This window comes from Notolepis coatsorum (assembly GCF_963971535.1).
Source record: "Notolepis coatsorum genome assembly, chromosome: 13".
Classification (NCBI taxonomy): domain Eukaryota; kingdom Metazoa; phylum Chordata; class Actinopteri; order Aulopiformes; family Paralepididae; genus Notolepis; species Notolepis coatsorum.
Genome location: NC_140177.1, coordinates 7,892,736 through 8,036,914, shown reverse-complemented (window position 1 = coordinate 8,036,914; position 144,179 = coordinate 7,892,736). Strand labels below are relative to the sequence as shown.

Below are 144,179 nucleotides of genomic sequence, written 5' to 3'. Positions count from 1 at the left end.
GTGTCAGTATTCAGGGGTCGTAACAGACCTCGCTGGTGTCAGTATTCAGGGGTCGTAACAGACCTCGCTGGTGTCAGTATTCAGGGGTCGTAACAGACCTCGCTGGTGTCAGTATTCAGGGGTCGTAACAGACCTCACTGGTGTCAGTATTCAGGGGTCGTAATAACAAACCACATCCTGGCTGGTGTCAGTATTCAGGGGTCGTAACAGACCTCACTGGTGTCAGTATTCAGGGGTCGTAATAACAAACCACATCCTGGCTGGTGTCAGTATTCAGGGGTCGTAACAGACCACATCCTGGCTGGTGTCAGTATTCAGGGGTCGTAACAGACCTCATCCTGGCTGGTGTCAGTATTCAGGGGTCGTAACAGACCACATCCTGGCTGGTGTCAGTATTCAGTGTTGCTTGTTTGTGTGTTTTACAGCTTCTCAAGATGGCATCCGAGGGTTCCCTGGGGTCCCCAACAAAATAGTTTAATTTCACTATAATTTCATTCACTAGAAATTAATCCCAATGAATGACGATTAAGATCGTATAGGATTCACTCACACTGTTATCTGCCCTACAGTACAGACGGTTATGGACTCATTCTGGACAGAATCACATCTAACTACAGTCTTCTCAGATGGTCCCTGGGATAAAATCCTATCGCTATGCACCAATATGGTGGTTCTTGACATGCTGAGACTAGAGAACCACTGTACATTTACAGTGTAAACCAACAAGTCTGGCTATAACATCTCCACTCCAATAGGTGTCACTGTAGCACTCATTATTGGATTCCATTTTCAACACAACTCAAGCATGTGATGGGACCTATGGATGGGACTTGTCTTGTAGTGTTTCTCTGTATCCAGTAGAAGAACGGTAAACACCATGCAGGACACACATCTCAGCCATCACACAACTGAAGAGTGGACATTGTAACTGGAGACACAGAGGACCTTGCTGATGGACGCTGGTGTCATAATCTGAACTCTCTGAACAATCATCTGCCGCCCCCGGGCGGTCTGTTCGCGGTGCTACAGGCCGCCGCCCTTTGTATGGGTCTTTATTTACCTATTCTGTCAAGTCTGTTGTCTATCATTTATATCATGCTCCCTGTGTATCTCCCATTAGTCATTATGTCCTAATCTAGCCTGTTGTTCCCTGTGTGTATTCATATTCATATGTTCGTCTAGTCCTGTATTCCCAGTGTTGTATTAGTATTCTTGTGTCTGTCAGCCCCAGCTGTTTTCCATCATAATCAGTACCTGTATATATTCATGCCACTCCCTGTCTACCAGTGTCGCGCCATTGTTTGGTTATCCGGTCGCAGTACCCTTTCGTGCTGTGTTATATCTCCCCGTGTTATCCTGTCGTGCTACTCTGCTTATCCTTCGTGAAAGCCTTGTTATTCTGTATTTCCCCCGTGAGTCCGTTCCTGCTTCCTAGCCACGTTTTCCAGCCCTGCTGAGGTTTTTGTTCCCGTGTTTTAAGTTCGGTTTTGTTTTGTACCCCTGTAACGTGTGCCTTGTTGACTTGCTCAGTAAAAGCCTGGTTATCTGCAACTTCGACTCGTGCTCGTCTCTCTCTCACCCATCATTGTCCTGCGCTTGAATCCTACCCACTTCTCCTAAACAGCTGGTGGTGGCCACAGATCTCCTAGTCAACATGTTATCATTTTTGTAGGTTCTATTGACGTTTTCCTTGTTATGGTTAGGTTATGGACAAGGAGTGTTAAGGTTAGGCTATGGACAAGGAGTGTTAAGGTTAGGTTATGGACAAGGAGTGTTAAGGTTAAGTTATGGACAAGGAGCTCACAGCTCCGGGGTTGTCACCAGCTTGGCTGGCCGTTCACACTAATACAATTGGCAGTATTAGAGGGTGGGAGAAGCTGGCGGGGTGGGTCCGGGTCGTTGTAAAGAGCGACTCCTACAGTTTGGTCGGGGCGCCTGCTAAGCGGGATCTAAGTGGGATAGTGTGATCCTTCCACACGCTACGCCCTCTCAGTGAGAATCCGCGCTGCCAGGTGAAAAGAAGCGGTTGATTGGCTAGACGTGTGTCGGAGGAAGCACGTGATAGCCTCCACTCTCCCAGACCGACTGTGGGGGGTAAGTGCGCAGCGACCAGGAAGGGGATTGGGAATTGGCATAACGACTAACATTGGGATGGGAGAAAATCGGAGGAAAAAGGAGGGGGAAAAAGATCAATAAAAAAAATTTAAAAGTTATGGACAAGGAGTGTTAAGGTTAGGTTATGGACAAGGAGTGTTAAGGTTAGGCTATGGACAAGGAGTGTTATGGTTAGGCTATGGACAAGGAGTGTTATGGTTAGGCTATGGACAAGGAGTGTTAAGGTTAGGCTATGGACAAGGAGTGTTGATTGATTGATTGATTGAAAACTTTATTAACAGATTGCAGAATGGGTACAATACAGTACAGCTCAATACACACAATTGTTAAGGGGATGCAGACCAGAGAAAGACTTTCGTCTTGTTTACATCAGGGTCCCCCATTTTCAATTCATCAGGACATATATGACATACATGACATACAGATAGTCAGTACTGCTACATCTATACATTTATGACATACCAGATTTGCAAATACAGTACTGTTTGTGATACAGAAGGAGTCAGGAAAAGGGAGTATATACATTTGACGTAGAAACTGTACATTGGAGGAGGTTGGGTGGGGGGGGGTTGGGTACACTGGGATATTGACAACCATACTGGGTAATCTACATTGGAGGTGGTGGGGGGGGGGGGGGGCACACTGTATAAACAAGCAAAACTGTACATTGAGGGGGGGGGGGAGACACTGTACAAACAAACAAAATTGTACATTGGACTATTGACAAAACCATACTAGGTAAATGACTGTACATTGGCAAAACTGTACATTGAGGGGGGGGGGGGGGGACACTGTACAAACAAACAAAATTGTCCATTGGACTATTGACAAAACCATACTAGGTAAATGACTGTACATTGGAGGGGGTTGGGTTAGGATATTTACAGGGGCCAGTGTTGAATTGCAGTCTCCCGTAGGTGTCCCTTGAGAGAGGTTTTGAAAGTGGGTAGTGATCCACATTCCTTTACAGCTTTGGGTAGGGCGTTCCACATTGAACCATGTTATGGTTAGGTTATGGACAAGGAGTGTCAAGGTTAGGCTATGGACAAGGAGTGTTAAGGTTAGGCTATGGACATGGAGTGTTAAGGTTAGGCTATGGACATGGAGTGTTAAGGTTAGGTTATGGACAAGGAGTGTTAAGGTTAGGCTATGGACATGGAGTGTTAAGGTTAGGCTATGGACAAGGAGTGTTAAGGTTAGGTTATGGACAAGGAGTGTTAAGGTTAGGCTATGGACAAGGAGTGTTAAGGTTAGGCTATGGACAAGGAGTGTTAAGGTTAGGTTATGGACATGGAGTGTATAGTGGCAATTTACAAAAAAAAAATGGATTTCTTACTTGCCACTTCCACTCCGGGAATAGCATAGTCTACGTGCACATAATAAATAGTTTGATCCATCCGTTTGGCTGTATACAATGAACCCATCATTTATTTCTGATCTGCATAACAAACAAAACTCTCATAATTATCTCATAATGCAGTAGAAAAACGGTTTGCTTTGCCGGTCCTCCTCTCCCTCTCCCACTCAGGTAGGTCTCTTAACACATTGACCGCCGGGGATTAGCCTCATCCTTAGCAGCTGATGCCAGCACTGTAAACGGTGCGAGTCGCTCACCTTGTTTACAGGGCTATAATTATTTAAATAGTATAGCTATATATGCAATACTATGGCCCATTTGACATCGTGTATCTATCGTTCAAGATGTGGGAAAGGAATATTTTTTCCAGGTATATTTCAGGCCTGTTATATGTTAACTAATTGGAGGGTGGCGGGGGGAAGCAGAGATGGAGGGGTAACTAGTACCAGGAGGTGGTCCCCCGTGTTCACGTTGGACCAGTGATGGTCGGTTGCAGAGCTGGTTGATTGTGTGCATTGTTTGGTGTACAGTGTCTCTTGTAGAGGGTGTTAGCGTGCCGTGGTTAGTGGTGTGCTCTAAAGCTAGTTTATTGGGCTTAATAAAATAAATAAATAATAGACTTTGGTCTCATTATTTATGCTAACCATCCAATACAAATTGTTACCTTTTGTACCCCAGGTTGTGCATTTGATTATTTAAGGGCTTTGACAAACAGCAGCTTCCCCTGCTAACTAGCAGTTTCTCCTGCTTGTGGTGTAACCCACTTTCTATTAAAGTATTATCCCGAATAAGCTTACTGTTTCCATTTGCTTCATTGATTATGCCAATAAAAAGAGATGCCTGGTCTGCTTCTGGTGGTAGTCAGATTAAATCGATTCTTAGACAGTTTTCTAGATACAAGCGTTAAGGTCAGAGAGGCCAGTGACTAAATGTAATGATTTAGTAATCCTCTCTGGCTTGTTACTAAACACTAGGTGGATTTGGGTCTTATCCTAGTTGGCCCTTTAATCATCTGAACAAAATTGAATTTCGTTTGTTTGAGGGCTTTTCTACCACGTTTATCTTCCCAGTTTATGTTGAAATCTCCCATCAAAAGTACTTCTTTATCAAAGTTGAACTCTCTAAGTATGGTGTTCAGCTGGTCAGAAAATATAGCTCTGGAGTCTGGTGGTCGGTACAGCCCTAGGAGGGTAAAGGACATTTGGGGAGACTCTCTAATTCCTCATCTGAAAAGTGGATCTGGGTACAGTGGATGTTCTCTTTAACATAAAACATCACACCTCCCCATCTCCCTTCAGGTCGCTCTAAATATATTACAGCCAGGTACAGTCAGAGCAGCAGCTGGGGAGTTATCATGAAGCCAGGTTTCAGAGAAAAATAAAGAATCCAAATTTGATTCTAAGAGTAGTTGTTTAATCTGTTCACTTTTAGGGGTGATACTGCATATGTTTAGGTGTCCCCCTGGAAGGCCTTTAGGCTTGGCATGGGGGTCCCAGACCACTCTAGCATGATTAACACATTGACCGCCTATAGCGGTGTACGACGGGTTTGCTGGTCATGCGAATTCTGCCAAGCCACGGCGTACAACGTTATTGAGATCATATTTAATTTTTTCGCCATGGTATTCATAATTCCGCCACACAGCCTCTGCTGAGACAGTGGAACTCTGCACAACCGTGCAACGCTTCAATACCGCCGCCTGGTGGATGATCGGGCGAGTTACAACCGGAAATGGATCTCTGGTGATCTCGGTGCATCTGGGAAATCCGTCCGGCAGTCACATATTGTTGCGGGACTCTAGACACACATCCGTGTATATGGATCGCTGCCATAACTCAATAATCTATATGATTTGGGCGTTTATTGCGCCATACAAACCGGAAATGGATCTAGTCGATCGACATCAAATAAGTGGGATCTTTTTCCTCCAGTCTCATCGGCGAACGGTAAGAGGACAGTAACGTTACTTTCAGCATGATTGTTTATTCCTTTCATTTGTCTGGTTGAAAACTTTATTAACAGATTGCAGAATGGGTAGTTGGGTACGGAATGGAACCGAGCTATGAACGGCTTGCTTGCTATCTTCGGGTAAATACTATGCTGATGTAATTGAACGTGTAACTAACTATATAACGTTAATGCCACAAAACGAATGTTTGTCATTTTAACAGCAGATACTTTCTTAAATGCCATCCTCCCGACAGAGCGGTGTTGATGGGGAGCTCTGATGGGTTCGCTTGGTTGTGTTATTAGCATTGAACAGCTAACCGAAAGCTAGCGTTAACTAATGTTAAAGGTTTAGCCATAACGTTACGTTGGCTAAAGTTGGGGCTATTCATAATCCAGCAATAATGGCTGCAGACCTGCAAGCAAAGTACAGCAAGTTGGCAAAGGAGTATTCCAACGTAAATCACATTTTCACCAGTAACGTTAGTCTTCTGCCTCCCGGTAGCTCATGCTGCAACGGAATGGAACTGAGCTATGAACGGACTCTGAGTAATGCCTTGCTATGGGTAATAATAATATGCTGATGTTATTGTCCGTGTAACACTAACTATATAACGTTAATGCCACAAAACGAATGCCTTGTTAATCATAAGTAGTAACTGATGCAGTAGATTGTGTGTGTGTGTGTGGGGGGGACAGCGGGCGTTGTGCAGGTAGGTCGCGAGTGAATTCTTTTTTTTTTGCCTTTTGACGCTACACATTGATGGTTATTTATCGGCGACTGCTATCGGCACATTTGAGCTTATCGGCCGATAGGCCGATAGCAGTCAACAAGGCACTTATCGGCCGATACCGATACCCGACCGATATATCGGTGCACCCCTACTATAAAGTATATATATAGCTGTTAGAAAGTACATCGGTTTGTTGACAAAGCTCGGTCCTCTGGACTATAAATCGCCGCGGGACTTTGGTCGTCAATGTGTTAATCTAAACTATTATTTTACCAGAAAAACAACAAATCGATTCTATTTGCAATTTAATATTTCACATTTTTTTACTAGTATCCTTAGGTCACATGGGTAGTTAGAAAATAATCAGAATTCCAATGACGCGCAATTGTTATTTCATAATAGACACAGACAGCGCGGACCTTCAATGACGCGCAATTGGTATTTCATAATAGACAGACCACCGCAAGCAATGGGTCCAATGTGTCAAGCAAAAAAATATATATAAAAATGAACTGGATAGTTGATGATAAACATTTAATTTCATTAGCTGAAACATTCTAAATTCATTAAGTCTGCTATAAGCCATTCTCCCTTTGTGTGTGTGTGTGCTCGTGCATGCTCGCGTCCCATCTCTGGTCTGTGGAAAGACCAGATGAGGTCAGAGGAGTTTGATAGTACTGAGGATGGCCAGATAATGTTTATATTTAAACTTAAAAATGATCATGCAACATTAAAATAAATTGTTGTAGGAGTAGTTTGGGAGAGGGAGGTAGGGAGGAGTTTTAGTTTGTGTGGTAACAATAATTTATTGAAATTGAGAAGTTTAGACTTTAGTTTAGTTTTACAACAGAAATAACATTTAGTTATAATGAACTGCTTTTTATCTATTGCCTCATTATAGCTACTTTATTATTTTGAAATAATATAACAACGGCCCGTTACTATGACATTATTTATCATTACATACTAGAGCTGCCGTGGTATTAATGTTTTCCTTACCGCACAAATTTGCGAAATATTTCCTACCGCTGCGGTTATTACACAAAAAAAAATAAAAAAAAAAAGTTTGAAATGCATTTTTTTTTTTTAGTCTACTCTTTATAGCATATAGCCTGCCTCTAGTCTAAATGTCTATCTTTAGAGGATGACTTTGCAGCATGAATATTGTTTGGGATTCGGCAAGCACGCATTCGTTATTAAAAGTGAAACACGGATTCGAAGTCTCCCCTCTGGTCGTGTTACCCCCCCGACCCTTTCTTCTTCTTATTATTATTATAACGTTACTACTTATGATTACAAAGGCATTCGTTTTGTGGCATTAACGTTATATAGTTACACGTTCACAGGGCTGTACGCTAAGCTTTTTCACTAGGGGCACACTTAAATCAAAATCAAATCAAATCAAATTTATTTATAGGGCCCGACAACACACGTTAATGTCCCCATGGGCCGTACAGGTCTTCTTTAAACAGGTCAAGAAGACAACATAACAATAAGTCAAGAACAGAACAAGAACACCATAGGGTCCAAACATTTTTTAGATGAATGCAAATAAATGAAAGAATGCAAGCACTCCCAGACATACCCCACGCGAAGGTAAGGAAAAACTCACTAAAAAGATGAAAGATTAAAGATAGAGTTGATAGCGGATCTATTTGAGGCACAGGGGCGGCGCAGAGAGGGTCACGTCCTCCCCGTCTTAGTCACGGGACATTCAACACTCCGGTCGTTGCTCAGGGACAGCCGGAGACAGGGAGATAGGGGGTGGCGCAGAGAGGGTCGCGAACTCCCCGACATCATCGCGGGACATCCGGCACTCCGGTCACCACTACGAGACCTCCGGAGACAGGGGGGCACGCAGAGGGGGTCGCAATCTCCCGGCCTTCGTCACGGGACGTCCAACACTCCGGACAACACTCCAGGACAGCAAGTCATAGGAAGACAGGGAGACGGGACAGGCGTTAGACAGCTCATGAGATTGTAGTAGGCGGACATAGCAATAGATACAAGTGGTAGGCATATATGTGAATGGAGTAGATATATGAAGTAAGCGTATTATGTGAATAGAATAGAAGTACTTAACCCAGCAATGAAACCGCGTTGACTGTTAATCTGTTAACAGTCTGTTAATCAGTTGACAGGACCACGGACAGACGGCGGAGAATAACTGATCCAAGGCCTCGGAGGTGCATGTAGAGCAGTCACTACAAGCTTGGCCAAGACCCCGAGGCATCCATCACCTTGGTCAGCGCCAGGAGACGGGTACTCAGAGAGAAGGGGGAGGGAGGGGGGGGGGGGGAAGAGTTAGAGAGTTCCCATGTTTGTGGTGCTGCAAAGGAGCAGACATGTAGTACCCTGTAGTGCCATGTAGTACCCCGTAGTGCCATGTAGTACCCTATAGTACCCCATAGTGCCATGTAGTACCCCGTAGTATCCTGTAGTACCCTGTAGTGCCATGTAGTACCCTGTGGTGCCTTGTGGTACCATGTAGTACCCCGTAGTGCCATGTAGTTCCATGTAGTGCCATGTAGAGCTATGTAAGCCATGTAGTACCCTGTAATGCCATGCAGTACCATGTAGTACTCTGTGGTACCATGTAGTACCCTGTACCCTAACTAAACTACCCTATAGTAAACGATAGGTTATGTAGATAACCTAGTTATATTAGTATAGGCTAAGCGTCCCGCTCTGAGCCTTACGAGATACTTCCATCTCCTGTGATACCTAATGTATCTCCCACGAACAAAAAACACATGCACCCCACCTGTATGGGGCCCCGCCCCTTATGGTGGTACCACCCATATAACCATGACTCTGGTCATGAAACACCCTTCCTCGCCAAAAACCCGTCCCAGGAAAAGACCCCTCAAGAGGGAACTCAGGGCGCGCAGAGCGGGACGCTTAGCCTATACTAATATAACTAGGTTATCTACATAACCTATCGTTATATTTCGTATAGCATCGCGTCCCGCTCTGAGCCTTACGAGATAATGGGGAAGAGCGGGCGCGAGACCCGACAGATGTACCCCCTGAGGACCCGTAAGCCCACATCAAGGGGTGCGGGGAGCCCTGTCACCCCATCCTTCCTAACGAAGGGGGGGCGCAGTCAACTCCACCTGAATGCGAACAAGAGGGAGCCAGAACCCCTTGAACACACCGTACAGGCGGAACCACGTGTGACTCAACACACTGCGGCCCATACCCATACACTCCTGCTACCCGACCAAAGGACGGGAAGCAGGAAAGGCCACAGACCCCAGAACCGCCTGGGAGACAGAACCCCCGGTCATGTCCATGAGGTAAAACCTTACAAAGGGGCCCGGTGAGGACCATGAAGCTGCAGCACAGATGTCCTCCACCGAGGCCCCACCCAGGAGAGCGGCAGAGGCAGCCACCCCACGAGTGGAGTGCGCCCTGACGCCCCCAGGGGGATCCTGCCCAGCCAACGTGTAGCAGAGGGCAATACCCTCGCACAACCAATGGGACAGGCGCTGCTTCGACAGTGCCTTACCAGCACGAGCCCCACCGTAACAGACAAAAAGCTGGTCGGTAACCCTGAAGTCCTGAGTACGGCTGAGGTAAAACCCCAAAGCACGGACTGGACATGACAGGTGAAGGCCCGCATCTAACTCACTAGTGTGAGGAGGAGGACGAAAAGCCTGAACCACAATATCCCGGGAGCGGAAGGAACTCCGGATATTCTTAGGCACGAAAGCAGGATTAGGTCGCAGAGTGGCACCGCAATCGGTCCGAAAAGACAGGCACTCTGGACGTACCGAGAGAGCACAGAGCTCACCCACGCGTTTAGCGGAAGTGACAGCCAGTAGGAACGCGGTCTTGAAAGACAGCCGTCCCAACGGCGCCTGCTCGAGCGGCTCAAACGGGGCCAAGGACAACCGACCGAGGACCAATTGAAGATCCCAAGTCGGAGCCAAGGAGCGTTGCACCGGCTTAACGCGTCGAGCGCCAAGCAGGAAACGCTTCACAAGAGGGTGGCTGAACAAGACATCCCCCTCAAATCCCTCATGATAGGAGGATATAGCTGCTGTATATACCCTCACTGTCGAAGCCGACAGACTATCAAGGAGAGACTGGAGATAACCCAGAACAGCATCCAGGGGGCAGGAGACTGGGTCCCAGCCCCCCCCCTTACACCATTCTTGGAACGCACGCCACCTGCCCGCGTAAACCGCGACAGTGGAGGGAGCATGCGCACACCGGATGGTATCAACCACTGCGGGATCCATCCTCTCCAGACTCACCCTCCCACCAGCCACACCACCAGGCGTTGACCCAACACCGGAGGCTGGACAAGCACTCCGTTGTGCTGCGAGAGGGCCGTCGCTGACCACGGAATGACCCAAGGAGGAGCGACCAGAAGCTGGACTAAGACCGGGAACCACACTGACGTGCCCCGGTCCGGCGCGACCAGGATCACCGTCCTGCGCTCCCTCCGTATCCGCTCCAACAGCTGACTCAACAGCTGTACAGGAGGGAAGGCGTACAGAAGACCGGGCGGCCACGGAAAGGTCGAGAAGGCATCCACCCCCAAGGGGGGATGATCCGCTCGACTGAGCGAGAACCACAAGGGGCACTTGTGAGAACGTCGGCACGCAAACAGATCTACCGAGGCCTCCCCGAACCGATCCCAGATCTGTCTGACTATGTCGGGGCGGAGTTCCCACTCGTCGCGACGAGGACCGCCCCGAGACATTATATCCGCCGCCACATTTTCCGTACCAGGAACGTGGAGCGCCCGCAGACTGCGCAGCCTGCGGGATGCCCATAGCAACAGTCCGCGCGCCACCCGGAGCAGGCGGGCGGAACGAGTCCCACCCTGCCTGTTGATATACGCCGCCGCCGTCACATTGTCCGTCCTGATCAAAACATGTTCGCCTACCACCAGGAGGACCAGGAGGACCGCCTTCAACTCCAACACATTGATATGCAGGACAGCTGGGTCGGCATGACCCGTCCAGCTGCCCCCCACTGCGTGGGTCCGAAACGCCCCTCCCCAACCTGTGAGAGAGGCGTCGGTGAAAACCGTGACGTGGGAGCCACTGCTGCCCATGGGGACCCCAGCGGAGAGGATACCCAGCCTCCCCCAGTGGGCGAGATCCCCCCATATCGACAAAGGAACCGTCAACCGTCTCCCTTTGCCCCACACCGGATCTATTCTCAAAGAGAGAAACCACCTCTGTATCCGCCTCATAAAGAGGAGGCCAAGAGGAACCACCGTGTGGGCCGCCGACATAAGGCCCAGCAGACGCATCACCTGCAGCGCCGTAACCGTCCCTCCCAGACGGAAACCCCCGAGCGCGTGACGGAGAGCCCCCCGACGCTGCTCCGAGAGGGTCGCAAGCATGGGCTTCGACCTCAATGTCAAGCCCAAGTACTCCACCTGTTGACTGGGAAGAGGGGTACTCTTCTTCCAATTCACAGCAAAACCCAGGCTGGAGAGGAATTCCACCACCAGTCGAGTATGAGACCTGGCAACCTCCTCTGAACGGCTGAGGAGCAGAATGTCGTCGAGATAGAACAGAACTCGTATCCCCCGACGACGTAAAGGCCCCAGAGCAGCCGCCACGCACTTGGTGAATGTGCGGGGAGCCAGAGAATAACCGAACGGCATTCTGTGGTACTCGTACGCTACGCCCTGAAACAGGAACCGTAGGAACTTCCTGTGAGGAGGGAAAATGGGTATGTGAAAATACGCATCCTTCAGGTCTATGGAGGTGAACCAGTCCCCCCTCCTGACAGCAAGCAGAAGGAGTCGGACGGTCAACATCCTGAACGGTCTCACTACAATCAACCGATTGAACATGGACAGATTCAGTATAGGTCTGACCCCCCCAGTGTTCTTGGGCACCAGAAAATAACGGGAGTAGACGCCTGACATTGCGTCCTCTCTCGGGACCACAACGACGGCCTGCTTCGCCAACAGAGATTGAATCTCGTCGGCCAGGGCTGTCACCGCGCCCGACCCTAACAATAGGGTCGGCACCAAACCTGAGAACGGAGGATGGGGCCGCGCAAACTGCAAAACCAGCCCCGCCTCTAACGTTCTCCTCATCCACCGATTCAAGGGACATTCCCGTCGCCATATGTGAATATAATCCCACAGCGCCCCCGCCGTCAACTGACGCTGGGCCGCAAGGAACAGCAGATAATTGGCCCGGTCCCCCCCGTCGTGCAAAGCACCCAAGGGGGGACCCCGACAGAAAGGGCCGGTTTGATACGGGAGAAGCGGTCATCAAACTTGTGGACACACACTCACCCCCTGAACACCCCTCCAGCACACGCTGAGGAGCCGTTCCGCAGCCAGACACGCAAGGCCTGAGGACCCCATGGGCTCCTACACGCCGAAGCCCTGCAGTGATATTGCTACCACTCAAATCACGCCAGCCTCTCCTTTGCAGACCACTGCCGGTTTGACGGGAGTGGGAGGCAACAGCGCGATACCCCGCCTGGCGAGGACGAAGCCGGGGTAACCCCTGCTGAGCATTCAACAGAAGAGGCACCGAGTCCCCCTGCTGACCACTGGAGCTAGTGGCAGCTGCAACACCAGGTTCCACCCACCCACAACCTGCGGTGTAGGAACCACGCGACGACGGAACATTCTCACGGACAGACCCAGGCTCAGCCATCAACTGGGTGTCAGCCCCTGTCTCCATGAGAAGTGAAGAATGGGGCCGCATACGCTTCAAAGAAGGTTCGCGGCCCGCAGCCAAAGGAGAACGCTCAAAGCCCCGCTTCTGGGGATACCAGAGAGAGGACTGAACGGGGAGCGGGCTGCTCGCGGCAAAATGACGACGGGGTGGTTTACCAACCCCGAAATCACCCAAAATGGCCGATCCCTCGGCCGCCAAGACTGTCGGCCTTGCGAAACCCTGTCGATTCTCCAACCAGGGCACCACTGGCGGGGGAAACATGGCCGCCTGTCGAGGATCTCGCCACAGTCGTTGACGAGACCGTGCTCCCACCCCTGGCTGCACAGCGTGAGGCGGTGTAGGACCCGAATCAAAAACCGCCTGCGCCTCCACAGAACGCCCAAAAAGACTATCTGTGGAAAAAGGAGTCGTGAGGAGAGAAAACCTATCCTCTTCCCCAAGAGGAGACTGCTCCAACCAAAGATGCCTAACAACCAAAGTCGATAGCATCCGAATCCTCCCCGCAGTTATAGCTTGCGACTGAGTCAAGATCTCTATAACACCACAAACATGAATCACGTTCATAGTGTCGGTTGGACCCAAAGACCTACAACCCGACGCCATCTTGGATAGGAAAGTAGCCAGCTGAGCCACAACACTGGCCGCCGCTAAATGCCATCCTGCAGCAGTATACCACTCATTCGTCCATACTGCCACCCTCCGAGCCGACATGCTATCAAGCAACGGCCGGGCGGAACGTCGTTCATCCCCGCCTGGGCACAAAAAAGAAGCTACCTGGCTACTTAGCCAAGGTACCCCCGGGCTGCACCCCGTCGTCAGCCCCTTCACCCGCAAAAAAGGTAAATAGAGCTCAGCGAACCCCCCCACACCCACCACCGACTGACCTTCATCAATGAAGGTGGCAAGAGGAGGGAAAAGCGGAATCCCGCGGCGGGGATTATTAGACATTCCAGCGTCAACATCAGCGTTAGCAGAAGAAGCAGCAGTAGCATTAGCATTAGCAGTAGCATTAGCGTCAACAGCATGTTCCAGGATCGCCAAGACATCGCCCACTACAGTGGAACGATCGCCAAGCCGCCCCGGCCCTGGTGCCGAAACATACTCCACAGCACGACCAACACCGACATCGACGCCTACTGACACAGACCTCACCTTTGTACAAGCCGACCCGTTAGCCAAACCTTGTACGCTGCCCCTCGGTCCGTCGCCGTCAGCCGAGGAACCACCAGCATAGGTCTGCGTCGTCGAAACAAGCTCCGGAGAATCCAGGGAAACACAATCCTCCGGTAAGCCCTCAACATTATTAATCTTCCTTAATCTTTTCATTCCGCTAGCTCGTATGGTGCAAGCATCCAGTACGCTGGGACGAAAATAGAGGAAGGGTGTTTCATGACCAGAGTCATGGTTATATGGGTGGTACCACCATAAGGGGCGGGGCCCCATACAGGTGGGGTGCATGTGTTTTTTGTTCGTGGGAGATACATTAGGTATCACAGGAGATGGAAGTATCTCGTAAGGCTCAGAGCGGGACGCGATGCTATACGAAATATAACTACCCAGTGGTACCATGTAGTACCCTGTACCATAACTAAACTACACAGATTAATCTAAAGGTCAGTCCCCGACCAGGTGAGATCAAGGTAGGTTGAAGGAGAGAGAGAAAAGATGAGTCTTAAGCAGGGATTTAAAAGCTTCGACAGAGCAGGCGCCCCTGATGACGGCAGGTAATTTGTTCCACAGGTAGGGAGCGCGGTAGACAAAGGCTCTGTGGCCGGCGGATTTCTTTTTAACCCTAGGGGTCGATAGAAGCATTTGCCCCTAAATGAGAAATTTAGGGGCAAAGAATATTTTTTAGGGGCACATTTTTAAATAACTATTTTACCATTATAGTAGGGCTGGGCGATATGGCCTCTAAATGATATTGCGATATTTTTTGGCCATATCACGATACACGATATATATCGCAATATTTTGACATTTCCTCTAAAGCACTTAAAAATGCTTGATTTAACCCTTTGATGCATACAGTCACGCCAATATGATGATTATAATAAGTCCCTGCAACATATGTTTGCATTATTAAACCATGAAGATGCTTTAAAAAATAATTTAATGAAAATGTACTAAGAGTAGTCTACTGACACACTAATAAAAAATGTATTTACATCTAAGACCATTTATATAAAAACTTTTGGGTGCCTTTTTTTTGCACAGTACTGTGTTTTCTATCCACTTTAGCCAAACACACACACATATATATATATATATATATATATATATATATACACACACACTACTGTGAGAAAATTATAATCACACACACAAAGGGATAATGGCTTATAGCAGACTTAATGATTTTAGAATATTTCAGATAATGAAATTAAATGTTTATATCATCAACTATCCAGTTAGTATTTATACTGTCTGTAACGTTTGGCTACTTTAAATCATTGAATGTAGAGAGAGCTGTACTGTATTGTACCCATTCTGCAATCTGTTAATAAAGTTTTCAATCAATCAGAGCGAGAGAGAGAGAGAGAGAGAGAGAGAGAGAGAGAGGGGGCGAGAACGAATGAGAGAGCCAGCCCCCCCCCCCGGGTTTTGTTCTAGGTTCGCGTTTGATCGTCTAAGCTGCCGTAGGTGATGACGTCACACTCGAATGTAAACAGGAAGCGTTTAACAGACGGAGATGGAAAGTGGATGATATACAGTAACAGAAACGAATAACCAATAAATATGAAGTTATGTTTAAACTTCTGTTGTCAAGCGTTGTCAATATAACCCACCCCCTTTCCTCCCGAATGGAACTAGTGTTGTGGAGTCCGCTTTGACTGGTGTCCAGGGTTAGCAGCAGCTAACGCTAGTTAGCTTAGCATAATCCTAATGGTACCGTGGATAGCAGCTAACGTTAGCCCATTGCTCGTGTCAATCAAATTGCATGTTATTAAAGGTCCGCGCTGGTCTGTCTAATGAAATTACAACCGCAACATTATGCCCTGGTTGTAGGCTAATGTGTTATCCAATTTGTATGGATTAATTTAGGAGTGAAATGCGAATGAAGGGTTGCAATCACTACTCGCAAGCTTGCCCCCAGATGATATTTTCCACTCGCACCGGCCAGATTAGGGGGCAATTTGCGACGAGATGCTCGCAGTGTACAGCCCTGGTTCAATAACATCAGCATATTTACCGGACCATAGCAAGGCAAGCGTTACTCAATTCATATCTCAGTTCCTTTCTTTGCTCAGAGCGTGCCGAGTTGTGCCCATTCTGCGGTCTGTTAATAAAGTTTTCAATCAGACAAGTGTATAGAACGAAGGGCTTTTATTATAACATTTGTTGCAGTAAAATCATTATGCCTCGTTCCCCCTGAGGAGCGACGGTAAGCCACTCCGGTCTCCGGCGGGAGCTAACGTATTAGCCGTGTTGTGAGCTCTGATAAATGGCTGACATTCAGGAAGTAAAAACCTAATACGCGCTTGCCGATTGGTGGTAACACACTGCAGGACGCTCCAACATGTGACGCGTCTCTCTTCTGACCAATCAGTGGTCTGCAGTGTTTCATGTGACTTTTCTGGTACCCAATAGGGTCGCTTGGAACCTTGACAGAGGAGTAGGGTATATCTGCAGAGCCGCAAGCCCGACGAGAGCAGGGTACTTTATTATTATTATAAAAAACAGCAGTGATGCGGTATTCAGCCAAACTCTGCGGTGGGCGTGATGTAACAGCGATACCGCGGTAATACCGATACTGCGGCAGCTCTATTACATACATACTGTAGCTAAATGGTGTTTTTCATTCAGGGAACAAAATTAACTTTTTAGCTTTAGATAAAAAAATTACCAGCCAGATATATTTTTACTGGCCAAAAATTATAAATAGCGTTTTAGTTTATCTCCATGAGTTATTATATGTATTGTGTGTTATTTCTCAACTCCACGCTATGGTAGTGCTTGTGCCAGCACAGGAGATATGATTACATTTTTTATATATAGGCTATAAACATATTTAAATCAATCAAATCTTCCTTATTAAAATAGGCTCAGGAATCAAGATTGTTAAAGCTAATTAGCCTAATCCATGTAAAAAAAACTAAAAAAAAGAGTAGCCTATAGTACATTAACTCTTGGTTTCTTCCCAGACCTGACAGGACAGCTATCTGGAGGGAGATAGTGATGGAGAAGAGTGTCAGAGGAAGGAAATAAAGAATAGGTGATTTAGTTTCTATGTAAGAGGGTTACAGATTTAACTATGGTATTATAATAGAGGAGATTCTGGCCTTTCAAATGATTCCTCACATGACCCTATAAAGCCATTTATAGGCCTGGCATTTTATATTCTACATTCATATTGCATGTGTCCGGATGGCAAATTCCAGTACTGCATCTACAAAAGCCCCAGTAAATGATCTGCCCATTGTTAATTCGTTTAGATATTGACTATACTTGATCTTAAGAAGTAGCTGAATGAGCTCAGTTGCATCTTTTAGCCATTGTCAGCATGGTTATTCACCGTCAAAGATGAAAAAAATATATATAATTTATATTCTCCTTTGGTTCATTACAATTTACTAGGGCTGTCACGATTCGTCGACCATGTCGACTATGAAGTTTCATCGATTTGCATATTCATGATCAAAGCATCATATTGTTGTTAAATGGCCTTTTCCAGTGTTTAGCATTGTATCCTAGCAATTGGGGATTATATCAATGTGGTCAGTGTCGTTAATTATCATATTGACTCATCAGTCTAGTCTCACGTTCACGAGATCTTCCCTCACTCAACTAAGCTGTTCTGATTTGACGGTATTGCTGGCGTGAATAAGGTACTGATTTATAATAATAATGACTTGGATTTATATAGCGCTCTTCATGGCACCCAGAGCGCTTCACAGAGTCCATTATTCGTTCATACACAGTCATACCGGTGGTGGTAAGCTACAATTGCAGCCAGAGCTGCCCTGAGGCAGACTCACGGAAGCGTGGCGAATAATCATCGCCTACGGCCCCTCCGACCACCACCAACATTCATTCACATGCATACACATTCATACGAGGCAAGTAGGTTAAGTGTCTTGCTCAAGGACACAACGGCGATGGGATGGACATGGGCTTGAGCGGGATTCGAACCACCAACCCTTCGATCATTGGACGACCCGCTCTACCCCTGAGCCAAAGCCGCCCCAATGCCTTTTGCGGTGGAAATGGCAGACTTTCAAAGTCATAACATTCGCAACGTGTAATCTAACTAGTGCGCAATGAATCACATTAGAAATATATATAACTTCTCTTAATCGACTATTCGTGATTCTGCCTAGAGCCAGGACTCGACAGTGCGCGTTCACTCGCATTTTATGTTTCACGTCAACTCCAGCTGGAAGGGAGGGGCTGAGCCCATTACCCGCCACCTTCAGGTTTAAAAGCTATGACAGCCTGTGCCAACTCCTCTTGCGAGTCGTGCTGTTTCTATGTAAACTCCGCAAGCAACGGGTCTAATAAATAAATAAACGTTGCGGTAAAAACCATAAAGGTCCCATGCATTATAAATGGCCTTTTCCAGTGTTTAGCATTGTATCCTAGCAATTGGGGATTATATCAATGTGGTCAGTGTCGTTAATTATCATATTGACTCATCAGTCTAGTCTCGCGTTCACGAGATCTTCCCTCACTCAACTAAGCTGTTCTGATTTGACGGTATTGCTGGCGTGAATAAGGTACTGATTTGCAGTAACGCCCCCTCTATGGTTGTAGCGCATAGTGTAACCCGACACTTCCTCAAACGGGTTTTGACAGAGGACGAGCGAGAGAGAGGGAGAGAGAGAGAGGGACCGGCGGGACCGTGCAGAAGTGTGTGTAAATGTGTGTGCGCAATCTCTCTCCCTCGTCGGAGCATTTACACACAAACATGACTGCGTGTGTGTCTGGGACACATCTCTCCTCTCTCTCTTGCTTGCTCGTTCTCTCTCTCGCATGTATCGCGCTCAGGGTTGGGCATTGTTTGGATTTGAACGATTCCGGTTCCAATTCTCCATTTCGATTCCTGTACTAAACGATTCTCGATTCCGATTCTTTGAGGTGCAGGTCAAAACAGGTCACAGCTTATTTCGCGGGAGATTCTTTTTTTTTCATACTATTCCAGAACCGGAAGTTAGGAACCGGTTCCTATTAGAACCAGTTCTCGGTGCCCAACCCTATGTGTGGGTGACTGTCACTGAAAGTGCTTATGGGCGGAGCCCATCCAATAACAGCCTGAAATCCTGAGGCTGAAAAATTATGCTTTTGAGTACTTCATTAGAAATATAAAACAATGAATGAATGAATGAAAACTTTATTTAACAGATTGCAGAATGGGTACAATACAGTACGGCTCAATACACACAATTGTTAAGGGGATGCAGACCTGAGAAAGACGTTTGTCTTGTTTCCATCAGGGTCCCCCATTTTCAATTCATATAGACATTTATGACATACACAACATACATGACATTTATGGCATAGGGACATATAGGTATTTAGTACCGATACATTTGTGACAAACGGTATTCAAATATACAGTACCGTTACCCCTAAATCCTGACAGAGTATATACATATGATGGGGTGGAGACTGTACATTAGGAGGGGGTGGGTGGGTGGGAGAGAAATATACATACGGCGGGGAGGGAATATATACATGCGGTGGGGAAGAGACTGTCTATTAGGAGGTGGTGGGGGATTTGGGCATTTACGGTGGCCAGTTTCGAATTGCAGCCTCCCGTAGGTGCTCTTTAAGAGCGTTTTTGAATGTGGGTAGGGATTCACATTCCTTTACAGCTTTGGGTAGGGCGTTCCACATTGATTTGGCATAATTGCGAAACGTGTTTAGTCCCTTGTTTGAGCCGAATCTGGGTTTAACATGATTTGTTGAGCTTCCTCTGGTGTAGTGATTGTGGTATTCACTGACCTTTGGGGAGTATTTTGACATGTACATGGGTACCTTAGTCGTATAATGTATCTTGTAGACCAGGCCCATTGCAAGTTGCTGTACTCTGTCGTCTACTCTAAGCCATCCTAGGTTGTCAAAGTGGGCAGGGGTGAGGTGGGTTCTGGGGGTAAGGTCAAGTAGTAGTCTGACCAGTTTGTTTTGTGATGTTTGTAATCTTGTAATCTTCGGAAAATCACGTGATCGGCCCCGATCACGTGATCGGATCGGGACATCCCTACACACAATACATATACTATCCCTGTTTTTCAGCATCTAGCTACAGGCATGGATACATTGTATGTACTGATAAATAATGTCATAGTAACGGACGGGTGTTATAAGATAAGAATAAACGTTATTGTCCCAGAGGGGAAAATTTACTTGAAACATCAGTGCTGCATCATTCTGCGATAACAGTATAAACAAAGAAAAAATATATACAATCATTCATTCGTTCAGTTAGTAAAAAGGACAGATGTCTTCCACAGGAATTGTGTAAAGTTGCCCAAATAATGCAAGGAATAGCAATGCATGTCCCCTTTAACTAACGTTAGCTGCTAACTAAGCTAAGCTAAATAGCTCACAGATACAGGAGAAATTAGTTTCGTGGAGTTCCAATAGTGTGGAAAGGGGGGGGGGGGGCTGAGCCTGTCTCTCTCTCTCTCTTTCTCACTCTACGTTCAATAAAGTAGCCAAACGTAAAAACGAACTGGATAGTTAAATTATATAATAATTTATAAATATTGTAAAATCATTAAGTCTGCTATAAGCTATTCTCCCTCTCTCTTGTGTGTGTGTGTATACATTTACTATAGGCTACTCTTTTTGACATGGATTAGGCCAATTAGCTTTAACAAGCCTGATTCCTGAGCCTATTTTATTCAAAAGGAAGATATCGTTTTAAATATGTATATAAAAAATAAATTGTAATCGTATCTCCTGTGCTGGCAAAAGCACTACCATAGCATGGAGTGGAGAGATAACACACAATTAGGGATGTCCCGATCACGTTTTTTTGCTCCCGATCCGATCATGTGATTTTGAGTATCTACCGATACCGATCTTTCCCGATCCGATAATAATATATATATATTTTTTTTTTTACTTTTTTTTTTTTTATTCAACAAGCATGCCCATGTTCACGTCTTAAACTCATACTGAGGCCTTAGTTTTGGTTTTAAATTGCATCATCATTCATTTATTTATTGTCACACAGAGCAGAAGAATTTTGCCAAAACAAACCAATAGTATCCAGCTGCAGAACGGCAGACCAGCCACATCAGACTCAAACGCATTTCCTTAGTTTATATGCGGACGACGTAATATTGTTCATGCAAAGCCCCAACACCACATTGCCTCATCTACTCAAGTTGATAGAGAACTTTGGTGATTTATCGGGATTTAAAATAAATTGGCCGAAGTCGGCTTTCCTTCCACTTAACACCCATGCAAAAAAAGACACAACCCTCCCAGGTGAGATACCCATGGTAAAACATTTTAGATGCTTGGGTGTGGAAATATTTCCCACCATAAGACAAACGGTGAAGCACAATTACACAAAAATACAGAACAAAATCAAAGACGACCTGGACAGGTGGGCAAAACTTAAAAACTCAGTACAGGCAAGGGTATCAATAGTTAAGATGGATGTACTACCAAGAATCAACTTCATCAGTTCAATGCTACCGTTACCCCCTCCAGAGGGTTACTGGAAAAGATTACACTCCTCCACATACAAATTTATTTGGAATAACAAACCACCTCGCATAAAAAGATCCACCGCACAGAGAAATAAAGCAGACGGTGGCTTGGCAGTTCCAGATTTTTTCCAATATTTTAAGGCATACACATTAAGACCATTGACAATATGGTTAGATCCCCAGGCATTGGCATCCTGGAGAAAATTGGAAGAAAACATAGTAGCCCCACATAGACTGAAGGACATAGCACACACTAAACTACCAATCAAGCACTGTGAGCGGAAATTTGGCCCCATAATTACCCATGCAATCCGGATATGGCGTGAAACACAAAAAAAATATCCTAACCCTCAAAAATGGCATAATCATACTCCCATATTCAATAACAATGCACTCTTAATGGAAAAACGTCCTATAAGATTCCCTATATGGGAAGAGCAAGGCATACACTCATTAGGGGATATATTTAATAACCAGGGTTTTTGTAGTTATGGAGAAATATGCACAAAGTTTAACCTCACCGAGTCCACATGGCTTTTTTACATACAGTTACGCCTATGTTTGAGGTCTCACGGTGTTCCATTACACATACCAGTTGAACACCACAGATACCACAAATTCTTCTATGAAAGAGATACATTGAGAGGTTTTGTATCAGGTTTTTATTATCAATTACTAACGTCCTCGTATGAAACCCTCCAACTAGACTCTGTCTGGAGGAGGGATATACCAGACCTGGAAAGTGACTTTGATTGGCAAGAAGCATGGGCAAATGTCCGTCTTACATCAAGGAACCCGGACCATCAACAAATCAATCTTAACTATATTCACAGGACATACTTGACTCCTGTAAGACTGAACAGAATGGGCCTTAAACAAGACTCAAAATGCTCCCAATGTACAAATGGAGACGAAGGGACATTTATGCACATGTATTGGGACTGTCCACCAGTTAAGGCATTCTGGAAAGATGTGACCCATCAATTATCAAAACTCGTATCTTGGAATATACCAGTACACCCCTCTGTATTACTATTGAATGATGTTTTTGAGTTTGCAGTAAATCCACAGCTAAAGAGATTGGTTTTATCGGGTATCACAGTAGCTAAAAAACTGATCGCATCACGCTGGTTTCAACCGGAAAAAATGTGCAGGAAGGTTTGGTCTCTTACATATCTCGATGTGATTTATCAAGAAATATCTACAGCAAGAATTCTGGGTCTCAACTAATCCAAAATGTCAATGTGGTTAGAAGTGGTGGAGAGAATAAAAGCTAGCTTATAATGGTAGTGTCTGGTTAGAGTGAGGGATAATGGAGGTACTATCCAAGGAGGGGTCCGGGAGGGGGGGGTTCGAGCTGGAGCATATGTGTGTAGGGTTTTAGAAAATAGGTATTAGGGGTATATCCTGTATAAGGCATTTGTATAATTGGTAATTTCGTTGGATATACACTATATACGTTAAAATATTATTATAGAATTTTTTTTGTTTTCTGTTCTGTACTTGCATGTCATTTTAGCCACCTTGTCTGTTAGTTTCATTATGATTATGTGTTGAGTACTGACTTTTAATAATTTTTGTTTTGCAATAATAATAAAAAAAAAAAAAAAAAATTATATCTATGCTGCAAACTACCTAACGCCTAGTTTATCACTGGTTAAGCTTAGGCGACTCTTTCGAAGTTGGTTAAGGACAGGTTAGAGTTTGGAATCAGGGCTGGTGTTCTATCGCCCTGCTCTAAGACAAACTCTGAATTGAAAATGGGGGACCCTGATGGAAACAAGACAAACGTCTTTCTCAGGTCTGCATCCCCTTAACAATTGTATGTATTGAGCCGTACTGTATTGTACCCAGTGGTGCAGTCGTGGTCACACGCGGTTACACGCCGTGTTACCAGATCACTGAGGCAGAAGTACGCGCGATCGCGCACGGATGTGTACGCGCGTGTACGCGCACACAAAAATGCGCTGTATCCATTCGTTGTGACTAAGTACCCGGCCACCGTTTTACATAACAAAAAGCGCAGGTAGACTAAGTGTCTGGGTGTTGGCTATCTGAATGCATCTCCCCCTTCATTCTGTGTGACACAGGCAGTGGAGGTGAATACTAATGTGGCTCGGATATATTGAATCAAGCGTCTGTGCTGCGCGCCAGCTTTCCACGCGCACATTCACACAAATAGAGAGCAAGAAGAGCTTGTATGATAGAAAGATTGCACTTGCGTATATGCGCTTGTGTGTGTGTGTGTGCGTGCGTGTGTGAATGAATGAATGAATGAAAACTTTATTTAACAGATTGCAGAATGGGTACAATACAGTACGGCTCAATACATACAATTGTTAAGGGGATGCAGACCTGAGAAAGACGTTTGTCTTGTTTCCATCAGGGTCCCCCATTTTCAATTCATATAGACATATATGACATACATGACATACAGATAGTCAGTACTGCTACATCTATACATTTATGACATACCAGATTTGCAAATACAGTACTGTTTGTGATACAGAAGGAGTCAAGAAAAGGGAGTATATACATTTGACGTAGAAACTGTACATTGGAGGAGGTTGGGTGGGGGGGGGTTGGGTACATTGGGATATTGACAACCATACTGGGTAATTTACATTGGAGGTGGTTGGGGGGGGGGGGGGGGGGGGGCGGGGGGCACACTGTATAAACAAGTAACACTGTACATTGAGGGGGGGGGGGGAGGAGACACTGTACAAACAAACACAATTGTACATTGAACTATTGACAAAACCATACTAGGTAAATGACTGTACATTGGAGGGGGTTGGGTTAGGATATTTACAGGGGCCAGTGTTGAATTGCAGTCTCCCGTAGGTGTCCCTTGAGAGAGGTTTTGAAAGTGGGTAGTGATCCACATTCCTTTACAGCTTTGGGTAGGGCGTTCCACATTGATGTGGCATAATTGCGAAACGTGTTTAGTCCCTTATTTGAGCCGAATCTGGGTTTAACATGATTTGTGGAGCTCCCTCTGGTGTTGTGATCGTGGTATTCACTGACCTTTGGGAAGTATTTTGACATGTACATGGGTACCTTGGTCGTGTAGTGTATCTTGTAGACCAGGCCCATTGCAAGTTGTTGTACTCTGTCGTCTACTCTAAGCCATCCTAGGTTGTCAAAGTGGGCAGGGGTGAGGTGGGTTCTAGGAGTAAGGTCAAGCAGTAGTCTGACCAGTTTGTTTTGAGATGTTTGTAATTTTGTTTTTAGCGCCTTTGAGGTGCTTTGGTACCATGAGGTGCAAGCATAGTCGTAGTACCCCTGAATGAGTGCTCCTGCCAGAGTCTTCAGGGTGTTCTTGTTTACCAGAGAGGAGATCCGGTACAAGAATCGAGTTCGTTGGTTGACTTTTTTTATTACATTGGATGCCATTTTGTCACAGGAGAGATTAGCCTCTAGGATGGAACCCAGGTAGGTAATTTCATCTTTCCTTGTGACAATATTGTCACCCACTGTAACTGAGAAGCCGTCGGTCTTGCTGAGTTTGTTATTTGAACCGAAGAGAATGGACTCTGTTTTGCCCATGTGTAATGATAGTTTGTTATCAGCGAGCCATATGCAGATTCTGCCTAGTTCCGAGCTGAGGGTTTTTTCAACCTGTAACTTGTTCTTGTCAGAGACCAGCAGGGCTGAGTCGTCCGCAAACAGGAACAAGTTGCAGTCACAAGCTGACGACATGTCATTTGCATAAATTAGGAACAGTAGCAGTCCTAGTGTGTGTGTGTATAAATCAGTTCTGTGCGCATGCACGTACCCGCGCGCGCGTGCGCGCACGTGGCGTGTTACCAGTTCCCATATTACGACTGCACCACTGATTGTACCCATTCTGCAATCTGTTAAATAAAGTTTTCATTCATTCATTCATTCATTCATTCACCTTAACCAACTTCGAAAGAGTGCCTAAGCTTAACCAGTGATAGAAACAGGCGTCACACGATTGGGAGAACTTAGATTTTTAATATATTTGTATATTGTATTGAGATGTATTGTTATGCTTTAAGTGAACATATATGCCTTGAAACATGATTGAGTAGATGGGTATGTGTGATTGGTGAACTTAGATATTTTATTATATAATATTTGTAGGTGTTATTGAGGTGTATTGTATTGTTTTATTGTATTGTATTAATTGTATTGTATTGATTTTATTGTATTGTATTGATTTGTGTGGACCCCAGTAATAGTAGCCTATGCCTGTGGCAATGGCTAATGGGGATCCGAATAAACTAAACTAAACCAGAAACGTCAGTGGCCAATCAGAGAGCGTCTCCGCAAAATGCGGCTACGGAAAAAAAATAACACCTCAGTCGTAGACGCGTTATTTTTTTCCGTAGCCGCATTTTGCGGAGACGCTCTCTGATTGGCCACTGACGTTTCTGGTGCTCCTAATCGTGTGACGCCTGTTTCTACACTGGTTAAGCTTAGGCACTCTTTGTATACGAACAGGTCGAAAAGTACCTAGCGGAAAAAAATCTAATCTACGAATTCCAATCTGGCTTCAGAACATCCCACTCCACTGACACATGCCTTCTCTATTTAAACTACCACATCAAACAAGAGGTGGACGCGGGCAAATACTGCGGCATGGTCATGCTGGACCTACAAAAGGCCTTCGACACGGTCAATCACACCATTGTGGAGGGGGGGGCAACCGCGGGGGGGCGGGGACGCTCTCTCGTTGTCGGTACACAGTGTGAGAAGAGCATTTATGCAGGTGAACACCAGAAAAGCTGCTGGCCCAGATGGAATAACAGGACGCATACTTAAGTCCTGTGCTAACCAGCTAGCCCCTGTGTTCACCGCCATATTTAATCGATCCCTGGCGGAGTCAGTGGTCCCTGCCACGTGAATACTTTCGACAACAAATGTTTGTTTTCGCATTCGAGTTTTGCGCTCTGATTGGCCAGGTCATGTGACATGTGCGCCAATCGTGGGACAGCAGGTTCTGCGCCTATTTCCGGGTATAACAGCCTGCAAACTACCTGGCGTTCTATCGCCATGCTCTAAGACAAATTCTAACCTTAACCAACTTCGAACGAGTGCCTAAGCTTAACCGTCGGAATCAGGGCAGGCGTTCTATCGCCCTGCTCTAAGACAAACTCTAACCATAACCAACTTCGAAAGAGCGCCTAAGCTTAACCAGTGTAGACACTTGCGGTCCCACGATTGGGCGTACATGTCACATGACCAGAAATGACCTGGCCAATCACAGACGCGTAAACAAACATTTGTTGTCGAAAGTATTCAGGCGTCCCTGCCTGCTTCAAGATGTCTACCATCATCCCTGTACCAAAGAAACCCTCCCCAACAGGTCTCAATGACTACAGACCGGTGGCACTCACCTCTGTGGCCATGAAATGTTTCGAGAGGCTGGTCAAGGATCACATTTGTGCCTCCCTCCCCAGTGATATGGACCCTATGCAATTTGCATACAGGCCAAACAGGTCCACTGATGATGCGGTCTCCCAAGCACTGCACAGCACCCTCTCTCACCTGGATCGCCAGAAGGGGGGCTATGTGAGACTGTTGTTCATTGACTACAGCTCAGCGTTCAACACCATAGTCCCCACCAGACTGGTGGACAAGCTGATCGAGCTGGGTCTGAGCTCCGCTCTGAGCGCCTGGATACTGGACTTTCTGAGCGAAAGGCCCCAGGCGGTCAGGGTGGGGGGTCAGACCTCCAACACCATCACCCTGAGCATCGGGTCCCCCCAGGGCTGTGTTCTGAGCCCCCTGCTGTACTCACTATACACACACGACTGTGTGGCCAAGTGAAGTTTGCGGACGACACAGTGGTGGTGGGGCTGATCTCGGACAACGACGAGAAAGCCTACCGGGAGGAGGTTGCGGTACTGGAACGCTGGTGCCAGGACAACAGCCTGCTCCTGAACATTGGTAAAACCAAGGAGCTGATCGTGGATTTTAGGAGGAGACAGCAGGAGACACACACACCACTGAGGATAAACGGGGCTACCGTGGACAGGGTGAGCAGCTTCAAGTACCTGGGGGTCCACATCTCAGAGGACCTGACATGGACAACACACATAGACTCAGTCGTAAAAAAGGTGAAGCAGCGCCTCTACCACCTGAGACAGTTAAGGAAGTTCAGAGTATCTGGGAAGATACTCCAGTCCTTCTACTCCGGAGCTGTAGAGAGCATCTTGACTGGAAACATCACTGCCTGGTATGGCAACAGCACGGCACAGGACAAGAAGGCCCTACAGAGAGTGGTGCGCTCAGCCGAGCGTACCACGGGTATTGCACTACCAACCCTGCAGGTCCTATACAACAAGAGGTGCAAATCCAGAGCCTGCAGGATGATGAAAGACCCTCACCACCCCAACAACAACCTGTTCCAGCTGCTGAGGTCAGGCAAACGCCTGCGAACACCAGTAACGAGGACAGAGAGACTTCGGCTCACCTTCTTCCCCCAGGCCATCAGAGCCTTGAACACTGAACTCTCCACGCACAAGCACACATGAGCACACACACAACACACACACACTGTACACGCTCACACACTAGCAGCCACTTTAACATGAGCACACACACACTCATGCTGCACACGCTCACACTTATGGACACTTTACAGAAGGAAAGGTCACTTTAAGAATAGTATAGCTTGAGATTGTATAATATAGCATTGTATAGCAGTGTACATAAAGACCCAGTGCCTCATCCGTAGCTAACAGTGTACTGCACTACCACAGGACCTAGCATGTCCTACCATGCTCTGTAAATAACTCATGTACAGATACCGATATGCCTACTTTGTTTACTTGTTTATTGCACTATGTCGCTCTATTGGTTGGACTCTTATTATTATTACTATTGTATTATGCACATCGTTGCGGGCGAGACCCCCCGCATTTCACTGTATACCTGTATGCCGTGACAAATAAAACTCTTGTATCTTGTATCTTCTATTCTGATTGACAAGCTAAAAGCAATTGGTTTTGATAGTCTATCAGTGAGCTGGATGCAATCCTACCTGGAGGGGAGAGAACAGATGGTGGAGGTAAACGGTACCCTATCCCCCCCCCCCCCTCACAGTGAGCTGTGGTGTTCCACAAGGAAGCATACTAGGACCGCTACTGTTCCTAATTTATGCAAATGACATGTCGTCAGCTTGTGACTGCAACTTGTTCCTGTTTGCGGACGACTCAGCCCTGCTGGTCTCTGACAAGAACAAGTTACAGGTTGAAAAAACCCTCAATTGGAACTAGGCAAAGTCTGCATATGGCTCGCTGATAACAAACTATCATTACACATGGGCAAAACAGAGTCCATTCTCTTCGGTTCAAATAACAAACTCAGCAAGACCGACGGCTTCTCAGTTACAGTGGGTGACAATATTGTCACAAGGAAAGATGAAATTACCTACCTGGGTTCCATCCTAGAGGCAAATCTTTCCTGTGACAAAATGGCATCCAATGTAATAAAAAAAGTCAACCAACAAACAGGGACGCGGGAAGGGGGGGTGCTGCAGGGGCTCCAGCACCCCCACCTGGCAGGGAGTGTAACTGCAACTGCACGGTTGTTTTGGCTTTTATTCCATTGTAATACCGAGGCTACTCAATGTCACAGAGCGGAGCGGCACTGCAGATTTACCCTACTCTTGGAATTCATTGCCAGATCCTCATAGGGGCGCTGTCTCGATAATGCAGTGTTATTAAAGCAGCGTGAAACATGCGTTGGGTTAAGAATAGACGCGGCCTGGAAGCGTCAACGCGGAACTGGAAATCCGTTGGTAAAAAAATAGACGCGGCCTGGAATCGTTTTTGGGACGCTGAATTCGAAGTAAAGGAATATCATCATCTGTACAGTACCGGGCTAAATCAATTAGCTCGTCCAGGGAGTTCGGTCTTTCTTTGGACGCCAACTCGTCTTTAAGAACGTCGCTGAGGCCTTGAAGGAATGCCCCTCTTAACGGAATGTCATTCCACCCGGAGCCCGCTGCTAGGATATATGGAATTCAATGGAAAATTCACGCACGCTGCGGTTTCCCTGGCGGATGGCGAACAAACCAGCAGAAGCCCCGCGTGGGTGGTCGAAGACCTTTTGCATGTCGGCGATGTATTTTTTTTTTTGTATTTTATTTTTGTATTATTTTTTAAACAAACACATAAACAAACATGACAACACACGATAAGATATACAAGCATTAATTGTCAGAGCACATCCAATGAGATCACATTTTAGTTAATTGTCTTATATAAGATATACCCCTAATACCTGTTATCTAAAAAACCTACACACATATGCTCCAGCTCGAACCCCCCCCTCCCGGACCCCACCTTGAGAAGTACCTCCACTATCCCTCGCACCTAACCAGACACTACCATTATAAGCTAGCTTTTATTCTCTCCACCACTTCTAACCACATTGACATTTTGGATTCATTGAGACCCAGAATTCTTGCTGTAGATATTTCTTGATAAATCACATCGAGATATGTAAGAAACCAAACTTTGCAGCAAATTTTTTCCGGTTGAAACCAGCGTGATGCGATCAGCTTTTTAGCTACTGTGATACCCGATAAAACCAATCTCTTTAGCTGTGGATTCACTGCAAACTCAAAAACAGCATTCAATAGTAATACCGAGGGGTGTACAGGTATATTCCAAGATACGAGTTTTGATAATTGTTGGGTCACATCTTTCCAGAATGCCTTAACTGGTGGGCAGTCCCAATACATGTGCATAAATGTCCCTTCGTCCCCATTTGTACATTGGGTGCATTTGGAGTCTTGTTTAAGCCCCATTCGGCACAGTCTTATAGGAGTCAAGTATGTCCTGTGAATATAGTTAAGATTGATTTGTTGATGATCCGGGTTCCTTGATGTAAGTCGGACATTTGCCCAGGCTCCTTGCCAATCAAAGTCATTTTCCAGGTCTGGTATATCCCTCCTCCAGACAGAGTCTAGTTGGAGGGTTTCATACGAGGACGTTAGTAATTGATGATAAAAATCTGAAACAAAACCTCTCGATGTCTCTCTTTCGTAGAAGAATTTGTGGTATCTGTGGTGTTCAATTGGTCTGTCTAATGGAACACCGTGAGACTTCAAACATAGCTGTAACTGTTTGTAAAAAAGCCATGTGGACTTGGTGAGATTACATTTTTTGCGTATTTCTTTATCACTACAAAAACCCTGTTTGTTAAAAACATCCCCTAATGAGTGTATGCCTTGCTCTTCCCATATAGGGAATCTTATAGGTCGTTTTTCAATTAAGAGTGCATTGTTATTGAATAAGGGAGTATGATTGTGCCATTTATGTGGGTTAGGATTTTTTTTTTGTGATTCACGCCATATCCGGATCGCATGAGTAATTATGGGGCCAAATTTTCGTTCACAGTGCTTGATTGGTAGTTCAGTGTATGCTATGTCCTTCAGTCTATGTGGGGCTACTATGTTTTCTTCTAATTTTCTCCAGGATACTAATGCTTGGGGGTCAAACCATGTTGTCAATGGTCTTAATGTGTACGCCTTAAAATATTGGAAAAAATCTGGAAATGCCATGCCACCATCTGCTTTATTTCTCTGTGCGGTGGATCTTTTTATACGTGGTGGTTTGTTATTCCAAATAAATTTGTATGTGGAGGAGTGTAATCTTTTCCAGTAACCCTCTGGAGGGGGTAACGGTAGCATTGAACTGAAGAAGTTGATTCTAGGTAGTACATCCATCTTAACTATTGATATCCGTGCTTGTACTGTGTTTTTAAGTTTTGCCCATCTATCAAGGTCGTCTTTGATTTTGTTTTGGATTTTTGTGTAATTGTGCTTCATCGTTTGTCTTATGGTGGGGAATATTTCCACTCCCAAGCATCTGAAATGTTTTACCATCGGTATCTCTCCTGGGAGGGTTATATCTTTTTTTGCAGGGGTGTTAAGTGGAAGGAAAGCCGACTTCGGCCAATTTATCTTAAATCCCGATAAATCACCAAAGTCCTCAATCAACTTGAGCAGATGAGGCAATGTGGTGTTGGGGTTTTGCATGAACAATATTACGTCGTCCGCATATAAACAAATTTTTTGTTGTGTGCCCTTGATTACGATTGGTTCTATGGATTGGGATTGTCTTATATATTGTGCTAAAGGCTCTAATGATAGATTGAATAGTCCGGGACTAAGAGGACAACCCTGTCTGGCAGAGCGTGATACCGGAAAGATTTTGGAGATGATTGTGCCTGTTGTAATCATGGCCGATGGGTCTTTGTATAATACTTTAATCATATCAATGAATCCTTTTCCTAACCCCATCCTTTCTAGTACTGCCCATAGATACGACCATTCCAGCCTGTCAAAGGCTTTCATAGCATCCAGGGACAGCATCGCCTTAGGTATGGTGTCATCCTTGTCGGCATCTAGTACGTGCAGTATTCGTCTTATGTTATCAGTATGTCGGCGATGTATGCGGGGAACGAATTGCAGAGGGAGGACTGACTGAAGTGGAGAGCTGTCGCCCATTCTAACGCAGGACCCTTGAGCAGACCCGACAGGTAAGCGATTTTAGATGTATCACTTTGGAAGGTGTGTGGCTGTTGTCCGAATACTAGTGAACATTGAAAAATAAAGGCACAACATTTAGAGACGTCCCCATCGTAGCGTTCTGGTGCGGGGACATGGGGCTCCCTGTACGGGGGCGCGACAGGTGGGGTAGGCTGGGCTGTGATGTATGCATCAAAACGGTTACATTGTTTGTCCCGCTCCGCAGAGCTGAGCGTGAGAGCGCGGAGTTGGTTAGTGGTCTCCTCTAGTGAACGAGAGTGTTGTTGTTATTATTATTATTATTATTATTATTATTATTATTATTATTATTATTATTATTATTATTATTATTATTATTATTATTATTATTATTATTATTATTATATCACTTATCTCAGCACCCCCGCCGCTGACTGAGTTCCCGCGGCCCTGCCCCTAGCCGACTGGAGCTCCAAATTAAGGTGGTGAAAAAGGAGATTAACTCCATTTTAAGACAACAGTCTGAATTTAAAATGCACAGAACAAGACAACACTACTACTTTCATGGCTCTAGACCTAGTCACCTACTAGCTATGAAGATACGGGCCAGTGAACAATTTGCGGATATCCCTGCCATTAAGAACCAACAGGGGGAGATAACCACCAACCCCAACAAAATCAACGATACATTTCGCTCGTTTTATTCCAACCTGTACGAGTCAGAAGTGGTCTATGATCATACCAAGCTGGAGGACTATCTTAGTCAAATTAACTTACCACAAATCTCAGAGGATGACGCTAAACGGTTAGCTGAACCTATCACACTAGATGAGCTCAGGGAGGCGATTGCTGACATGCAGCGGGGCAAGGCTCCTGGTTGGGACGGCATTCCACCGGAACTCTATATTGCGTTCTGGGATGTACTCGGTACCTTATTACTCTCAATGATTTTACACTCAGTCAAAGAGGGCAATTTTTCCAGGGATGTCAATATGGCACTTATATCTGTCCTACTCAAGAAAGATAAGGATCCCACCGAATGTGGCAGCTATAGACCCTTAAGTCTCCTCGGAGCCGATCTCAAGCTATATGCTAAGGTATTAGCCATCCGACTTCAAAAGCATATGACATCTCTGGTTGACCCTGATCAGACTGGCTTTATAAGAGGCCGACTGGTCACGGATAATATCAGACGGTTACTGCACGTGATTGATGCCAGCAAGGATGTCGCAACCCCTACGGCTGTCATGTCCTTAGACGCGATGAAGGCCTTTGACAGATTGGAGTGGTCATATTTGTGGGCAGTCCTTAGAAGGATGGGGTTAGGTGAGGGGTTCATTCACATGATCAAAGTTCTCTACACAGGGCCCTCGGCCATGATCTTAACAGGGAAACTCTGCTCACCACTCTTCTCTGTCTCGCACTCTTCTAGACAGGGTTGTCCTCTTAGCCCCGGACTCTTTGCTTTATCACTCGAACCTCTAGCTCAGTACATAAGACAATCTCAGATTATATCCCCTGTGTCAATTAAGGGCACACATCACCATATCAGCTTATACGCAGATGATGTACTCCTATTTATGCAGAACCCCGCCGTCTCTCTACCTCATCTTCTCCAAGTAATAGATGATTTTGGCAGTCTATCTGGATTTAAGATCAACTGGCCAAAGTCAGCCTTCCTTCCACTCAATGAGACTGCGAAGGCAACCATCCTCCCAGCAAACATACTCATGGTAGAGCACTTTAAGTGTCTTGGGATTGAAATATTCCCCACTATTAACCAGACAGTAAAGTATAACTACTCCAGCTTGGGTGACAGGATTACGGTGGTCCAAATTAGAAAAATACTCATTACAGGCCCGTGCCTCAATAATTAAGATTAATGTTTTACCCAGAATTAACTTCGTCTGGAACAACAAACGCCCACGCTTAAAGAGATCCACTGCACAGAGGAGTAAACTCGACGGGGGTTTAGCATTTCTAGACTTCAAATATTATTTTCAGAGAACGAGCGAGTGTTCATGTATGTTGGTGTTTTTATTTTTTTTTATTATTTTTCATTCTCTGGTGTCCTATGTATATTTTCTGATCCCCTTCTGATTTGGGTCTGGTGGTCGTGGGCTCGGACTGGGGGGGGCCGTGGTTCGGGGTCTCTGCGGGTCGAGGCATTAAAGAGGCGTGGTGCTTTGGCTCGCGGGGACGCCGGACTGTGGGTCCTCCGGGGTTGTGGCTCGCGGCTGCCGGGTCTGGAGATGGAGGGGACTCAGGAGGCTCATTATAGTCCATGTATCTATTTTTCCTTTATAATTGTCTCTTATTTTAAGTCTGTTGGAATATTTTATTTTTACATTATGTCTTGTCATTATTATTATTATTATTGTTGTCGATGTAATGTGATTTGTGTTATGTTATGTCAAAAAGAGAAACTGAATAAAAAAATTTGATCACAAAAAAAAGAATTTACAAAGTCGTGTGTACTCTACAAAATAAATTAATTGAGTTTTACTCCTAGTTACTTTTATTTCAGAACTTCCTGCACTTGGCTGAAATACTGCTTGTGATGCCGATCTCCTCCGCTCAGTGAGAGCGTGGATTTTCAGCCCAGAATGGTATTAAGAACAGCAGCAGCCTCCACTGCTGAAGACTTGATCCGTATCAGGAAAGCTGGAGCAAGTCAACCCGAGCCATGTAGCAGCCAAATGGTCTTCGTCTTCCAAGAGGGCCAGGAAGAAATATGAAAAAGTGGCCAGCAGACATGCTAGTTCTGTGACACGTGTGTGTGCGCACACACACAGTTTGTTGTTTTTGTTCTATTAGTGATTTACACTTTCTCAAAAAAATATATTGTATGACACATTTAAACAGATTTACAGTGCTAATTTTAAGTGTAACATATTGATGTCTTATATACAGTTATGTCCCTGCAATTTACCATTATGGGCAAATAAAGAAAAATGTTTATCTGAAGACATTTCTTGTTAAGGTTTGGATTTTGTGTGCCCATACAAGATGAATGTCCTTTGCCAGTCACATACCTATTTAAGTGATGAACTGCACTATACTTGTGGTTGTTTTTAGATTTTAAGAGACGTTTTATACTTTAAATTATTATTATATTTATCATACATCATTATTTTGTACGATTTTTTTTTATAAAATCTCCAGTGGCAGGGAGGGCGACGCACAAATCACCATCATTAGCCTGCTGATAACATTACTTCCACACCTACCTTACGACTACTGCTTGGCCTTACTCCTAAAACCCACCTTACCCCCCTGCTCACCTACGGGGGGCTGCAATTAGAAACTGGCCCCGGTAAATGTCAAAATCCCCCCCGACTCACCCAACCCCCTCCAATGTACAGTTTCTTCCCTTTCGGATGTATATTTTTTTATGATGTTCTCTTTCTTACACAGTACCGTATATTTGTATGTCATAAATGTCTTGATGAATTGAAAATGGAGGACCCTTATGTAAACAAGAGGAAAGTCTTTTTCTGCATGGCCTTCATCCTCTTAGCAGTTGTTAGTATTGAGCTGTACTGTATTGTACTCATTCTGCAATCCGTTAATAAAGTTTTCAATCAACCAATCAAACCCCCTAAAGAAAGAACGATGACCTGTTATTTTAGGTTCTTGGAAAGAGACTGAGCCAAAATATCCGGCTCCCTTCAAAGAGCCGTAACCTCCATCACTCCGGATAACATACGAGGCTGGGGCTGAAGTGCACAGGATGGGGGCCACAACAGCAGACCACTGAGCCAACGATGCTAATGATCTATTCTACTGTAGCAAATATCAACTTTGATGGCAAGAGAAATACCTAAATATACTGTCTTACCATATTTCAGTTACTGTGTGGAGATATGGGGGAATGCATACATAAGCACTTAATTAAACCATTAATTATACTACAGAAAAAAGCGATGAGAATTGTACACAAGGTCAGATTTTGGGATCACATAAATAACTTGCTCGTCAAATGCCTTAAAGCTAATGGACTTATTCAAATTTAAACTGGCAGAGATAATGTATCGAGCAAAGACTCAAGACCTCCCAGGTAACATAAAAAAAAATTATAGAGGGATAAGGGATATAATAACAGCAACTTTGAAAAACGTTACGCTCGCACCAATCTCAGGAGCAGGTGAATATCATCCTATGGAGTAACTGTGTGGAATGGGCTAGAACAGCAGTTCCCAAACTTTTTTGGCCGTGCACCCCCTGTCACCTCCCGACCTAGCTGACGCACCCCCCAATGGGTTTCCGTTAGAATTTTTTTTTGCTGGTCTCCGTGCACAGATGAAGCACACCTGTGTCAGACACGCCCGAGACATTATTGTTTATTATTATTATTAAAACGTACGTTTTTTATTAAAACGTTTCTTGAATTTCATGATTTACACAGTGAAAATCCCCATTTGAAATAATGTATATTAGTTATATTTATTAGGCATAAAAAATATATATATTTTGGTTCCTGTTGGTTGTCAGTTAAGGCCATGAGTAGGTAGGGAATTTATTTTATTTAATTTTTTATTTTATCTCTTCCCACGGTGACTATGGATAGGGAATTTCTTTATTTAATTAAAATGTTCACGACAACATGGATGCATGTACTCTGCCAGCATGTTTAATATCCATAATACTAAAGGTTTGACTAAGATTTTTATGAAATTTTATTGCACATTTTTTTTTTTTTTATTTACCACCATTAGCCTTTTCATGTCACGCACCACCTAGAGGGCGCTCGCGGACCACAAGGGGTGCGCGCACCACAGTTTGGGAACCACTGGGCTAGAATATCAAATTAAGGAAAGCAGAAATATTCTTCTATTTAAAGAAAAAATATTTGCAAATTACCAAAAATAGGAAAGGGGGGGGGGGGGGTAACTATTGTCAATCTTCTGGATTCTAAGCTGTTTTCTTTTGTACTACATTATGGATACTGATATTATTTATTTTATGTTGTTTTCAATGTTAAGAATTATTGGTAATGTGGATATTCTCCATTATATAATTTAAGTATTAATTAATGTTCCCTTTTCAAAAAGGACACAGTGGTGGGTATCATATATATAAAGGACACACAGTGGTGGTATCATATATATCATCATCATCATCATCATTTATTTATTCGTACATGGAATTACCACAGTCCAACAGTACATATTCATATAATTCACCAAAAATACCATGGCCGAAAGGAACAGGAAGAAGAAAAAATCTTATATATACCTGCCCCTACACACACACACAACACACCGATACATATTGTGTAAAACCAAACAGAATATACCCATTTTGCAAAGAATAAATAAAAATTAAATCAACATAAATAAACCCATTTTGTCTATCTATCAGTCAAACTACATATTTAGGTTCATTCATTTACACACACACACACACCCCCACTTGGTATCATATATATCATAAAGGACACAGTGGTGGGTATCATATATATCATAAAGGACACAGTGGTGGGTATCATATATATATAAAGGACACAGTGGTGGGTATCATATATATCATAGAGACATAAAGGACACAGTGGTGGGTATCATATATATCATAAAGGACACAGTGGTGGGTATCATATATATCATAAAGGACACAGTGGTGGGTATCATATTATATCATAAAGGACAGTGGTGGGTATCATATTATATCATAAAGGACAGTGGTGGCATCATATCGGTCACCAATAATAAATCGGAGGGCATAATGATGTCCAGCGGGTTAAGAGTTAAAGCTGCAGCATGTCTATAAATCACATCTTATCCAAAACGTTGTCAGTCAAGGCCTCTACATGCTACAGCAACTTCAAAGCAACTTCAACGCGGTTGTTTTAGAGGGTCTTGTAGACTGTGTTGTGAGGATGTTGCGTACCTTTCACCCAAATCCAATCTATACAACCGTTGCGTTGATATTGCGTAGCAGTGATTGGTTGGTAGTGAATGGGGGCGGGGCTGTCATATAATAATATTGGTCCCGCAGCGAGGAATACCATCCGCCATTGTTGTAGCCAGCCAGCTAGCGTTGAACTTGATGCTATTCAATGCTCTATCATACCCAACTAACGTTAATGCCATTCAGAATTTATTAACATAGCTACAACAACACACAGTAACGTTAATATAATTACATGCATCATTGTTTACAATGAACGGACGGTGGGGCAGTTCGAAAGGACTGGACACGGACAAGTTGTTAAACAGCAATCAATTAATTTAATATAACAGGTAGTTCGAGCTGCATTTTCGTGCCTACAACCACAGCCACAGGGATATATCCAGCTTTGACGAGCTCTCTCTCCTCCTGCCGATAAAATTCAGCAGCTCTTCCTCGACCTCGAGTGCCTGTAGCTGCCAGCTAACGTTAAAACTAACCTAAAGTTACACAAGCAGAATACATCGCAAATACTTCCGGTCGGGGGATTTCAAAATAAAAGAGCGACGTCTAAAAGCACCGGAAATACGTTTATTTTGTACATTATCTAACGTTAACACGAACCTAAACTAACTTTAGTTAAACTAACTTTGCACGTCGATTTTGCAGAAGCATAAAGGCTACACCGTTGCTTTGTTGATGTTGCAGTTGCTTTGAAGTTTCTGTAGCATGCAGAGGCCTTTAGTCATTCAAAGATGAAACAATATCATTAATATAAATAGTAAAAAGGACAGGACCCAGCTGAACTTTGCGGCAAACCTTTAGTTATGGACAAGAATTCAGATTGAACAGGGCCCGATTTGACACAGCAGAAGATAGATAATCCTGAAACCAATAACATGCACCACTATCCACCAGGCTAATACTAGATTACCTTTTTAAAAGCATGTGATGGATCGACTGTATCAAACTCTTATTATTATTATTTCTTTTTAAGTACAAAAAAGTATTTATTGTCTCATTTAACATCATCATCATCTCCAAGAAGCAACTTGAAGTGAAATTAATTAAGAAATGAAGTAAGAACAGAACTGACATCTGAACAGACAGATTTATTTATATTTTTATTTTGATCCGAGCGGGGTGATTGAGGGGAAAGGGGGGTGATTTCTTTTGTGGGGGGGAAAATAACTACTGTAACCTGTAGGTGTGTTACTTTTTTTCTGTTCAAAATAAAATAAAATAAATTAAAAAAAAAGATTAAAAACCAAGAAACTAACAAAATTTACCATTTTATCCAAAATGTTGCAAACAATAGAATAACTCAAACATAATACAGGTAGTACGACATATTTAAAATGACATTTTAATGCACAGCAATGAGGTAGTGCAGTACTGTGATACACAACCTCAAGCATGGTATTGCTATTATACCAGTTCAACCACAAAAAAACCTATTTCATGCCTTCTTCTCTGTAAGATGTGTCACTATGATTCATAGCATTATCAGGACATGTTGGCACTTGTTGGAATGTAACGAGACGTCTGAACTAGTGGTATAATTAGCATTAAAATTAGAGAAACCCTGGCGCTCTAGTAGCACACCATGTAACGCGCTGCGTCGCGAAACGGCCGACCCGGGTTCGACTCCCGGACCCGGCGTCCTTTGCTGAATGTCTTCCCCTGCTCTGTGTCCCATTTCCTCCTCTCTCTCTCTACCGGACTGCCTGGTAGTACAAACCTTTTGACCTTTAATTCTGTCAGTTTAATTTTATTTTGTCATGTATTATTTTGTTCCGTTTTTGTTTTGCCATAGTTTTGCCCCTTCTACCCATGTAAAGCGTCTTTGAGCACCTGGAAAAGCTATATATATTAAATGGATGTATTATTATTACAAACCAATACAAAAAAAAGAAATAGACAAAAACATATTTGAGAAAGAAAAATAATTTGAGAAACCTTCGCCACTGGATTTATACTGACGAGTATATTTTAAAGTTATAGTCTGTTGAACAAAGATTCATAACGACACAAGTACAGCGCAAAATACTATGGATGACTGTAGCCAGGATTAACAAAATACTATGGATGACTGTAGCCAGGATTAACAAAATACTATGGATGACTGTAGCCAGGATTAACTAAATACTGTGGATGACAGTAGAACAGGATTAACTAAATACTATGATGACTGTAGAACAGGATTAACTAAATACTGTGGATGACTGTAGAACAGGATTAACTAAATACTATGGATTACTGTAGAACAGGATTAACTAAATACTGTGGATGACTGTAGAACAGGATTAACTAAATACTATGGATGACTGTAGAACAGGATTAACTAAATACTATGGATGACTGTAGAACAGGATTAACTAAATACTATGATGACTGTAGAACAGGATTAACTAAATACTGTGGATGACTGTAGAACAGGATTAACTAAATACTGTGGATGACTGTAGAACAGGATTAACACAATACAAGAAATACAAAAACAAACAAATAGGGTGATATACAATGGAACTAAATTAATGACAGTATAATCAATCAAAACGGACAGATGAAGTAACTTCAAAGTGTTTCATAAGCATCTAATGGGGAAGAATATTGAGTTACTATTTATATTGTTATTACCTGCATTGCTTTTACCCTTCTTCATTTTCTCTGCATTGCTTTGCGTCTATGTTATGCTAATTTTATATATCTATTTGTACTGCCGTGAAGCACTTGTATCAAACTCTTTTGACAGATCTATAAAGAGATTATCTTTATATAGATATCATTTTATGAGTGGAACTCTTCCAACACTGGCTACAGCAGGTTTCTCTACTCTAAGAATGTGCAGATAACATATGAAGGAAGGAAGGGGAGGGTTATATCAGCACTATATCGGGCAATAATGGACATCAAGGAAATTACAACCTTGTATATAAAAGAAAAGTGGGAGAAGGAATTAGAAACAGATAACAGAGGAAGAATGGTATAACACATGTAAGATACAACAATCAACCACAGGATCAAGGATATGGAGGGAGTTTGGGTGGAAAAACACAATAGAATTCTTTATAACACCAGAAATACAGGGCAATTACATGCCAACACAGAAGCCATGTTGGAGAAAATGTGGGCAAGAAGTAGCGAACCATTTGACATTTCACTGAATCTTTTCTCCCAAGTGGATTTTGGCATGTTTTCTCGAATATTCTAATTTACTGAATCTCTTCTCACACAGACCACAATGATGTGGCTTCTCTGCTGTATGGATTTGCTGATGAATCAGAAGATGTGTACTTGTCCTAAAGCTCTTCCCACACTGGTCACAGAAGGAGGCTTCCATCCTGTGTGAATTCTCTGGTGTGATTTCTCTGGTGCGATTGCAGACTAATCAGATGACGAAAGCTCTTTCCACACTGGTCGCAAAAGTAGGGCTTCTCTCCTGTGTGAATTCTCAGGTGCGTTTGCAGATTCTGTTGCGTAGTAAAGCCCTGTCCACACTGGCCACAGGAGTAGGGCTTCTCTCCTGTGTGAATTCTCAGGTGCCTTTGCAGACTCTGTTGCGTAGTAAAGCCCTGTCCACACTGGTCGCAAAAGTAGGGCTTCCATCCTGTGTGAATTCTCAGGTGCCTTTGCAGATTCTGTTGCGTAGTAAAGCCCTGTCCACACTGGTCACAGGAGTAGGGCTTATCTCCTGTGTGAATTCTCTGGTGTGATTGCAGATGATCTAGCCGACTAAAGCTCTTCCCACACTGGCCACAGGAGTAGGGCTTCTCTCCTGTGTGAATTCTCTGGTGCGTTTGCAGACTATGTTGCAGGGTAAAGCTCTTCCCACACTGGTCACAGGAGTAGGGCTTCTCTCCTGTGTGAATTCTCTGGTGTGATTGCAGATTATCTAGCCGAATAAAGCTCTTCCCACACTGGTCACAGGAGTAGGACTTCTCTCCTGTGTGAATTCTCTGGTGTGATTGCAGATGATTTCTGTGACTAAAGCTCTTCCCACACTGGTCACAGGAGTAGGGCTTCTCTCCTGTGTGAATGCGTTGGTGTCTAATGAGACTGCTCTTTGAACTTAAGCTTTTTCCACACTGGTCACAGGAGTAGGGCTTCTCTCCTGTGTGAATTCTCTGGTGCGTTTGCAGTTTATGTTGAAGAGTAAAGCCCTGTCCACACTGGTAACAGGAGTAAGGCTTCTCTCTTGTGTGAATGAGCTGGTGTTTATTGAGATTGCTCTTTGAACTGAAGTTTTTTCCACACTGGTCACAGCAGAGACCTTTTCTTCCATCCAAGCCTCTTGGTTTCTTCCCAGGCCTGACAGGACAGCTATCTGGATGGAGATAGTGATGGAGAAGAGTGTCAGAGGAAGGAGAGAAAGATAATTGGTTATTTTATTCAGCTTTAGTTTCTATGTAAGAGGTTTATAATGGTATGCATCTTGGTTTTATAGTTTAAGAACAGTGTAGTCCAGAGTCGTCTACAGTTCTAGACTTAAACCACTTTGTTTCAAGCACCAGTTAGTCAACAGTTTCTGGAGCAGGAGTGGTTACATCATGGCTCTGGTTAAGGTCAGTTTAATTTAGTCCAGGACTAAAGCCCCTTTAGTCTCAGGTTATGACAGCTTAAGTGTCAGCTTATGGATAAAATATTACATCACGCTATGGGACATTTCATATATCTGTAACAATATATATCACGATATAGTATGTTCTGTAAATTGGATGAAACATTTGTCTACAAAATAACCACATAATCCATGACTACTTTTGAATAATCCAGAGTTTAAACTAAATACAAATTAAAGGCATTTTCTCTTTTTATTTGGAAGCAACATTGAACAAAACGTGATGCTCATGTTTCTTACTACAGACTAGGGGTGGATGGTATAAACGGTATACGGTATAAACGGTATGGATTTTGACTATACCTTCATACCTTGTGACCGGTAGACAGAGCAGCTAGTCACAGCAGTAGCAATGACGTTAACGCTACTTGACGATTCACTCGACGTTTGCAGTGGTCGTTGCATAGTGTTTAATTGTACTGAGTTTTTCTCCACTTGTTCACGGACCTTGCCATAATAGTTTTGGCATTTCAATTTGGCTAAGGAGGCTGAGAGGAGACTTGCTTTAGCGCAGCAACGGGGCTAACGTTAGCTGCTAAGCTAACTCACGTTAGCCACTAAGCTAACGTTCTAATGTCACTCTGCGGCACAGTTCCATTAGTGAGGAAAGATGGGGGGGGGGGTTATATTGACGAGGCTTGACAACAGAGGTTCAAAGATAACTTCACATTTATTTGGCTATTCATTTCTTTATATAGCTTTATCCATCGGGGCTGCTCCCGTTTCTGTGTTGACCAATCCTGGTGTGACATCATCAGCTACGGCTCTCTCTCTCTCTTTCTCTCCCTCTCTCTCTCTATATCTAATGTGTTATATGTCTAATGTATTCACCTCTATATATCGAACGTGTGTGCATGGCATCAAATCAAAGTGTTGTCACTGTAGGCCTGCCTGGGCCCAGTCATTGGAATAACAAAAGACTATAAACTGGGCCTTTGTTCCAGGTGTGAATTGGTCTAGTGACATTGACATTACATTGCATTCTGGGAAGGAGTGTAGTTCTCTTTTCATTTAGCTGAATTCACTGAATTCTTTCAGACCCTGCTGCTGCAAATTGGTAAGGATTGTACCAGAATGTTTCATAGGACATTGATTAAAAACTATCGGCTCGAATTTTACAATTGATGGCTTATTTTGAAGGTATGAACCTGTAGTTTCATATATAAAAAATAGTGAATAGGAGCATAATCGGCTAGACTTCAGAGGGTTTTAACAGAGGAGCGGACACACACACAATATGGCATAACTTTGGTGATTGGGCCTTCTCTCGCACTGCACCACGACTCTGGAATTCCCTCCCTCAGTCCATCAGACTCCCCCACACTCTCCACCTTCAAATCCCACCTGTTCTCCCTAGCCTTCAACCTCTCCCCACCCCCCTCCAACCTGATTGATGTTTGTTACTGTCGCTCTATGTTTCTGTGTTATCTCATGCTGCTTTCCCCTGTTTCCCCCGTGGTCTTATGTTCCTTTTTTGCTTCTTTGTTTTACTATGTTTCTCTGCCTATTGTCAGCGACTTCAGGTCCTTGAATTATTATTATTATTATTATTATTATATCCATTGCATTTTGTGTCATTCATTCATTCATTTGTCCGTTACTCAATAGTTCTGAAATAACTTCATTCATCAATAGTACCAAATTTCTCAGTTCCCCGCTTGATATAATTAATCAAAATGTCCAATCTAACAAATAAAATGTTCTCATAATAGCCTACTGCTGAATAACAGTACATGGACAAACAATTATGTTCCATGATTTTATTAAAACTCATAATAACACCATAACTGCCTACAAATGGTTATTGAGCTGCAAGACCCTCTAGTACGCAGCAGATCGAATCAGTTTTCTCAAGTTGTATATTACAATAAAGCAGGTTGAATTATTATTAAAAAAAGATTTAAATGTAGCCCTGGCCTCCAGATCTATTCATCTTACACTAATGTTTTAACCTCTTAAAACTGACCGCACATTTACAGCAGTCTGTCGGCATCACACAATTGCTTGCATTTGCATTTAAATTCAACATTCCAGAGGGGGATCATGGGGGTATCAAAACCTTGTAGGCTTTTGACCGTGCTACGTGCATGGCATCCCGCTGATGATTACGCAGCGCGAATACTCATGATGCTTATTGACTGAGGCTTGTAGTTGTAGTCGCGTGTGTTCTTAACGCCTCATGTGTACAGTATAATAACGTTGATTCTACAGACATCTTCTGAATTAAATCATTATAATAATACTGTAATAAATACGACAAAATATGGCATTCAACCTATGTATTGGTTGAGGGACAATAACAGAGCGACGCCGACAGACGCTGACTGCCCGCAGACGGGCCGCCTGGACGTTAATTTGGGATACATACATTTCAGCATTCCAAAGCAATTCGCCGTCATTGTTATTCATCATTTAAAACGAGCTGTGCCATCCCATTTCAATAAAAATAAAAATACATTCCAAAGCAATTGAGCATTCCAGACCCCTTCCATCATTGTTATTCAACGAGCACATCCCATCTATAGCTCCACTTACACCTTTACGGGCTGATGGGAAGAAAAAGAGCCTTGTAGTTGGAGAATTTACAATAACGTTACTATAATAACGTTGATTCTACAGACATTATATGAATTAAATAATTATAATAATACTGTGTTGCGATGTGCAGTGCCTGCAGATGGGCCGTCGGAACGTTCATAGGATAAATAATAATAATAATAATAATGACAATGTGTGAATTTGTCTTACTTGATTTTGTCACTATTATTAGATAGTAGGTTAGATGCCAAACTATAGCACCTATATAGTGGAATAGACTGTATTAATATAGTAGTAATATAATAGTAGTTGCACGCTTCTAGTTGCACGCTTCTGACCACCTCCTGCAGTTCGCGCACACACAAACATGTACTGTATATATATATATATATATATAAATACTTCCTGCTTCTGCTATGCAAGCTGCTTTTTACTGTCGCTCCGTGTTTTTCTGCCTATCGCTACCTTAATGATTTATTATAGCCCTTTCAACTCTAAATACTCTGTACGTTAACTCCCAGTTCCTATGGTACTTCACCAGAACTGTGAATTTATTTATTTAGATTTATGACCGCAGTACTTCGCCGAAAGGACGAGTAGCGAGATCTCTCCGTGGGAGGACCAGCGAGATGAAGAAGTCTCCGTCTTATCAGCTACACACAAAGGACTATGTCGGGCACTGCTGAAGGCGAGGATATTTATGAAAGGCGAGAATACTTCATAAAGACCCCGGCTGAAAGAAAACAAGACCCACCATCACCAGCTAAGTACCTAGCTTAGCTTCAGTTTAGCCTAACCTGAAAAGACAAGAAATAAGGGAAGATGCCGGGACTCGGCTCTCCCACAGAATGTACTAACTGCCTGAGGATGAGTAAGAGGATTGTAGAGCTGGAGGCTCGAGTTTCTATCCTGCACCAAATCCAACAGGATGAGCGACTCATTGACTAGCTACAGAACAGCACCACCCAAAAGATGGTCCTTGGCACAAGCAAGGAGCTAGACCAAAGCAGTGGACCACCGTCAAGGATAAAAGGAGAAATAAACGAACCAGGAACACGACTATTACCTCGCCCCCGGTACCGCCAGGAAATAGTTTCAACCTACTCTCGGAAACACGCATAGCAAAGAGACTTAGAAGCGTGGATAACGACGCTAGCGAAGCAAACAGCGAGCGTAACGGAGCTCACGCTAACGACGCTAATAGCAGGAATACCGGAGCTCACGCTAACACTAGCGAAGCAAACAGCTGGCATGCCGGAGCTCACGCTAATGCTAGCGAAGCAAACAGCCGGCACATCGGAGCACACGCTAACGATGAGACGACGAGGAAAACAAGAGCCACGAGCGACGCGGCTAGCAAACACGACCCAGACTGAGCTAACGGCTAACAGCGAAGAGACTACCATGCGCCGAGGAGAACGTTGCGGTAGCCAACGCCGAAGGTACGAGACTAGCGCTAACATGGCGGCTATTGAGAAGGCTAGTGGTACAGCTAGCGAGGCTTCACCAAGGCCACAGGACTGTGGTAAGAACCGGCAGACTAGGCCTAATCCAAAAACAAACGGCCCCAGAACTGTTGGAAAGAAAAATGCTAACCTCACACAGAAAACAGACTGCATACTGATTGGAGATTCCACAACAAGGTATGTGGAAATGGCAAACACAGAAAATATATGTCTAGACAACACATCTGTGAAAGAGCTGGCCGAAATACTTCCAACACTCATCAGACCGGGCATAACAAAAATTGTCATTCACTCTGGATCGTTTGACATCCTGCGAAAGAAGACGGGCACAGAGACATTGAAAGAGGATTTCACACGTTTAATGAACACACTAGACAAACATCAGTCTGTGTACATAGACACTGATGTGTCCATCAGTGGACCAATTGCATGCTTTCGCAGAGGACAAGAAGCCTTTAGTCGACTCCTAAATTTTAATTCATGGTTAGGGTCTGCCAGTCTTATACACAGCCTGAAATTCATTGACAATTTCAATGTTTTCTGGAATAACCCAGAATGCTTTCAAAGAAATGGCTTCTTCCCAAATCACTTAGGATCGAGGCTTCTGGCAGCAAACATGAGTCATGCCTTAATGGCCTCCAAGGATATCAAACTCATACCAGCACGAGAGATAATCACGAAGGACATAATCTCGCCACGAGGTGCAGCAGCAGCACAAGGCGTCCTCCCCTCCCCCCCATATCACACAAAGCCATTTCGTCTGATCTAATGTCCCCGAAAGAGCTAATCAAATCAGGTCATCATCATGCACTAGAGGAGATGGACAGTCTGCCAATCAAATCAACCCATCCTGAGTACAGTATAGTACAACTACCATGCCATCTCTCAAAACATACCGGTAATCATAACCAGCCAATGGCATGGTAAAAACTATACACCATCAATGAGTTTACCTGCTATTAACCTCAGGGCCATCAAGGTAAAGCCAAAGCAGACCTCCTCTAAAGAAGTCCAACAAATAAAATTAGCCCTCCTAAATGTCAGATCACTGAATAATAAAACATTTTTAGTAAATGATCTGATTAAAGAAAATAACTTAGATTGCATCTGCCTAGTAGAGACATGGCTAAATAATGACACAGCTACATCAATAATGATAGAGGCTTGTCCACCAGACTATAATTTTCTTCAAATACCCAGAAAAAAATAGAAGGGGGGGAGGGGTTGCAGCAATTTTCTCCTCAAAACTCTAGAATCACAGAACTAGGCGAGTTCATGTCGATGGAATATCTTGCCATTGAGCTCAAAACAGAATCAACCATTATCGTCACAATATACCGCCCGCCGAGACACTCACCAATATTTATACAGGAGCTCTCTGAACTGATTTCACTATGTGTTACCGGATATGATAAGGTGATCCTAAATGGAGACTTGAACATCCATTTTAATAAGAAAACAGACTCCAAAACTATAGAACAAAAAAATCTACTGGATAGCTTTGACCTAACACAGCATATAACAAATGCAACTCACAGGCTTGGGAATACATTAGACTTAGTTATAACAACAACTGGGCTAAGCATAAAAAATGTCTCAATAACTGAATTACCTCTCTCCGACTATCACTGTATATTTTTTTGATACTCAAATAACCCTTACTAAAACAAAAAAATAAATCATAGTTCAAAAGAGGCTCCTAAACGACAAGGCTGAATCAAAGTTCATTGATCTTATCAGACTACATGAACCACACAATCATGACAGCTCTCTAAATGAAATGGTAGAAAATCTCAATAATGCACTGTCATCTGTATTAAATTATGTCGCCCCACTAAAAACGAAAAAGAAGAAAACCAGAGCCTCGCCCTGGTTGAACTATAATACGGTCAACAAAGAAAAAAGGAAATGTCGTGCAGCGGAGCGAAAATGGAGAAAAACAAAAACCACCATAGCTGTGATGTATACAAAGATGCTTTAACTACTTATAATAAAACCATCCGCTTAGCAAGGAAAGACTACTTCTCTAAAATCATTACAGAAAATGCTGGAAACTCCAGAATCCTTTTTTCCACTGTTAATGTACTACTCAACACTACAGAAAGACTCAGAAGAAGCTTCAGGCTGCTCAACGAACAATAAACACTATGCAACAACCATCAAATGCACACAGCACACACACCCACACGCACACACTCACTTAAACAAACAACACACTGCAGCACCCACTCTCCACTTTAGATCACCTAAACACACTTTACACTTTATATTTATTGGTAAAGGATTTGCACTACAACTCGTACACCTTACTGTAAATTGTACCTAAATTGTACCTCATCCCATTTCTGCTCTGCACTATATAGTATTGTATATTAGTACATTGCATAGTATATTGTATATTGTATGGTAACTCAGTTACTTCTATTCTGCATCGAACATTGTACATATGTCTATACTGAACACTGTGACCTCTATTTTTACTTCTATTTTACATGCTATACTATTTTATTTCATACTTATCTTGTCTAGCACAGTCTCTGGAGCGTAACAGTAAGAAGCATTTTGTATAAAAGTATTCTGTACTTCTGTATGACAACTATTAAAGAAACTTGAAACTTGGGTAAATTCTTAACCTCACATCTAGAGACTTAAAAAGATGTCTAAGAAAAAGAAAGAAAGACAAGAAAAAGAAAGTAACATACTGGTCTCCTGGTGGTCTGTGGGTTCCTCCTTCAGCCCAGTGGACATATCCGTGGGTGGGTCTAGCGTGTCCTGAACCTCCTCTATTTTAATCATCAGTAGGTCACTGGGTGGATCTGGAACAGAGGGAGACAGAAAGTATTTACAGTGGCATGAAAAGTATTTGCCCACTTTCTGATTTCTTCTGTAATTACAGATTTGTCACACTATGTGTTTTTTTTAGGGATGTCCGATATTATGGGCCTACAGATATTATCGGCCGATATTGGCATAAAACTTTGATATCGGAAAATATTGGTATCGGTTTTAATTCTTTTTTATTCTTTTTATTTTTACATTTATTTAACCTTTATTTACCCAGGCAAGCAAGTAAGAACAAATTATTATTTTATTTATTGTCAAAGTATGCATAATGTTGTGTTAATTACATGACAAGAGATATGTAATGTTAATTACCTGAAATTATTCAGTTTTTTTGGGGGGGGAAACCCTGCATATATCGGTATCGGTTGATATCGGTATTGGAAATTAAGAGTTGGACAATATCGGCATATCGGTATCGGTAAAAAAAGCCAATATCGAGCATCCCTAGTTTTTTTTAATCTTTATACAAAATCTAAAACAGGATGTAATTGAGTCCTGAGCCTCTTCTTTCATGATTGATAGGAAGTTGGAGGTAGATCTGGAGCAGAGGGAGACAGCAACTAAGGAAATCCTCCAGTATTTACAGTATTATTTTACAAATTATTATATTTATATACTGAACTTTATTTAAAATCAAACATACTTCCTTTTCCTCCATTATATTTATTTAGGTTAAACAAGACCACTGACCCCTTTAGCTAGGGCTTTTTTTTTGGGATGTCCGATATTATCGACCTACCGATATTATCGGCCGATATTGGCATAAACATTTGATATCAGAAAATATCGGTATCGGTTTAAAAAAAGAAGAAAAATATTTTTTTTTTTTACATTTATTTAACCTTTATTTACCCAGGCAAGTATGAACTGTTAACAGAACCCAGTTTAGGGCGACAATAATGTGGTCAAGAGGCATGGTTTCTATCTTGTGCCTGAACTGGCGGCCTGTACGTTAATGCCAAGCAAGCAGTGCAAAAATGCTTCCGCATGCGTCACCGCACGCTAGTGCGGTAAAGCGCCCTTCTTTTCAGACAAATGCTACCGTGCGTGCACCGGCGGCGGCGTGCTCGCTCAGGTGCGTGCGTGCGCCGGCGTGCTCGCGCGAGGTGCCCGCGCATGCGACACGAGCGGAGCTCAATATATATAAGTCACCGCCCCTTATTCAGTATCCAACAAATAGCTCAATCGGCAAGGACACATGGCTGTGGATCCTATGGCTTGTTTGCTGGCGAGTTCGAATCCCATCGAAAATATTTTTTAACGTGATTTTTTTTTAACGTGTATTCTTTCGCCGATTAAGGTTAGGCATTGTTTCGGAGTTGGTTAAGGTTAGAACGGTTAAGTTTAGGCGCTGTTAAGGAGCTGGTTAAGGTTAGAGTTTGTCAAAGAGAATGGCAATATAATTTCTATGGTTAAGGTTAAGGTTAGGCATTGTTTCGGAGTTGGTTAAGGTTAGAACGGTTAAGTTTAGGCGCTGTTAAGGAGCTGGTTAAGGTTAGAGTTTGTCAAAGAGAATGGCAATAGACAGCCTATTTCCGCGAAAATGAAAGGCGCATTACTGCATGCCACTACGGTAAATTTTTGCACTGCTTGCTTGGCATAAAGCTACACGCGAACTGGCGTGGCTTCTTTTATTCACATATAAGCAGCAGTTGTACAACTCTTCTCTCTGTGAGAGACGTTGGAGGAGAGAACGAAAGGGGTGGGCACCTTTCATTTTATAGTTTTATAGTTTTTTAGTTTGATAGTTTTTTAGTCTTTATACAAAATCTAAAACAGGATGTAATTGAGTCCTGAGCCTCTTCTTTCATGATTGATAGTGTTGTGGAAAATGTGTATACGGGGGTGGAGGTAGGAAAGGGGTTAGTCTTGACTAGTTTAATATAGGTCAACTAGCAGGGCTCAAAGACACTAGGGCGACAGTCTGGCTGATGTTCTTAAAACAACCTCAAGATAGGCAGATGGACATTTCAGTACATCATATCGTGTGCTCTAATCTTGTGTCTTTTCTCTCTTTCATACATACACAGCACACACACACAGACACACAGACACACACACACACAGCACACACACACAGACACAGCACACACACACAGACACACAGACACACACATACACAGCACACACAGACACACAGACACACACAGTCACACAGACACACACACACACACACACAGACACACACAGTCGCACAGACATACACACCGACACACACACACACACACACATTCCCTGTGTCACAATACACACATACAATACACACACGTCTGTACACAGACGCACACACACAGACACACACACACAATACACACATACAATACACACACGTCTGTACACAGACGCACACACACACAGACACACACACACATACACACACACACACACACAAACACACACACACACACACACATCTCACTAAATCTTTATCTCTCTTCGATGTTCTTAATGTTTTACATCATATCGTGTGTGTACATCATATCTTGTTTATCTCTCTTCGATGTTCTTAATGTTTTTATCTAAATCTATGTTCTTCTTAATGTCTTTATCTCTCTTCGATGTTCTTAATGTTTTTATCTCTCTCCGATGTTAAATCTACGTGTCATCTTAATGTACGTCATGTCATATCTGACATGATATGACACGTCATCATATCTGTCATGTGGGGGCAGGACTGAGAGGGGATTTAGGGGACAAGCAGAGGGATTGAGGGGTAGAGTGTTTTTCCTTCAACTGTGGTGACCGTCTACTGAGCCATAGCTTTTGCTGTTAAAAACTTCTTTTCCTAAATAAATTACCTACTTGTTAAAATTGGAAATATCGTCTCCTGCTGTGTTAAACAACCATCAGCCACAACATTTGGTGACCCTTGACCTGTAGACCGCCCTGCCGGGCCCCCTCACACGGCCAGCTCCGGACCTCTCCCGTAGAAATTCTGGCGGTGTCGACAAACAAACACAGGTGAGCATTTTTGCTTTTGATTAGAATATCCGTAAGAGATTCTGAGGGAGGAATAAGTTGAGCTGACTGTGTGACGAGGTCTGGATGGACGGCTAAGACGAACACGAGTGGTGAGGTGTTTACACTAGGGCGATTCCTCTTTTAACAGGCTATAAGTGCGCCACTAATCAATTTTAATTGCATGTTTTCGACCTCTGGTCAAATTTTTCTCCATCTGTTCAAACTTCTCCCTGACCCCTTTCCCTGATCCCTTTACGACACTCTCCACATACACACATAACTGTGCCTTCTGTCCTCTGTAGATAAGACTCTCAATTTTCAAAACAAAAACCGGTGCCGCTCTGCTGTTATTCAAAACACACTATTACAGCTGGCATTCTCTGTGTCAAACTAATTACGTTTACGGATACACTATTGTTCGTTTTCTTATTGGCTTGTGAAGTTGTTGCTACAGAGAGGCTAGCTGTGATAATATGAGCAGAGAGTAAAAAAAAAAAAAAAAAAAAAAACAATTTGGGCAGCGTGAGACGAGACTCTAGCTTGTTTGCACTATTGGGCCCACACACACACACACACACATTCCTGTGTCACAATACACACATACAATACACACACACGTCTGTGCAAAGACACACACACACAGTCACACACACACACAGACACACACACCGACATACACACACACACACACACACACACACAGTCACACACACACACACAGTCACACATACAATACACACACACCCCCCCATCGTTTGGATCAGAGATCAGGCCCCTGATCTCTCTCTCTCTCTCTCGTACATATGTAGACGCATGTTTTTTTTTAATAAACTCTTGATTAAAGACACACAGCCCAGTTTAAAGGAGCGATAGTTGGAAGATAACTCATTCTGGGCGTAGAGCCAGCTAGCAGGTCTGGGCGTTGTGCCAAGAGAGATAGCGCTCTCTCTCTCTCTCTCTCTCTCTCTCTCTCTCTCTCTCTCTCTCTCTCTCTCTCTCTCTCTCTCTCTCTCTCTCTCTCTCTCTCTCTCTCTCTCTCTCTCTCTCTCTCTCTCTCTCTCTCTCTCTCTTGGGTTTGCTGACCCCTGTTGGTGGGCCAAGGTGTAGCATACAGACTCATCACATCTCTTTCTCTCTTGGGTTTGCTGACCCCTGGTGGTAGAAAACACACACACACACACCGACATACATACATACACACACACACACACACACACACACAGTCACACACACACACACACACACACACAGTCACACACACACACACACCCACACACACACACACACACAGTCACACACACGCACACATACACAGTCACACACACACACACACACACAGTCACACATACAATACACACACACACACACACACACACAGTCACACACACGTACACACACACAGTCACACACACGCACACACACACAGTCACACACACACAGTCACACATACAATACACACACACAGTCACACACACGCACACACACACACGCACACACACACAGTCACACACACACACAGTCACACATACAATACACACATACAATACACACACACCCCCCCATCGCTTAAAAAGTTAGCTATTACACCCCAATAGGACGCACCAGGTTGGGAAAAAAGTAGGGTTTGGATCAGAGATCAGGCCCCTGATCTCTCTCTCTCTCTCTCTCTCTCTCTCTCTCTCCCTCTCTCTCTCTCTCTCTCCTGGGTTTGCTGACCCCTGTTGGTGGGCCAAGGTGTAACATACAGACTCATCACATCTCTTTCTCTCTTGGGTTTGCTGACCCCTGGTGGTAGAAAACACACACACACCGACATACACACATACACACACACACACACACACACACACAGACACACACACACACACACCGACATACACACATACACACACACACACACACACACACAGTCACACACACACACACACACACAGTCACACACACACAGTCACACACACACACACACACAATCACAAGACACACCGACACACACACAGACACAACCCGGTAGACAGCGGGTTGTGACGCACACACACACAGTACGCACACACACACAGTCACACACACACACACACACAGTCACACACACACACACAGTCACACACACACACACACACACACAGCAAAGACACACACACACACACACACACAGACACACACACACCGACACACACACACACACACACAGTCACACACACACACACACACACACAGTCACACACACACACACACACAGTCACACACACACACACAGTCACACACACACACACAGCAAAGACACACACACACACACACACAGACACACACACACCGACACACACACACACACATTCCTGTGTCCCGGTAGACAGCGGGTTGTGACGCACACACACACAGTCACACACACACAGTCACACACACACACACACACAATCACACACAAACACACACACACACCGACATACACACATACACACACACACACACACAGACACACACACCGACATAGACACACACACACACACACACACAGTCACACACAGACAGACACACACCGAGTTGTAGTAGCGTTGTAGTTGTAGATCTAGGTTAACTGTGTCCTGGTAGATCCAGGTTAACTGTGTCCTGGAGTGGTAGTTGTAGAGTAGTAGTAGATCTAGGTTAACTGTGTCCTGGAGTAGTAGTTGTAGAGTAGTAGTAGATCTAGGTTAACTGTGTCCTGGAGTAGAGTAGTAGTAGATCTAGGTTAACTGTGTCCTGGAGTAGTAGTTGTAGAGTAGTAGTAGATCTAGGTTAACTGTGTCCTGGAGTAGTAGTTGTAGAGTAGTAGTAGCTGAAGTACAACCACACACACACACACACAACACAATAAACACACATACACACTAAACAACGATGCATACAGCAGAGGACATACTGTTAGACCGGAACCCGCTCATAAAGAACCTAATTCTCAAGGTTGGTGTCCGTTGGCAGAGGCGTACAAAGGCCGGGGACACAAAATGGCCTTCCGGAGGTACTTTTGATCTCGACGTATGCGAAGAGATGAATGTAATGATTCGTAACCACAAGCCAGGCGACAGCAGCAAAAAGAGGTTGAAAAAGAGGACAGAAGAGTTGGGGGTAATGAAGCTCTACGCCCAGAAGGGGAGAGCATACAGGCAGGAAGCTTTAGCGCTAAATCAGAGAGAGACGGATATAGGGAAACCAACATCCCCACCTTATGTCACGCAATTGCCGGTGGGCACTGTGACAATAAGAGGAGAATATGAGGAGACGGAATTAGGGACCCCCGCTAGGTCAGAAACCCCCGCTAGGTCAGAAACCTCCGCTAGATCAGAGACCTCCCTTAGGCGAGATACCCCCCCCAAACTGACCCCGCAGGATCTCTATCCGAAAGTCCTGGCGGCATATGGCGAGACAGTACGTCGGAAGTTGTATGATGCAGAGGATGAGGAGGTAGAGAACCTGGGCAGGCAGAGGGAGGGAGTCGGGAGGAAGATAGAGGAAGAGGCCCGTCAAAATATGGCACAGCAGACATCAGGGAAACACGGGGCGTGTGGCCACACCAAACTGTTGACTGAGGAGGAAGATGAGAACGACACGAAACCAGCACAGGAGAAAGGAAACATTACAGGAACCCTGACTTTCGCCCCTACATTCCTGGGAAGTGTGACAAGTACAGGCCAGTTTCCCCTGCTAATAAAGGGGAACGATATCTTTCACATGCCATGGTCACCTCTAGACATCGATGGCATAATAGCAAGACTACCGGACCTTTCAGAAGGAGCCTCCAGGTGGATCACGCAGTTTGAGGAAAATACGTCATCTTTTCTGCTAGCAGTGGGTGACGTCAAATCCCTGTTGACGCGCTTGCTAGGAATTGGTGCCTGCCGGGACATCATGGGTGATACATCGATGCGAGTGGCATGCGACACGCAGGCCCATGATGGAGACATATTCAACGCGCATAGGGCGGCGTTGTGGTACAAACTCAGGAATCAATATCCATCACGTATTAATCCGGCAAAACTGGCGGGCAACCCCATAATGGAGACGGATGGGCCTGGCACCTGTGTGAACAAAATACTGAAGGAGTGGAGAGGTGAGCTAGGACACAACCCAGAAATTGACCCGTTGCAGAGAGCGATGTTTAGAGAAAGTGTGATGAGAGGGCTTCCAGAGGTGGTTAAGAATAGACTGGAAGACGTGGTGGGGTTAATGGACATGACTTATCCTTTGTTCTGTGCACATGTAACACATAGTGTGGAGAAGCAAAGGGCTCAGGAGCAGAAAGTCAGGGATCAGGATAGAAATGACTCAAGGAAGTTAACTCAGCAACAACTGCAGCCCCAAAGGAGGTTGCAGGCAGTAATGGTGTCATCTGCTACCTCTCCACCCATGCAGGACCAGGGACCCCCGCCTGCACCTCAGGTAGTGAGAAGCTATGGCTATAGTTCACAGAACCAGGCGTCCAGGCGGCAGGCAGGGAATGGGCAATCAGGCCCACGGTTTACACAGGGACCGGGGAACGAACAACAGTTTCCCCGTTTCCACTGTTGGAACTGCGGCATGCAGGGACACAGGGAAATGAGATGTAGGCAACCATACCGTCCCGGCTCGGAGTATGGAAGACCCGTGCGCCAGGGGGAGTCACAAGGGCCCCACGACCAGGGGGAGACAGGAGGGCCCCGAAACCAGGGGGGTAATCACTAGGGGTGCCCAGAGAATGCGACGGGGGGAAATCAAATGATTGTGGTTTCCAAGGGAGCTGAGCAAGAACCTATTCTGCAGGTCCTAGTGGAGGGCAAATTAACAGAGATGATGGCAGACACTGGAGCAGGTTTTTCCTGCATAAAGCAAAAATACGCCGCTCACTTACCCCAGTCTGGACAGTATGTTCGGACGGTCGGATTCTCGGGAAAAACACAATTAATACCCACATCAGATCCAATCTCTATGACGTATAACAACAAGACCATAACAATACCTGTATTAATTTCGGACAGCACCCCGCGCAATCTCTTGGGACGAGATGCAATGTGTAAACTAGGCTGTAAAATCCTATGTACGCCTGAGGGGATTCAAATTGAACAAGACGTGTACCAAATGATGCTACAAGGGACGGGGGAGAAAGAGGCCACTGTGTTCTGGCTGGGCAACATAGATGCAGAGCTGCAAAGGGTCTGTGACCCCTGGGAGCCATTTCTGAAAACCCAACTGCCTCAGTCTAGACAAACAAACATGGAGGCACATTGCACACTACAATATTTGACGAATAGTGACCTAGTTAGGAACAAGGCATGGTTGCAGGGACAGCCCGAGCAGGTGCAGATTAACTCATCTACGATAATTGTAGGGAGACAGGGCGCGGCGTTGAGGGTTAACACGGGTAAGTATCTACGGGAACAACATAGACTAAGAGACGCCGCCCCACACATCACTCTGAGAATAAATCCTGGTTACGAATCCGAACATCTAGGTTCAATGATACAGGAATCCGAGACTCAAAGGTGGGTCTCCACGGAATCTCCGCTAATTTGGAACAGCGCAGATGGGAGTTTCATAAAAATAATGATTTCCTTTTCAGTTTTGGCAAAACCGCAAGTAATCAGATTACCAGGAGACCCTTGCGTTATTCCAGAGGCGGATGCTTTGCTGGAACAGGACATGTTGGCGCGCACCCCGGAACGGTTGTGGTCAAAACACGACACAGATGTGGGTCTAATATTGTCGGCACAGCCAGTGAAGGTCAGGTTAAAGAAGGGTTGTAGACCACCCTTTATCAGACAGTATACAATGAAGCCAGAGTCGGAGGAAGCTATATCACATCAGATTGAGGGACTGTTAAAGAGGGGAGTGCTCGTCCCTTTCAAATCCAGATGTAATACACCTATCCACCCAGTGCTAAAGGCGGACAGGGCTAGGTACAGACTGGTACACGATTTGAGGGCGGTGAACGACGTGGTGTCTGGACCAGAGGCGGAAGTCGCTAATCCACACACCCTCCTGACAAACATCCCGAGTAGCTCGCAGTACTATACGGTCATTGATCTCACGCAGGCATTCTTCAGTGTTCCATTGGAAAAAGAGTCTCAGTATCTGTTTGCTTTTACCCACAGGGGGAAACAATACTCTTACACCCGGTTGCCACAAGGGTTCGCGCACTCGCCGCATTACTTCTCGAAGGCGCTCAAGGAAGACTTGCAAGGAGTGTGCGACACACTACTCAGCACGGTTTTACTGTATGCAGATGACATTCTAATCTGCTCGGATACACGTCAGCAGTGCCATGAGGACTCCATCAAAGTTTTGAGTGGATTGGCCGTGGGAGGCCACAAGGCATCCCGTTCAAAACTGCAGTACTGCCAGCCAAAAGTTGAGTACTTGTCTCGCGTCATTCAAAAGGGCATAAAAAACATCTCACCCACGCAACTCGAAGCTGTATCCAAGGCACCTAGGCCATTGACGGTCCGACAGATGATGACGTTTTTAGGGATGACTGGGTACAGCTCTGAGTGGGTGGAGGACTATACGATAGCGACAGCACCGTTGAGGATGATGATAAAAGAGGCGGGTACAGACAAGCTTCGCGCTCCCTTGACATGGACCGAGGAGGGGGAGGACGCGTTCATAAACATTAAGCGTCTGTTGTTACAGGCCCCTGCCCTGGCGCTGCCGGATTATGAGAAGTGTTTCCACCTATTCGTCTCACATAGAGCGCAGCATGCGACAGCTGTCCTGACTCAAACACAGGGGGTGAGTGGGAAAAAACAACCGATAGCATATTACTCTAGAGCTCTTTCGCCGGTAGAGCAGGGTCTGCCACCTTGTTATCAGGCCCTGGCCGCAGCACATTTGATGTATGAGAAGGCAACGGCCGTGACAATGGGATATGACATTTGCATTTGGACACATCACAAATTGGCAAACTTGATTGAAAGAGGCAAATTTGTTCTGACCAGCCAACGGCAACAGGCTTACATGAGGCTCCTGCAGTACTCGGACGTTACGATAAAAACATGCCACAGCAGTAACCCGGCGGATCTGGTACCACTCCCGAGCGAGGGTCAACCGCATGAGTGCGAGGTGGAGGTACAGGCTTTCGTGAAACTCCGTCCTGATTTGGGAGTCGACCCGCTCGCGATAGCAGAACTCTCACTTTTTGTGGATGGGTCCTGCTATCGGGAGGGGGAAAATTTAAGGTCAGGATACGCCGTCGTACAGTGCAAACCTAACGGAGAAACACGGACAATGCATGCAACCATGTTCGGCCCAGCTTGCAGAACTAATAGCACTAACAGAAGCATGCATAATAGCTAAAGATCGCACGGTTAACATCTTTACAGACTCTGCGTATGCGCATGGCGTATGCCACCTATTCGCGGCCATTTGGAAGGCAAGAGGCTTTAAGAAATCGGACGGCTCACCGATCCTTCACCACAAGCAGGTTGTGGCGCTTATTCAGGCTGTAAAGTTGCCCAAAAGCATTGCTATCGTAAAGTGCCAGGCACACAGAAAAGACCTGTCCTTTGTGACGACGGGAAACAACGCGGCGGACGAGGCCGCGAAGGCGGCGGCTGCGGTGCCGTCCACGGCTGTTCTGATGTTTGCGGCCGAACTGACGACTGAGGTAACTGAGGATAATTTGAGTGATCTTCAGGACTCAGCCACGCAGGCCGAGAAACAGTCGTGGACGGAGAGGGGGGCTGTAAGGGGGGCAGATGGTCTGTGGAGGAGTCATAACGGTTTGATAGTCGCCTCCATCGATCTTCTGTCCTTGGTGATACCTGAGGCTCATGGTGTTGATCACTGTGGAAGAGCAGAGACCCTGAAACGAATCACGAAAATGGGATTTTGGTCCCCAAAGCTTCAGGCACAAATTGACGTTACACTAGCCAGGTGTTTAACATGCTTACAGGGCAATGTGCGCAAAGGAGTACCGACAGTGGCGGCTTACACACCCCTCCCTGAGGGACCATTCAGACATCTGATTATGGACTATACAGATTAGGGAGGGGGTAGGCACCCCGAACCTCTAGTCTGTAACAGGCGGCAGTGGGCTCGCAAGAGTCTGGGCGCACGTTAAACACAATCCATATAGTGCTGGGGAGAAACTGAAGGCCCTCGTGCGTAACGAGGTATGAAATAACATACAACTGTGGTACCGTCTAGTCGGCCCAGGAAACGTCGCACGTAAGTTGGTGTGGGCACTGGGTGGTACGTGGGCGACAGTCCACACCTAGGAGCAGGGCGGTGCACCGTAGGGGGCACAGCTCCTGCCGTGAACAGGCAAGGCTGGCGAAAACGGTCAATATTTCCATGCCCGGAGCAAGCGGGGTGGGGACAAGACCGTCGGTTTCTAAACTGAGTGGCTGATAGGTACTACGGACAGTCAGCCGCTTGTGGTCCTGACTTGATGACGGACTATGAGGTCGCTATCGACTGGGTCGCCAGCCGGTTGGGAGAGCGTTATGACCCTGTTTATAGTCACAGACACGCGGGATGTGGGACCGTGAGTGACTGGACAACAGTGGCATGAATGCACCTGGCTCAATGTACAGTCAGGCCACAGTAACCTTACTAACCGATACAGGGTTAGTAGGCGAGTTGTGCTTCTGTGATCAGCAGGTTTGAAAAGAACCACTGGGAAGCAGAAGGGTAAGGGGTGTCAATTCAGAGGAATCTGGATTGTCTCTCCTAAGGTTGGAAAGGGACCCAGCCTTAAACTGCACCTGAAGGTAAAATAAGGGGACTGCTTCCGTTCATGAGAGGAGACCTTACCGCCGGAAGTGGAGACCTGCATCTCTGTTGGGGGAGAGGGGCCGACGTCGGACAAGGCAGTCCTGAGAAAGGAGCTGGTTGTTGCGTCGTAGCGGACTGCCTAAACCTTACGGGGAGAGGTGCATCTAAGTAGGGGAAGGAGTGCATCCGAACGGGAGGAGGGTACTCTTAACTGGAAGGAGGTTAAAAGGGTCAAAGCGATGATAACGCCAGTGCAGGGCAAACGATACCTCCTGGTAGTAGAGGACTGCTTTAGTCGCTGGATTGAGGCCATTCCATCTAAACACAAGAACGCGGACACAGTGATCAAGTTCCTGTGTCGCGAGGTCATTCCGAGATTTGGAATTCCCACGATATTACAAAGCGATAATGGCCGCGAGTTCATCGACAAGGTGGTTAAAGGGCTGATGCAGAAATTAGGTATAAGACAGCGCCTTTCCTGTGTCTATAGTCCCGGGTCGCAGGGGAAGGTGGAAAGGGCCAATCTGGTCATTAAAAACAAACTGTTGAAAATCTGTATGCAAACTAAGCTTAACTGGATTGATGCTTTGCCACTTGCTCTGATGGCTATTAGAAGCAGCGTAAACCGCCAAACACAGCTAACACCGCATGAAATGCTTACAGGCCGCAGCATGCCAGCACCGCCATTTAGACACCTGGCTAGGGGCCCGGCATTAGATATTTTTGAGCAAGATCTGAAAAATATCTTCAGCAAGTGACTAAAATACATGAAGCTGTGTTTCGACAGGAGCAGAGAAAGGAGAAAAAGGGGGTGAAGGAGGCGGAGAAGGAAGCCACCAAACCGAGACTGATCCCTGGGGACCTGGTCTTCGTAAAGGTCCACAAGAGAAAGTGGTCATCACCCCGGAGAGAGGGCCCGTACGAGGTGATCCGATCGACTGGAACGGCAGTCCAAGTCAAAGGATCAGCGACCTGGTTCCACTTCAATCACTGCATAAAGGCCAGCGGCGATCTCTTGGGGGATACAATCGATCGCAGTTATGCAGAACCCGACATGGAGGGTCCGAGACGGCAACTGGAAGGTGCAGTGCCTGCTGATGCTCCCGCAGATGTTGGCAGCAGTGTGCGGACGGTCGGCCGGGCACAACGACGTCATTGAGAACCGTCACGGTCGACCCGTCCTTGAGGATGACGGGTTTGAGTGGGTAGGAGTCCCACGGGGTCCCGCTCAGGCTCAAGTACCGGCAGTCTTTCATGACCAGGCTCAGAATCAGGCGCCCCCTCTGCCCTCCATCGAGGAAGGGGGGGAGAAGATAAGACTACAACCAAAAGGGGTGTTTCCCGTAGGACCGCAAGGGCATGTTTTTGATTTTGACCATTCCCCCGTTACAGGCGGGGATACTTACCATTATACTAACGAGGATCGGGTTGTGGGGGTAGATAGGAGGGTTGAGCCTGTCCCGAACCAATCACAGGGGACAGGGGTGAGGGGAAAAAGGGAGGTCAAGGACGCTGAGTCGGAAGAGGTGGGGGGACAGGATATGTTCCAGAGGACAGCCGGAACGTTGAGGGACTCAGTGGGCTCACTCTGGGCCAGGTTGAGGGGTTTGCTTCCTTCCGGGGAACAAGATGGGGGCGACTATGACTATGACGAGGAAGACCCGGAGGCTGACCCGATGTATAGGGCGGCTTTAGGGAATGAGTGGTTTAAGTGGGTCCAGTACACGAGCGCGCAGAATCAGATAGAGGATTGTTATGTCTGCTCCAAGGCACGTCCGGATAGGCTGCTGGTGAAGGGCATGAAGTTCAGTTGGGCTCAGTGTGACAGGGACGCAGAGGCATGGGAGGGGCCCCATAATAGTCGCCCTTGGTGCGAGGCAGAGTGTTTGGGGTTTCTCGGCTCTAGTCGTTTTAAGGCGGCAGGAAACGTCACGGATTTCAAGGATGTCACTATGCGGGAACGTTGTAGGAAATTGGATGTACGTGTGCAGGGGGTAGCGACGGGGTTGCCAATACCCAGAGGTGTCAAACTATGGCTGACCAAGGATTTCGAGTGCTTGCAAAAGGAGGGGACCCGGGACGTAGGGGAGGTGGCAGAGGGGCGGTGCACTACTATTTGGAGCATCACGACTAACTGCACGAAAGAAGGAAAGTGTGGACACGGGGTCGTGTTAAAGGGAGTGGATACCAACCCACGGCCTGTAGCTTGCCCTTTTCATGTCCAGGATATGGCACTGGCGGACCAATACTGGCTCTGCGGCGGTAGGAGGTTGAGGAATACACTTCCTTTAGATTGGTCAGGTAGATGTGCCCGGGTTCAGGCGATCATGCCAATGGTGGTCCTACCATTATCAGTGACGGAAGGACCTTCTGAGTCTCCTATCTCTCGAACGAAGCGTAGCTACAAGGCAGACCCAAGGGTGTATCTGGACAGCATAGGACAGCCAAGGGGCATTCCAGCCGAGTTCATGGCTAAGAATGAGATTGCGGCAGGGTTTGAGTCTATTCTGCCATGGATATCGGTCAATAAGAACACCGGGTGGATCAACTATTTGTTTTACAATCAGCAGCGGTATCTCAACTACACCGAGGAGGCGTTGGATGCAATGGGGGACCAGATGCACGCGACCAGTACGGTGGCGTGGCAGAATAGACAGGCTCTGAACTGGTTAATGGCGGAGAAGGGTGGAGTCTGTTCCATGTTTGGACAGTACTGCTGCACATTCATTCCGACGAATGTGGGGCCAGGGGGAAAGTTCTCCGAGGCCATGGCTAAGCTGAAGGATTTGAGGGAGGAGTTGAGGGGGAATTCTGGCCGGAATGAAGAATGGTGGGGGAGTGGGGTGTTGGAAAGATTGGGACAGTGGGGAAGCATAGTGATGCAGACGGGGATATCCATTGGGGTGGCAGGGTTGATATTGGTTCTCCTTTTCTGTTGTGGTATGCCTCTCTTGGGTAGGCTGGTAACTTCACACGTAACGAGCCAAATGCTGATGGTGGGACAGAAAGAGATTGAGCCACAAATCGGGCCATGTCCTCAGCTTTATGCTGCCTTAGAGGGAGACGAGGGGATAGAGGATTAGGGGTATGGTGAGGTAGGGACATTTTCTTTTTGTTGGTTCTTTCCTTTAAGAGTGACGGGGGATGGTCTGAGTGCAGTTTTGTTGGTTTATTCCTTTAACTAGGAATTTTAGTCTGATTTTCTAATGATCCTTCGGCATAGAGATTGCAACCATTGAAAATCATTGCATTATTTTTTATTTTTTTATTATTTTTTGTTTATTTTACTCGTGGTCCTGGTCAAACCGGAATGGGAAGGGGCATCGGCAGAGTGTCGGTTCTGAGCCTGAGGAAGCATTGAGAAGAAGTGTTCTGGGGATCGGTTCTGGGGACTGGAGGGACAAAGGGGGGGGGCTAACGCAGTGGGCAAGATGGGCACCTCCCGTCGAAGATGGGGGGACACGTGGTGAGGTCGGGACCAGCGCCTCCCGTCCAGGCATGGGGACATGCTTCTACGGGGACTGGAGGTGTGGCGTGGTGGTTGCGGTATTGGCAAAATGTGACTTTTTGGCAATACGGTGAGGAGACTATGGCGTGGGCATGGAAGGGGGGCTGAGCGATGGACACTAGGACTCAATGTTATGGAAGAGACAATGTCATTTTTTTTTGGGAGGGATGTTCTATGTTTAGTTCTGACGGTCAACTTCTCCTTTCCCTGATGAGAGTCGCGGTTTCCGGCCGGAACTGTGGCTCATTTGGTAAGCGGTGGAGGTTGGGGGGATTTGTCTGTCAGGTTAGGATTATAAATTGGGGTATTTTGTTGATGTTTTATTATTACTCTTGTTTGGAACGGTTTTGTGTTTTGGTAAGAACGGTAGTCAGCCTTTGTTGGTCCGTTAGGGGTCCAGTGAATGAAGTAAGGTTTCTGGTTTAGATTAGGCATTTAAACTTTTATTATATAATTGTGGTTTCTCGTTTAGTTAGACGTTCACATTTTCTTGGTTATATGATTTGGGTGGGACTAGGGATAGCCCCAAATGGGGGAATGTTGTGGAAAATGTGTATACGGGGGTGGAGGTAGGAAAGGGGTTAGTCTTGACTAGTTTAATATAGGTCAACTAGCAGGGCTCAAAGACACTAGGGCGACAGTCTGGCTGATGTTCTTAAAACAACCTCAAGATAGGCAGATGGACATTTCAGTACATCATATCGTGTGCTCTAATCTTGTGTCTTTTCTCTCTTTCATACATACACAGCACACACACACAGACACACAGACACACAGCACACACACACAGACACAGCACACACACACAGACACACAGACACACACACACAGCACACACACAGACACACACAGTCACACAGACACACACACACACACACACAGACACACACAGTCGCACAGACATACACACCGACACACACACACACACACACATTCCCTGTGTCACAATACACACATACAATACACACACGTCTGTACACAGACGCACACACACACAGACACACAATACACACATACAATACACACACGTCTGTACACAGACGCACACACACACAGACACACACACACATACACACACACACACACACAAACACACACACACACACACACATCTCACTAAATCTTTATCTCTCTTCGATGTTCTTAATGTTTTACATCATATCGTGTGTGTACATCATATCTTGTTTATCTCTCTTCGATGTTCTTAATGTTTTTATCTAAATATATGTTCTTCTTAATGTCTTTATCTCTCTTCGATGTTCTTAATGTTTTTATCTCTCTCCGATGTTAAATCTACGTGTCATCTTAATGTACGTCATGTCATATCTGACATGATATGACACGTCATCATATCTGTCATGTGGGGGCAGGACTGAGAGGGGATTTAGGGGACAAGCAGAGGGATTGAGGGGTAGAGTGTTTTTCCTTCAACTGTGGTGACCGTCTACTGAGCCATAGCTTTTGCTGTTAAAAACTTCTTTTCCTAAATAAATTACCTACTTGTTAAAATTGGAAATATCGTCTCCTGCTGTGTTAAACAACCATCAGCCACAACAATAGGAAGTTGGAGGTAGATCTGGGGCAGAGGGAGACAGCAACTAAGGATATACTCTAGTTGTAAATGCAGCAATGGTTACATACAGTTCATAGTTATTTTCGCTTACAATTTTATATGTTTATTTTTGCATATTGATAATAATACACATGATTGTATTTCATTGTATTTCATATGGTTTATAAAGATAATTTGAATAGCACATGATTTCTTTTTACTTGTAATTATTTAGTTTCACAAGACTTGGTCTCATTTAATATCTGGTGACGTGTTTCCGTCCTGACATTTTTTTCATTTCACTTCAACCTTTATTTAAAATTGTAAGCATCTGAGGTTTCCCTCATTTACAGAAACGACGATTGTACAAAATGTAAACAGTACATAATACAAACAATATTCACAGAAATGTAAACACCAAAAAATAAAAATAAACGTTTCAAAATAATTATAATACGAGAGCCGTGTGCGAACTTGGGTCTGCATTGTATGAGCGGATCCCCCGGCCATATTCAAGCGCTGGAGCACTTTGCGATGGATCCAAATGAGATAGGAATCAAATGTATTGTCATCATACAGCACCTATAGCTATATAGTGGAATAGACTGTAAATAGTCATTCTACAGATACGCACACTTTTGGAATAGCAACATGTCTTCAAATGTAGTTCTGTTTCATGCTAGCTTCCGCTCAGCATCATATTGCATATATCTCGCTTCAGCGTATATACACTGAATAATTTCAAAATGTACCTTTACATACCAACATCCGTCTGACCACACCCCCATCTGCTGCCTATATAAGCAGGGGTGGGGCCACACACTCATCTCCTTCTCAAATTTAAACCACAAGATACCAATCACTTGGCGAGGAAAAGAAAGTATTAGCTGGAGAAAGGAAAACAGAAGAACAAGGAGATATGTTGACATTATATCTTTATTTTCTCTCACTATTTTCGAGAAAATACGGCGATATTGTCTTCGTCACTGGAGTGTCTGGAAGATGATCATTCTGACCTCCACCGGCTTTTTCGTATTAGGGGCTCGCGCCGCTGATATACTCCCCAACTGCAGTCCTCCTTGCTGCGGCTGGATGGGTATTGGCCCTCCGGTCATACAGCTGGACTGTGGGAGGCACCGGCTGTTGTGAGAACTGGGTGCTTCCGTGTTGGGTAAGTACTGTTTTGCTTGCGAGCGCTAGTTGTCTGTTAACGCTTGGGGGTTAGCTGACAATTTTACGAAAGCCGACCCCGGACTAGGGTCCTCTGTTCGGCTTCTTAAGCAGCGGACGGAGGATCTTGGTCTGACGCCCATGATGGTCAACCTAGTGGGCCGCGACCGAGACCTGGTTAAAACCCGGGATTCTCTGGACGAGCGGATGCTTCTCTGTCCCGTGCAGGCCCCACCTTTCACATGAATGTGGAAGTACACCCTAACGAGGAAATGTGGGCATGGAGCTTCGTTATCGGAAGATCCATGCTCAAGTCGGCTGCAGCCCGGATGGGATTTGTGCCGGCTCCGCTGTATGTCTGGTAAATCACAGTTGAAAACTGTGTTGACATTTCTTTTTCTCTTCCCCTTAGGATGGGGAGGGACTCAGGCGGCGGCCTGTCTGAAGTGTGGCTTATTATGTCGTTGTGTACAGTTCAGGTGATAGCTGCTTAGCTGGCGTGCTAGTTTGTGGCCTACTGTGTTAGCCAGTCAGCTGTTAGCTGCGGCGCTAGCTCGTTGTGTTCACTAGGCTAGTAAACATTAGCTTGTTGCTATCAGTCGGACGGCTGTTAGCTTAATGCTACACTGTTGAAACGTTACTGTGACTATAACATGCCTTAAACACTCTGACTACGACGTCATCTTTGACAGAGGATGTTAGTCGACCCTACACCCGGGTGCCAGTGTCAGCGAGGACTTCCGTCAACATGGAGAACGGCGGCTGGGTGGCGTAGCGGACATATCCTCGTCACCAACGCAGGAGATGCTGGGTTCAACTCGGTGTCCCGTTAACCAGTGTTGCTGTTCTCTCGGCCTGCGCTCAGGGTGAAGGTAGGAGTCCTGACCGGACTTTAAACACTTCTTCTTTTCTTCCCTTCTAAATGTTTTGTAATAACGATGTTTCCAAAACATGTGTTGCTGCAATACATTGAGGATACGACGCGTGTTGTGTGTGAATTGTCTTGTCACTGGTATAGCTTCTATCTCCATAGTGAATCGGCGTTGTTTTTTACATGTGTAAAAATTAACTGGTTGGTTGTGATGAGAACATGTGTGTTCATGTAACGTTGTAACGTGGGTGAACTCACAACTAAGAGGGTTAGTAATAACCTGCTTAGTAACATGTGATTGAAGAATGAATCTTTTTCTCAGCCTGTGATGACAATGAACAGCATGTTCACATATTAACAGGGGTGCCTGTTCACCTTGGTCGTATCAAGGGTAAGATAGGAGGGGTGACCCCCCGGTTTCCCTGGGGCTTCCCCCCCTCCTCTCAGACATGTTGTTTACAATATATTGTGTCACTGTGTTTGTGGGGATACGATGTAACCCTCAGCTTAAGTTGCTGGGGTTGTGCTTTCGCTTGAGAAACTATTTTTTCCTAAAGAAAAGGTTGTTTGGTCACTTATCATGTGTGTTTAGCAAGGTCTGTGGCCATTACATAATCGAAGACTTGTGTCTTCTCTCGTTATGAAAAACGGCGTTCCTCTGTAGTAAGAGTGTACTTTTGCCATTTTTTGTTGTGATGAAGGGTTGTGTGTGTCGTTGTGATCTACAACTGGGTTAGGTTTGGTCCACAGAAGCACATGTGTAAGTCTGGACCGGGGCTCTTAAAAGGGCCCTCTCTGTTCTGTGTTTTTTCCTTGGTAAAACTCAGATAGCAGGTTAGCACATGAGCTATGTGAAGCTGTTAATGCTTCATGTAGCAGGCTATGACTGGGTCATGGCTCTACTTTGTCATTACATCGTATCAGGGGTGAGGGGTCGTAAAGGGGTGAACTGGTAAACCTTTCCTTCCCTTTTCTGATTGGTCAGGGGTTAAAACCACCTGTCTTTCAGGGTTCCTGTCACGTTGCTGTTCGGCACGTTACAGGGTAAGGAGGGGGGAGTTTCCTGGGCCCTCATTCATCAACGTGTTCTACGCACAGATCTGTGCTTACCCTGTGCGTACGATCATTTCTAAGCAAAGAGTGGGATTCATCAATTTCGATTTGAACTTGACTCCGTGCTTACGTCTACGCACAGGTCAGAGCACACTTACCTGACGCCCAGTGGTAGAATATATTATTACAACAAAAAAATAAGCTTCTGTGCATAATAACACTGGCATGTTCTGTACGAACCGTAGTTCATTATAGTTCATTGTAAAATAGCAACAGTAGTGTAATTATGGTCAAAACCCTATAAATAGCATTTGGAATAATAGATCTTTCTCTCAGAATGAATGCAGCATGGTTTATATAGCGTTATCGGAATATACGGGGTGTAGGCTACTGACTGACTGCGCTCCGCGTAGCTTGATTGATTGATTGATTGAAAAGTTTATTAACAGATTGCAGAATGGGTACAGTACAGTACAGCTCAGTACATACAATTGTTAATTGGGGATGCAGACCAGAGAAAGACTTTCGTCTTGTTTACATCAGGGTCCCCCATTTTCAATTCATCATAAATCATAAAGCTCAATTCGTTATTATTTTGCGCAGACCGCAGAAACACGGGAACGTTTTGATTATATTTAAAAGGCTTTACGTTAAACGAAACAAGTGGAATTTCGAAGCTGTAAGCAGAATACAAGTCATATGAATATAGTGTTCTTCCCCCTTTTTACTGTATAAGAAATAATAGAAAACGCATTGCAATGACACCAGATAGTGGACAGACTATGTATATGATGGGATTCAAGTTCGCGTTTTTGTTGATCATAGGCATGCTGTCAGAGTATGATATCTTAATCAAACATTCTAGAACATTTGTCGTCACAGATCATGTCCTAATAGAACATAGGCTATGGCATGGATCGTGATATTGTGTGGACTGTTATTATTACTGTACCGGTACCACCCATTGTGACAACAGCCTTGTGAGTCCCGCACACAAACATGATGGAATTCAAGTTCATGTATTGAAAGGCAGGCTACATCATACATGCAGTGAGATTCATTGTTCTTGTATATGCTCTCGTATTATTGTTTATATAGGCTACCCAATACTGACATCAAAATAGATTGTAGTATGCCTCTAGAAATCATATGCAGCAGGTAGAAAATTTACGGGAGATCCATCGCGATTTGGAATAAAATTGAGGAGAACTTTAATCCCTGGGTATTAATCAAACAACACGGGAAAAGGCAGTCATATTCCAGCGCGGTATTTATTAGTGTTTGCGCTGCCCAGGCAGCAATGGTTAATAGATATCATATCCGACATCACCGTAAGTGTACACGTCTGTCAGCCTGTCTCATGACACGCTTCCCTCGGCTTAGTCAATTTTTCCACATTTCATGGGTGTATTCCATTACCGTATATGGTTAATCGGGGCGTTTCTGGTATGCAAATACGTGAAAGTGTGCACGAGCCTCGGCGCAGAGCCAAGGTGGGATTCATCATGACAGGTGTGCGTAGAGCCTGCGTACGCACGTGTGATGAATCCCGACTTCCCTGTGCGTACACTGGTTCTACATTCCGTGCTTACGTGTGGAAATAGAACATGTTCTACGCACACATTGATGAATGAGGGCCCTGGTCCCACGCCCCGAAAGATTGGGGGTAGTGCACCGCGGGAATTCCCCCGCCATAGAGTACGTCACTGAGCGTGTCTCTATTGGTAAGACTTCCGTGGGTTGTTCAGGTCCATGTTATGGATCTGTTTCAGGGAGTTGTCAGAGCTCCTCCTCACGAAGCGCCTCCTCAGGGAGAAGTGCCTTCTGTGAGTTCGGACTCTCCTTCCCAGTGAGGGAGCCTCCTCAGAGTTTCAGAGCCTCCTCCTCAGATTGTCAAGGTGAGTAGAACTTCAAAAAAGGAGTTCTGCTCTATTGTGTGTGTATTCGATTCAATTCGATTATTGAGTGTGTATTGGTTCAGTGCCTCCTCCTCGGAGAGCCCTAACCCAAGTGTTACATAGCTCAATGTTGCAATATTTATTTTCAATCTATACAGCTCGCGTGGGAAGTCTCTCTGGGGATTCCCGTCTCCTCCCTGTGGTGAGGGTGGCGGGATGTAAAAATGAAGAAGAAAATTACCCTCAGCTGCGTCACGTGGGATTCATGGCAGTCTGTGTTTCTTTCTTTTTTAAATAAAAAGAGGAAAGAACGTGAAGCACGACAGCTCCTTGTCATTCTCCCAGGCGACTTGGAGTTACAATGTCTGGTGTCTTGTTAGACTATCCATTGATGTGTTTGGGTCTCGACGCGTAAATAGTGCTGGCTCGGGGTGTTTCTGATAAGAATCACGCAGGGGGCTAGTACGCCTTGGTTGCTCGTTATTAAAACAGCGTTTTTATAGGGCAACTGGGATGGAGTTTGTCTCTTCCAAGCGCCAGTTTACTAGGTTGTCTCGATGAATTCTCGTTCATATCTGGGGGATGTTAACGGAATAGATCAGAACATAGGTAGAGGGGTCTCACGCCCTTGGGGTGGGCCACTGAGCGCGGTACAAATGGGACCGTCTGGGTGGCGCCCTCTTTTCATGTTTTAGATCGACATGCATACCTACCCCCTCTCCTGGAGTGGGCATGTCGGCGTGGTTAGGGCACGGGACTGGTTCTGGTTGCGCTGGTCCAGGTCAGTTAACCCGTTGTCCGCCGGGGACGCAGATCTGCTGTTCTGGTACCCTGAGGGACTTGTGCTTTTTTCGGGGGGAAAAATGCCGGGTCGGCCCGGGTGTCACAGGGTTAGGCGTTATGGAGACCCTTTGTTGGGTACACGTTGTACCTGGCACTATCTCTCCTCCACACTGCCTGTGGAGCATTTTTCCCTATTGTTAGGTTTTAGTGAGTTTTTCCTTACCTTCGCGTGGGGTATGTCTGGGAGTGCTTGCATTCTTTCATTAATTTGCATTCATCTTAAATTTTTTGGACCTTATGGTGTTCTTGTTCTATTCTTGACTTATTGTTATGTTTTGTTTAAAGAAGACCTGTATTGCCCATGGGGACATTAACGTGTGTTGTCGGGCCTTATAAATAAATTTGATTTGATTTGATTTATGATAAAGGGGCTGGTTCTCCTTCTTTCGCTCCTCTCACGCATGGCGAAGAGGGGGCTGTTGGGGTGGTCTTCTGGACCTCCTCTGGTGACCCTGTGTGCTTCCCGAGCCGCCGGGCCCGGTCCGAAGTAATGTTTCGTTGAAACCGTAGGCCTGGGATAACCCTTTTTTGAAACTGAAACACTTGTACTGCAGTATAGCTGGTGTATACCCGCAGGTGTGTTTTGGAGTGTTTTCTTGGGGGTTATAGGAACAACCACCGTATGTGGTACCAAGAGGGTGGTTGATTCCCTGGTGTATTGGAGCAGAGTCAACTCCCGGGTTACCGGGTTGAGTGTGCCCCTGCACGTTCATGACATCTGCCAATCGTGTCAGCCTTCTCTGCCTCGACCCCTCTGGGTGGTTTTTTTTTGATGGAGGCTTTGTCATGGTGCGCAACAATGCCAGCATACGCCCCTTCCGCCGGGGTGCTGTTTTCAGTTGACCCCTTTGGCGCCTGTCTCGTCCGCAGTGCTCCAGGCTCGGGTCTACAGCCTGTTGCCTGGTTTCCCCGGTGCGCTGCCTGCTTCTGTTATGGTTAGCCTTTTGAGTGCTTCAAGTTACGGCCATGCTGACTGCCTGTGTTGCAGGGTCAGTGTGCCAGGCGGCGTACTGGTGGGGGGAGGGCCCGCTCTTGGAGGGGCCCTGTCCGAATACGCTGGCGATGTGGGGGGCGGTGTCACTAAGTGACCGCCTGGTGAGGTCTTGATGCCTGGCGTCATTGACCTCTCCGGGCCCCCTTTTTCCGGGGGATCCAGTCCCTTCAGTGGGTCTGGGTCTTCCTTCGCGCTCCGCTGCTACGCAGGGCTGTACGCTAAGCTTTTTCACTAGGGGCACACTTGCCCCTAAATGAGAAATTTAGGAGCAAAGAATATTTTTTAGGGGCACATTTTTAAATAACTATTTTACCATTATAGTAGGGCTGGGCGATATGGCCTCTAAATGATATTGCGATATTTTTTGGCCATATCACGATACACGATATATATCGCAATATTTTAACATTTCCTCTAAAGCACTTAAAAATGCTTGATTTAACCCTTTGATGCATACAGTCACGCCAATATGATGATTATAATAAGTCCCTGCAACATATGTTTGGCATTATTAAACCATGAAGATGTACTAAGAGTAGTCTACTGACACACTAATAAAAAATTTATTTACATCCAAGACCATTTATATAAAAACTTTTGGGTGCCTTTTTTTTGCACAGTACTGTGTTTTCTATCCACTTTAGCCAAACACACACACACATATATATATATATATATATATATACACACACACACTACTGTGAGAAAATAATAATCACACACACAAAGGGATAATGGCTTATAGCAGACTTAATGATTTTAGAATATTTCAGATAATGAAATTAAATGTTTATATCATCAACTATCCAGTTAGTATTTATACTGTCTGTAATGTTTGGCTACTTTAAATCATTGAATGTAGAGAGAGCTGTACTGTATTGTACCCATTCTGCAATCTGTTAATAAAGTTTTCAATCAATCAGAGCGAGAGAGAGAGAGAGAGAGGGGGCGAGAACGAATGAGAGAGCCAGCCCCCCCCCCTCCGGGTTTTGTTCTCGGTTCGCGTTTTGATCGTCTAAGCTGCCGTAGGTGATGACGTCACACTCGAATGTAAACAGGAAGCGTTTAACAGACGGAGATGGAAAGTGGATGATATACAGTAACAGAAACGAATAACCAATAAATATGAAGTTATGTTTAAACTTCTGTTGTCAAGCGTTGTCAATATAACCCACCCCCTTTCCTCCTGAATGGAACTAGTGTTGTGGAGTCCGCTTTGACTGGTGTCCAGGGTTAGCAGCAGCTAACGCTAGTTAGCTTAGCATAATCCTAATGGATACCGTGGATAGCAGCTAACGTTAGCCCATTGCTCGTGTCAATCAAATTGCATGTTATTAAAGGTCCGCGCTGGTCTGTCTAATGAAATTACAACCGCAACATTATGCCCTGGTTGTAGGCTAATGTTTTATCCAATTTGTATGGATTAATTTAGGAGTGAAATGCGAATGAAGGGTTGCAATCACTACTCGCAAGCTTGCCCCCAGATGATATTTTCCACTCGCACCGGCCAGATTAGGGGGCAATTTGCGACGAGATGATCGCAGTGTACAGCCCTGCTACGGCCTTGCCACGGGTGTTGAGTTTGCGCTTGACCCCGTGATTTTGGGGGCAGTAACGAGGTTTGTTCCTTCCGTTCGTTCCCTGGTGGCATGTGGGTTGTGCGTGTGCGTAGTCGTGGGGTCAAGCCACGGTCTGCTCACCCTGTGCGTTGAGTTGCTCGAGTTCCTCTTCGCACGGTCGGATCCGTCTTCCTCCCGTCCTCCAATAGGGAGGGTATCCCTCCATTAGGGAGGGTCGGGGGGCTCGGTCCTCCCCGGTTCTGATGGTTGTGGGGGGCCTCAGTGGGGTACATTTGTCGAGCTTCTAGCTCCCGCTCAGCTCCTGTTATGCAATATGACGCTGAGTGGAAGCTAGCATGAAACAGAACGTAAGGTTATGTATATAACCAAGTTCTGTGAATGCTAGTGACGCTCAGCGTCTAGGCGCCACTGCGGCCCTTGATCTTTCATTGTGGTGAAATTTTTTGGGAAGGAGATGAGTGTGTGGCCCCACCCCTGCTTATATAGGCAGCAGATGGGGGTGTGGTCAGATGGATGTTGGTATGTAAAGGTACATTTTGAAATTATTCAGTGTATATACGCTGAAGCGAGATATATGCAATATGACGCTGAGCGTCACTAGCATTCACAGAACTTAGTTATATACATAACCTTACGTTAATTTTCCTACATTTAAACTTAAGTTACAATATTGGTTAACCCTTTGACTTTATGAATCCACATACATGAGAGCTTAATGATTACAAAAAGAATATTTACTTTGACTTAAAGAATGCTTGTGCCATTTTTTGTCACTGGTGTTACCTCATACCTTTAACAATATTAAAGTCTTTTTAGAAATGTTTTTTTCACAATCTATTCTGCACACAGTAGGATAATGATAATGCAAACTATTTGGAGATTATGTATTTATTTATTTTAATCAGGTTTGTGAAAAGTGTGATTGTGTGACGTTTGCTTATTAACACCATCATATCTTTGCTATAATAATAACAATATTTGAAGGACAGTCATACAAATTTAATGATAGTATCCTTAGTATCCTTAACATCCTAACTCTTGAATGAAGCAAAGGTCAATTGATATAAAATCATTTACAAGTCAAATGTGACACTTTTGATTTCACATGACCCAAAAAAAACACAGTAACACCAGTGACACAATAAAACACCAGTGACACAAAGAACACTAAAGATTGTTTTATTCAATATGAATTACTTATTTGAGGTAGAAAATGGTGTATTTAGTACAAAACCAAAGATTATCACTGACATTAAGTCAAATAACTTTAACAACAGTTAAAAACACATTTGAACTACTTTAGGAAACCACTCAAATGTCCATTAAAGTACATTCTCAAGCTCATGTGCCATTGGCTGCTACTACCATGTTGCTGGACTAAAGGGGGAACTTAACTTGGAACTGTCCTCTTTATGTCTGTAACCACAGGGGCTTAGTTGTTATCCAGAGTTCCTGTTCAATCTGAACTGATCGCTTGTTTACTGCCAACGGCTCTGAGATTAGGCACATGATCTGATCATCCCCATACCAGTTCACATCCTCTCTGGGGCTTGGCCAGAAGAATCTATTGATGCCGTTCCGGTGCATGCACTTTACTTTAACATTGTGCCCCTCCACCTCCATGCCTGGGTAGGGCTGGTCATCATAGCGCACAACACACCACTGCCCACTGTGGTGGTGTTTGATGACATCTGGTCTGACATCTAGAGCTTTCTCTGCGTGTTCCGTTGCCACTAGGGAAACCTCCTGTAGACTGTGGCATGAGCAATCAAACACCCCCCCCCAGCAGCCTGGCAGAAGCAGCTAATGTCCCTGTATTTCAGGATACCTGGGGAGATGCATCTTCATGGTGCCTTTAACTGTGAAGAGAGGCACTTGGTGTAGACTTTCATCCTTCTTCTCAACGTCCTCCTCACTCACATAAAAGAGCTTCACCTTGCTCGATTCCTTCAGCTGCTGATAGAAGCTCATTGCATCAGGTATGTCCTTACCCTGGCGAACCAAGGTGTCAGCTGTTCTCTTCAGTGCACCCCCCACCCCATCTGGTGCACCCTTCCCATGACTTGACTCGAAGAAGTTCCATGTGATCTTTGAGAACCCCTTCTGGTGTGGTGCAGTGGAAATCATGTAGACGTTTTTTCTGTTTTTGTACTGGGTGGCAGGGCCATCCATCACTGAAGAGGTGAAGGTGCTGCACACCAGGGTGATGATCTGTAAGCATTTCCAGGATGGGGTCAAGATGAGCCCATACAGCTGGTGGGTCATGCCTTCTGCTGGGGGAGATAGTGCAGAAGGGCATGGTTGGCAGGTCCTTCAGATAGAGGACTCCAGTGTGGAGGGTCACCTGTTGATGCGATCCCCCAAAGTGGACTGACTGGATCTCGTTGGAATATTTACATGAGTAATTCTCATTAAAATCAATATGGATGAGGGAGTCCTTGGCGGTCAGGTTCTCTGAGATTTCTGTAGGCATTGTATTTCCATCGGATATTGAATATATGTCTCCGAAACTTGAAGAGCCTGTCCTGGAATTGTGCCACAAGTTCATCCTCTTGTATTGGGACATCTTTCTTCACAGTGATTGTGCTCATCCTCGCCTCTTCGCCTGGTTTGGAGTAGTCCACCTTCTCCTGGCACCACTGTGTCAGATTTACCACCGTATTTGTTGATGTGGTGAGAAGATAGGTAGTTTGTTTGCAATCCACACATTCACCATAGGCACATAACTTGGAGGTGTTGCAAACAGTGCCGTCTGACATTTCCACAGGGTTTTTGGAGTTTGAGATGCCAAGTCTGTACAGTTTATCAGCCATGAACTGTAAGTTATCATGGGTTTTACACTGGCATGTCTCCCTGTCTTTCTCATTGGGTGTAACCACCCAAAATGGTCTTTGTCGGCAGAAGAAAGCATAAGAAATATGTTGGAGCTCTGCTACAAATTTCTTATGGAGGTTAAGCAGGGAATCACAAAGTAGCCTCCTCTGTTTCTTAACCTTCCGGAGGGTTAATGTGTCCTTCTTCCCTGTGGTCAGTCTGCTGACATCATCCCTGAGATAGAACTGTCTCACAGTCTCCTTCTGTGTTTTGGCCACTTGGACTTGTTTTGGTGTTCTCAAGGTTCGAGACGCACAGCCAATGCTCTTCTTGCAGTATGTCTTGCATCTGTATTTTTTTATCAGCTTTTCTGACAGTAGCTGTGCAAGATTCTGTTTGGATTTGGTTTCCTTCAATGCCTTATATTTCTGTTTCAGCGCTCCCAAAAGAGCAAAGTGGAACTTCAGGGCTTTTCTGACTGGAGGGTTGACTTGCTGACTAGGGATGCACCGAATGGGAAATTCTTGGCCAAAACCGATACCGAAAATAGGAAACAGTTGGCCGAAAACCGAATGCCGAAAGGCCAAAAATGATTCATAGAATAGATTTTTTTTTACCAATGTTGTTCAGCTACCTGATTATGGAAAAATATATGATTATGGCAAAACTTAACTTAAATAATAAATAATCACTATTATGGGTCCATAAAACATTTATTCAGCACTTCTGAATGCATACAGTACATTAATTCCAAGTCAAGTGCATTTTCTTTTCTCTGTAGGATAACTACAACAAAGTGCATTCAGAACAAAGCCAATGTGCTTTAAAACTGCATAAAGATCTGCACACATGAGAGGGAGAATAGCTTATAGCAGACTTAATGATGTTACTGTAGTGGCTACAGTAAGCATTTTATATAAAAGTACTCTGTATTTTTGTATGACAACTAATAAAAAAACTTGAACTACTGCCATAATTCACTGCGTTCTAGCCTACATGGAAGGACTGTTGTATTTACTACATCTCCCGTGACTATTAGCAGGGGATGACGTGCTTTAAGAGAGACGAGTGAAAGAGGACCGGAAGCCTTGTTAGCCAGCTTAACGCTAACGTTAATCAAAAAGGTTTTTAACCGCGACGGGCATATAGTAATGGTGAGGATATAAAGCATGTTAAAGACGCATTTATTGGACGCGTTGCGCGCAGAGTTTACATAGAAAAAGCGGGACTCCTGAGTCCCAAGAGGAGTTATCACAGGCTGCAGAACGCAGGACTGAAGAGCTCACGTTGCGCATGTAATGACTGAAGCCGCGTTTTGATGACATCATCACAACGACACGTGTTAGGTTACAGGTTGTTCCTGTTCTTTGACATTCGGTGATATATTTTTGGTGAAAAAACTCTTTCGGCCAAAAAGCCGAAAGCCGAATATTCGGTGCATCCCTATTGCTGACCTTGTAGGATTTCCCGTGTTTTTGCTCCTGGGCTGTTCAAATGAGCACACTGTAGACGTGTGTTACGTTTCTTCAACTTTTCACATTTTCGTTTGCAGACAATGAGCTGATCTTTTAGTTTTTGAATTTCCCTTTGCTTTCTTTGAGCATCTTTCCTACGTACTCTCCTCCCTTCGTGTAGTGGTCTGTAAAACAAAGATATTATCTTAAAAAGGTTTAATTTAATTGGTTTAATTTAGGCTCTTGTCTGTCTTATTTACACCATAATTTTATTTTGTTTTCACTCATTTCACCCTCAAGTTTGTGTGTGTGTGTGTGTGTGTGTGTGTGTGTGTGTGTGTGTGTGTGTGTGTGTGTGTGTGTGTGTGTATACTTGGTTTTCCTACAATATCAGGACCACATGTCCTGGTAATGCTGGAAAACCTGAAAGATGCTACAATATCAGGACGTCCCCATTTTGTACAGGGGTCATTTTCAGGGGTAAGGCCTGATATTTTACAAATACAAAGCTGTGTGGGGGGGTGGGTGGGTGTGTGTCCTTGTAAAGATATTATATGTTGTGATAAAATCACTGTTGTGGGGACTAGGGCTGGTCGATATAACGATAAATATCGCGATATATTTTAATAATCGATATCGAATATCGGAATTTAAAAAAAAAAAAATTATTTTTAATTTTTATATATATATATTTTTTTGTGACCTGCAACAGGGCAGTTTTAAAACCAGAGACAGTGGACAGACTTGTCTTTCTTGCCTGCAACTTAAAGTAATGGCTTTGCTTGTCCAAATGACAATAATGACCAAATTGAGATTTATTTTTCTCTTGTCCATTTATTTTGTTTGCTTTCTAATTTAAAATACAGTTTGAAACCGTCTGTACACAGTAGGCTATGTGTGCTAGCAGAGCTAGACTCCAGTCACGAGTCACGGTGCACATGTGCGGTGGTTTGTCCACCAAAAAAGCGCCAAAAGATCGAAAATAAACTAGCAGAGCCAGAACTGTTCAACTCCTCTGGAGCCACAGCCAGCAGAGAAGCCGGTTTACTTTCGCTTTTAAACCAGCTGCAGCCTGAGAACTGGAGTGCGAGGGGATGTAACACTAAAGACGGCGGCAATGACCAAGAATTGCTGCAAAATAAACATACATCTATTGTTAAAAAAAGAAAAGAAAAAATATATACTTATAACAATTCGATATTTATCGATATCGAGAAATATGATAACATTATCATATCGTTATCGCGATATGATTTTTTTCCATATCGCCCAGCCCTAGTGGGGACTATGGGAAGGTGTGCATGATGTCCTTTCCCTGTAATGTACAGTAGTTTACCAATCCTTGTAGGCTACGGTCTGTGACATATTTTACTATTGATCACTGGATTCGTAACATCTCAAGTTCCGTATATACTGTAGGCCTTCCTTGAAATGCTGGGTGATCTATCTGGAGATGATGGGGGGGGTCAATGCTCCTGCTCTGCGTCTTTGCCTGCATCTTGCCTGGCGGACCTGCCATGCCTTGCGTTCACTTCTCTTCTCCCTTTGGTCATCTATTTTTTTTCTTTTTTTTTGTCTGAATATCTTTGGCATAGCCCCGTTTCCTTTGCTGTAGGTATGCTGCTCTGCGCTCCGGATCTGCATCCCTGCGCTGTCTGTAGATTATCTGCTTTTCAGCTGCAGTTAATTTAACCATACCTGACAAAAGGAACAATAACAATGACAATAGGAAGTTGTGATCATGAAATGGGTACCAATGAGTTATATTGTATGCCAGAAGATCCTTAAGAACTTCTACTCATGTACAATAGAGAGCATCTTGACCGGCAACATCACCTCCTGGTTTGGGAATAGCACTGCAAAAGACCAAAGCAGACTACAAAGAGTGACACGTTCAGCCGAACGCACAATTGGAGGGGGGCTCCCCACCCTCCAGAACATTTACTACAAGCGTTGCAAGGGGAAGGCTAAGAGAATTATTAAGGACTCGAGCCACCCGAACAACTGCCTCTTTGAACTGCTGCCGTCAGGCAAGCGATACAGGAGTCTCAAGGCGAGCACAGAAAGACTCAGAAGTAGCTTCTATCCCCAGGCCATCAGGCTGCTAAACGAACAATGAATGAACACTACACAACAACAACCACCAAACACACATAGCACACACATCCACACGCACACACTCACTTTAAACAAACACACTGTAGCACCCACTACACACACTTTATAGCACACACCCACTTTAAACAAACACACTGTAGCACCCACTCCCCACACTTTATATTTATGGATGAAGGATTGCACTACAACTCGTACACCTTACTGTAAATTGTACCTAAAATTGTACCTCATCCCATTTCTGCTTTGCACTAGATAGTACTGTACATTAGTACACTGCATAGTATTGTGTATTGTATATTATATGGTAACTCAGAACATTGTACATATGTCTATACCGAACAACTGTGACCTCATTTTCTTCTTCTAAATTCATGCTATATTATGTTATTATGTTATTTGATACTATCTTGTCTAGCACAGTCTCTGGAGCGTAACAGTAAGAAGCATTTTGTATGAAAGTATTCTGTACTTCTGTATGACAACTATTAAAGAACTTGAACTTGCATAACTACTTCTTTAAAAGCTTTTACTAAAGCTTATTTACACAAGATAGTCACTGGTGTTACTGGTCGTCACTGGTGTTTACCATGAAGAGCAGTAACACCAGTGACCATTTTCATGAAATCTGTATTTTACAAAATGGCAGCTACAGTACCTCAAACCACATGTTGTTAATCATGCTAAACTCACTAAAATATGTAATTTTATCAATTTGTTTTGATTATTGAGTATTGATATCTTCTTAAAAAATAGGTCATACAAGTGACTCTAGCTAAATGTCTCGTATGAAATTATGAGATAAATGAGAACATTTCCAACATTTGAAAAAAGACAGCAGACTGACTGAAAGTCTTTGGATTTTTTTAGAATAGGGTTTTTTGTTAAGCGGTAACACCAATGACATGACACCAGGGGACAGCTATTTCCATTATATTATTTATAATATTTAGTTGGTATTTAATTTTTTTTTTTTTTTAAACTTTGACCAGACAGCTGGTTCTTTTTAGCGTTTATCGCTTTTTTCTGGTCAAGCATGACCGACAGAAACAGGTTGAATGGGATATAGATAGGGGAAGACACTCTGAGAAAATACGGCGAGTCCGGGAGTCGAACTCGTGTACCCCAGATCCGTGACGCGCACGGTTGTCCCCGACGCCGAAATGGCGCCGAGATACGCGGTGAGCTACTGGAGCTCCCCGGTATTTCATTTTTTTATGTTAGCCACTTCATAAATGTGATAGTGGTGTATACATTCTTGCATTTAAAATGGGAAAGAAATATATTTGTAAACTCTAAATATGCCCCTAAACCTCAATACATGACATTGGGGACAAGCACTTTTCTTGTACTTGGAATTTCATATAATTGATTAAAAACAAATATTGCCCAATTCTTGCTTCAAATAGGTATAATTGTTCAAAGAACATTTTACATTATTCAAATATATAAATTAAATTAAAATAAAAAAATTTAATTAAAGTGTATGCTTTCTGCAAAGGCTGGGGACAGAAAGGTGTGCGTTTCTGTAGAATGACTCAGGTAGTGTGTGTGTGTGATGTCTGTCACCACATCGTAATATTGGCCTCAGGCTTAAGTCGGGCTAGGGCCGAATAATTGCTTAACTTTTGGGGCTAGGGTAGGGCCGGGCCCGAATGCTACAGGCTTGGGCCGGGCTGGGGCAGACATGGTAGGCCCCTGCAGACGTCTACCCTACAGCCTTAATCAATAGGTGACAGAAAAAAAAGTATGATATAAATGTTTATGAATTCGCATGGGTACATTTTTATTTTTATTTTTTTTATTATTGATCTTTTTTTCCCCTCCATTTTCCTCAGATTTTCTCCCATCCCAATGTTAGTCGTTATGCCAATTCCCAATCCCCTTCCTGGTCGCTGCGCACTTACCCCCCACAGTCAGATCATCTGGGAGAGTGGAGGCTATCACGTGCTTCCTCCGACACACGTCCAGCCAATCAACCGCTTCTTTTCACCTGGCAGCGCGGACTCTCACTGAGAGGGTGTAACGTGTGGAAGGATCACACTATCCCACTCAGGTCCCATCCGCGCTTAGCAGGCGCCCCGACCGAACTGTAGGAGTCGCTGTTTACAACGACCCGGACCCACCCCGCCAGCTTCTCCCACCCTCTAATACTGCCAATTATATTAGTGTGAACGGCCAGCCAAGCTGGTGACAACCCCGGAGCTGTGAGCTGGATTCGAACAGGCGAATCCAGCTCACAGCTCCGGGGTTGGTGACGAACGCAATCTCCGCTACGCCACCTAACCGCCCGCATGGGTAAATTCTTAACCTCACATCTAGAGACTTAAAAAGATGTCTAAGAAAAAGAAAGAAATACAAGAAAAAGAAAGTAACATACTGGTCTCCTGATGGTCTGTGGGCTCCTCCTTCAGCCCAGTGGACATATCCGTGGGTGGGTCTAGCGTGTCCTGAACCTCCTCTATTTTAATCATCAGTAGGTCACTGGGTGGATCTGGAACAGAGGGAGACAGAAACTAAGTATTTACAGTGCCATGAAAAAGTATTTGCCCACTTTCTGATATCTTCTGTAATTACAGATCTTTTTTTGTATCTACTTTTTTCTCCCATTTTCAATTTTTCTCCCATCCCAATTTCGTATCGTCCAATTCTACCCTCCCCTGTCTCAAACGTTGTTAGGCCATGCCTCCCACAAGCTGGCTGCAATGTGCAGGGTTTGTACACCTTTTCCAAGGCAAAATGCAAGCACTTTTCAAGCATTTTCAAGGTGCATTTTCAAGATTTTCCAGCATCTTATGCGGCTGTGGTAAATTAAATATTTACTCAAAATAATTATTTCACTTCTTCCATCACATTAAATCAAATGTTATTGTGCTATAAACAACCAAAATTATGTAGACTTGGCATCATATATAACCTGGCTGAGCCGATGTGTTATGCAGTAACGTACTGTATATCTGTATGTCGTGTATGTTATAAATGTCATGATGAATTTAACATGGGGGACCCTGATGTAAACAAGACGAAAGTATTGCTCTGGACTGCATCCCCTTAACAATTGTGTGTATTGAGCCGTACTGTATAGGGGAAACTCCACTGCAAGCTACTCCACTGGCTGCTTCCACTGTACTGGCTCTCACTACACTGCTGGTTGTTGATGTGGATGTAGCTGTGCTGCTTGATGCATTGCTTGTCTGCTGGAAATAATCCACTAATGCAGGACCTGAATTTAGTCGTGCTTTCATCAGAATTTGATGCTTCTTCCCTAAATAAAAAGGAGCAACATGTTATAAATAAAACAAAGTGTTTTATTAATTTAATCTCACTGGTTGCACTTAACACTTTGATTGCCTAAGGCTAAATGCATGATATACCATCCGTTGCCAGCTCTATTTAACATGGAGAAGTTCCCCTTCTTTGCAGGGCTATAACATTTTAAATTCTATTGCTAGATTGCCATTATTAGGGCCCATTCAAGGTCCTATATGTATTGTTCATGGTGTAGCAACGTTAAACTTTTTCATTCACATATTCATACTAAAATATGGTCTAAAGCAGTGGTTCTCAAACTGTGGTACTTTTTTTACTATTTTTTTTAATTCATTGTTGACAATCATTGACACATGCCTAGCCTGTAACAATCCCCCCCAGAAAAATTTACTTTGCATTTGATATAATGAAAATATTTTACTTTTTGTGTGTTTTTTTTAACAATAATTTGTGATGCCATCACACAAACTGGCATTTAAAGGGTAAACATTAAAAATGTATTGAATATGTGTTTTCTTTTCTTTTTTACAATAATTTGTGATGCCCATCACAAACACTGGCATTTAAAGGGTAAAAATTCAAAGATTCCTGCACCAGAATGCAGGAAATTAAGTTGTTGTAACAAAATAAGTGTGTGTGTGTGTGTGTGTGTGTGTGTGTGTGTGTGTGTGTGTGTGTGTGTGTGTGTGTGTGTGTGTGTGTGTGTGTGTGTGTGTGTGTGTGTGTGAATGATGGACAATCGCTTGCTGTGTGAGAGAGAGAGACAGACAGACAGACAGACAGACAGACAGACAGACAGACAGACAGACAGACAGACAGACAGACAGACAGACAGACAGACAGACAGAGAGAGAGAATTAAGTACATTTGCTGAAATACAGTTGTTCTTAATTTTCTCACTTGCTATGTGAGAATGTTAGTTATTATGTTCTCAATGCCCCTTGCATTGTATGAGTTGTGTGGAAGCGTTTGCTAGTTCTAGTGCTATCCCTTTGTACATTGTGGCTGTGTCTGACAAAAGTTAACAATACATAATGGTATTAGGAATACATTTGCCTCCTGCGTGAACTGCGCATAGCTGAATATACTGTATTTTAACGCCGTCATATGGTGGTACTTGGAGAGCCAGCTACGTTCTCAGGTGGTACTTGGTGTAAAAAGTTTGAGAACCACTGGTCTAAAGTATAAGTATGTTTTCATCTCTTTCTGCAGCTTTCTCCAGAACGTGATTTATAGCCCCAAATGCATTATATTGATGATGAAATACAGTTTGATAGCAATCAGCGCGATATAAAAAATTCCAACTGGAAGTACTTCTGGAAGTTACTACACGTCATCTGATGTTGACCGGATGGGCGAGGGGGCGTTTATAATTCCGTGGGCAGCGTTATACCATTCATCTAATGTGGGTCATTATGTTCATCAGATCAGTTAGTATCGAACACGGAAATATTACACGCTAAAACTCACCCCAGTCTCCGCGGGCCGTTGGGCGATCAGCGTGGGGTAGACAGTTTTCCATTATGGGATGTAATAATACCCGGTCCATTTCCAGGTTGTATAATGGTATATACGTCCAAATCATGTTGTTTATCGAGTTATTGGCAACGGATCGCTATGTATTGTGTCAAGATGGAGTCGCGGGAGCTATAGAGAGTGGCCGGAAGTAATATGGGTGATCAGCACTTCATCCACATCACTTCCTGTTTGGCGCTTCTGCCGATCGGCCACCAGATGGCGCTCTTGAACAGCTAGAGGATTGAGAGGAGCTCAGAACTGTGTGTGAAGGCTGCGAATGGAAAATATGATTCCGATCACAGATTTTTGAAATATTGATATCAAAGACGAGTTACGGCGTCCTCTGCAACTTGAGCATGGCGGGGAAGGACGCCTAAACACGTTTTCGGCACTTAAAGTGTTAATTTTAAGAGTGTTTATTGTTTAATGTTGACATCTAATCTAAATGGATCATTATATTATACATTTATATTTCATTTTCATTTATAGGCTACTGTCTATAGATTTTAGAGCCTAATGATGGCCTAGTACCTACAGGAATGAACTAAACTACCTTAACATTATTATCCATGTAATTTACTGTAAAGTTCACGTTAGCCGTTGCATATTCCATAAATAAACATGCTCAAATTGGCCTGGCTCGTCACGTTTGATTGATTGATTGAAAACGTTATTAACAGATTGCAGAATGGGTACAATACACTATGGCTCAATACACACAATTGTTAACACATCCTGCGCCATAAACGTCGTACGACGGGTTTCAAGTTCATGCGAATTCTGCCAATTCACGGCGTACGACGTTATTGAGATCATATTGAATTTTTTCGCCATGTTATTCATATTTCTCTCACGGAGCCTGGTCTGATGCAGTGTGAGCCGGCACAACTCTGCAACGCTTCAATACTGCCCCCTGGTGGATGATCGGCGAGTTGCCAAACCGGAAATGGACGGTTGGATCTCGGTGCGTCTCCGAAATACGTCCGGCCACTCGCATATCGTTGTGGGACTGTATACACACGTCCATGTGTAGCGATTGCTGCCATAACTCAATAATCTACATGATTTGGGCGTGTATTATTATTATACAAACCGGAAATGGATCGACTCGATCCCCATCAAATAACTGGGATCTTTTTGCTCCAGTCTCATCGCCCAACGGTAAGAGGACGTTGACGTTACTTTCAGCCTGTTTGTTTATTATTATCCATGCAAACTGCTCTGATCTATATATCACCCATACTACATAAAGCATTTAGCGACGATCACGGAATTATAAACGACCCCCCCCCCCCCCCCTCCGTTCATCCGCACATGATCAGTTATGTTGTATGCCAGTGGTGATGTTCCTAACAAATTTCGTTGTACCAACAATGACAAATAAAGATCTATTCTATTCTATAACGTTTAGGATCATGTAAAGTTGACATTTTTTATATAGCGTGGATCTGCAACAAACGGCATTTGATAATCTATATATGCGTTTATGCCAATATCTCACGTTCTAGGAATTACTGCAGAAAACGATAAAAACATATTTATATTGTAGATGGTATTTTCGTATTAATGTATGAATGAAAAAGTAAAACGTTCCTACATCCTGAACGATAATCGATGTTGAATGGGCCATAGTAATGTCAATTTAGCAATACAATTTAAAAAGTTATAGCCCTGCAAAGAAGGTGAACATCTACATAGACTTACAGTGCTGGCAGAGAATGGTATAAGATGATCAAAGTGCGTGGCAGGGAATGTGTTAAGGGGATGCAGACCAGAGAAATACTTTCATCTCGTTTACATCAGGGTCCCCCATTTTCAATTCATCATAACATTTATGACATACATGACATACACATATACAGTACGTTACTGCGTTCCAGACTACAACTGCTCCACACCAGTTCCACACCAGTCTCCGTAAATGTTCCGTTATAAAAATAAAATACCTGTTGAGATATATGTTCTCATATGTTGAAAATGGGATCATATGTTATGGTTGTTATGTTTTGTAGTGAGTAGCCTAGATGTTCATATGCATGTGTTGTATTGGAAATGTGGTGCAACTCTATTCTAAGTATTGTGTTTTGTTCTTGTACTTGCAGTACGTAAAGACATGACGGTATGACGCAGTGGCGGGAAGCCGAGCACGTATATCTAGCTGTCAGCTGTCATCAGTGAGCTGTCAGTGCGCACAGGGGTGAAAGGGGTGTGTCACAGCTGGGAATGTTTGGGCTGTTTGTAATGGAGGAGAAGTTTGGTTCACTTATTGTAAATAAACTATTCACATAAAAGAAACAAAACGGATCAGGCGTTCTTTGTGTGGATAAATACATATGATAAGATATGAGTCATGATGACAAAGAAACAGAACCCTCTACATTGAACAACACTGATGACGAAGAAACAGAACCCTCTACATTGAACATGGAGCGAAGGAACACGGAAACACCATTTCAATACACAACAAGTTTTTGTGTTTTGAAATACATGAAAGGAAATTAGCTAACGTTGATGCGCCTAACGTTAAGCTAGGCTACATGCTGCCTATTTCAAAACACTGCGGTGAAAAACAGAGTCCGGTAAACACGAGTTTGTAATTCCAATAGTGTATTCCGCCTGTTACTTGACTATTTCGATTATTGAAGTGGTATTCAAGTTTCAAGTTTCTTTATTAGTTGTCATACAGAAGTACAGAATATTTCTATACAAAATGCTTCTTTCTGTTACGCTCCAGAGACTGTGCTAGACAAATGGAGTATAAAATAGAAGTCACGTACGTAGACACAAGTGTTCAGTATATACATATGTACAATGTTCAATGCAGAGTAGAAGTAACGGAGTTACCATACAATATACTATGCAATATACTAGTTACAATATACTATATAGTGCAAAGCAGAAATGGGATGAGATACAATTTAGGTACAATTTACAGTAAGGTGTACTGAGGTATGGGTTGTAGTGCAAATTCTTTGCCAATAAATATAAAGTGTGTTTAGGTGTTCTAAAGTGTGTAGAGTGGGTGCTGCAGTGAGTTGTTTGTTTAAAGTGAGTGTGTGCGTGTGGATGTGTGTGCTGTGAGTGCTTTTGATGGTTGTTGCATAGTGTTATTGTTCGTTGAGCAACCTGATGGCCTGGGGATAGAAGCTTCTTCTGAGTCTTTCTGTGCTTGCCATGAGACTCCGGTATCGCTTGCCTGACCGCAGCAGTTCAAAGAGGCAGTTGTTTGGGTGGCTGGAGTCTTTGATAATTCTCTTGGCCATACCCATGCACCGCTTGTTGTAAATGTTCTGGAGGTGGGAAGCCCCCCTCCAATTGTGCGTTCGGCTGAACGGGCCACTCTCTGTAGTCTGCTGCGGTCTTGTGCGGTGCTATTCCCAAACCAGGAGGTGATATTGCCAGTCAGGATGCTCTCTATTGTGCATGAGTAGAAGTTCTTAAGGACCTTCTGACTGACTTGGAAATTCCTCATTTACGGAGACAGGTGTGGAGTCTTGTAGTCTCAAACTTAGTAGTACCTGGCGAGCCAGGCCAAGACACGTTAATAACATCCATGGCTCATTGGCTCACCTTTCATGTGGCTAGAAAGTGAACTCTCCCCCATGGTAAAAATCTGCAGGTCCTTTCTGCATATGTTGCACGGCTACTCTGGGATTTTCTCCTCTTTTGAACCATGACTTATATTTTATATCTCCAAGCCAGAGCTCATTAAAATGACAGCCTCCCGGCATGTTGGCCACATGCGCGCGCGCTGTTCTCAGATGGCACAGGTAAAAAAAAAAACACTACGGGTCGAGCCCAGCCACATTTCATTTTGCGTGAAAGGCGAAAGCAAAATAGGCTCGCTCGAGTCGCTCCGACTTATTTAATTTCCTTGTCTAAAAACCAAACTATTCAGTCAGATAGCGATTTATTATTAAAGTATAAAGTGCAATTACAATTTCAATAACTTTCCAGCACTTTATATACAATTCAAGCACATTTAAAACAGCACATTGAAATACAAGCATTTTCAAGCACCCGTACGAACCCTGAATGTGGACTAAGCCTTACATCACGTGTCCCCTCCGCGTGTATGCCTTCTATGACGGAACTGCGTTTCCGCGTTCGAGTATTGCGCTCTGATTGGCCAGGTCATGTGACATGTGCGCCAATCGTGGGACAGCAAGTTCTGCGCCTATTTCCGAGTCTAACAGCCTGCAAACTACCTGGCGTTCTATCGCCATGCTCTAAGACAAACTCTAACCTTAACCAACTTCGAACGAGCACCTAAGCTTAACCATTGTAGAAACTTGCAGTCCCACGATTGGGCGTACATGTCACATGACCAGAAATGACCTGGCCAATCAGAGACGCGGAAACTCAGTTCTGTTGTAGAAGGCATTCAGGCGTCCCCTCCGGTACCCGAGGAAGCAGCAGTCGCATCTTTTCATCTGCACAGCGCGATCTCTCAGCGTCGGGGGTCTGCGTTTGGAGTGCACGCCGCCCCCGTCGCTTCCTGATTCTGCTGCGCAGGCGCACCAACCGACCTGTAGGAGTCGCTGTCCACAACGTCCGATCCCCACCCAGCAGCTTCCCACCCCCTAATACTGCCAATTGTATTAGTATGAACAACCAGCCAAGCTGATAGCAATGCAGAGAGCTGGGCTCGACAGATCTTCTTTTTTAATAATCAGTAGGTCTCTTCAATCTCTGGACCTAAAGATTTCCCTATGGATTAATTCCGAACTGTATTTGACCAGGGACCAGCCATATATACAGGAGGGGCTACCAGCTAGTGCAAGACAGTCATAGAGAGTAAGTCTACATTTATTTAGTTTGGTAATAAAAAAATACATCCGGATACTCAAGTAGAGATATGCATAGATAATGTTCATCTTGAAAGAGTAAATTAATATACTTTTTTGGGGGTCGTGATAGACCAAAACCTCAGCTGGAAAACTCATATTAACTATGTAAAGAAAAAAACAGCGCGTAGCTTAGGTATCTTAAGAAAACCCAGACACATATTAAATTTGAGATCATTATACACAATTTATTGTACTCTTTTATTACCATATCTAACTTACTGTATAGAAACTTGGGGAAACACATACAAAACGAATCTGAATCCTATTATCATTTTACAGAAAAAGGCAATAAGGGTTGTGAACAATGTTAGTTATCTCCATCCTACAAACACACCGTTTTTTGAACTAAGGGCATTAAAGTTCCTCGACTTAGTTGACCTTAAAACAGCAGAGATAGTTTTTAAAGCTAGAAGTCATCAACTTACAAATTTTGTTTAAAGAACGAGAGGTGACGTATAATTTAAGAAGAACACTCAATTTAAAACAGCCTAGAGCTCGAACCACACTTAAAAGTATGTCTGTGTCAGTTAAAGGAGTGAAACTCTGGAACAATATACCGGATGAAATAAAAAACAGCAGGAGTATTTTTAAGTTTAAAAATACGTTTAAAAACAGGGTTCTAGAATCTTATAGTAAAATTTAACCTACAATTTTTTTCTTTTCTTTTTTTCTACCATGAAACTCTGGTATTGCAGATGGACTTTAGATTTTTCCTATGTTGGATTATGTTCTTTTCAGGAACTTTATTTTAAAAAAATTTGTTGATTGTTGATTTTTTTTTTATCTTGCAAACTTTAACTTTTTTTGTTCTTTTCTGGATAATTTTTTGTTGATTTTTGATTGTTGATTTATTATATTTTTTTGTTATATTTTGAAAACAAACTTTTTTGAATTTGTTTTTTTGAATTAGGGGTAGGTTGCTCTATAAGCCTTCGGCTTCAAACCTATCCTTTTCATTTGTTTATTTGTGAAAATGTTCGAAAAATTATTTTTGTTTATTTATTTGTAAACATTCGAAATAAAATAATTCATTCATTCATTCATTCATTCATTCATTCATTCATTCATTCATTCATGGCCATTTAGTTTACTTTCCATCCATCAGACTCTTCAACAATGTACGTGAAAATACCACACTTTGTTGTGGTGAAACAAATAGATTGAGGCTTCATGGAAAGAAAGAGGAGGGAAAGCTGTGGACACAGAGACATACAACTACTGTATGCTGCAACAGAGGATGGACAACAAGAGAAAATAAAGACAAGAAAAGTAACATACTGGTCTCCTGGTGGTCTGTGGGCTCCTCCTTCAGCCCAGTGGAGATATCCGTGGGTGAGTCTAGCGTGTCCTGAACCTCCTCTATTTTAATCATCAGTAGGTCACTGGGTGGATCTGGAGCAGAGGGAGACAGAAAAAGTATTTACAGTGGCATGAAAAAGTATTTGCCCACTTTCTGATTTCTTCTGTAATTACAGATTTATTTTAATTTTATTTTTAATCTTTATACAAAATCTAAAACAGGATGTAATTGAGTCCTGAGCCTCTTCTTTCATGATTGATAGGAAGGTGGAGGTAGATCTGGGGCAGAGGGAGACAGCAACTAAGGAAATCCTCCAGTATTTACAGTATTATTTTACAAATTATAATATTTATATACTGAACTTTATTTAAAATCAAACATACTTCCTTTTCCTCCATTACATTTATTTAGGTTAAACAAGACCACTGACCCCTTTAGCTAAGGCTTAATAATACATCACAGTTGGGACCCCTTCTATCCGCTTAGTTCTCCTGGTTGCTATTCAATCCAGCAGGGCAACAGGACCAAGGTGTTCCATTTATAAAAGAGATACCAGAATAAAGTGCTCCAAAGAGTTAGGCTGAGTTTGATCAAATTAAAGAATGAGAGGAGAGAAAGCAATGGCGACAAAGACTGAGACATACAAACATCCTAGAGCAGAGGAAGGAGAAGACTAAATCAAGATAAGAGAAAGAAACAACATACTGATCTCCTGGTGGTCTGTGGGCTCCTCCTTCATCTCAAAGGAAGTCTCCTTGGGAGGCTCTAGCACGTCCTGATCTTCTTCTTTAACAATCAGTAGGTCTCTGGGTGGATCTGGGACAGAGGGAAACACAACTCAACATACTAGTCTTTATTTACTTCTGGGTCTGGAGAGTAAACTAAAGTATCTTCACTAGGCGGTCTTGTTCTGACTTACAGAGGTACTGCTGGTCTGATTCCTCCTTCATTCTAGCAGGTGTGATCTTGGACGTCTTCTACTGGTTACTGGAGTTTTGCTACAAGGATAAATGCAGATGGTCACAGAGAGCCCATACTGTAGATCCAAGTCTGGAACTGACTGGTCAGCCAGGACATATATAGAGACTTCTCTCCACCAATCACATCACAGTATGGAGGGGAAAAGAATGAGAACTGTAGGCCAATTAGTTGGCATGCTTTTATTCAAAGCCGATTACATAAATGCAGGACTTAATTTGTGCCAGGACCTGCCAGATTGGGACCGGCACCTATTTGATCGGATCCGGCACCTCCTCTTGTCATACATGGTAACAACAGCTGAGGTACTCAAAAAACTGAGCGCCCTCCAACCTAACAAGGCCACTGGCCATGACAACATCCCCTCCAAATTCCTCAGAGACTCAGCAGCCGGCATCACCCCAGTCATCACACACATAATAAATAAAACAGGGACACATACCCAAAGACTTCAAAATTGCAAGAGTAGCCCCCCTGCAGAACATCCCACTCCACTGACACATGCCTTCTCTATTTGAACGACCACATCAAACAAGAGGTGGACGCGGGCAAATACTGCAGCATGGTCATGCTGGAACTACAAAAGGCCTTCGACACGGTCAATCACTCCATTCTGATCGACAAGCTAAAAGCAATTGGTTTTGATAGTTTATCAGTGAGCTGGATGCAATCCTACCTGGAGGGGAGAGAACAGGTAAACGGTACCCTATCCCCCCCGCCTGTATCAGTTCCGCAACCGTTCCTATTTCCGGGGTAGGCCTGATTGGCCCCGACAGGCACGTGACCTGCCGCGGCCACGCCCCGCGGCAGCCCCAGCGGCAAGCGTGCTACTGCTGGAGTTCGCTTCGCCTTTCACATCGCTGCCGTTGGCGAAAGCAGGATGAGAAGCGAGAGCGTAGATTTCGCTGTGTATCATTTAACATTTGAAAGGCATACATTGTTGTCATACAGAAGTACAGAATACTTTTATCCAAAATGCTTTGTTGTTGAATCAAGTCAAATCCTAGGTAAGCATATATTGTGCGTGTGAACGTTGACATGAAAAGAAAAGAGTAAAAAAAAAAAAAAAAAATTAAGAAAAAAGTAATTTTTTATTTATTTATTTTTGGTATCTCACTTGATTCGATACTCGGTAGTACCGACGACGTGTTTCTGTTCGGTACCTCAAAAGTACCGAATTCGGTACCCATCCCTAATACTGTGTGGGTCAGACGGTTTTAAACTGTCTGGGTATCAGATGGTTTTAAACTGAGTATCAGATGGTTTTAAACTGTGTGGGTATCAAACAGGGAAGAAAGACTGTCAGGTTTTAAACTGTGTTGGTATCGAACAGGGAAGAAAGACAGTCATGTTTTAAACTTTGGGTATCAAATAGGAAGAAAGACCGTCAGGTTTTAAACTTTGGATATCAAATAGAAAGAAAGACTGTCAGGTTTTATACAATACTCACTCTCACTGGCTTTCATAACCTTACAGACTAACTTCTTGTTAGAGCACCATCTCTCTCAACCAAAGCAATGCATGGTGACGGGTGACGGCAACAGAACAATCTTTATTGACAGTCGATTCTGCCAATTACGTCACACCGCTAGCACCCACCTCCTGCTGTTCTTACCACCAATCGGCAAGCGTTTATTCGTTTTTTACTTCCGGGAACTCCGCCATTGATCTGCAGCGAGAGATCAACAACAAACCTACCGGTGCTAATAATGTTAGCTCCCCGCCGGCCACGAGTAGATTACCAGCGCTCCGCAGGATGACCAAACGAGGCATAATGATTTTACTGCAACGAATGTTATAATAAAACAAAACTTTTCTATACATTTGTCTGATTGAAAACTTTATTAACAGATTGCAGAATGGGTACAACTCACAGGCTCTATGAGCAACGGAAGGAACTGAGCTATGAATGAGTAATGCTTGCTACTTGCTATGTTCGGGTAAATAATATGCTGATGTTATTGAACGTGTAACACTAACTATATAACGTTAATGCCACAAAACGAATGCCTTTGTTAATCATAAGTAGTAACTTTGATGCAGTAGCTTGTGTGTGGGGGGCGGCGTTGTGCAGGTCGCTTGACTGAACTTTTTTTTGCCTTTTGACGCAACACAAATTGATGGATATTTATCGGCTACTGCCATCGGCACATTTGAGCTTATCGGCCGATACCGATACCCGACCGATACATCGGTGCACCCCTAGTTTCTTCCCCCTCAAATGTATATACTCTCTTTTCAGACTCCTTTTGTACTCTTAAACAGTACTGTATATTTGTAGATCTGGCAGGGCTCCAGGGTGTGCCTGTTTTGGTCGCATTTTGCAGAGCTGTGCGACTGGATGTTTTCCCTTGTCGCACTGGTGCTCCCAGCAGGTCTGTCTGTCTGTATGTGTGTTTAGCGTCTTTTTCCCCGTGGCCATGTGCGTTAAATTTCTTTTTTTAATCTCTGCCTTTGATTGGCTATAACACGTGCATTATGCAAAGACCAGCCCAGATCTGCCTCTGATTGGCTCTGATCATCACTAGAGTTGTTCCGATACCGATACCAGTATCGGAAATGCCGCCGATACTGCCTAAAATGCTGGTATCGGTATCGGCGAGTACCCTCTAATGTTGCGCTCCGATACCATATGACGTAATTTATCAACAACACTGCGGACGTTGGGCTCTGTAGATACTTTATATACTCATACTTCGCTGGGTGAGCATTATAAAACAAACGTGTGCTTAATCGACCGTGAATTAAAGTGTCAATTGCCATTAACAGCAGAGCAGATACTTTCTTAAAATGCCATTGTCCCGACAGCGCTGTTGACGGGGAGCTCTGATGAGTTCGCTTGGTGGCTGGTGTTATTAGCATTGAACAGCTAACCGAAAGCTAGCTTTGACGTTACCTTGGCTAAAGTTGGGGCTATTAATAATCCAGCAATAATGACTGCAGATCTGCAAGCAAAGTACAGCAAGTTGGCAAAGGAGTATTCCAAGTTAAATCACAATGTCACCGGCAGTAACAGTTAGTCTTTCCATATAGCGGTAGCTCATGCTAGCTAACATAGCTCACGGTAACGCCGTCATTGCACAATTGCACGTCGCGTACACAATTAATGACATGTTGCGGACAGCCATATCGGCGACAATGTTTAGCTTTTAGTGCCAAATGATAAGAGTCTGAGGCAAAGTCTCAAAAGAGAATGTTGAATATTTATTGTGCAAAAATCACAACAACAGAGCCTCTGCTACTGAACGGAGCCTTCTTGTGGAAGCAAGTGCAGCAACGAATAATGTCCGTGTGGAACTAATGTGCCAACAACCTTTCCGTGGGTGAACTCATTGAGATAGTTTTCAATTACTGATACTAATACTAATCTATACAATCACCTGTTGTTGAATAAATACCATTACTTTATAGTTATTACTAAAAAACAGTATATATAAAACAGTAGCTGTATTAAAAAAAAAAACGTTTTATAATTTATATAATTTTTTTTTATTTTTTTAATGTATGCACTGGTATCGGATAAGTATCGGTATCGGCCGATACCCAAAGCTTAGGTATCGGAATTGGATCGGAAAGGAAAAAATGGTATCGGAACATCTCTAATCATCACCCTGCCATTATTATTCACTGAATGACGGGATAAACAAAATAGCCATGTGAGCATCAACTTTTCTAATTGAAACGATAAAAAAAGCACAGCGTCTCATACTGGTTTCATAATACAACGTTTCCGAATGGACGTTTGGATTAAACAAAGTGTAATGTATGCAGTGATGCTTTCCCAGTGGAACACAAGCTGCTTAACGTTACACAGGTATGTTATACACGTTAATTAAGCTATGTAACGTTAGGGCGCAGCCCTTTAGCTTTAGCTAACATTAAGATAGCAGGAGCCGTCGGCCAACAAAGCTGTTTCAACAAATGTATTCACAAAATGGATTATCATTCAAACGTTATTCAAGCCTCCCGTGACCAGTAAGTAGTTACTACTACTCAACCGCAGAAATGTGCGCTATGTGCCTAAACTTTGCTAGTCAAGACTCGACAGTACGCTGGGTTGAGGCGCGGGCGGAAGTGGCCATTTTTCTAAATAAAATACCCGAAAGCCTATTAGTATAGGCCGGGAGGTGTAGTGGTTACATGATTGCTGTTTCCGGCTGGTCCACCATCTTGAAAACACAATGTATATTTGCCCATTGCCCATTTCTAAATCGTCTCGTTTAAAACAAATAAAGCATCAACATTTGCATGGTGTACCTTTCTGTGCGTATTCATCCACAATCTATAGCTCAACATGAAAATATTCGCAATTAATTGAAAAAAATTTAAAATAGATGAATTTTATTTCAACCAAAAATGCTTAACAAATAATGTTAGTGATAGAAGGGAACTAATTTTGTGCAAAAATGGAAAGCTTTCCAAATGTTCATGAGGTAGAATTGTTACTTACAATAGCCGATAATCCATTTTCCCAAAGATAAATCCCTGATTCCCTATACAGGTGGACCTCGCAGGCGGTCCAAAGTGACGTCAGACTACACCTCGCTATTTAGGAGCCAATTGTTAGCATGATTAAAAACGATGGTTCGAACATCCGTTCGAAAAACCCTGGCGAATGTTCGAATCCCAAAAACAGACTTGGGACAGCTCTAACTGGAGCTGAGCTGAATGTGTTAAAATAGACATAAAAAGGTGAAGGATTGGACTTTGCGAGCTAACTGTAATACAATGTTATTTTTTACAATAATTTACATAACATCTTAAAAGGAAAACGCCAACATTTTGGGAAGTTAGCTTATTTGCCATCTACCCTGGCCTGGAGTTAGACAAGAAGATACATACCTTTTTCTTCTCTGCGCATGCAGTAGGAGTAGGAAGACGTGCACTGTTAGCCTAGCTTAGCGTCAGTCACTGGAAGTAGGTTCCTCCATTAGCCTAGTTCCCAGCGTCTTCCTACTCCTACTGCATGCACAGAGAAGAAAAAGGTATGTATCTTCTTGTCTAACTCCAGGGTAGATGGCAAATAAGCTAATTTCCCAAAATGTTGGAGTTTTCCTTTAAGAAATTACTAATGTGTATGGAAACTGACGAAAGGTAATGGTAACGCTTAAAATGTATTATTGCAGCGGCAAAAGGCGCAGTGGACATTTTTGGGTGCACCTAAATTATGTGCTGGTGCACCTAAATGAAAAGGTTAGGCGCACTGGTGCAACCAATGTAAAAGGTCTGGAGCCCTGTCTGGTATGTCATAAATGTCTAGATGCAACAGTACTGTCTACCTGTATGTCATGAATGAAAACTTTATTTAACAGATTGCAGAATGGGTACAATACAGTACGGCTCAATACACACAATTGTTAAGGGGATGCAGACCAGAGAAAGATGTTTGTCTTGTTTACATCAGGGTCCCCCATTTTCAATTCATAGTGACATTTATGACATACACAACATACATGTGACATCATGACATTTATGGCATAGGGACATACAGGTATATAGTACTGTTACATTTGTGACATATATACGATAGGGCTGCACGATTAATAGTTTTTTAATCGAAATCGCGATTTGGAATGATGCAATTATCAAATCGCCAAGCCTGCAATTTTTTTAATTTAACCAGGAAGTCCCATTGAGATACACGATCTTCTTTGCAAGGTAGACCTGGCCAAGATGACAGCAATAACATTTGCAATACATCACACAGCAATAAAATGTGCGATACATCACACAAGAACATAATAAATGTGCATGTATACAATACATCACATGTAAACACAAAGCAGAATAGTCTACATGATAGTAAAAGTGTATAATACAGGGTAATACAGTAATTTTGCAGTTGGGACCCGACTACAGAAAGCAGCAACATTCTTCTTGTAAATTTTTATTTAAATATGTTATAATCGCATCGCAAATCGCAATATCTGTTAGAATAATCGCAATTAGATTATTTCCCAAAATCGTGCAGCCCTAATATACGATATGCAAATATACAGTACTGTTACCCATAGATCCTAACAGAGAATATATACATATGATGGGGAGGAGACTGACTGTACATTAGGAGGGGGTGGGTGGGTGGGAGAGAAATATACATACGGTGGGGAGGAGACTGTACATTAGGAGGGGGTTGGGGTGGGGTGGTTTGGACATTTACGGTGGCCAGTTTCGAATTGCAGCCTCCCGTAGGTGCTCTTTAAGAGCGGTTTTGAATGTGGGTAGGGATTCACATTGCTTTACAGCTTTGGGTACAATCTGGGTTTAACATGATTTGTGGAACTCCCTCTGGTGTTGTGGTCGTGGTATTCACTGACCTTTGGGAAGTATTTTGACATGTAGTACAGTCATGGGTACCTTGGTCGTGTTTGTAGTGTATCTTGTAGACCAGGCCCATTACAAGTTGCTGTACTCTGTCGTCTACTCTAAGCCATCCAAGGTTGTCAAAGTGGGCAGGGGTGAGGTGGGTTCTAGGAGTAAGGTCAAGTAGTAGTCTGACCAGTTTGTTTTGTGATGTTTGTAATCTTGTTTTTAGCGCCTTTGAGGTGCTTTGGTACCATGAGGTGCAAGCATAGTCGTAGTACCCTTGAATGAGTGCTCCTGCCAGAGTCTTCAGGGTGTTCTTGTTTTACTAATTTATGCAAATGGAATGTCGTCAGCTTGTGACTGCAACTTGTTCCTGTTTGCGGACGACTCAGCCCTGCTGGTCTCTGACAAGAACAAGTTACAGGTTGAAAAAACCCTCAGCTCAGAACTAGGCAAAATCTGCATATGGCTCGCTGATAACAAACTATCATTACACCTGGGCAAAACAGAGTCCATTCTCTTCGGTTCAAATAACAAACTCAGCAAGACCGACGGCTTCTCGGTTACAGTGGGTGACAATATTGTCACAAGGAAAGATGAAATTACCTACCTGGGTTCCATCCTAGAGACTCCGGGAGGGTCATCAAAGAGAAGTCGCCTATTCTCAATCCTTGCCCCACAATGGTGGAATGAACTACCCACCCCAGTTAGGACAGCCGAAACACGTCCAATCTTTCGCCGTCGACTAAAGACGCACTTCTTCAACCATTATCTGAATTAAAAAAAGAAAAGAAAAAAAAAATTATCTAACCCTAACTAACCATACTGTCATGCACTTGTCCTAATAAACTAACCTACACTGTAGCACTCAACACTTTGATGAACATTGTTACTCAGCTGATAGAGTTGTGCCCTTCCTGATGGCTTGTCGTACAGAACTTGTAAGTCGCTTTGGATAAAAGCGTCAGCTAAATGACTAAATGTAAATGTAAATGTAGAGGCAAATCTTTCCTGTGACAAAATGGCATCCAATGTAATAAAAAAAAGTCAACCAACGAACTCGATTCTTGTACCGGATCTCCTCTCTGGTAAACAAGAATACCCTGAAGACTCTGGCAGGAGCACTCATTCAAGGGTACTACGACTATGCTTGCACCTCATGGTACCAAAGCACCTCAAAGGCGCTAAAAACAAAATTACAAACATCTCAAAACAAACTGGTCAGACTACTGCTTGACCCTACTCCTAGAACCCACCTCACCCCTGCCCACTTTGACAACCTAGGATGGCTTAGAGTAGATGACAGAGTACAGCAACTTGCAATGGGCCTGGTCTACAAGATACACTACACGACCAAGGTACCCATGTACATGTCAAAATACTTCCCAAAGGTCAGTGAATACCACGATCACAACACCAGAGGGAGCTCAACAAATCATGTTAAACCCAGATTCGGCTCAAACAAGGGACTAAACACGTTTCGCAATTATGCCACATCAATGTGGAACGCCCTACCCAAAGCTGTAAAGGAATGTGAATCACTACCCACTTTTAAAAACACTCTCAAAGAACACCTACGGGAGACTGCAATTCGAAACTGGCCCCTGTAAATGTCCTAATCCAACCCCCTCCAATGTACAGTAAATGACCAAGTATGGTTGTCAATATTCCAATGTACAGTTTTGCTTGTTCAGTTGTACAGTGTCCCCCACCCACCCCTCCTACCCAACCCCCCCCCCCCCCCCCCCCCCACCCAACCACCTCCAATGTACAGTCCCCCCCCCCCCCCCACCCAACCTCCTCCAATGTACAGTTTCTACGTCAAATATATACTCTCTTTTCTGGACTCTTTTCATATCACAAACAGTACTGTATTTGCAAATCTGGTATGTCATAAATGTATAGATGTAGCAGTACTGTCTATCTGTATGTCATGTATGTCATATATGTTATGATGAATTGAAAATGGGGGACCCTGATGTAAACAAGACGAAAGTCTTTCTCTGGTCTGCATCCCCTTAACAATTGTGTGTATTGAGCCGTACTGTATTGTACCCATTCTGCAATCTGTTATGTTCAATCAATCAAACCAAAGGTGAGACAAGGGAGGCCATCTAGTCGACTAAGCTAACACTAGCCGCAGCTAAGGGACCACTAGCCACAGATACAGAGGGGGGGGGGGTATACCGAAATATACCACATAAATACGAAGGCAAGCACAGCAACAACCATGAAACAGAAATGGGCCAGTCGGCTGTTCTATCCTGTTTTGGACACACTTCTGGGCGAGTGTCGAGACAGATTTTCCCCGCAGGCACTGGCCATTGCTAAAAGTGTTGATGCTGTGTTCAAATGTGATTACGGGGGTGCAGAGAGCCTGATCAGCCAGTATGCAAACATACTCAACATCAACCCCCAACTCACACTGACTGAGATGAGAATGGTGTCAACACAAATCCCAAAACGGATCCACTGAAAACATCAGAATGGAACTTGAGTCTGGACATTATCCAAATTATGAAAAGCTTTTCCGTTTGGCTCCGTCATTGCCCGTAGGCACAGCAACATGTGAACGATCTTTCTCAGCAATGCGACGCATCCGGAACTGGCTAAGAACCACCATGGGCCAGGAGAGACTGTCAACTCTGAGTCTGCTTCACATTGAAAGTGATCTGACACGCACAGTTGAAGTAGAAGAGATCATTGCTGCCTACGATGCCAAGACAAAACGTCGCATATTGCTGCATTAAGGTAAGACTGATTGATTGAAATCATATTGAATGCCTTAATTTGAACACGTAATTTGCACTACAGTATATCTCACGAAAGGGGATAGGCTCGCTGTAGTCTGTCTAGTGTGTGTGTGTATAAATTCAGGACCATGGACAGTAATTAATTTGTGTCACCGCTCCCCCCCCCCCCATTCTCGCCCCATTACAGCAACACAGACGAAAGACGAGAAGAGAGACAGTCAGACTGGCGAAGAGAACGCGCAGCCCGTTACTGATTTAATTTGCAAATAAAATGTGCAATATTGACTGCAACTGCAACTACTGATATTATTAGTATTTCATAATAACCTACATGTCTGGTCTTAAAGGAAGGAGGAAAGTAAAAGTCACTTTAAGCAAGGAACAGATGTGGTTCATCTTGGAAAGTTTATTTAGATAAGTATAATGACTGAGTTTAAATTATATATTGTATAATAGTGTATATAGGAACCAGTGCCGTCTCAGGAATTTAGCATGTCTATTTTTATCATGCACATTATGTCTTATACCGTTTTTATTTTATTATTGTATTTTGCATAATCGATGCGGCATGACCACCCGCATTTCACATGACATTTCCCTGAATAAACCTCTTGATTCTCTAATAAATGTCCTTGAATTTGAAACAAACCTTGTTGTGTTGTTATTATATATCCTTTCTAATACTATTGCAATTGTATAGTTAGTTCATATTTCATGATCATCAGTGAACCGTTAATCATATTGGATGTCGCATTTATCTGCATTAAGGTAAGACAATGGTTAATATATTATTGGATGCCTTCATTTGAACACTTAATTTGCACTATATATAAATGAGTGGGGCTCGCTGTAGTATAGCCTAGTAGTGTGTGTGTGTATATGAAATCACACAGCTAATAAAAACGGACTACACATCTTTCACCTTAATGTAAACAGCATTAAGCATAAGCTGGACGAATTAAGAAACCTGTTTATGAGCGGTAAGGTAGACATAATATGCTTTACTGAAACTAAACTTGATCCATCTGTAACAGACCCTGAAATAGAAATAGAGAACTATACTATAGTCCGTAATGACAGAAACCAGTATGGAGGTGGTGTTTGTATGTACACCAAATTCATTACCCGTACTGACCTTCATCATGAGACAATTGAAACCGTATGGGTGGAAATTTTATTTGAAAGGGCAAAATCTGTTCTAGTCGGCACAATATACAGACCGCCAGATCAAACTGGCTTTTATGATACTCTGGATGTGTGCTTAGCTGGAGCTGAGGATGCGGAAAAAATTCTTATTGGGGATTGGAACACGGATATGCAACAAAAAAATGCACCCGTCTTCAAATCCTTCAATAGGTTTTGTGATCTGCACGGCCTCAGCCAACTAATCACCCAACCCACAAGGATATGTGAATCAACTCAGACTACCATTGACCTCATACTGACCTCTGACAAGTCCAAGATCTCCAGTAAAGGGGTTATAGCATGCGGGTTAAGTGATCATTACATGATATTCTGTACCCGCAAAAAGCTAAAACTAAAGGCTGGCTGTCACAAAACAGTCACATCTAGAGACCTCAAAACCTACTCTAGTGTAAGATTCTGATCAAACTGGCCAGTATCACGTCTTCGTCTGTTTGGCTCTCCATCCAATTCCTCTGCGTTGTGTACTTTTAATGGTCCTGACGTCTCCGATACTGGTAGATAAGATCCTTATCTCCCCCCCGTTAGTGCAATCCGTAAACCATAATACTTCCCCACCTCCGTAAGAATTCGACACTTCGACAACGTGAAATACCTTACAAGGAAAAGCATGGTTTTATTTCTCTAAACAGAAACCTCAGCTCAGATGTTAACAGATTGTATTGTCCTTGAAGAGTATATTTCTAATGATCTTTCGGTGTGTTCATATTATCGTCCTTTTGCTGTTCAGTCCAATAGTGTTCAGGCCTGTTCGTTAGCCTAAAACCATCCTCGTGGTAGCCGAAGCTACTGGTGATGTGCCATTCTCCCCCCCCCCCCCCCCTCTCTCTCGTCGAGAGGAGAGAGTCTCTTCTGGTTTCTTCCCTCTTAGTCTCAGTCAGATTTTAGTCTGCCCAACACCCGGAAACACCGTTCGACTTATAGATGTTCGTCGTCGCAACGACGGCCCCGCATTCTGGTTGTCATGTGACGTGTTGTCATGACAACTGCGTTTAACCTTTCACACATTAAAATGCAGTTTCATTCACTGTTGCATTAAGATGAACCTCTCTCCCTCCTGCTCGTCGAGACAGTACACTCTAATCTCAGATGTTCTAATGAGGAATGTCAACAAACATTCTCTCGCTGGCAGTGTGGCTCACAACAATCACCCTGCTACTGAACCACCGTCTCCTGCTTCCACCGTCCGCATGCACTTCGACCTCTCTGACCCGGCACCGTTTTAGCTGTGGTCACTCCCCCCAATCTATACATCACATACATTGAAAAACCACCATTTTCTCTCAATCCCCCCTTGATTCTTATCACCCCTTCAGAATCATAAATCATTATTTGGTTTTTTAATTAATTATGCCAAAAATAGCCTGTGGTTGAAGCAAACCAACCTCGTCTCTCGTGCACAAGAAACGAAGACGGCCCACGGTCAACCCAGTGATCCTGCTGCCTGATGTCTGTTTGCGCCCCCCTTCGTGCACAAAGGGAACCGAAACCGACCACCAAAACCAACAACATCCAACGACTCATAACCATTGGAGCCCCCCTGTCTGCTCCCAATAATTATATCCTGTTGTTCTACTGTTCTCCCTCTTATCTACCTTCTATATATATATATATCCTTCTATACATATATCTTATATATGAATCCTCCATTTATATCTCATACTCCTAATCAATGAACACAGGACTTCTCGCTGTTGTCTCGTCTCTCGATCTCCTGATTGACTCTGAAAGGAAGTCCCTGTTTGTTCATGATTCACCGCCCGTGCTCTGTTGTTTCAAAATGCTCTCTAAACAGCGTCTCCGCAGGGAAACCCCCTCCGATGTCTGCCTCGTTCTCCCCTGGGCAAACACCGCCTGCGACCGCTGGACTCCGCCTCGTCGGCCGTCTCCGCCCCGTCGGTCATCTCCGCCCTGTCGGTCATCTTGGTTGAGGCTCATCTCCACCGCCGTCGGCCCTCTCTCTCGTCGTGGACGATCTGTGTACCAGGCTGCCGTGCCTGGCCCCTGCGGCTTCCTCCTCCTCCAGTCTGTCTCCTGGCCATCTCCATCGCTGTCGGTGTCATTCCCCCTTGAAAGCAGAAACACAACACCGGCAGTCTTTCTGTACACTCGACCCTGGGTTTTCTATTAGTCTACCGTGGCTTTGGGCCTGCAGCTCGTTCTCTATATATTTTTTTTCCTCTGCAAGCCCCTGCCATGGCCACGCCCTTTCAGACTGTTGGACGGTGTGAGTGTCCTACAGCCCATGGCGCTATTTGTTCTCTATTAGTCCCCCACCTTCTCAACACCCATATCTAATCCTACAGGGCTGTTCCCTGTTTTGTTGTCTTCCGGCGTGACACCAGCAGCTAAACGATACCCACTCGGCGCTCTACGTTTGTCCCACGGTTGACCCCCAGCGCGCGCCAGTTCTTTCTGGTGACGTGTCCCCTCAAGACTCTGCCTATTTATTAGGTGTGAGAAGGCCCCACTGGAGATCGAACTCCCTCTTATTTCATAATTAAACTTATTTAATTAACCTGTATATCGATCTTATTATTATGATAATAACATACAACCGAGCATCGCTCTAACATACAACAGAGCAGGTTGGTTCCCTGCTCCTAACTCACATACGTACTCGTACTATCATCTAACATACAACAGAGCTGTCCGTCGCCCTATACCCTACGGGGCTGTCTACCGTCGCCCTGGAGCTGTCACCGTTGCTCTATACCCTACGGGGCTGTCTACCGTCGCCCTGGAGCTGTCACCGTCGCTCTATACCCTACAGGGCTGTCTACCATCGCCCTGGAGCTGTCACCGTCGCTCTATACCCTACGGGGCTGTCTACCGTCGCCCTGGAGCTGTCACGTCGCTCTATATACCCTACGGGGCTGTCTACCATCGCCCTGGAGCTGTCACCGTCGCTCTATACCCTACGGGGCTGTCTACCGTCGCCCTGGAGCTGTCACCGTCGCTCTATACCCTACGGGGCTGTCTACCGTCGCCCTGGAGCTGTCACGTCGCTCTATATACCCTACTTTGAGTTCCTTTACAAAGTTCTCACATACACCACCGTGTATACACACAAGCAGTTGGTAATTTTGAAAAAATTCAACTCCTTAATTAACTTAAACTCTACATATTCGCCTATGGGTAATGGAAACTCCCCAGCACTACCCCCCCCCCCCCCCCTCCGCAATTAAACTCCTTAATTGAATTAAACTCTAAATATTCCCCTATGGGTAATGGAAACTCCCCAGCACTACCCCCCCCCCCCTCCGCAATTAAACTCCTTAATTGAATTAAACTCTAAATATTCCCCTATGGGTAATGGAAACTCCCCAGCACTACCCCCCCCCCCCCCTCCGCCACTAGGTGGCGACCTACTCCTCCATTTGCCTGTATTATCCCACTGCCCCCCTAGATGGCGGCCAAAACTCAGTCTAGAAGATTGTAGGTGACGTGTCACTTCCTGATTCTAAACCCCTCGTGGCTCTGCGGCCATTTTGACTCGGTGCAAATGGCTACTCTCTCAACAAACGGCCGCTGCCCTTCCTTCCAAGGCCTGAAAACACCGCTGTTTTTCCTCTCTTTCCTATCCATTATCAGGGGACGCTTTCTCAGACTAATACTCTTGCCTGATCGGACATAATACACACTGGTACAATCTCCTTTCGACTTTCCTTCTGTTATGAAAACAGTCCCGCCATAACAATTTTTCGATCTGATTCAAGCGCCCCCCCCCCCCCCCCCCCCCCCTTTCCTCATCTCGCATTTACCCTCCTTAAACCAAAACTGTGCAGCCTGCCTCATTTGCTTTTCATTCTCTGTAGATAACACCCTCGATTTTCACCATGGCTCTCTGCTCATATTATTACAGCTGGCATTCTCTCTCTGTGTCAAACTAGAAATGTTTACGTTTACGGATTCACTATCTGTTCGTTTTTATTTGGCTATAAAAGATCAAAACAACCGTGTGCACAGTGAACTCACATTTTTGATCGGAGCGCTGTTTCCCCTACAGCGCTGGTTCGCCTCCTGACCGCTCGACTCGCCGCTCTCTCCCAGGGCTGGCCGGCCTTGCTTCGATCATGATTCTCCCACACATTGATGACTGTTGTCCACTGTCGCCCCATTATTGAAAAAGTCTTTATCCGTTGTTCTTATCTCTTGCAAATCCGGCTGTCATCAACAACCAACTGTTCCCGTTGTTTTAATCTCTTGCAAATCCGGGTCCCAACGGCATCAACTGTAAGATTCTGATCAAACTGGCCAGTATCACGTCTTCGTCTGTTTGGCTCTCCATCCAATTCCTCTGCGTTGTGTACTTTTAATGGTCCTGACGTCTCCGATACTGGTAGATAAGATCCTTATCTCCCCCCCGTTAGTGCAATCCGTAAACCATAATACTTCCCCACCTCCGTAAGAATTCGACACTTCGACAACGTGAAATACCTTACAAGGAAAAGCATGGTTTTATTTCTCTAAACAGAAACCTCAGCTCAGATGTTAACAGATTGTATTGTCCTTGAAGAGTATATTTCTAATGATCTTTCGGTGTGTTCATATTATCGTCCTTTTGCTGTTCAGTCCAATAGTGTTCAGGCCTGTTCGTTAGCCTAAAACCATCCTCGTGGTAGCCGAAGCTACTGGTGATGTGCCATTCTCCCCCCCCCCCCCCCCTCTCTCTCGTCGAGAGGAGAGAGTCTCTTCTGGTTTCTTCCCTCTTAGTCTCAGTCAGATTTTAGTCTGCCCAACACCCGGAAACACCGTTCGACTTATAGATGTTCGTCGTCGCAACGACGGCCCCGCATTCTGGTTGTCATGTGACGTGTTGTCATGACAACTGCGTTTAACCTTTCACACATTAAAATGCAGTTTCATTCACTGTTGCATTAAGATGAACCTCTCTCCCTCCTGCTCGTCGAGACAGTACACTCTAATCTCAGATGTTCTAATGAGGAATGTCAACAAACATTCTCTCGCTGGCAGTGTGGCTCACAACAATCACCCTGCTACTGAACCACCGTCTCCTGCTTCCACCGTCCGCATGCACTTCGACCTCTCTGACCCGGCACCGTTTTAGCTGTGGTCACTCCCCCCAATCTATACATCACATACATTGAAAAACCACCATTTTCTCTCACTAGCGAGGCCTTTAACCTTGAACTGGAGAGTCTGGACTGGTCAGATGAACTCAATGGTACACTGGTTGAAGAAACTTGGCTTGGCTTCAAAACCAAATTTTCATCAATACTAAACAAAATGGCCCCCCTAAGAACCACCAGGGTAAAGAATCGCGCTGAGCCATGGATGCACACTGAAATACTGACCGCTATGAAAGCCAGAGACAAAAAATGCTCTGAGTTTCGTAAAAGTCAGTCAAAGCTTACCAAAAGCACGAGCAGTGAACTCCAAGACCACGTGACTGAACTCAAACTAGAAAGAAACAGACTAAGAAATGACGTAAACTCCATGATCAAAACTGCTAAAAAAAATTTCATCAATGACAAAACCGAGGAAAACAAAAATAAACCACGTGAACTTTGGAAATTACTCAACAATCAACTAGGCTGCAGTAAAAAACTCAAAACCAGGTTCTCAAACATAAACATAAAGACGGACAACACGCTCATCACAGACAAGCTGGATGTAGCCAATTACTTAAACACTTTCTTCACAAACATAGCCACAACACTGGTAAACAAACTACCCTCCCACTCAGGGCAGTATGGGGTAGAACACATAGTAGCATACTACATGAACCTAGGCGTCCACAAAGACGACTTCAAACTGGAAATAGTAACTACAGATGAGGTACTCAAAAAACTGAGCGCCCTCCAACCAAACAAGGCCACTGGCCATGACAACATCCCCTCCAAATTCCTCAGAGACTCAGCAGCAGCCATCACCCCAGTCATCACACACATAATAAACCTCTCCATAAAACAGGGACACGTCCCCAAGGACTTCAAAATTGCGAGAGTAACACCCCTGCACAAAAAGGGCAGCAAATTAGACCCGGGTAACTACCGCCCTGTTTCTATCCTTACATCCATCTCGAAAGTCATGGAAAAAATAGTATACGAACAGATCGAAAAGTACCTCGCGGAAAAAAATCGAATCTACGAATTCCAATCTGGCTTCAGAACATCCCACTCCACTGACACATGCCTTCTCTACTTGAACGACCACATCAAACAAGAGGTGGACGCGGGCAAATACTGCGGCATGGTCATGCTGGACCTACAAAAGGCCTTCGACACTGTCAATCACACCATTCTGATTGACAAGCTAAAAGCAATTGGTTTTGATAGTTTATCAGTGAGCTGGATACAATCCTACCTGGAGGGGAGGGAACAGATGGTGGAAGTAAACGGTACCCTATCCCCCCCCCTCACAGTGAGCTGTGGTGTTCCACAAGGAAGCATACTAGGACCGCTACTATTCCTAATTTATGCAAATGACGTGTCGTCAGCTTGTGACTGCAACTTGTTCCTGTTTGCGGACGACTCAGCCCTGCTGGTCTCTGACAAGAACAAGTTACAGGTTGAAAAAGCCCTCAGCTCGGAACTAGGCAAAATCTGCATATGGCTCGCCGACAACAAACTATCATTACACATGGGCAAAACAGAGTCCATTCTCTTCGGTTCAAATAACAAACTCAGCAAGACCGACGGCTTCTCGGTTACAGTGGGTGACAATATTATCACAAGGAAAGATGAAATTACCTACCTGGGTTCCATCCTAGAGGCTAATCTTTCCTGTGACAAAATGGCATCCAATGTAATAAAAAAAGTCAACCAACGAACGCGATTCTTGTACCGGATCTCCTCTCTGGTAAACAAGAATACCCTGAAGACTCTAGCAGGAGCACTCATTCAAGGGTACTACGACTATGCTTGCACCTCATGGTACCAAAGCACCTCAAAGGCACTAAAAAACAAATTACAAACATCTCAAAACAAGCTAGTCAGACTACTACTTGACCTGACTCCTAGAACCCACCTCACCCCTGCCCACTTTGACAACCTAGGATGGCTTAGAGTAGACGACAGAGTACAGCAACTTGCAATGGGCCTGGTCTACAAGATACACTACGCGACCAAGGTACCCATGTACATGTCAAAAATACTTCCCAAAGGTCAGTGAATACCACGATCACAACACCAGGAGGGAGCTCCACAAATCATGTAAAACCCAGATTCGGCTCAAACAAGGGACTAAACACGTTTCGCAATTATGCCACATCAATGTGGAACGCCCTGCCTAAAGCTGTAAAGGAATGTGAATCACTACCCACCTTCAAAAACACTCTCAAAAAACACCTACGTGAGACTGCAATTCGAAACTGGCCCCTACAAATGTCCTAACCTAGTTGTACAGTAAATGACCAAGTAAGGCTTTGTCAATATTCCAATGTACAGTGTAAAATGTGTGTGTGTCCCATACCCAACCCCCCCCCCCCCCTCCCCACCTCCAATGTACAGCCCTCACCCAACCCACCCAACCCCACCCCACCAACCTCCTCCAATGTACAGTTTCTACGCCAAATGTATATACACTCCTTTTCTGGACACTTTTGTATCACAAACAGTACTGTATTTGCAAATCTGATATGTCATAAATGTATAGATGTAGCAGTACTGTCTATCTGTATGTCATGTATGTCATATATGTTATGATGAATTGAAAATGGGGGACCCTGATGTAAACAAGACGAAAGTCTTTCTCTGGTCTGCATCCCCTTAACAATTGTATTGAGATGTACTGTACTGTACCCATTCTGCAATCTGTTAATAAACTTTTCAATCAATCAATCAATCAAACCCCTGGACAGTTTGTGTGCAACCAAAAATAAAAGGGGGCGTTCCTTTTAGAGCCTACCCTGCCCTAAAGGCCCTAAACGCGCCGCCTATGCACATAATAGTAACTATTGCAATGAACGTGGAGCAAGACCCGACCGAAAACAAACAGCCTCCCCTGAGAAACAGGAGCAGTGGACTGGAAACCAGACTAGAGAGAGAGCTGATGGCTGGCTATGCTAACTAGCTAACATCAACATGGAGCAAGAAGCAGCTGTGGACGCTGCTACTGTAACAACACAGTAAGAGGAGAACTCCCCTCAAACACTCTCTACATGCAGCTAGAAAACACATGTCAGTCCCTACCTGAGTGACGAGCCTCCATCAGCAGGAGGACGGGGCTCAGAGGTCGGTCCCACTAGAGACACGATCAGGACCGAGGAGCAGCAGCAGCAGCAGGACCACACTCACTGCAGGAACCTCTTCTTCCTCTTTGAAATGTCCGGCAGTATGGCGCATTACTGCCCCCCGCTGGACGTATTGAGAGAAATAACTCATGTTCACTTTTCTAAAGCAGATTGATTGATTGGAAACTTTATGAACAGATTGCAGAATGGGTACTACAAATACAGTACGGCTCAATACACACAATTGTTAAGGGGATGCAGACCAGAAAAATACTTTCGTCTTGTTTACATCAGGGTCCCCCATTTTCAATTCATCAAGACATTTATGACATACAAGACATACAAATATACAGTACTGTTTAAGAAAAAGAGATCATAAAAAAATATATAAGGGGAAGAAACTGTACATTGGAGGGGGTTGGGTGGGTGGGGGGGATTTGGACATTTACAGTGGCCAGTTTCTAATTGCAGCCACCCGTAGGTGCTCTTTGAGAGCGGTTTTGAAGGAGGGTAGGGATTCACATTATTTTACGGCAATGGGTAGGACGTTCCACATTATTGTGGAATAATTGCTAAACGTGTTTAGTCCCTTGTTTGAGCCAAATAAAATGTTCATTCAATCAAGCATTGTGCAGATTTTTTTTTTGAACAAATGTTTTTTATTTTCCCTTTTTTAACATAAAACTAGACAAACAATACATTAATAGTAGAAATCTATGATAAATCACAGGACAATGATCGACATAATAATAGTGCAGCACTGTGCAGATTGATTGATTGAATGTAAGTTTTATTAACAGATTGCAGAATGGGTACAATACAGTACGGCTCAATACACACAATTGTTAAGGGGATGCAGACCAGAGAAAGACTTTCGTCTTGTTTACATCAGGGTCCCCCATTTTCAATTCATCAAGACATTTGAATGTGGGTAGGGATTCACATTGCTTTACAGCTTTGGGTACAATCTGGGTTTAACATGATTTGTTGAGCTCCCTCTGGTGTTGTGGTTGTGGTATTCACTGACCTTTGGGAAGTATTTTGACATGTACATGGGTACCTTGGTCGTGTAGTGTATCTTGTAGACCAGGCCCATTGCAAGTTGCTGTACTCTGTCGTCTACTCTAAGCCATCCTAGGTTGTCAATGTGGGCAGGGGTGAGGTGTGTTCTAGGAGTAAGGTCAAGCAGTAGTTTGACCAGTTTGTTTTGAGATGTTTGTAATTTAGTTTTTAGCGCCTTTGAGGTGCTTTGGTACCATGAGGTGCAAGCATAGTCGTAGTACCCTTGAATGAGTGCTCCTGCCAGAGTCTTCAGGGTATTCTTGTTTACCAGAGAGGAGATCCGGTACAAGAATCGAGTTCGTTGGTTGACTTTTTTTATTACATTGGATGCCATTTTGTCACAGGAAAGATTAGCCTCTAGGATGGAACCCAGGTAGGTAATTTCATCTTTCCTTGTGACAATATTGTCACCCACTGTAACTGAGAAGCCGTCGGTCTTACTGAGTTCGTTATTTGAACCGAAGAGAATGGACTCTGTTTTGCCCCTGTGTATTGATAGTTTGTTATCGGGGAAAGTTCACTTTCTACATGAACTAGTTCAGTTCACAGTTCACAATTTTTAAAATGAACTAGTTCAGTTCATAGTTCATCATTCAAAATTTGTAACTAAAGTTCATGGTTTCAAAAATGAACAAATTTATAGTTTATAGTTTTTTTTTAAGATTTTTCACGTACAGTTACTTACATTACAAAAACACACATTGGGACAAGGGGGGGGGGTCCTCCAGTTCATCTATGCCATCATCCACACCATAAGCAAGCAAAAACAAAACAAAAAGAAAAGCAAGTGTAGCAGCCTGAATATTCTACAAAGTATTCAGTAGTGCTAACTAACTGTTACTTTCCCTGTGTGTGTATAACGTGTGATTAACAGTGTTCCTTTGGATAGCCTAACAGTGTTCCTTTGTATAGCTCGCCCAGTCTACCGAAGAGGTGAGGTGCTACTCTTCTCCGGCTGCAGTATGGATTACTAACAATAACATTGAGCCCTTTTTCCCTTTCTGGAGCGGTCCTTGAGTGGGACCAGTGGAGGTTGCCAGCAGGGGGCGGAGTGGCAGTGGTGGCAGGTGGAGCAGTGGAGAGAAGCAAGCAACGAGGAAGATGGAGTTACCTGGAGGCAAAGGGAGCAGGAAGCTCTCTTCGACATTGGACTTGACGGTGATCAGTCGCAGTTACAGTGGGCGGGTGCTCAAACGAGCCCCGTTGTTGGGGAGCCCCGTCGGAACGAGCGGCGGGTGACAAGAAGAGTGCCCCGTTGGAATGAGCAGCGGGAGATGAGAAGTACTTGCTAGTGACGGGTTATCCTAGAAGTATCAGCGATAGTGTGTGAGTAAGAGAAACCGAACCGAAGGACTAACGTCTAGAGTTACCGAGACTAACGTCTAACGTTATCGGGTTATAGTAGTTACTGTGTGCGGTGTAGTAGTATGCTGCTAGCGGCTCCGTCTGACGTGAGTAGACTACCGGGCGTGCGGCGCTGAAGAGACCGGTGGTATAGCCAGCCACGTTGCGTTAGCAGTGTAACCGAGATAGCAGGAGGGTGCATCTAGACCCAAAGCTTAGCTGTGTTTAGGGTAGCAACAGTATTAGCTCGCGCGACAGAAGCAAGCCAGCAACAGCAGCGGTGGACGTCTCCCAGACGTTACAGAGGACGCCTCTTCCCACCAGCAGAGGACGCCATACAGCACGCTCCTCCAGCTAACCACTGCCTATGCTGTCCGCCCAGCCTGCTGGCTGTGCTCGCGGATCGCCGACGCCATCTTGTCACCTGGACGAGCGGTGACAAGGGTGGGTCCGCCATCTTGGCTAAGTACTAACGGTACCACGTGTATCAACAGCAACGTCCATTCAAGTGAACGCTAACAACCAGTGTCTAAGGGGTACCCCAAACAATTTAAGCCGGCTTAGGTTAGGTTTTCTTTTGGTAACGTGGGCCCACATTTACTTGGTTTTATTTTGTTATTTGGTTATTTGATTATTGGATTATTTGGTTCTTTGAACTCCCAATGTGTCTCTATTTTATGCCTGGGTTCCCCTAGTACAAGCGGGGTGTTTTAATGTATTGAGCACTCGGTGCCTATGGTGGGAAGAGTTTCCCCTACATTATAATAGCAAGAGCACCCGGTGCCATGTAATAATGAATGACAGTGTAATGGATAACATGCCCAGGCTTCTATATAGAGGTAGACATTATCGGGATCATTGTGTGTGTCTGTTTCTTCCAATTTCCATTTGCTATTCTAACCCTGGGTAAATATTGTGACTGCATAATTATTTAACCCTTACACCCCATTTACAGAATAGCATTTGAAGGGTCTATACAGGTGGTCAAGGAAGGGTACTGCTTAAAGGGAAGCCCAATAATACTATTGAACTGACAGTCACTGGGTGTGGGAGGGCTGTCGGAGGTACTGGGGGAAGTGAGGGTGTGTGGGGAGCTACTCCTGACCGCCTTGGAAGGCGAGGGAGACCAGAGTACCAGTCCCCAGGTTAGTAAATCCTGGGCCCCATCCACTCCAGCTGCAAGCCCTCCAGAACGACGTTCCGGGCCAAAGACGGGGGTACTTATAGGTCCAATACTATAGTATCCTACTACCCAGTGTCTGTGTACTACTACTCGAACAAGCAGGGATAATCCACCCTTCTACACAAGCAAAAAGGAAAGCAAACCAAGACAGGCACTGTACAGTATTGCACTTGCCTCAAGCCCATTCACATGTAGACATACATATATTTTTTTTTCTATCCTAGGTCTGTCCATACAATGGGGCATTGGGCCTTTAGAAGGATCCGAGAAATTTCAGCAGGAAAATAGTCTAATAGTGGGGCCCACACCTCCTGAAAGGAAGCGTTGTTGGCTCTATGCATTGCACAGAGTCTTTCATGGGGTAGCACACCGAAGATCTCTTTGATGGGAGTCCCAGTAAGAAAGCTCCCGGATCCTTCTTTATTTTCACCTTGAAAATGTTGCTTAACTCACGTGCCACTTGGCCCCAGAACCTGGATAAACACTTACATTCCCAAAAGTAGTGATAGTAGGTACCCAGATCTGTTTGACATTTCGAACATAAAGGAGATATTGAACGGTCCATTTTGTTAGTTCTTTTTTCAATACGTTGCTGCGAGCTATTATTTGTAAAAATGATTGAACCACAGACAGCAATCGGAATACTATAACGCTTTGCTGCCGCCCATTCAGTCCACACTAGTAGCAGCTTTCATCTCTACAGTATATTTTAAAAAACTTGAGGAAAAACTTTGCTTGAATTGTCTTTATTATGAAAACAAAAACAGGACTTTTGCCTATTCTCAATGTGCCGTTTAAGGTTTGCTGTCGACGTCATCGATGTACGGACTTGCTTCTTCAAACCGGGCGGACAAAGTTTACAGACAAACGTTAGATTTTTTCCGTCTGAGTCAGTACTGTAGTGATTGTAATGGTACATAATTCACCCACGGAACTATTGTTAGGAACATTCTAGAACATTAGGTCCGCCCAAACATTCTGGACCGTTTGTGATGATGTCATGGCAGAACGTGAGCTGAAGGGACTGGGACACTATTTCTTCGTAAAGAAGTACATCAAATGGTGAGTGGATTTAAAATATATATATTGGACCGCTGCGTCCAGTGTGTCAGTGATGTGTGTGTGTGGCTGAAATGCGTGTGTTTACTGTAAGGGCAACCTAACAAGAAAAGATGCCAGTGAGGAAATACTGGGTGAAACTCTTTCCAACGCGTGATGCTTGTTGATAATAAAATGATGTCTTCTCCTTGAGTACTTTTGTGAGTTTTTATTCTTACTTGCAGTGTGGACAAATATAAGCATACTGTAAACTCTGTGTTTAAACTGGACTTTAAACACAGGATAATTGCTACAAAATAAACCCAAAAAGTGACTCAATATAACTGAAAACAAAACAAACAAGCACGGTAAAAAGACAGTGTGGCTTCCCTGTGATAATTACCCAATTCCCTCCCGCTGCACACCTGTGAACACATACATATAGACTGCACCTGAGCACATCTGAGCCCCGCCTCCTGTGCCCACCGCCAGCCAATTGGTCAACACTTTCATGGTGACACAGCGCCTTCATACAACAACGCAACGCCAGAAAATCATCAAATTGGCTACAACATTTACTTTAGAATTACCAACGTAATTGTCCTTTTAAGTGTTACATAAAACCCATCTGTGGCCTCGTGCAGAGGAAGGTGGTAAATACATGTTAGAGGAGACTGAGGAAGGGGTTCTATCAGTGTCTGTCTGGTCATCACCAGCTGTTCCTGAAGTCTGGGGCCAGGCGGATGTTTCTCAGGAAGTTTGTCAGAAGGTTACGGGAAGCTCCTTCAGATAAAATCGGTTCCTGAGGTAATCAGGTGTTGTGGCTGATGTTTGACTGAGAGGCTGAGGTTCAGCAGCTTGTTTTCACCGTGCTGCTCTTATTGACGTTTCCCTCGATATTCCAATGTACAGTTTTGCTTGTACAGTTGTACAGTTTCCCCCACCCCGCCTATACCCACCCAACCACCTCCAATTGAAATCGTCACAGCAGTAGTTTGTTTATACTTCAGAAGTATGATATTTAAACATGGTCCCCAAAATGAATGCAAGCGAATAAGGAGCCTGACACCTGGGAGGAATGGGGGTGTTGCAGCCTTGGGGATGTTTTAAAAATATAATTTTATATATAATATAATGTAATAATTTGTGCTTCACCAAAAAAATATTCAGCAGCCGCCACTGTGTTAGCCATACAAGGCTTGGGAAGTTGGGGGACTGCAAGCCGTCGGAGCACATGGAAAAGATGCTGAACCTACTGGGCGCCGAACAGCCTAACTGTTTGTTTATGGAGCTGTTCCTCAGGCACATGCCGCCGCAGGTGCAAACGGCACTCGCCAATACGGCAATTACGGAGCCCCGTGCGTTGGCAGAAGAGGCGGACCGCTTCTACCTAGCCACTCAGCGCTTAGCCCCAGAGATGCTAGCCCCGACACGAGCGCACGCGCCCAAAGAGGGAGGGGCGAAGAGAGAGAGAGGCGCCACTGCCGCGGCCGACGGCATTAAGGACACAGGCCTGTGTTATTACCACGTGCGTTTCGGCGCGAGGGCGACAAAGTGCCGCCCACCTTGCACTTTCGTCAGAGTGGGAAACGCCAACATCCGCGCTCAGTAGCGGCCGTGGGCGCAGGGACGTCAAACAGGCTGCTGTTCATCAAGGACACACTCTCCGGGCGGAAATTTCAGTCATCAGCTTATATATTGATAATAGGTATTGTAACTGAGGGGTACAATTCCCTGACTGTATTACTAGATATGATACTTACTACCACTACCTTTGTACTTAATATTCGGCCACCCAGTACTCGGCATAAATATATTATGATGAACACTGTCACGTAGATGAAACGGATCCAACACAAATGTACGAATTAGAAATAGGTCTTTATTTCTACACAGCGATGGTGTGTAGAGCAAGCACTTAATCAAATCAATCACATTTATGAATGGGAATTAGTATGCACTTTTATGGCAAGAGTATTCGTCGGTATATCAATAGAGAATGTCCAATCTCTGAAGGCGCAGGTGGTACATATACGACCTGGAATAGTTAAGGAAGAACAGCAATGATACTTTAATGATTATATACTGGATACACTAGGGGGGGTTAATCCGGTCGCTTGTAAGCCGACAGGAGTAGGAAGGGGGGGGGGGGTAGAATCCGGCTGCCTCATCCGGCCAAGGGTATCCCAGGTGAACCCACTGTAGTGCCGTTCAATGCGCCGGCGATCCTTGGACCACAGATGAAAGCAGGTGGACTCTTTGTGGGCCGGCGTCCTCCGGTCCACGGAGGAGAGACGTGAAGCGACCTCGTCTTGCAGAGCGTCTCCTCACCTTGCGTCCTCTCCAGGGGGGGGGGTTCCAACACACGGCAGTGTCGGGGGTCTTTATCCATGGAATAATCAACGTATACAAAGCATAATCCGTGCCTGGGAAGGCGGGCTGTCGTCGGTAGAATAATCCGGTATACAGGTCCACTCGCTCGTCGGCTCTGGGGCTCCTCGGGTGCAGCTTCACGTGGGGTCAACCACCCTGGATAAGCAGCCAGTTCTCTGCCCGAAACGATGGGGTACTGACTACGGTAGTATTCTCACCGCACGAAGCACTATATATTAACAGACTATTATTAGCTTAATAGACTACGTCCAACTCGACGATATAGTGCCAAATATGACTATTCAAATATTAATATACACGATGTCTCAATACCGATGGTAGGCGAACTTGGCCTTACTCCCACACGTGGCGTCGCGGGGAGGCTTTACGTCTGTGACTCTATTGGAGGGTAAGAAACTGGACTGAAAAGGAAGTCCTACTTTAGTAGCGCAGTATATATACGCACTATGAACAAATAGTCCCATTAGTGGTGCGGTAGCCAGATTCCTACGCGGAACTAGGACTTGTTCGTACATGTTGAGCGGTACGTTTGAACTGGGTCTGGGGGTATGGCAGCCTGGCACCAAGGTCTCGACCAATAGTAGAATGGAGACTATTATGGGATGTTCAGTAGGCTAGAATGGATATTCAATGCATATTGTACAAGGAATATACAAGGGATATCAGGGAATATTAGAGAATATACAAATACAATTAAATATATATATATAAATAAATATATATATTCGGTTTAATCTGGCCCTTCACAACAGCCACCCCCTGATTGGTCCCAGACCTAATCAGTTAAACAGAGACAGATTAATCGCGTTGTCTATTTACACATAAGGGTTTGCTGTAGGGGTCAGTCAACTTCACAAAGTCATAGGGTTATAGGGTCATGGTCATCATCGATTGTGTCTGGGAGTCGGGGCAGTTCTATGAGCCTCGCCACGGGACGGGTGTAAGTGCGACCCTGGACGAGCACTTCAGCTACTCGGACCTTGCCGTCGGCACCGGTGATCACTTTGCTTACGCGGCCGGCCGGCCACATAGCTCTGGGCAGTGATTGATCAATAATCATGACGACTGTTCCTTCTGTCAAATTGTCTCTCTCCTTTACCCACTTCTGGCGGGTCTGTAGAGACGGTAGGTAGTGCAGTAGGAAACTGCTCCAAAACTTGTCGGCTAATACTTGGCTGTACCTCCACATTCGTCGGCCGTTCGCTTCTTCAGGCCGGTACATTGTCTGGGGTAACGCGGGATCTAGCCGCCCCATCAGGAGTGTGTTGGGGTCTGCGGAGATAACAGTGCTCAATCCACAGAACACAGGCTTCTTATTCTCAGCCTCCTCCTGACTTGCTTCCCTCGGGATAGGCATGGGCCACTCTCCTTCCGGGAGCTTTAGGAATGCTGGGCCGTCACTGTAGACATTGCGACGGGTGAGGTCATCTAGGGGCATCCCCCGGGTGATGACGTCAGCTGGGTTCTGTTTTGTATCAACGTAGCGCCACTCTGTTTCTCCGGTTAACTCTTCGGTTAAGTCTTGAATCTCGGTGACTCTGACTCCCACGAAGACTTTGTACTTGCATGAGTCCGATTTGATCCAGGCGAGTACTGTCGTGGAATCTGACCACAGGATTGTTCTAGACACCGGTATGGTGAGCTCACGTTGGATGAGCGTGGCTAGGTGCGCTCCGGCTAGGGCTGCGCAGAGCTCTAGGCGTGGGATAGATTGTTGCTTGCGTGGGGCTATTCTCGAGCGGGCGAGGACAAATGCTGTGTAGATCTCTCCCCCCCTTTCTTGGGCCCGCAAGTAGGCTACTGATCCGTATGCGACCTCTGAGGCGTCACTGAAGACGTGTAAGTCCATTTTACATGTCTCTGGCCTCACCGTGGGTGGGAAGTAGCTTCGGCGCATATTAACGCCTGGGAGTGAGTGGAGCTCCATCTCCCACTCTCTCCAGGTGGATGCAAGGTGTGCGGGAATGGGGTCGTCCCAGCCCTGGTCCTTGTCCCACAATGCTCGTACAATCATTTTTGCCCTGGTGGTGTACGGTAGAATACATCCTAGCGGGTCATATTGTCGGGCGAGTGTTGTGTACACACTCCGTCTGGTGGTCGGCGCCGCCGCCGGCCTTCCCTGCTCCGTAGTCAGGGGCTTGTGTCTGTAGTGAAGCGAATCTGTTTTGAATCGCCACACCAATCCCAGGGTCATCTCCTGGGCTTCTCCCGGGATTGTAGCCATCCAGGTCTCGCTGCTGGCTGCCTTGTCCTCGGAGGAGAGGCTGCGCAGTACTTGCGGATCGCTGCTGGCCCACTGCCTGAGATCAAAGCCGCCTTTGATCAATGAGGCGCGGAGTTTAATCAGGAGAGCCTCGGCTTCTTCCTGGGTTGAAAGGCTTTGTAGACAGTTGTCTACGTAGAAGCTGTTCTTTACGCTGTGTCGGACCTCTTCGTCCGCTGCTGGGTCCTCTGCTACATGTTTCTGTAGTGCAAATGTAGCACAGCAGGGGCTGCACGTCGTTCCGAAGGGGAGGACTTCCCATTGGTAGATGGCTGGGTGCTCATCTCCTGGCTTCTCTCTCCATAGGAACCGTAACAGGGGCTTGTCCTCCTCTACTAATCTCACCTGCAGGAACATTCCTTTAATGTCCCCGCTGATGGCCACCTTTTCCTGGCGGAAGCGGAGTAGAACGCCGAGTAGGGAGGGGCCGAGTGTGGGACCGGGCAGTAACTCTTTATTCAGATTTTGGGATCCGATCTGGTAGCTGCAGTTAAATACTATGCAGTCTTTACCGTTGTGATGGACCTTGTGGTGAGGCACGTACCACGATTCAGTGGTCTGGTCAGCCTCTTTTATGTCCATCTTTGTGACGTGTCCCGCTGTGATGAGCTTCTCAATCTCAGCGCGGTATACACTCTCTTGGGCGGGGTTCTTGGCTAAGCGCCGCTCCGTGTTCAGCAGGTACCGTTCTGTGGCGTCTGTCTTGGCGTGGAAAGTAGGCATTCCTTCTCGCCGCAGGAGTGGCGTGGCGTATCTCAACACGCCGTTGACCAGGACTCTCTTGGTCCCTGTCTCGAGGAGGTGAATGGCGTAAATGTCATCTTTAGAGCGAATGTCTTTCTTTCCGTTCTTAAAGGGCATTTGTTCCAAGGTCCATAGCCGCTCTACGTGTTGCAGGAGTGCGGTTTCTCCCTCTGTGACTCGGGAGTGGAGACATCTAGTGGCTGTACTTCGGTTGAGAGATTTGGCGAGCGGGCCTTGGAGAGTCCATCCCAAACGGGTCTCGACTGCTGCAGGACAGCCTCGGGGTCCGGTATGAACCCGGTCTATCGGGACAATGAGGTCTGCATGGTCGGAGCCTATCAACAGGGTCGGCATAGCATTGTCTATGAGCGGGATCGGTAACTTGCGCAGATGTACATATTTCTCCATCAGCTTGGCGACGGGGTATGTGTACCGCGACAGTCCTATTTCTTGGCTGGTGAAAGCGTCTGTAATCTGGTACCGTCGCTCAGGCTGGCCGCTTGCTGCGATAGAGAATGAGACATTCTCGCCCTTTATCGTCTTCAAATCTCGTCTTATTGTCCGAATTGTCATTTGGGTTTCGCTTCCCCGCAGCCCTAGCTGGGCCGCAGCGGAGGCGAGCAGAAGGGTCTTCTCGGACCCGTCATCGAGGACGGCGTAAGTGTCCAGGACTTTATTCTGGTAGCTTAGTGTCACACGCACTACTTTTAGGAGTACTCGGGCTCCACTGCTGCTGGCGGGGTCGATGTACATGACGCTCGCTTTGCTGCTGGATGGTGCGGGTGAAGGGCGCCGTCTGTTACTGTCGTGAAGTATGTCCAGATGGGCTCCATCGCACTTGGTGCACCTTTTCTTTAAGCGGCATTCGGCTGCCATGTGTGAGCGCGCACAGCGAAAACAGCGCTTGTTGGACTTTATCCATTGACTTGCTTCCTCCGCGTTCAGCTTGGGGAAGGAGTCACATTGCGCTAGCCAGTGTTCTTTCTCACAGTAGGGGCACACTATCTTCCACTTCTCCGTTCTGGAGGGGGTACTGTGGCTCCTGCTGCTCGGTACTGACTCCGATTGGTGCATCACAGTCACCGATCTTCTTCCATCATTTAGTCGTCTGGTTCCTTCTCTGGAGCCAGGGGTGCTCCGTCCGAATGTATCTAGCCGTAGGCTGCTGACTTCTCTCGCCAGGAAGTCTGCTAGATCGAGGAGGTTCGGTTCGGGGCCATTCGGGTCTCGGTGGTCTCTCTGTCGCCTAAAACTCTCCTGTCGAGCGGGCGGCAGCTTCTCCAAGATCCTTTCCACATTTGAGTTGGCGTAAAGTTCATGCCTCCCCTTCTCTCTCTGCGCTCCCAACATCCCTACCAGGGACTGCACTCTGATGGACAGGTCGTCCAGTGCTCGATTGTCTATTGCTGGGGGTAAGCGGTCGATGTGTCGGATCTCCTGGATCACGTAATCCCATATGCGCCCATACCTCTGGTCCAATGCTACCAGCGCTGCTGTGTATGGGGTGGTGGAAGTCGCGTAGGCGAGCGCTATATTATGTGCGCGGGGTACCTTTAAGTGCTTCAGTAGGATGGCGTATTTATGGCGTTCATCCAATACATCCACCAACATGGTCTCCAGACACATGCGGAGTTCTGTATACTGGGCCCGGTTCTCTTGGGTGAAGTCGGGTACCATAGGCGTGCCAATGTATGACGCTGACTGTGGATACATCGGCGAGCGTTGGGGGAGAGGCCTCCTAGGCGAGTCTCCTCCCGCTCCTTGGTATGGGCTGGTACCGGCAGTGTACCATGGCCCGCTTGTCCAGGTGCTGTTCCTCGGTGCGGGTCGTGCGTCGTGCTCACCCGTGTATAGAGTCGGGGGTCTGTAGCGCAGCTCCGCGGGAGTATAGCCTGGGCTGTACCGGACCTCCTGGTCCGGTAGAGTACTGTGCTGTCGTCGGGCGTGGTTCTCCTCCTCTTCCTCTTCGTCTTCAGTTAGGTCATCCAGTGCTTGTAGTCTCTGGTTTAGCCTCTCCACAGGATATGCTGCTCCTTCCCGGTTGCTAGGTCTCGCTTGGACCGGTAGGGGGAGGTGGTCTGTGGGGGGTATAGACCTCGTCTGTTGGTCAAGTTCAGGGTTGTTTACTCGGCTAGGGGATGCCGCCCTGGAGGTGTGTCTAGACGAGTTCCTGGAGCCTCTGGCGGAGGGAGAGGGTGTTGTCCGTCTGATCAGCTGTTCTATTAGTTGCGCTTGCTGTCTGTCGCGCTCTGCGTCCCGTAGAGCACCAGCAGCTGCTCGCTGGCTGTCTGCTCGGTCTCGGGCCACATTCTCTTCCCTCTGAATGCGTCTTATTTCTAGACGTATATGCTCTTCTTCGCTCCGCTGCTGGATCTGCAGTCGGTCGCGTTCAGCAGCGGCGTTCAGGCTGATGAGGAAGGCCTGCTGTAGGGTCCTCTCTGCCTCGCTGGGGGAAGGCGGTTGTATAGGGGAGCCTTCCCTCGGGGTACTCCTTGCGGAGCCTTGGAGCTCTATCTCCACGGTGCTCTCCCCGTCTTCTTCCGTGCCGAGTTCTCTCTCGGTAGCGTTGTATTCCTCCCGGGACTCATCGGGGACTACTTCTTCAGTACTGGCGGGGTGTGAAGTCATGTCTGGTTCCCACTGGTCCCCACCGTGAACTTGGTCAGTTACATTAGAACCCGTAGGGGCCTCTATGGTCGGGGTAGTCTGGGCGTTGGGGTTAGACATACTTTTACTTTCTAGTTTTACCGCATTTACTGTTAGTAGAAGACTAGGTTGTTGACTGACAGCGTAAGCCTCTAAGTACTGAGGGAGCCGTCGTTCGCGCTGCGGGCGTTGGTTAGGAGGATCGTTTCGTGGAGTGTTCATCATAGGCCATTTCAATATTAATAACACTATATTAATATTACACTAATTACCCTCCGGCTCGAAGGACCAATTGTAACTGAGGGGTACAATTCCCTGACTGTATTACTAGATATGATACTTACTACCACTACCTTTGTACTTAATATTCGGCCACCCAGTACTCGGCATAAATATATTATGATGAACACTGTCACGTAGATGAAACGGATCCAACACAAATGTACGAATTAGAAATAGGTCTTTATTTCTACACAGCGATGGTGTGTAGAGCAAGCACTTAATCAAATCAATCACATTTATGAATGGGAATTAGTATGCACTTTTATGGCAAGAGTATTCGTCGGTATATCAATAGAGAATGTCCAATCTCTGAAGGCGCAGGTGGTACATATACGACCTGGAATAGTTAAGGAAGAACAGCAATGATACTTTAATGATTATATACTGGATACACTAGGGGGGGTTAATCCGGTCGCTTGTAAGCCGACAGGAGTAGGAAGGGGGGGGGGGGGTAGAATCCGGCTGCCTCATCCGGCCAAGGGTATCCCAGGTGAACCCACTGTAGTGCCGTTCAATGCGCCGGCGATCCTTGGACCACAGATGAAAGCAGGTGGACTCTTTGTGGGCCGGCGTCCTCCGGTCCACGGAGGAGAGACGTGAAGCGACCTCGTCTTGCAGAGCGTCTCCTCACCTTGCGTCCTCTCCAGGGGGGGGGGTTCCAACACACGGCAGTGTCGGGGGTCTTTATCCATGGAATAATCAACGTATACAAAGCATAATCCGTGCCTGGGAAGGCGGGCTGTCGTCGGTAGAATAATCCGGTATACAGGTCCACTCGCTCGTCGGCTCTGGGGCTCCTCGGGTGCAGCTTCACGTGGGGTCAACCACCCTGGATAAGCAGCCAGTTCTCTGCCCCGAAACGATGGGGTACTGACTACGGTAGTATTCTCACCGCACGAAGCACTATATATTAACAGACTATTATTAGCTTAATAGACTACGTCCAACTCGACGATATAGTGCCAAATATGACTATTCAAATATTAATATACACGATGTCTCAATACCGATGGTAGGCGAACTTGGCCTTACTCCCACACGTGGCGTCGCGGGGAGGCTTTACGTCTGTGACTCTATTGGAGGGTAAGAAACTGGACTGAAAAGGAAGTCCTACTTTAGTAGCGCAGTATATATACGCACTATGAACAAATAGTCCCATTAGTGGTGCGGTAGCCAGATTCCTACGCGGAACTAGGACTTGTTCGTACATGTTGAGCGGTACGTTTGAACTGGGTCTGGGGGTATGGCAGCCTGGCACCAAGGTCTCGACCAATAGTAGAATGGAGACTATTATGGGATGTTCAGTAGGCTAGAATGGATATTCAATGCATATTGTACAAGGAATATACAAGGGATATCAGGGAATATTAGAGAATATACAAATACAATTAAATATATATATATAAATAAATATATATATTCGGTTTAATCTGGCCCTTCACAACAGGTATAGTATATATTAAGGATAGGTATATATTGATAGGTATATTTTCAGGGATGGCAACACTGTTTGGGTCAGCTCGGTCCGTTGAAAAAACCTTTGCACTAAACCTAATTTTCATTCCATATCAGTCTACAGCCAAATTTGACCACGCTGTCTTAATAAAAAGACAGTAGTGTCAGTTGTAGATGGCTGGCTTTCAGCAGCCTGATATACAGGGTTCAAGTCGGGATGCTCAACGACAATAACACTATGTAACACAGCATCAAATACACTCACAGCACACACATCCACACGTACACACTCACTTTAAACAAACAACTCACTGTAGCACCCACTTTAGACACTTTATATTTATTGGTAAAGACTAAGAGATTTGCACTACAACTCATACCTCATTGCACCTTACCCTAAATATTTTTCTACTCTGTATTGTATATTGTATATATATGTATATTGAACACTTTTGTTTACACTTGTTTATGTACTTTTGACTTTCTATTTTATACTTTATCTATTTTATCTAGCACACTCTCAGGAGCAGAACAGAAAAAAGCATTTAATATAAAAGTATTCTGTATTTTTGTATGACAACTAATGAAGAAACTTGAAACTTTAACTTGGTTCTCATTTCCAGAACCCCCGGGGGAGAGGGGGTCATGGTCATAGACATAGACAGACAGACAGACAGACAGACAGGCTCTCTCTCTCTCTCTCTCTCTCTCTCTCTCTCTCTCTCTCTCTCTCTCTCTCTCTCTCTCTCTCTCTCTCTCTCTCTCTCTCTCTCTCTCTCTCTCTCTCTCTCTCTCTCTCTCTCTCTCTCTCTCTCCCCCCCCTCCCTAGCCTTGTTGTTGACCCGTTGTTTCTCTGTTTTGCCTTTAGTCTCTTTAGTATCATGTTCCCGCCGTCTTGGTTCTATGTATCGTGTTCCCTGCCTTGTGCCATTGTTGTAGTTCTTCTACTTCCCTGTAGTCCTTTGTGTCCGTCTCCCCCCCCCGCCCCCCAGGTGTCTCCTTGCATGTAATTATCCCAGGTGTGTCTCGTCTGTGCCTTGGGTGGCCCCCTGGTCTATTTCAGTCCCTGTTCTCAGTCTTTGTGGTGTGATCAGTGTCTTTTGGGGGCGAAACTACATTGGAGGGGGTTGGGTTTGGACATTTACAGGAGTGTGGGATGAGAACAAACCTGTTTGACTGTCACACACGTCAACATTCATACTCGTAGGTGGGTGGGGTGGGGTGGGGGGGGGGGTGTAATGTCCATGATTCACAGAGTCGACATTATGTTCATAATGTTCAGTGACAGTGAGTTAGTAATGTTTAGTTCTGACCTACAGAGGGCGCTCTATGTTTTACTCCTCAAGAGCAAGACACTGGTTATCTTGTTATTATGTGATATACAGAGAAGCAGCGGGAAGGTTCTAGCCATAACAGCAGGAATGTATACTGTAATATTGGAGATGTCCAGTGAACAGTAGAACTGGAATCAAGTTTCAAGTTTCTTTATTAGTTGTCATACAGAATACAGAATACTTTGCATGAAATGTTTCTTTCTGTGTTGCTCCTGAGAGTGTGCAGTGTGACGGATCATACTGGGTCTGCGTTGTGTTTGATGTTAAATGAGAATGTCCCGAGGGGGAGTCGAACAGGGGGCTCCCGCGTCCGCGGGCGACGACACAGGCCGCTGCACTAAGAAGTGAATTCACTCCTAACTACCGTACCTATGCGTCTGTTAACCCTGTTATGGGGAAGTGAGTTTAATTTACCAGCCCGCACTGCCACAGTCACTCGTCAACACACCTGTTTCCGTGACTGTGGACATACCCACGGGCTTCCCCGTTACACTCACCTCCCTAAACTCACGCCCCTCAGGACATCCGGGTCACTGGGCACCACTGTGACGGATCATACTGGGTCTGCGTTGTGTTTGATGTTAAATGAGAATGTCCCGAGGTGGAGTCGAACAGAGGGCTCCCGCGTCCGCGGGCGACGACACAGGCCGCTGCACTAAAAAGCGCGGGTACGTGCATGCGCACAGAACTGATTTATACACACGCACGCACACACACACGCACACACACACACACAAGCGCATATACGCAAGTGCAATCTTTCTATCATACAAGCTCTTCTTGCTCTCTATTTGTGTGAATGTGCGCGTGGAAAGCTGGCGCGCAGCACAGACGCTTGATTCAATATCATAAGCAGGTAGACCCCCATCACGAATTCCAAGCCACATTAGTATTCACCTCCACTGCCTGTGTCACACAGAATCAAGGGGGAGATGCATTCAGATAGCCAACACCCAGACACTTAGGCTATGGTTAGACTAGTGTATTCCTGGCGTTTTTTTATACGTTTTTGACGACGTTTCATGTCCTATCTACACAGAAATGCGTTTTTTGGCGTTTTTTTTGTGGATACGGCTGAAACGCAAAATTGTGTTTGCGTTTGGAGATACGCAAAAAAAACGCTTCGACAACAGTGTGTGGTCAGCACGGAGCAGTTGTTGCGAAAACGCCCATGCGCAGTAGATACCATCTGCGTGCCCTTCCTGTGTACAGTGTGTGTGTTTGGGACAGAGCTCCGTGTCCCAAATAGCTTCAGCTACCATGTGTTGTCAAGTTATTGTTATAAGGACCCCAGTCCAAGCTACAACAGTCTGCATTCCCTTAACAATTGTTTGTATTGAGCCGTATTGTATTGTACCCATATGCAATATGTTAAATAAAGTTTACATCCATTCATTCTGCTAGCATTACCGATTGCATGAGCAGCTGGCTAACGTGAGCTATCAGGATTCAGACCATGTTAGCTCAGAGTTCCTCTTTCAACTTAAGAAGCATTAAACAAAATGGCCCAGTCATCTATTCACCTTTGTTTAATACACACATTCATAGTGACTTTTATGATACACTGGATGGGTGTTTAGCTGGAGTTGAGGATGTAGACAAAATTCTTATTGGAGACTGGAACACGGATATGCAACGAAAAGATGCACCCGTCTTCAAGGCCTTCAGTAGGTTTTGTGATCTGCACGGCCTCAGCCAGCTAATCACCCAACCCACACGTGTATGTGAATCAACTCAGACTACCATTGACCTCATTCTGACCTCCGACAAGTCCAAGATCTCCAATAAAGGGGTTATAGCATGCGGGTTAAGTGATCATTATATGATATTCTGTACCCGCAAAAAACTAAAACAAAAGGCTGGCTGCCACAAAACAGTCACATCTAGAGACCTCAAAACCTACTCTAGCGAGGCCTTTAACCTTGAACTGGAGAGCCTGGACTGGTCAGATGAACTCAATGGTACACTGGTTGAAGAAACATGGCTTGGTTTCAAAACCAAATTCTCAACAATACTAAACGACATGGCCCCCCTAAGAACCACCAGGGTAAAAAATCGCGCTGAGCCGTGGATGCACTCCGAAATACTGGCCGCTATGAAAACCAGAGACAAAAAATGCTCTGAGTTTCGTAAAAGTCAGTCAAAGCTTACTAAAAGCACGAGCAGTGAACTCCAAGCCCACGTGACTGAACTCAAACTAGAAAGAAACAGACTAAGAAACGACGTAAACTCCATGATCAAAACTGCAAAAAAGAATTTCATCAATGACAAAACTGAGGAAAACAAAAACAAACCACGTGAACTTTGGAAATTACTCAATAATCAACTAGGATGCAGTAAAAAACTTAAAACCAGATTCTCAAACATAAACATAAAAACGGACAACACGCTCATCACAGACAAGCTGGATGTAGCCAATTACTTAAACATTTTCTTCACAAACATAGCCACAACACTGGTAAACAAACTACCCTCCCACTCAGGGCTTTATGGGGTAGAACACATAGTAGCTTACTACAAAAACCTAGGGGTCCGCAAGGACGACTTCAAGCTAGAAATGGTAACAACAGATGAGGTACTCAATAAACTGAGCGCCCTCCAACCTAACAAGGCCACTGGCCATGACAACATCCCCTCCAAATTCCTCAGAGACTCAGCAGCCGCCATCACCCCAATCATCACACACATAATAAACCTCTCCATAAAACAGGGACACGTCCCCAAGGACTTCAAAATTGCGAGGGTGACCCCTCTGCACAAAAAGGGCAGCAAATTAGACCCAGGCAACTACCGCCCTGTTTCTATTCTCACCTCCATCTCGAAAGTCATGGAAAAAATAGTCTACGAACAGGTCGAAAAGTACCTAGCGGAAAAAAATCGAATCTACGAATTCCAATCTGGCTTCAGAACATCCCACTCCACTGACACATGCCTTCTCTATTTGAATGACCACATCAAACAAGAGGTGGACGCAGGCAAATACTGCGGCATGGTCATGCTGGACCTACAAAAGGCCTTTGACACGGTCAATCACTCCATTCTGATTGAGAAGCTAAAAGCAATTGGTTTTGATAGTCTATCAGTGAGCTGGATGCAATCCTACCTTGAGGGCAGGGAACAGATGGTGGAGGTAAACGGTACCCTATCCCCCCCTCTCACAGTGAGCTGTGGTGTTCCACAAGGAAGCATACTAGGACCGCTACTGTTCCTAATTTATGCAAATGACATGTCGTCAGCTTGTGACTGCAACTTGTTCCTGTTTGCGGACGACTCAGCCCTGCTGGTCTCTGACAAGAACAAGTTACAGGTTGAAAAAACCCTCAGCTCTGAACTAGGCAGAATCTGCATATGGCTCGCTGATAACAAACTATCATTACACATGGGCAAAACAGAGTCCATTCTCTTCGGTTCAAATAACAAACTCAGCAAGACCGACGGCTTCTCAGTTACAGTGGGTGACAATATTGTCACAAGGAAAGATGAAATTACCTACCTGGGTTCCATCCTAGAGGCTAATCTCTCCTGTGACAAAATGGCATCCAATGTAATAAAAAAAGTCAACCAACGAACTCGATTCTTGTACCGGATCTCCTCTCTGGTAAACAAGAATACCCTGAAGACTCTGGCAGGAGCACTCATTCAGGGGTACTACGACTATGCTTGCACCTCATGGTACCAAAGCACCTCAAAGGCGCTAAAAACAAAATTACAAACATCTCAAAACAAACTGGTCAGACTACTGCTTGACCTTACTCCTAGAACCCACCTCACCCCTGCCCACTTTGACAACCTAGGATGGCTTAGAGTAGATGACAGAGTACAGCAACTTGCAATGGGCCTGGTCTACAAGATACACTACACGACCAAGGTACCCATGTACATGGCAAAATACTTCCCAAAGGTCAGTGAATACCACGATCACAACACCAGAGGGAGCTCCACAAATCATGTTAAACCCAGATTCGGCTCAAATAAGGGACTAAACACGTTTCGCAATTATGCCACATCAATGTGGAACGCCCTACCCAAAGCTGTAAAGGAATGTGGATCACTACCCACTTTCAAAACCTCTCTCAAGAGACACCTACGGGAGACTGCAATGCAACACTGGCCCCTGTAAATATCCTAACCCAACCCCCTCCAATGTACAGTCATTTACCTAGTATGGTCTTGTCAATAGTCCAATGTACAATTTTGTTTGTTTGTACAGAGTCCCCCCCCCCCTCAATGTACAGTTTTGCTTGTTTATACAATGTGCCCCCCCCCCCCCCCACCCACCTCCAATGTAAATTACCCAGTATGGTTGTCAATATCCCAGTGTACCCAACCCCCCCCACCCAACCTCCTCCAATGTACAGTTTCTACGTCAAATGTATATACTCCCTTTTCTTGACTCCTTCTGTATCACAAACAGTACTGTATTTGCAAATCTGGTATGTCATAAATGTATAGATGTAGCAGTACTGACTATCTGTATGTCATGTATGTCATATATGTCCTGATGAATTGAAAATGGGGGACCCTGGTGTAAACAAGACGAAAGTCTTTCTCTGGTCTGCATCCCCTAAACAATTGTGTGTATTGAGCTGTACTGTATTGTACCCATTCTGCAATCTGTTAATAAAGTTTTCAATCAATCAATCAATCAACACAGCGTTGTCTCTAATGTTATCTAACTACTGATAGCTCACGATATCATCAGTTTTGATGCTGGCTAAGTAGCGTGAGCTAACGTTAGCTTCTAGCCACAATGCTATATTGTTATAATGGCATACTCCATTGACGTTAGCATGCAGCTAACAATGCTACAATGCTACCGATCGTTTTTTAGCCTAAACTATCCGCTCTTGGTGGTCACTTGTGTTGATGTTAGTTTTGTTTCATCAACAAATGACAGGCAGAACACACAGTGAATGTATCCGTTTTGTTTATTGCACTTTTATTAGGCTTTGCTGAAAAATTATTGCTGCATTGAGTAAAGCAAGATGGTGGCGCGGCATAGGCGCCTGCCTTATTGACATTTTCTTTTGCTGGAGCTTCCACCAGGAAGTGTATTGGCACATTCGTTCTGATTGGTTGAAATTGCCTTCATGTTTGCCACCTACTGCCACCTACTGCTTTGGCAGTGTACTACATCAGTGTGCTTGGCTGACAAAAACGAAAAAAAAACGAAAGTGTGACTCGAGGCGCATGACGTCGCGGCGATACGCGGCGATACGTATAAGAAAACAATACGAAGATGATACGAAAGGTGTAACCTCAGCCTAAGTCTACCTGCGCTTTTTGTTATGTAAAACGGTGGCCGGGTACTTAGTCACAACGAATGGATACAGCGCATTTTTGTGTGCGCGTACACGCGAGTACACATCCGTGCGCGATCGCGTGTACTTCTGCCTCAGTGATCTGGTAACACGGCGTGTAACCGCGTGTGACTACGACTGCACCACTGGCTGTGGGTGTGTTGATGGTTTGCTTATTGTTCATTGTTCATTGAGCAAACAACACTTCCAGTCGCTGGGCTGGCCCCCTCTTATCTTACAAATTATTTTCAGTGGAACAGGGACATGCATACCCATAACACCAGAGCCAGCATTGCTGACCTGCGTATTCCAAGGTTCAAAACTAATATGGGCAAATGTTCTTTTAAATTCTGGGGAGCCACAAATTGGAATTTGCTACCTTCACAGCTAAAATGCATCGACACAATTTTAAGAAAAAAGTAAAATCATGGCTCCTCGACAATGTCAAAAACTAGATTTTAAAATGCATGAAAATGTTGTCTGATACATTGTTGTCTGTGGCTACGTTTGTACTGCATTTAATTAAAATGTTCATGTCTATGTAGTTTGTCAAATTGTTATTTATTGTCATGTTTTGTATCGCTTGTCTGTCTGAGACCAAGGACCACAATGGAAATAAGTCTTGACTTTTTTGTGTAGCATCCTTGACGTTTTTCTGGAATCTTGTATTTTTTTAAATGTCTAATCAAATCAAATCAATGTGTTGGATCCTTCATTCCAAAACTTTACAGGGGGGAAACTACATTGGAGGTAGTTGGGTTTGGACATTTACAGGAGTGTGGATTGATTGATTGAATTGATTGATTGATTGAAAAGTTTATTAACAGATTGCAGAATGGGTACAGTACAGTACAGCTCAATACATACAATTGTTAAGGGGATGCAGACCAGAGAAAGACTTTCGTCTTGTTTACATCAGGGTCCCCCGTTTTCAATTCATCATAACATATATGACATACATGACATACAGATAGACAGTACTGCTACATCTATACATTTATGACATATCAGATTTGCAAATACAGTACTGTTTGTGATACAAAAGTGTCCAGAAAAGGAGTGTATATACATTTGGCGTAGAAACTGTACATTGGAGGAGGTTGGATGGGTGGGGTGGGGTTGGGTGGGTTGGGTGAGGGCTGTACATTGGAATACTGACAAAGCCTTACTTGGTAATTTACTGTACAACTAGGTTAGGACATTTGTAGGGGCCAGTTTCGAATTGCAGTCTCACGTAGGTGTTTTTTGAGAGTGTTTTTGAAAGTGGGTATAGTGATTCACATTCCTTTACAGCTTTAGAGTTGGGTTTGGACATTTACAGGAGTGTGGGATGAGAACAAACCTGTTTGACTGTCACACGTCTACATTCATACTCGTATTTCACGAGCAGAGTCCTGTCAACGTCCTTGTTACCTTATAAGTGGATTTTGGGCATCTTCTCCACAGATCTACTTATAATAAGAGAGGCATTTGTTTTTCACCCAAAGGTAGGCTGTTATTTAATACTATTGGGTCACATACTGTAACAGTTAAAGCTTGTTCTCTCAGAAGTACAAATACATTTTGTTATGGATACAAGCTTTCCCCCTGTATGTTGAATTGCAGCAGCTATGATAGGAGTGACTAATGCAACGGACATCATACGCCCCATTAACTCTGCCTCTCTTTGTTAACTACAACAAGCAATGCTGTTTGTTATTTAAGATGAGGTCGGACTCGGCACTGATAGATTTGTGTTCATTGTGCTGCTTTTATAAAGCCTCAAATGACGGCTTACAATATTTCATAAAAGCAAAGTGTTTAGTTTGTCTAAGATTTAAAAAGGTTTAAACTTACAGCACTGACAATTCTCTATAGTATTTTTTATAGTGTCCCGACCCATATAAAAACATGTCTTAATAAAAAATTAAGTCGAATTCTGCCTTTGTCTCTATTAACTACATATAAATATTTATATAATTGTTTGCTTTATAGACGAAGGTTGCAACATAATTATGTAATGTGATTTGTAATTAATTAATCTAATTAATCACATTTTAATCGCATAACCATTTTAGGCCTGATATTTTATATTCTATAATCATATTTCAAATTGCATTTGTCCGGATGGCAGAATTCAGTACTGTATCTACAAAACCTTCTGTTTAATCATCTTCCCTTTATTCATTTGCTTAGATTGTTCAGGTCTGGTAAATTTTAGCATGGTGTTATTCACAGTCAAAAAAAATAATTGAATTGATATTCTCATTTGGTTCATTACAATTTACTCAAGCCTGAGATCCATAGATGTCCCTAGAATCAGATACCAAGAACATGCAAATGGACCATTTAAATAAATAAAATTAAATGTTTATTCTACGTTCTTATGGAATGAATGTGATAATATATATATATATATTTATTTATTTAAAAAAAACTTTTTTTTTAAATTAATTTTGAGTTCATTTTCATAACGCGATAATTTGCTGTGTAATTAATTTATCTAATTAACGCGATAAACTGACAGCCCTAAAATAAATATATTTTAAAAAATGTTATCTCGAAGCTTCGAATTAAAATCGAATATCGGCCCTGAAGCTTCGACAGCCAAAAAAAGCTTCAAAGGTCAGCCCTACAGAGAACAGACTATATGACAGGGAGTGACTATGATAGGGAGTCACATAGATCAGACTATGACGGGGGTGACTAACCCAGTCTAGATAGTACAAATATTTTAGTGGAACCATTTTGAGTTATTATTATTATTTTTTTATTCAAGGGTCACAGTACAATGTTTTATTTCAGTCATAAAATGCTTATTGTGGACTGTTAATCTTGAGAGTATAATCTTTTCAGCTTTGGATGTATCATTTGATTTGTTATAAGTGTTTTAGTGCACCTAAAGACTCCAAAAGACATGGCCTTCTGTTCACTAGACACTATAGATGCTTGATTGATAAGCGCCGTGTCCTCCAAGCTAAATGTGAACGATGGACCAATCGGATATAGCGGGATTGACTGGGGCCAATAACCCGATTTTACATTATGTAATATCTTAAAGGAAGTCGATTGGATATCTGGAATGGTTTGATTATGTCGATAATATCCAGGGAGGTAGAGATCAAAAGGTTGTCATTTTCACAACAGTTTTAATATTTTGGGTAATTTTACTTCAGTTAAAAAAAAATGCAACAAGATTTATTTTTTATTTTTTTTTATCCACTTTTTCTCCTTATTTTCAATTTTTCACTCATCCCAATTTCGCCTCGCCAATTCTCCCTTCAATTCTCCCCTCCCCTGTCTCGGACGTTGCTAGACTATGCCTCCCACTGGTCAGCTGCAGTGAGGACCAAGCCTTGCATCACGTGTCCCCTCCGGTACACGAGGAGGCAGCCGTCGCATCTTTTCACCTGAACAGCGCGATCTCTCAGTGGCGAGGAGTAACGCGTGGGAGGCTCACGCTGCCCCCGATACTTCCTGATTCTGCTGTACAGGCGCACCAACCGACCTGTAGGAGTCGCTGTCCACAACGTCCAATCCCCACCCACCGGCTTTCCCACCCTCTACCACTGCCAATTGTGTTAGTATGAACGACCGGCCAAGCCGGTAGCAACGCCGAGAGCTGGGCTCGAACCCAGCATCTCCTGCGTTAGTGGCGAGCGCCTTTCCCACTGCGCCACTCAGCCGCGAAAAAGACTATTTTCATTATTAATTTGTTGTTGGACAATCCATCATCAGTCACTCTGAGTCTACATCATCAGTCACTCTACATCAGTCACTCTACACATCATCAGTCACTCTACATCAGTCACTCTACACATCATAGTCACTCTACATCATAGTCACTCTACATCAGTTACTCTACATCTAGTCACTCTACATCATAGTCACTCTACATCAGTTACTCTACATCTAGTCACTCTACATCAGTCACTCTACATCATAGTCACATCAGTCACTCTACATCATAGTCACTCTACATCATCAGTCACTCTACATCATAGTCACTCTACATCATCAGTCACTCTACATCATAGTCACTCTACATCAGTGTGAGGTTTCTGTCCTTGCCTTCTCACTCGTTCTGTTCCTTTAACCACCCTCGCTTTGTTTTCATTCATTTTTTCTGTCAAGTATTTCAATTCCCTCGTTCACACGTTTCTCCCCGCTGACGTCATCTGAGACGTCGCTGATTGGTTCCCTCACTTCCCCACGCTTTTCAATCACATTCCCCAGCTGTCACTGCCTTTCAATCAATCGATCCCTCATTATTTATACCCCGTTTTCCCCACCCTAAGTTGTTGGTTCGTCTTGATTTGTCGCTGGATGTTTTTCCCCGTTGCTGCTGTTTCACTGTGCTATTCTCCAGGAATTCCTAGAAGCCTCCGCTTTCCTAGAAGCCTCCGCTTGGATACCTGCTCCGTGGCGCGCGCTCGCCTCCACTTTGTTCCTGTTCCTTTACGCAGCTCGTCTGGGTGAGTTTATCTAGATTGACTGTCTTGACCTATTTCCGATTTTCGTGTGTAACCTTTACACTGAAGTCTACCACCTTTTTGTCAGACAGTCACTCACCCAGCCATTATCGTTTTTGCTCTTTCCTTTACGGAATAATATTTTGGGATCTTCCACCTCCCACTGTGTATTTACACGAAGATATTATTTCACATTTGGACTGTGTTTGGATTTTTGCTCACTGTGTATTTACACGAAGATATTGTTTCACATTTGGACTGTGTTTGGATTTTTGCTCACTGTGTGTTTACACGAAGATAGTATTTCACATTTGGACGGTGTATGGATTTTGCTCACTGTGTGATTACATGAAGATATTTCACTTGGGCTGTTTTTGGAATATTGCTCATCACTGTGTTGTTTAACACGAAGAATATAACACCCTGTCCTCCAGCTCGTTTTCAAGTCTGCTCTGTCACTGACCCGTTCCCTCTCTCCCTCTCTCGGTCTTGCACAACATCTGAGAGGTCCGCCGTGAGAGTCTGCAGAGCGGTACAGAGGTCTGCTCCTGCTTCCCAAGACTACCCTTCCGGGAGAAGCTGCAGAGCAGCAGAACTTTGCCCCCTGTTCATTGTACCTGTTTCTTGTTGACCTGCTTTCCCTGTTTCACTTATTCTAGTCACCAAATAAACAAGCCCTTGTATTTGGCAACTCTGAATCCAACTCTCTTGTGTCGTTGCGTTTGGGGTCGGTGTCAAACCATAACATTACGAACCAACCATGACGACCCCAGCCGACACAGAGGGGGTCAGAACCGCACTTGCATTTCAAGTCGAGTTGACCAGGGATCACGGTCTCCAACTAGAGCGGGCTGCGGCTGCGGTGCAGAACCTCAGGGACCAGGTCCTGCCTATGCAGGGTTTAATGGCCGCTATGGCGGGACAACAGTCCGAGATTCTCGCCCAGCTTAACTCGCTGGGCGACGCCGTTAATACTTTTCATCTCTCACACCCTCCAGGAACATTCCCCGCAGCCCCAGCAGATCTCGCACCTCGGGAACCCCTTCTCTCCGTCCCACGGCTGTTTGACGGTAATCCCGAGGAGTGTGCCACATTCATCATGCAATGTGAGTTGGTTTTCCGTCATCAGCCAAGCCGTTTTTCAGCTCATGGGTCCCGAGTGGCTTATATAACCAACCTACTTTCAGGCCATGCTGCCCAGTGGGTCACATCCTCCTGGGCAATGGAAGCAGATTTTTTGTTCTCCTACCCAGACTTCGTGGCGGAGCTCCGCAGAGTGTTCCACCATCCAGCCCGAGGTCTGGACCCTGGAGCCCGGTTGGGGACCTTCCGGCAAGGGAGCAGCAGGGTGACGGACTATGTCATGGAGTTTCGACTGGCGGCGGTGGAGAGCGGATGGAACGAACCTGCTCTTCGCCTAACCTTCATAAGGGGGCTCAGTGACGCAGTCCGGGACCAGCTCGCTACCAGGGAGGTGCCCGACTCCCTCGAGGAGCTGTTTAGCCTTGTCATCCGTATTGACGGACGCCTCTTGGAGAGAAGGCGCGAGAGGGCCCGACTGTCACCTCCTGAAGCACCCCGGACTCCTGGACGCCCCGTCCCCAACACTACTGTGGGTAACAGGCTTCCCCGTCCGGTGCGCGAGGAGGAACCCATGCAGCTGGGACGCTCTCATCTGAGCCAGGCGGAGCGTCAGGCAAGGCTCAGGTCCGGTCTCTGCCTCTACTGCGGAGGTGCGGGACACCGTATCGCCGACTGCCCTACCCGGCCAAAAGATCGGGCTCACCAAGACCCCGGGAGATCCTGGTGAGCCGTTTTTCCCATTCCCAGCGCCGCGCACCACCTGACCATCTGTTGAGCGTCACCCTGGCCTGGGGGGACCAACGTGCCACGGTGGAGGCCCTCATCGACTCTGGGGCAGACGAGAACTTCCTCGACTTCGAGTTTGCCACCCAAGCCAACATACCTCTTGAGGCCCTTGTGAGGCCCTTGGAGATCTTTTCGTTGGACCAACACCGCCTGGCCGACATCTCTCAACGGACCGGCCCAGTCTTGCTGACCATTGCTGGGAACCACGTAGAGAGGATCCAGTTCCTCATTACCCAATCCCCCCTTGTCCCGGTGGTCCTGGGTAGGCCCTGGCTCGCGCTGCACGAGCCCCACATCGCCTGGGCCTCCGGTACCATCAGGGGCTGGAGCTCCTCCTGTCACGCCCGCTGTCTACAGGCGGCGTCTTGTCCCCCGCCCCGGAGACCGGCTGGTGAGTTGCCCCCGGATCCCTTGTCCGTTCCTCCCGAGTACCACGACCTCATGGAGGTATTCAGTAAGACCAGGGCTCAGTCCCTTCCACCTCACCGCCCCTATGACTGCGCCATCAACCTCCGCCAAGGGGCTCCCCTTCCCGGCAGCCGCCTCTACAGTCTGACTGCCCCGGAGAAGAAGGCGATGGATCTCTACATCTCTGAGTCATTGGAAGCAGGACTCATTCGGCCTTCCTCCTCCCCGGTGGCGGCCGGGTTCTTCTTTGTTGGAAAGAAGGATGGGGACCTGCGACCCTGCATCGACTATCGTCAGCTCAACGAGATCACCATCAAGAACAAATACCCCCTACCTCTCATGAGCTCCACCTTCGAGCCACTGACCCAGGCCTCGTTCTTCACCAAGCTGGATCTCCGAAGTGCCTATCATCTTGTCCGTATCCGTGAGGGCGATGAATGGAAGACCGCCTTCAAGACCCCCAGGGGCCACTATGAGTACCTTGTGATGCCGTTCGGTCTCACCAACGCCCCGGCGGTATTCCAGGCACTCATGAACGATGTCCTCCGTGACATGCTGGAGGTGTTCGTGGTGGTGTACCTGGACGACATTCTTATCTTTTCCAGGACCCTCGAGGAACACATCCTGCATGTCCGCCGGGTGCTGGAGCGCCTCCTCCACAATCGGCTCTTCGTCAAGGCGGAGAAGTGCCGTTTCCACTCCAACTCCGTCGACTACCTGGGCTTCATCGTGGAGAAGGGCTTGACCCGAGCGGATCCTCGCAAGATCCAGGCTGTGGAGGATTGGCCGGAACCCACCACTCGGAAGGAGCTACAGAGTTTCCTCGGGTTCGCAAACTTCTACCGAAGGTTCATCCGGAACTACAGCCAAGTGGCGGAGCCTCTTACCAAGCTGACCTCCCCCGCTCTGCCGTTCGACTGGTCCCCAGCGGCATGCGCTGCGTTCCGCTCCCTCAAGAGAAGGTTCACTTCCGCTCCTATCCTGCTCCACCCTGACCCCAAGAGACAGTTCATCGTGGAGGTGGACGCCTCGGATTCTGGCCTGGGCGCTGTCCTATCCCAGCGTTCTCCTTCCGACCAGAAGGTACATCCTTGCGCCTTCTACTCGCGTCGCTTCCTCCCCGCCGAGAGGAACTACGACACCGGCAATCGGGAGCTACTGGCGGTCGTGGCGGCTCTGGAGGAGTGGCGTCATTGGCTAGAGGGTGCCGAGGAGCCTTTTACCATCTGGACGGACCACAAGAACCTAACGTTCATCCGCGCTTCCAGGCGCCTCAACGGTCGGCAGAGATGGGCCAGTTTCCTCAGTCGGTTCGACTTCTCGCTGACCTTCCGCCCCGGTTCCCGCAACACGAAGGCCGACTCCCTGTCCCGGATGCACTCCAAGGGGGCTCCACCCTCTGAGGACCCATCTCCCATCATCCCGGAGGCCCGAGTGGTTGGAGCCATCACCTTGGGCATCGAGGGTGTGGTGAGGCGTGCCCTACGCTTCCAACGTGCTCCAAGCAACGTCCCTAGGAGCCGTCTCTTCGTCCCTGACTCTGTCCGGTCCCAGGTACTGCTGTGGGGCCATACCAGCCGGTTCGCCTGCCACCCAGGCGTCCATCGCACGTTCTCCTTCCTGGCTCGTCGTTTCTGGTGGCCCACCATGCGAAACGACGTCAAGGAGTTCGTATTGGCCTGCGCGGTCTGTGCCCGCAGCAAGGCCTCTCACCAGGCACCCTCCGGGCTCTTGCAGCCACTTCCCGTTCCAAGCCGTCCGTGGTCACATGTGGCACTCGACTTCGTCACTGGACTACCCTCCTCCCAGGGGAACACCTGCCTTCTGACCGTGGTGGATCGATTCAGCAAGGGGGTCCACCTCGTGGCCCTCTCCAAGCTTCCCTCGGCAGCCGAGACGGCGGACCTCCTGACGCACCACGTGTTCCGCCTTCACGGTTTCCCCCAGGACATCGTCTCTGACCGGGGGCCCCAGTTCACCTCCCAGGTTTGGCGGGCTTTCTGCAAGGGATTGGGGGCAACGGTCAGTCTCTCCTCCGGCTACCATCCCCAGACAAACGGGCAGACGGAGAGGATGAACCAGAGCGTGGAGTCTGCTCTTCGGTGTGTGGCAGCCGAGAGGCCGGCATCCTGGAGTCGTTTCCTTCCCTGGGTTGAATACTCGATCAACTCAATGGTCAGTTCCGCCACCGGCCTCTCCCCCTTTGAGGCCTCCCTAGGCTACCAGCCCCCTCTTTTTCCCGCACTGGAGACGGAAGTGGCAGTTCCCTCCGTGCAGGTCCACCTCGACCGCTGCCGTCGCGTTTGGGAGATCACCAGGACCGCGCTGCTCCGGACATCTGAGCGCGCCTGTCGTGGTGCCGACCGGCGCCGGGTTCCCGCGCCGACTTACCGCCCTGGGCAGAGGGTGTGGCTCTCCGCGAAGGACCTCCCGCTACGGTCCTCGGCCAAGAAGCTCAACCCTCGCTTCGTCGGTCCTTTCGAGGTCCTGAAGGTACTCAGTCCGGCGGCCCTGCGCCTGAAGCTTCCTGCATCCATGCACATCCACCCCGTGTTCCATGTCTCCCGGGTTAAGCCCGTCTCCCTCAGTCCCCTTATGCCTCCGGCTCCTGATCCACCGCCTCCTGTGCTAGTGGATGGTCACCCCCAGTGGCAGGTCCGCCGGTTGATGGGCGTTCGTCGGCGGGGCCGGGGATTCCAATACCTGGTGGACTGGGAGGGTTACGGCCCTGAGGAGCGCAGCTGGGTCTCCCGGCAGCTCATCGTGGATCCCGGCTTGATCACCGACTTCCATCGGGCCCATCCTGACGAGCCGGGTCGGCCTGGTCGCCGGGCGGCTCCCGTTGAGGGGGGGGTACTGTGAGGTTTCTGTCCTTGCCTTCTCACTCGTTCTGTTCCTTTAACCACCCTCGCTTTGTTTTCATTCATTTTTTCTGTCAAGTATTTCAATTCCCTCGTTCACACGTTTCTCCCCGCTGACGTCATCTGAGACGTCGCTGATTGGTTCCCTCACTTCCCCACGCTTTTCAATCACATTCCCCAGCTGTCACTGCCTTTCAATCAATCGATCCCTCATTATTTATACCCCGTTTTCCCCACCCTAAGTTGTTGGTTCGTCTTGATTTGTCGCTGGATGTTTTTCCCCGTTGCTGCTGTTTCACTGTGCTATTCTCCAGGAATTCCTAGAAGCCTCCGCTTTCCTAGAAGCCTCCGCTTGGATACCTGCTCCGTGGCGCGCGCTCGCCTCCACTTTGTTCCTGTTCCTTTACGCAGCTCGTCTGGGTGAGTTTATCTAGATTGACTGTCTTGACCTATTTCCGATTTTCGTGTGTAACCTTTACACTGAAGTCTACCACCTTTTTGTCAGACAGTCACTCACCCAGCCATTATCGTTTTTGCTCTTTCCTTTACGGAATAATATTTTGGGATCTTCCACCTCCCACTGTGTATTTACACGAAGATATTATTTCACATTTGGACTGTGTTTGGATTTTTGCTCACTGTGTATTTACACGAAGATATTGTTTCACATTTGGACTGTGTTTGGATTTTTGCTCACTGTGTGTTTACACGAAGATAGTATTTCACATTTGGACGGTGTATGGATTTTGCTCACTGTGTGATTACATGAAGATATTTCACTTGGGCTGTTTTTGGAATATTGCTCATCACTGTGTTGTTTAACACGAAGAATATAACACCCTGTCCTCCAGCTCGTTTTCAAGTCTGCTCTGTCACTGACCCGTTCCCTCTCTCCCTCTCTCGGTCTTGCACAACATCTGAGAGGTCCGCCGTGAGAGTCTGCAGAGCGGTACAGAGGTCTGCTCCTGCTTCCCAAGACTACCCTTCCGGGAGAAGCTGCAGAGCAGCAGAACTTTGCCCCTTGTTCATTGTACCTGTTTCTTGTTGACCTGCTTTCCCTGTTTCACTTATTCTAGTCACCAAATAAACAAGCCCTTGTATTTGGCAACTCTGAATCCAACTCTCTTGTGTCGTTGCGTTTGGGGTCGGTGTCAAACCATAACAATCAGTTACTCTACATCTAGTCACTCTACATCAGTCACTCTACATCAGTCACTCTACATCATAGTCACATCAGTCACTCTACATCATAGTCACTCTACATCATAGTCACTCTACATCAGTTACTCTACATCTAGTCACTCTACATCAGTCACTCTACATCATAGTCACATCAGTCACTCTACATCATAGTCACTCTACATCATAGTCACTCTACATCAGTTACTCTATCATAATCACTCTACATCATAGTCACATCAGTCACTCTACATCATAGTCACTCTACATCATAGTCACATCAGTCACTCTACATCATAGTCACTCTACATCATAGTCACATCAGTCACTCTACATCATAGATAGATAGATAGATAGATAGATAGATAGATAGATAGATAGATAGATAGATAGATAGATAGATAGATAGATAGATAGATAGATAGATAGATAGATAGATAGATAGATAGATAGATAGATAGATAGATAGATAGATAGATAGATAGATAGATAGATAGATAGATAGATAGATAGATAGATAGATAGATAGATAGATAGATAGATAGATAGATAGATACTTTATTAATCCCCTTGGGGAAATTCAGGAAGTCACTCTACATCAGTTACTCTAAACATCATTCAAGATTCAAGAGTTTTATTCATCACATACATACCAGGGCATACAGTGAAATGTGGTTGGACATGCCCGCTTCGATTGTGCAATAAAAACAATGGTAATAGTAATAATAATAAAAAAAGATTGAACTAGAATAGACATGGTAAATAGACATGTTAATAAATCGCTTAAAGGCACTGGATCCTATGTACACATACCTATATAATGTGCAGTTTTTCTTCTATGTCCCTATGCTATACTTGCTGTTACTAACTATACTATACAACAATCACAGCAAGTTATTTTCTTAACGTATCCTTTTCCTTCCTTTAAGGTAGAAAGAAAATAAATGCGATTAATTTGCGATTAATTGCGAGTTAACTATGGACAATCATGCGATTCATCAGATTAAATATTTTAATCGATTGACATGAACTCTGAACATGAACTTGCATCGGTTTGATAGATTATTATAGTTACTGGGTATTTCAAAGTACCTCATATTTGGTACCAGTTTGAAGC

General features: G+C 45.0%; 1 protein-coding gene across 2 annotated transcripts; it reads right to left on the bottom strand.

Moving 5' to 3' along the window:
• Positions 1-41,066: 41,066 nt before the first annotated feature.
• LOC311238763 (uncharacterized protein) lies at positions 41,067-92,787 on the bottom strand. Of its 2 annotated transcripts, XM_084326944.1 has the most exons (4): positions 92,732-92,787; positions 92,518-92,628; positions 91,791-91,904; positions 41,067-42,195 (listed from the first exon to the last, which is right to left on the bottom strand). In XM_084326944.1, the coding sequence occupies exons 1-4, from the start codon at positions 92,760-92,762 to the stop codon at positions 41,192-41,194; spliced, it is 1,260 nt and encodes a 419-aa protein (XP_084183070.1). In that variant the 5' UTR covers positions 92,763-92,787; the 3' UTR covers positions 41,067-41,191. The 2 variants fall into 2 exon arrangements, with proteins under 2 accessions (XP_084183070.1, XP_084183071.1); XM_084326945.1 differs by lacking the exons at positions 91,791-91,904; positions 92,518-92,628; positions 92,732-92,787 and adding an exon at positions 49,196-49,303.
• Positions 92,788-144,179: the final 51,392 nt, after the last annotated feature.

Excerpts from the sequence above, each read along its gene's own strand:
- LOC311238763 (XM_084326944.1), bottom strand. The coding sequence starts at position 92,762 with ATGAAGGAGGAATCAGACCAGCAGTACCTCT. Across the intron at positions 92,629-92,731 it reads ATCAGACCAGCAGTACCTCT|ATCCACCCAGAGACCTACTG; the intron begins GTAAGTCAGAAC and ends CCTCTGTCCCAG. Across the intron at positions 91,905-92,517 it reads CACAGACCACCAGGAGATCA|ATCCACCCAGTGACCTACTG; the intron begins GTATGTTGTTTC and ends CCTCTGCTCCAG.